Raw genomic sequence first — 144179 nt, 5'->3', positions numbered from 1 at the left:
TGAATGATTACCTATTAGCATAAGACGTAGTTCTTCGGTGTTGTAGGAGATATCTTTCGGACTAAGGAATTAGCATTTCCTACTCCACAAGGAATGTTACCATTGTGCTCAAATTTTCGACCGTTGGACTCGTGTCGTTCGACCATTGGTTGTCCTGCATGTCCATTTTGGTCATTTCTGCAGCTATAAATAGCCACCCCGCTCCAACATTGTTCGTTTGCTCGTCCACTTAAGATTTCTTAGAAGATTGATTAAGCATCCCCTCTCCGAGAGATTTGAGTTTAAAATCCACCAAGAGAAAACCAAGAGCCAAAACTTAGACAGTAGTTGAGCATCATAGTACTTCCAAGTTAGAGTTCTTGTGAAGGAAATATGCCCTAGAGGCAATAATAAAGTTGTTATTTATATTTCCTTATATCATGATAAATGATTATTATTCATGCTAGAATTGTATTAACTGGAAACTTGATACATGTGTGAATACATGGACAAAACAAAGTGTACCTTATATGCCTCTACTTGACTAGATCATTAATCAAAGATGGTTAAGTTTCCTGAGCATAGACATGTGTTGTCATTTGATGAACGGGATCACATCATTAGGAGAATGATGTGATGGGCAAGACCCATCCGTTAGCTTGGCATAATGATCATTAAGTTTTATTGCTATTGCTTTCTTCATGACTTATACATATTCCTTTGACTATGAGATTATGCAACTCCTGAATACCAGAGGAACACTTTGTGTGCTATCAAACGTCACAACGTAATTGCGTGATTATAAAGATGCTCTAGAGGTGTCTCCGAAGGTGTTTGTTGGGTTGTCGCTCCGAGTATCAGAGAGGTATCTCTGGGCCCTCTCGGTAATGCACATCACGATAAGCCTTGCGAGCAATGTGACTAATGAGTTAGTTGCGGGATGATGCATTACGAAACGAGTAAAGGGACTTGCCGATAATGGGATTGAACTAGGTACGAAGATACCGACGATCGAATCTCGGGCAAGTAACATACCGATGACAAAGGGAATAACATATAGTTGTCACTGCGGTTTGACCGATAAAGATCTTCATAGAATATATGGAACCAATATGAGCATCCAGGTTTCGTTCTTGGTTATTCACCGGAGATGTGTCTCGGTCATGTCTACATAGTTCTTGAACCCGTAGGGTCCGCACGCTTAACGTTCGATGACGATTTGTATTATGAGTTGTGTGTTTTGGTGACCGAAGATTGTTCGCAGTCCCGGATGAGATCGTGGACATGACGAGGAGTCTCGAAATGGTCGAGAGGTAAATATTTTTATATTGGACGATAGTATCCGGACACCGGAATGGTTCCGGAGTGTTTCATGTATTTTTCGAAGTACCAGGAGGTTACCGGAACCCCAGGAAAGTCATGGGCCAAGATGGGCCATAGGGGAGAGAGAGGGGAGCCCACAAGGGGTGCCCCCCCATGGGATGTCCAAATTGGAAAAGGGGAAGGGGGCGTGGCCCCCCTTTCCTTCTCCCTCTCCCTCTCCTTCCCCTTTCCCCCTTCGAAAGAAAGGAAAGAGGGGGCCGACTAGGACTAGGAGTACTAGTTGGTTTCCCCCCACTTGGGAGCGCCCCTAGGGCTGGCCTCCTCCCCTCCTCCTTTATATACGGGGGCAGGGGGCATCCCAAAGCGCATCAATTATTCTCTTAGCCATGTGCGGTGCCCCCCCCCTCCACAGTTTACTCCTCTGGTCATATTGTCGTAGTGCTTAGGCGAAGCCCTGCGCGGATCACATCACCATCACCATTGTGCTGAAGAAACTCTCCCTCGACACTTTGCCGGATCATGAGTTCGGGGGACGTCATTGAGCTGAACGTGTGCAGAACTCGGAGGTGTCGTATGCTCGGTGCTTGATCGGTTGGATCGCGAGAACGTTCGACTACATCAACCACATTAAGCTAATGTTTCCGCTTTCGGTCTATGAGGGTACATGGACACACTCTCCCCCTCTCGTTGTTATGCATCTCCTAGATAGATATTGCGTGATCGTAGGAAGTTTTTTTGAAATTACATGCTACGTTCCCCAACAGTGGCATCCGAGCCAGGTCTATGCATAGATGATATGCACGAGTAGAACACAAAGAGTAGTGGGCGATCATAGTCATACTGCTTACCACCAATGTCTTATTTTGATTCGGCGGTATTGTTGGATGTAGCGGTCCGGACCAACCTTACATGACCGTGTTCATGAGACCGGTTCCACCGACAGACATGCAACTTATTCTGCATAAAGGTGGCTGGCGGGTGTCTGTTTCTCTAATTTTAGTTGAATCGAATTTGACTACGACCGGTCCTTGTTGAAGGTTAAAATAGCACACTTGATGAAAAAATCATTGTGGTTTTGATGCGTTGGTAAGAACGGTTCTTACTAGAAGCCTGTAGCAGCCACATAAAACTTGCAACAATAAAGTAGAGAACGTCTAACTTGTTTTTGCTGGGCATATTGTGATGTGATATGGTCAAGACATGATGTGATATACGTTAGAAAGAATTCCTTATTTAACACTGTGTTAAATTTTGTTTCCTTATTTGACACTGAAAACTTTTTTCTTCCCTAAATAACATCGATTTTAAATTGTATGCCCTTTATAACATTTTCGTCCATTTTTCCGTCTAGCGCTGCTAACTTGCATGTAAAAAGACACTTTTACCCTCATGTATGTTGGCTAAGGTTCCAGTACGCCCATGCTATCTTACGAAGTACTTCGATGAGGTTCCTGGCTGGTGCTATTGGTGACAGCAACATGTGAAGAAAGACAAAAACTTGCTTGGTAACTTAGTACGCCGGGCTGGACGTAGAAACGATGCTCATGTAGGAAGCTTGATCGATTCTACTAGCCGAACTATATAACATGTGAAGCTCGCTTGGACTAGCCAGCCACACACACGTACACGTCACGATGCAGATCGATTGATGGCGATTGTGTTTGGCATGAGTTACAGTGGTTTTGTGATGGATGGTGGATGACGTGTACAGAGAAAGTGTCGCGTGTGCGTATGTGTTGCAGCTGCATGCTAGTCAGTTGTACATAGCCCCCGGCATGGCTGCATGGTCGGGCGAGATGTGGACTTGTCTTTTTTGTTTTTGAATATTAGCATCTATTAAATTTTGGTCACATGCCACACGAGAGGTAAAAAGGTCTTTTCAGGTGACATTTAACGTCGTTAAGGCCTAAAATAGATGGAAGTGTTATATAGGGCATAAAATTTAGATGAGGTGTTAAATAAAGAAGAAAAATATTTTCAGTGTCAAATAGGAAAAGAAAATTTAAGACAATGTTAAATAAGGAATTCTCTCTATACGTTATTGTATGAGATGATCATGTTTTGTAAAAGTTATCGGCAACTGGCAGGAGTCTTATAGTTGTCGCTTTATTGTATGAAATGCAAGCGCCATGTAATTGCTTTACTTTATCACTATGCGTTAGCGGTAGTCGTAGAAGCAATAGTTGGTGAGACGACAACGACGCTACGATGAAGATCAAGGTGTCAAGCCGGTGACGATGAAGATCATGACGGTGCTTTGGAGATGGAGATCAAAGGCACAGGATGATGATGGCCATATCATGTCACATATTTTGATTGCATGTGATGTTTATTTTTTATGCATCTTATTTTTCTTAGTACGACGGTAGCATTATAAGATGACCCCTCATTAAATTTCAAGGTATAAGTGTTCTCCCTGAGTATGCACCGTTGCGACAGTTCGTCGTGCCGAGACACCACGTGATGACCGGGTGTGATAAGTGTCGGCGTCAAAACCGGCAGATTTTGGGGTAGGGGGTCCCGAGCTGTGGATTCTCGGGTCAATGGTAACAGGAACGAAGGAGACGATGTTTTACCCAAGTTCAGGCCCTCTTGATGGAGGTAAAACCCTACATCCTGCTCTTGTTTATATTGATGGTGTATCAGGTACATAGTTGATCTATCTCGAGATCATATGTTGTGGTCTAAAACCTGAGGGTATGATGAATAATGTCATAATCTATCGACTAGGCTGGCCCTGGCTTCTATAATGTACCAGAGGCCTAGGATAACAAGAGTCCTATTCGAATACGTTGGTGGAGAGGAGTCCTTGTCTTAATCACCAAGCCTTGTGGAATTTTCCTCATGTGCGGCATGGGCTGCCCGAAGTGGCTCATGAGTGAACCGCCATGGGGGTCCTCGGCCCGATCCAGCTGGTCGGGAGCCGACGTGGTTAGTACCCCCTAGTCCAAGACACCGTCAGTAGCCCCTTGAACTGGTCTTCAAGTTGGGGATGCTCCTCGATTCTTCTGAACTGTTCTTCATCTTCAGTCGTCGGTCTTGAAAATTGGTTCAACAAATCTCCTTATCTTTGATCTTGAGGCTCGCCGAAGTAAATCCGAAGAGTTTACACGTCGGGTATCCGAGGAGCCCCTTTAAGTTATCGGCCTTTATCAATGCCTTGTTATTTTTACGCCCATCTCAGGTTTAAGTGTTGTCCTTGCGGTGGTATCCTCTCGCGTCCGAGCTCCAACGCCTGAAAATATCCGAGCTCCATCGCTGGACTATATCTGAGGTGTCTTTTTGTAGCCGAGCTCCAACGCCGGACTATATCCGAGCTTCAATGCGGAATGTATCTGAGCTCCAACGCCGGACGATATCCAAGGTGTCATAGATCACCTTGGTCGAAAAAATTCGAAGGAGTTTAACCGAGCTTTAATGTCGAAAATGCCCTTTATGGAGCCAACCATTTGTATCCGAGCTTTATGCCGGACTACATCCGAGGTGGTGCACTACCTCGGCCGTGGACTGATTGTTTGCGGATTTTATTCCAATTTGTGCAATGTATTCTCTACCGAGATATATAGTCAGTAGCCCTCAAGGTGCGCGTTGGCCTAATATCCGGTATGCACCTGAAGGATAAAATCAAACCGCTGACCCTAGTAGCCCCTGAGACTCAGGTCGATTCGTAAAATCATCCTGAGGATCAATTCCCAGCTCGGCAACATACTTAGGAATAGAAACGCGGTGTAATATATTAGAGGAAATAGTGATCAATGAACGGGCCCTTGAGAGAGGGTCTTGAGAAGTTTCCGTAATATATTAGCTTGATGCCGGATAGGTCCAGATGGTACCTATTGTTGTCCAAAGACACGTTTGCCCATAGTTCGGTCAAGCCGAACACTAAGCACTTTGAATTTTCTGCATTGAATAGGCAATGCAGTAGCCCCCGGGACACTGGTCGGGTGGCAACACCAGATTAGGGGATCGATGTGCCCCTTTAAAATTTGTAAATAATAAGCGCGAAGCCCAGTAGTCCTCGAGCCTTAATGTGGGCAGGGTAGCCGAATTAAGGATCGATATCCATTTGACAGGAAAAAAAATTTGTGTTTAACACAAACTTCTATGAAAGAGATTGAAGATCTCATAAAGGAGTTAGAGATAACGAAATCAATGCCAATAGGGAACTATGAGAGCGTTATGTCAGTTGTTCGGTTGTCTCAAAGAGACTGTGCCATTGACTCTTTAAAAGATTGGTTGCGGAAAAATTGATTTTTGCTCACAATTTATGTGTAATGATTCTATGTACCCAAGTACTTTACATCATTAATGCTCGGATCCGCATTCTACAAAACTTTGTTGACCGACCATCGGCTTCAACCTCCTCAGTCGGTAGCCAGGGAGTGTTTGTCCCACTTTGTAAAGCCTTTATGAGGGCAAAGATTTGTGGCAAACGAGGCAATCCGGCCATACGGTTTTATAAACAAAGGTATGCGGAGAGATATGCTATATGAAGAAATATCTTCCAAAGAAAATAGTTCCGCTATCGGTTTCTTTCTTTGGGTTCTCATGCTGACCATGATCATGAAACCTCATCTCCGATCAATGCGGGAGGAAAATACTAGGGATTTAGTTTGGGGAAAGTTCCCGAACTCTATGGTCCGAATGGACCAAAATTTTCACTTCCGTCATTGCCGACCAATTATATCCTTTAAGATTGCTAGCTTTCGGCTTCACCCAGTCTGAGGTACTAACTCGGATGACCCGGTAGTAACAATAACAGAGGTGCTCCCTTTACCGCCTAACTGAACAATCGGAAACGTAGGGGTAAGCACAGGAGCCAGGCAACCTAGCTTGGCCAAAATCTGAAGTCAAATTGATGCATATTTTTGGCATTATAACGATGATTACGGAAGGCGACCCTCGTATATTAAATTCAAATGCCGATGATATGTTTATTTTGACTCCGTTGCGACTGTTTATCAGTTGAAAGTGGCCCATTGTCGGCTTCCACCCCTTTGTAGATACTAAGCAGGGTGTTCCGCAGTAACAAGACAACCCTTAGCCGACGTCTCGGTGCCCGGAGGCGGTCGTGTTAGCGGAAACAAGGCAATCGGGTATGCGGGCTTTATAACTTTCACTTAGTCATAGGAGCTTTAAACTGGGGAAGCTATCTACGAGCCCACGGTTAGTGTTCAGCACCGACCGAAGTCTAGCCATTAACAGTTCGGACAATGTTATGAATGGCCCATAGTTTAACACAATCATCGGATCGCTGACCAGTTTACGCTTATTGTGACAGTTGATAACCCACAAGTATAGGGGATCACAACTGTTTTCGAGGGTGGAGTATTCAACCCAAATTTATTGATTCGACGCAAGGGGAGTCAAAGAATATTCTCAAGTATTAGCAGTTGAGTTGTCAATTCAACCGCACCTGAAAGACTTAATATCTGCAGCAAAGTATTTAGTAGCAAAGTAATATGGAAGTAACGGTAACGGTGGCAAAAGTAACAGTATTGGTTTTGTAGTGATTGTAACAGTGGCAACAGAAACATAACTAAGCAAAGAGCAATATGTGAAAAGCTCGTAGGCATTGGATCAGTGATGGATAATTACGTCGGATGCGATTCCTCATGCAACAGTTGTAACATAGGGTGACACAGAACTAGCTCCAGTTCATCAATGTAATGTAGGCATGTATTCCGAATATAGTCATACGTGCTTATGGAAAAGAACTTGCATGACATCTTTTATCCTATTGGAAACTAAGGGATATTAAGGCCTCCTTTTAATAGAGTACCGGAACAAAGCATTAACACTTAGTGAATACATGAACTCCTCAAACTATAGTCATCACCGTGAGTGGTCCCGATTATTGTCACTTCGGGGTTACCGGGTCATAACACATAGTAGGTGACTATTGATTTGCAAGATAGGATCAAGAACTCACATATATTCATGGAAACATAATAGGTTCAGATCTGAAATCATGGTACTTGGACCCTAGTGACAAGCATTAAGCATAGCAAAGTCATAGCAACATCAATCTGAGAACATAATGGATACTAGGGATCAAACCCTAACATAACTACCTCGATTACATGATAAATCTCATCCAACCCATCGCCTTCCAGCAAGCCTACGATGGAATTACTCACGCACGGCGGTGAGCATCATGGAATTGGTGATGGAGGAAGGTTGATGATGACGATGGCAATGGATTCCCCTCTCCGAAGCCCTGAACGGACTCCAGATCAGCCCTCCCGAGAGAGATTAGGGGTTGGCGGCGGCTCCGTATCATAAAACGTGATGAATCCTTCTCTCTAATTGTTTTCTCCCCGAACGTGAATATATAGAGTCGGAGTTGAGGTCGGTGGAGCCTCATGGGGGCCACGAGACAGGGGGGCACGCCCCCACCCTCGTGGACAGGGTGTGGCCCCCCTGGTGTTGATTCTTTTGCCAGTATTTTTTATAAATTCCAAAAATATTATCCGTGAAGTTTCAGGTCATTTCGAGCACTTTTATTTCTGCACAAAAATAACACCATGACAATTCTGCTAAAAACAACGTAATTTCGGGTTAGTTCCATTCAAATCATGCAAGTTAGAGTCCAAAACATGGTCAAAAATGTTTGGAAAAGTAGATACGATGGAGATGTATCAACTCCCCCAAGCTTAAACCTTTGCTTGTCCTCAAGCAATTCAGTTGACAAACTGAAAATGATAAAGAAAAACTGTTACAAACTCTGTTTGCTCTTCTCGTTGTAAATATGTAAAGCCATCATTCAAGTTTTCAACAAAGATTATGAACTAACCATATTCACAATAACATTTAGGTCTCATGTTTACTCATATCAATGGCATAATCAACTAGCAAGCAATTATAATAAATCTCAAATGATTACACTTTCTCAAAACAATCATAATATGATATAACAAGATGGTATCTCGCTAGCCCTTTCTGAGACCGCAAAACATAAATGCAGAGCACCTCTGAAGATCAAGGACTGACTAAACATTGTAATTCATGGTAAAAGAGATCCAGTCACAGTCATACTCAATGTAAACTAATAGTAATGCATGCAAATGACAACGGTGCTCTCCAAATGGTGCCTTTTAATAAGAGGATGATGACTCGACATAAAAGTAAATAGATAGGCCCTTCGCAGAAGGAAGCAGAGATTTGTAGAGGTGCTAGAGCTCGATTTTGAAATAGAGATAAATAATATTTCGAGTGGTATACTTTCATTGTCAACATAACAACCGAGAGATCTCGATATCTTCCATGCTACACACATTATAGGCGGTTCCCAAGCAGAATGATAAAGTTTATAATTCCCCTACCACCAACAAACATCTATCCATGCCTTGTCTGAAACAACGGGTGCCTCCAACTAACAACAATCCTGGGGGAGTTTTGTTTGCAATTATTTTAATTTAAGCATGGGACTAGGCATCCCGGTTACCAGCCATTTTCTCGTGAATGAGGAGCGGAGTCAACTCCTCGTGAGAATAACACACCTAGCATGGAAGATATAGACAACCCTTGTTGATACATGAGCTATTCGAGCATACAAAGTAGAATTTCATTTGAAGGTTTAGAGTTTGGCACATACAAATTTACTTGGAACGGCAAGTAGATACCGCATATAGGAAGGTATGGTGGAATCATATGGAATAACTTTTGGGGTTTATGGAAGTGGATGGACAAGCAGTATTCCCGCTTAGTACATGTGAAGGCTAGAAACAGACTAGGAAGCGACCAACTAGAGAGTGACAACAGTCATGAACATGCATTAAAATTAATCAACACTGGGTGCAAGCATGAGTAGGATATAATTCACCATGAACATAAATATCGTGGAGGCTATGTTGATTTTGTTTCAACTACATGTGTGAACATGTGCCATGTCAAGCCACTCGAATCATTCAAAGGAGGATACCACCCTATGATACCACATCACAACCATTTTAATAGCATGTTGGCACGCAAGGTAAACCATTATAAACTCCTAGCTAATTAAGCATGGCATGAGCAACTATAATCTCTAATTGTCATTGCAAACATGTTTAATTCATAATAGGCTGAATCAGGAACGATGAACTAATCATATTTACAAAAACAAGATAGGTCAAGTTCATACCAGCTTTTCTCATCTCTATCAGTTCATCATATATCGTCATTATTGCCTTTCACTTGCACAACTGAACGGTGTGGATAATAATAATAGTGCACGTGCATTGGACTAAGCTGGATAATAATAATAATAGTGCAAGCATTCAATACAAGGGAGAAAACAAGGTAATATGGGCTCTTGGTTAGATCAACAATAATGCATATGAGAGCCACTCAACATTTTCATCATGGTCTTCTCCTCTCGACCCCCAATGAAAAGAAAAGAAACAAAACTATTTACACGGGAAAGTTCCCAACAAGAAAAAGAAGAACGAGAAATCTTTTTGGGTTTCCTTTTAATTACTACTACTACAGGCATGGGAGGTAAACTAGCTAAAAGCTACAACTAATTATTACTTTTTGGTTTTTATTAAGGTTTTTCAAACACACAAGAAGAAGGCTTAAAAAGAAATTAAACTAGCATGGATAGTACAATGAAAAAGTATGAGCACCGATAGCTGGAATGAATGTGTGAACATGAATGTAATGTCGGTGAGAAATACGTACTCCCCCAAGCTTAGGCTTTTGGCCTAGGTTGGTCTATGGCCACGGCTGGTCTGGTGGATATTTGTAGGGTAACGCAGCAGAAAACAAAAAAAATCCGACCTACGCACCAGCCCAGGACCACTATGGAGACTGCATACATGGTTTGATCTTTTTCATTACCGACTCGTAGCGCAGCGGAAGTAGAGTCGATGACGAACGGCGGTGCAGATCCCCGCAGTTAGGATTTACAACCTCCCAACCGCGAGGATGTATACCCTCATCCGCCCCACGGACAGCCCTCCGGGAGGCGGTCGGACAGTCCCTCGGACGGTGTCGCGGACAGCCCTTCGGGAGGACCCTCAAAACTCGGATGGTCACTCAGACAGCCCTTCGGGAGGATTCATAGAACTCGGACCGTCACTTGGACAGCCCTTCGGGAGGCACTCTCAAAACATCCCCTCGGGCAAAAGGATCAAAACTACGACCTCTCTACGGGGTTGCACACATACGATGTCATCTATCCGGCAGGGCTTCGCCGTCCAGAACTAGTTCCCACCGGAACCCAGACAGCCTTTCGGCTCTACGAAACTATTTCGCTGGGAGGGAGAGAGAAGCCAGATCATGCATGGCACTTGTATGTGAGAAGGGATGATGGTTTGGGCAGCCCCTCACCTCCTATTTATAGGAAAACCAAGGGGTAGTGTGCCTCCACAAATACCCAAAGTGCCCATGCTTTACGTCATACATCAGGGCAAAATGGGGAGGCAAGTGGAGCACCAAATGGTGGAAGGAAGCCTCATGGGGGCCCCCCAATGGCACCAACGAAATTGGCAGCCCCCTTGGGGTGGCTCCACCACCTTCCTATCCATCCATGTCATCCCAAAAGATCTTGGGACAAAGCCCAAAATAATGGCTTTCCATAAAATATCCCAAAAAGCACTTTCACTATTCATGACGACATTTTTCGGCGTCCGTTCGAACTGAAAATATTCATGTGGGATTAGAAAATTTCCAGTACCCACCATAATGATTTTCAACGCGTTCTGGAACATTTCCAGTTTAGTGATTTTCATCTGCGAAAAGCATCTGAATCGGTTCTGGCAGCTCCGAAACATTTCCGGTTTTTATTTCTGAAAATTCCAAAAAAAGTTTCCAGAATGATTCTGGCACCCTCCAAGAATTATCAGGCATGTGCCGAAACCATTTTAACTTAATGGCATACCCCGAAAAAACTTTTTCGGTTTCTCCAGAACTCATCCAATGACCTCTCTTTTCAGAACTTTTCTGATGTCTCCGAAAAACTTTTTCCAAAAACTTTCTCTCAGACTCCCTGTCTAGTATTTAGCAGATAGATGAACCTTAAGCGTGTGACCCTATAGGTTCGTTGAAGTATAGACATGACCCGGAACCCCTTCCGATCAATGATGAACATCGGATCCGTGGACACCCATATTGACCCCTATACCCACACGAATGATTATTCGAGTGAACCTCCAGTTGTTGTGTGCTATTCCTGTTGCTTCGCGATATGTTACAAATACCCGAGGTGAGACATGGTGGCATCCCTGTGGATCAACTCCTTGTCCACTATGCCAGTTACCTCGTTATCGATATTGTTCTCTTTTCTCGTTCCGTGTTCCGGCATCCCCGTGATCAAATCACCCTGTGTATGGCCAGACGATGATGGATACCGTAACGCCGAGAGGGCCCAGAGATATCTCTCCATCGACGGAGGAGAAAATCCCAATCTTGATCTATCAAGTTACTTAACATACTTTTCCATGAATCCGGAAGCCGCCGTAATAGCCACCCATTTACGGATGACGTTTAACAAACCCCAAAGTTCATGAAGCAAGCATGAAGAAAATCGATACTCTCATGGTCTAAGGAATTATGCAAACATAAACTTCTTGTGTTATTAACCATTAACTTGTGACGAATGTATCTCATAGCACAACATCAATTCGGGTCGATTCAATGATACGTCTCCAGCGTATCTATAATTTTTGATTGCTCCATGCTATATTATCTACTGTTTTGGGCAATATTGGGCTTTATTTTCCACTTTTATATTATTTTTGGGACTAACCTATTAACCGGAGGCCCAGCCCAGATTTGCTGTTTTATGCCTATTTCAGTGTTTCGAGGAAAAGGAATATCAAACGGAGTCAAAACAGAACGAAATCAACTGGAGAAGTTATTTTTGGAAGAAAACCTACCGGATAGACTTGGACCCTACGTCAGAAGATGAAGGAGGTGCTCACGAGGGTAGGGGCGCGCCCACCCCCTGCCTCGTGGCCCCCCTTCGGTCCACCGACGTACCCCTTGTACCCATATATACCTACGTATCATAAAACTTTCAGAACGCACAATAGATCGGGAGTTCCGCCGCCAGAAGCCTCCGTAGCCACCGAAAGTCAATCGGGACCCTGTTCCGGCACCCCACCGGAGGGGGGAACCCTCACCGGTGGTCATCTTCATCATCCCGGTGCTCTCCATGACGAGGAGGGAGTAGTTCTCCCTCGGGGCTGAGGGTATGTACCAGTAGCTATGTGTTTGATCTCTCTCTCTCTTGTGTTCTTGATTTGCACGATCTTGATGCATCGCAAGCTTTGCTATTATAGTTGGATCCTATGTTTCTCCTCCCCCTCTACTCTCTTGTAATGAATTGAGTTTCCCCTTTGAAGTAATCTTATCGGATTGAGTCTTTAAAGATTTGAGAACACTTGATGTATGTCTTGCCGTGCGTATCTGTGGTGACAATGGGATACCACGTGATTCACTTGATGTATGTTTTGGTGATCAACTTGCGGGTTCCGCCCATGAACCTATGCATAGGGGTTGGCACACGTTTTCGTCGTGATTCTCCGGTAGAAACTTTGGGGCACTCTTTGAGGTCCTATGTGTTGGTTGAATAGATGAATCTGAGATTGTGTGACGCATATCGTATAATCATACCCACGGATACTTGAGGTGACATTAGGGTTTTGGTTGATTTGTGTCTTAAGGTGTTATTCTAGTACGAACTCTAGGGCTGTTTGTGACACTTATAGGAATAGCCCAACGGATTGATTGGAAAGAATAACTTTGAGGTGGTTTCGTACCCTACAATAATCTCTTCGTTCGTTCTCCGCTATTACTGACTTTGGAGTGACTCTTTGTTGCATGTTGAGGGATAGTTATGTGATCCAATTATGTTAGTATTGTTGAGAGGACTTGCACTAGTGAAAGTATGAACCCTAGGCCTTGTTTCCTATCATTGCAATACCGTTTACGCTCACTTTTACCATTAGTTGCCTTGCTGTTTTTATAATTTCAGATTACAAAAACCTTTATCTACCATCCATATTGCACTTGTATCACCATCTCTTCGCCGAACTAGTGCACCTATACAATTTACCATTGTATTGGGTGTGTTGGGGACACAAGAGACTCTTTGTTATTTGGTTGCAAGGTTGCTCGAGAAAGACCATCTTCATCCTACACCTCCTACGGATTGATAAACCTTCGGTCATCCACTTGACGGACATTTGCTACTGTCCTACAAACCTCTGCACTTGGAGGCCCAACAACATCTACAAGAAGAAGGTTGTGTAGTAGACATCAAGCTCTTTTCTGGCGCCGTTGCCGGGGAGGTGAGTGCTTGAAGGTATATCTTTAGATCTTGCAATTGAGTCTTTTAGTTTCTTGTTTTATCACTAGTTTAGTTTATAAAAGAAAACTATAAAAAACGGAATTGAGTTTGTCTCATATGCTTCACCTTTTTAATATCTTTCGTGAGTATGATGGAAAGGATAATTGTGCTCAAGTTCTAGAAGAAGAAATCTATAAAAAGTTTGGCACTAAATATTTGAATGATGAGCATGATTGAAATGTTGTTAGTATGAATTCCTTGAATATCTATGATGCTAATGATATGCAAATCCACAAGCTTGGGGAAGCTACATTTGATGAAGATGATAATTTTTGTCCCCCAAGTTTTGATGAGAAAATTTATTATGATGAAAGCATGCCTCCTATCTATGATGATTATTGTGATGGCATGTATGCTTTAAAGAATAATGATAACCATGAAACTTGTCATCTTGATCTTAATTTTCAATCACATGATAGTTATTTTGTTGAGTTTGCTCCCACTATTATTCATGAGAAGAATTTTGCTTGTGTGGAGAGTAGTAAATTTTCTATGCTTGTAGATCATGAAAAGAATGCTTTAGGTGCTGGTTATATTGTTGAATTAAGTCATGATGCTACTGAAAATTATTATGAGGGAGGAATATATGCTTGTAGGAATTGCAATAATATCAAGTTTCCTCTCTATGTGCTTAAAGTTTTGAAGTTATGCTTGTTTTACCTTCCTATGCAAGTTGATTCTTGTTCCCACAAGTTGTTTGCTCACAAAATCCCTATGCATAGGAAGTATGTTAGACTTAAATGTGCTAGTCATATTCTTCATGATGCTCTCTTTACGTTACAATTCTTATCCTTTATGTGAGCATCATTGAAATCATCATGCCTAGCTAGGGGCGTTAAACGATAGCGCTTGTTGGGAGGCAACCCAATTTTATTTTTGTTCCTTACTTTTTGTTCCTGTTTAGTAATAAATAATTCATCTAGCCTCTGTTTAGATGTGGTTTTATGTGTTTAATTAGTGTTTGTGCCAAGTAGAACCTTTGGGAAGACTTGGGGAAAGTCTTGTTGATCATGCTGTCAAAAACAGAAACTTTAGCGCTCATGAGAATTGCTGCCATTTTTATTTGGAGAGTGATATTTAGTTAATTATTTTTGAAGATGATTAATAGATAAATTCCTCAGTTCCAGCAATTTATTTTAGAATTTTCGGGGTTCCAGAAGTATACGTTTGATTCAGATTACTACAGACTGTTCTGTTTTTGACAGATTCTGTTTTTCATGTGTTGTTTACTTATTTTGATGAATCTATGGCTAGTATAGAGAAGTTGGAATACAGTAGGTTTAACACCAATATAAATAAATAATGAGTTCACTACAGTACCTCAAAGTGGTGATTTACTTTCTTATACTAACGGAGCTTACGAGTTTTCTGTTAAGTTTTGTGTTGTGAAGTTTTCAAGTTTTGGGTAAGGATTCGATGGACTATGGAATAAGGAGTGGCAAGAGCCTAAGCTTGGGGATGCCGAAGGCACCCCAAGGTAATATTCAAGGATAGCCAAGAACCTAAGCTTGGGGATGCCTTCTGGGCATCCCCTCTTTCGTCTTCGTTCATCGGTGACTTTACTTGAAGCTATATTTTTATTCGCCACATGATATGTGTTTTGCTTGGAGCGTCATTTTATTTTACTTAGTTTTGCTTGCTGTTTGAATAAACTACCAAGGTCTGAAATTCTTAAATGTTAGAGAGTCTTCACATAGTTGCATTATTATTCAACTACTCATTGATCTTCACTTAAATCTTTCGGAGTAGTTTGTCATTTGCTCTAGTGCTTCACTTATATATTTTAGAGCATGGTGGTAGTTTTATTTTGAAGAAATAGATGAACTCTCATGGTTCACTTATTTTGAGAGTCTTAATAGCATGGTAATTTGCTTAAAATCCTAATATGCTAGGTATTCAAGATTAGTAAAAACTTTCATATAGAGTATTAAATACTAAGAGAAGTTTGATGCTTGATGATTGTTTTGAGATATGGAGGTAATAATATCAAAGTCGTGCTAGTTGAGTAGTTGTGAATTTGAGAAATGCTTGTGTTGAAGTTTTCAAGTCCTGTAGCATGCACGTATGGTAAATGTTGTGTAACAAATTTGAAACATGAGGTGTTATTTGATTGTCCTCCTTATGAGTGGCGGTCGGGGACGAGCGATGGTCTTTTCCTACCAATCTATCCCCCTAGGAGCATGCGCGTAGTGCCGAGGTTTTTGATGACTTGTAGATTTTTGCAATAAGTATGTGAGTTCTTTATGACTAATGTTGAGTCCATGGATTATACGCACTCTCACCCTTCCATCCTTGCTAGCCTCTTCGGTACCGTGCATTGCCCTTTCTCACATTGAGAGTTGGCGCAAACTTCGCCGGTGCATCCAAACCCCGTGATATGATACGCTCTGTCACACATAAACCTCCTTATATCTTCCTCAAAACAGCCACCATACCTACCTATTATGGCATTTCCTTAGCCATTCCGAGATATATTGCCATGCAACTTTCCATCATTCCGTTCATCATGACACATGCATCATTGTCATATTGCTTAGCATGATCATGTAGTTGACATACTATTTGTGGCAAAGGCACCGTTCATAATTCCTTCATACATGTCACTCTTGGTTCATTGCATATCCCGGTACACCGCCGGAGGCATTCATATAGAGTCATACTTTGTTCTAGTATCGAGTTGTAATCATTGAGTTGTAAATAAATAGAAGTGTGATGATCATCATTCAATAGAGCATTGTCCAAAAAAAATGAGAAAGGTCAAAGAAAAAAAAGGCCCACAAAAAAAGAAAATAAATAAATAGGGGCGATGCTACTATCCGTTTTCCACACTTGTGCTTCAAAGTAGCACCATGTTCTTCATATAGAGAGTCTCTTGAGTTATCACTTTCATATACTAGTGGGATGTTTCATTATAGAACTTGGCTTGTATATTCCAACAATGGGCCTCCTCAAGTGACCTAGGTCTTCGTGAGCAAGCAAGTTGGATGCACACCCACTAGTTTCTTTTGTTGAGCTTTCATACATTTATAGCTCTAGTGCATCCGTTGCATGGCAATCCCTACTCCTTGCATTAACATCAATCGATGGGCATCCCCATAGCCCATTGATTAGCCTCGTTGATGTGAGACTTTCTCCTTTTTGTCTTCTCCACATAACCCCCATCATTATATTCTATTCCACCCATAGTGCTATGTCCATGGCTCGCACTCATATATTGTGTGAAAGTTTATAGGTTTGAGATTACTAAAGTATGAAACAATTGCTTGGCTTGTCATCGGGGTTGTGCATGATTAGAGCATTCTTGTGTGACGGAAATGAAACATGACTAAACCATATGATTTTGTAGGGATGAACTTTCTTTGGCCATGTTATTTTGAGAAAGACATAATTGCTTAGTTAGTATGCTTGAAGTATTTTTATTTTTATGTCAATATGAACTTTTATCTTGAATCTTTCAGATCTGAATATTCATATCACAAGTAAGAAGAATTACATTGAAATTATGCCAACTAGCATTCCACATCAAAAATTATCTTTTTATCATTTACCTACTCGAGGACGAGCAGGAATTAAGCTTGGGGATGCTTGATACGTCTCCAACGTATCTATAATTTTTGATTGCTCCATTCTATATTATCTACTGTTTGGGCAATATTGGTCTTTATTTTCCACTTTTATATTATTATTTGGACTAACCTATTAACCAGAGGCCCAGCCCAGATTTGCTGTTTTATGCCTATTTCAGTGTTTCGAGGAAAAGGAATATCAAAAGGAGTCAAAACGGAACGAAATCAACTGGAGAAGTTATTTTTGGAAGGAAACCTACCGGATAGACTTGGACCCTACGTCAGAAGACGAAGGAGGTGCTCACGAGGGTAGGGGGCGCGCCCACCCCCCTGGGGCGTGCCCCCCTGCCTCGTGGCCCCCCTTCGGTCCATCGACATACCCCTTGTACCCATATATACCTACGTATCGTAAAACTTCCAGAACGCACAATAGATCAGGAGTTCCGCCGCCAGAAGCCTCCGTAGCCACCGAAAGTCAATCGGGACCCTGTTCCGGCACCCCGTCGGAGGGGGGAACCCTCACCGGTGGCCATCTTCATCATCCTGGTGCTCTCCATGACGAGGAGGGAGTAGTTCTCCCTCGGGGCTGAGGGTATGTACTAGTAGCTATGTGTTTGATCTCTCTCTCTCTCTTGTGTTCTTGATTTGGCACGATCTTGATGTATCGCGAGCTTTGCTATTATAGTTGGATCCTATGTTTCTCCTCCCCCTCTACTCTCTTGTAATGAATTGAGTTTCCCCTTTGAAGTAATCTTATCGGATTGAGTCTTTAAAGATTTGAGAACACTTGATGTATGTCTTGCCGTGCGTATCTGTGGTGACAACGGGATACCACGTGATTCACTTGATGTATGTTTTGGTGATCAACTTGCAGGTTCCGCCCATGAACCTATGCATAGGGGTTGGCACACGTTTTCGTCGTGATTCTCTGGTAGAAACTTTGGGGCACTCTTTGAGGTCCTATGTGTTGGTTGAATAGATGAATCTGAGATTGTGTGACGCATATCGTATAATCATACCCACGGATACTTGAGGTGACATTAGGGTTTTGGTTGATTTGTGTCTTAAGGTGTTATTCTAGTACGAACTCTAGGGTTGTTTGTGACACTTATAGGAATAGCCCAACGGATTGATTGGAAAGAATAACTTTGAGGTGGTCTCGTACCCTACCATAATCTCTTCGTTCGTTCTCCGCTATCAGTGACTTTGGAGTGACTCTTTGTTGCATGTTGAGGGATAGTTATGTGATCCAATTATGTTAGTATTGTTGAGAGGACTTGCACTAGTGAAAGTATGAACCCTAGGCCTTGTTTCCTATCATTGCAATACCATTTACGCTCACTTTTACCATTAGTTACCTTGCTGTTTTTATAATTTCATATTACAAAAACCTTTATCTACCTTCCATATTGCACTTGTATCACCATCTCTTCGCCGAACTAGTGCACCTATACAATTTACCATTGTATTGGGTGTGTTGGGGACACAAGAGACTCTTTGTTATTTGGTTGCAGGGTTGCTCGAGAGAGACCATCTTCATCCTATGCCTCCTACGGATTGATAAACCTTAGGTCATCCACTTGAGGGAAATTTTCTACTGTCCTACAAACCTCTGCACTTGGAGGCCCAACAACGTCTACAAGAAGAAGGTTGTGTAGTAGACATCATTCAACACAAATGTTCTCTTAACATTGTGCCCTCAAAGTTGCTGGCATAGACATGCCCATGACCAGGAAAACAGAATCATTATGCAACACTTGAGCTAGTCTTAGAGGCCAGACTAGGAATACTTCTTACCGTTTATTATTCCACACGTGCATATGAGTCTTCCTCCGAGCCTCGTTTTATTGCGGACTCGAGAACCATAGCAGTTATAGCATGGAAAATAAACATAATTATGAACATGGAGATAAGTAATAGCATTTATTATTGCCTCTAGGGCATATCTGCTACAGACTCCCACTTGCACTAGAGTCAATAATCTAGTTAATGCTAATTCACTTTACACCTATGGCATACCGGTGTAAAAAATGCTTCGCATTTGGTATAGCCTGATGTCTATCGGATCTGACAACTTCAGCTCCGTGTCTATCTCTGCATATCCTCGCGTTTTCATGCTTTCACAAAATTCATATTTTGTGCGGACTTGGCTTTTATGTATGTGAATCGCATGTCGAACCTGGATTCCTCAGACTGAGTGATGGAGAAACTACCTGCAGTAGTGTCCCATTGACAAAAGCCATCTTGGAACCATACTAAGTTCATGAATGAACTATATGATTCAACATCTTGTTTGTCGCTTCTAAAGCGTCAACATACTTAGTCATTTGTTATAGAATTCGCCACAGCATCCTGTTGGGAGCAATTTCCAACTACCGTGCCACCATATTGTGTATTACACAAAACCCTTAACTTAAATCGAAAATCGCATGAAGAAAAGATGAAGACTGTATCGATGTAACATTTTACAACGAACTCTTCATGATCTCCGCTTGCGAGAAAACATATCATCAGTACTTACTCTAGTACTCAATGACATCTTTCACTGTTGTCCCACGATCAGTACTTTGATCACTTTAGTATCCATACTCGCAACACCTTGGGAGTATCGGACATATCTGGTTGTTTTACATACCATGGAATACATGATTAATCCAAACAAAAAAGTGTGTGGAATCTGCATCATGTATTTTGCTCATCAGTGTTTTGGGACACCGAGTCTTGCAAAAAACTCTTCCATGTGACTCCGGCAAGAATCACTCCTTGGCGGTTTTAAATGCTAAAAGGTTTTATCACCTTGTCAATATGTATTCATTGCTTAGCCCTATTAGGTAAATCTATCTCCATAGATCATTATGCCTAATATTGAGGCTATTTAGCCTAAGCACTTCATCGAAAAACTATTTTCAAATGAAATCCTGATTCGTGTCAAGAAATTTATTTCCAACTAACAATGTGTCAAGCACACAAGGTTTTTAGAAATATTATTACGCTCCCACTTACTTTCTTGAATTACAAGCATCTTCGTTACCATTGATGAAGTCAAACCCCTTTGACCATTTCATCAAAGCACAAAGATTCCAACTCCATTTTGCTCTCTTCTGTCCATCGCTGGAACTCTGAAGTTTGCACCCTTACTAGCATCCTCTGGATAGACAAAATGCCTTGGACTGTAACACATGCAAGTCCTTGGTTTCATTTCCATCATATGGAAATCCTATTGTCATCCATGTTTCATATCTCATGATTGAAATATGTATTAATTGCTAGTTCAACCTGAACCGACTTTAAGCATCGCTACGATGAAAATAACCTCATTGTAGTCAACTCTTGAACTTGTTATTTCAACAAGTCGAGCTTTATGGATAAAACATTTTTATCTGTATCAGTTTTAAGTTCCATAAATATTCGTTAGACTCTAAGTCTTCCGAAAGGTGTATCAAGGTTTTAATCTTGAATCACTTATATGGAAACTAACTCGGGTTGTATTGGCATTTAGCCAATTCCGGAGTCAGGACCCATCAACGCTTCCTTGTGCATCGTAGGTATAATGTTTTCTAACAACAATATCTCATTTGCGCACCTGAGAGGTTTGCACGAGACTTGCCTATGTGGTTCAGCTGCAAGTTCGACCGAAGTTCATACATTTTATTGTAGAGACTTCCATATCAGTCGCAGTATGAAACTCTGGAATTACTTCCAAGGTCTCTATCATTTGATCTAATGATGAAGATATTGTTTATCTCGTCGAGTTGCACTATTCTCCCAATCACCTTTTTGAAAGAACCATTCTCTTTAAAAGCACACCATTTCGTGGCAAAACTATTTGCCTTGGTAAAATGAATTGTGAAAGTAAACCCAGAGGTATTGTATTATTATCAATATTCATAACATACATCTCATTCATAATGAAAGTATGGCCCTTGTGTTATTCATAACATCGAACATAAAAATTTCTCTTATGAACAACCTTCTTGCAAGATACCTTATGCAATGGGCTAGAGTTTGTAAAACTCTAAATGAATTATGAAAATAGATACAAACAGCAATACACCGATGGAAGGTATAGTAACATTTACTATGTTCACTGTGTATACTTCAACCTCATTTCTGGCTAGTCTTTTTAGGCCATAGTAGCTCTTACATTGATTCGCAACAGAATGCAATCGAGCGGGTATCTTTGTGATTAAATCACAATACCCAAGAATTAGTGATTAACATGTTTAACCATAATTCCCAAGAACTATATCTTTGACCAGCCTACTATACATCAAAAACTTGTATGACATTCATACATGAGCTGGATATTCCAGTCATCTTTCTTTCTGCCTTTATACTTCTAACAGTTTAACTTTTAGTATTTCTCCTACTCACAAAAGAAGCACCCAACTTAAGAGTGGCGTTAGCCCCAGACTTCCTAGGCGTGTAAGTCATACTAACACCCTTTGGACACTTCCTTCCTCTTTAAGTTGTTGTTTTATTCACCTTTCATTATATGACAGGCGTTCTTCTGGATCCCTTTCCCAATAGTCAAATGCATAGTAAACACTTTTACTAATACTTGCAAACCAGCATTGCTTTGGTTGTATCTGAAAATAATTTTCAGTTCCATGAATATCATATAACTATCCCAACTTTCGAAGTTTGGGTTTCATGGAAGCAAACATATTCCACTTGACCGTAACAAAATCCTATCTTTTGGATCGAAGGACGAGAGTCACATGATCCATAGCATTAGCGGGAGGATACGGAAAGCATGCGATAGGAAAAAGTCCTTCTCGGTACTTTTGAGGACAATCCTCATATTATGTTACCAATCGTAAAGTTTTAACTAGATATTTAACAGCTATTAAATTTTAACAGGGAAGGTGGAAACGCGAGCCATTATTCTACAACTATTTTGCAAGAAACACTTAGACAGTGTTCATAATTAATTGCACTGAGAATTAAACATGTTAATTCAACAGTGCGCTCCCACTCAAATCAATATCTCTCATAATTAATTTTGAGTGATACAAGATCCAAACTTCAATTCATCACCATAGAATCATCATCTCACAACGGGAATTTTAATCGGTAGGCCAATTTGCCGATCACATCTCTATGTGACTCTTGCTCATCTTTCGATGCGTGTGTTCCGAGCTCAGGACAATCCTGCCATGAACGTCAAGACAACCAAGTGATCTTGTTGTGAGGTCTGACCTCACCCGCCTCACACTTCTCTAATCGTTCGTACCCATGCATCCATGGTGCACCCCGAAAAGATAGGTGTCGTGACGGTGCTACACTTGGGAGAACACTAACTACTTGATATTTTAGTGAGAGATCACCCTAATAAAAAGCGACTACCGCAAAATCAAGAAGGGTGCATCATAAGGGATAAACAACTTAGGCAATTCATAATAGCATGATATGGTATAGCCCTTTTTGACGGGGAAGTCTTTCATTTCTTCGTCTTCGGCATTCGCGTCGGTGTTCACCATCACGAAGATCGCCACCACCTTGTCGATGCACCAGATAATATTGCTATCTCTATAGCTAATAAAATAAGTGCATTACTTAAGGTTGACACGCAGGTCACTAAAGTGACAATCATATGGCTCCAGCCATCATGCCGAATCATGACACGCAGGTCATGTTAATCAATTTACATCATATAGTCATCTCATACATAATCAAATTATTATGAGCACTCCTATACCACATCACATGCACATGCAAATCCCTCCTGCAAAACCAAGTTATACGCCTCTAGTCGGTTCATGCAAAGACTTGTTTTTCGTGGCTTCTAAGGTTTCGAAACAAACCGAAGCTACCAACGTTCATCATCAAGTATGATAATTTAAGTCGCTAGATTAACTTTGCGGGGTGTATGAAACATGAGATAATAAAATCTCGAGCCCCATACTGAACTTTGTCATACGCATGATCCCCGTGCAGATCATATCTGCATTGCCCTTTTGTCTGCTAAATTTCATCTTTCTTTTTAACTACGGTGGAATTCAATGAACTATTAGCACTTCGTTGATCAATCAGGATGGCGGATTGCCAGAACATTGAAACTCCACCATATAGTTATCAAGATCAGAAATATGCAAATTTCAGGGAAGCAACAAGAACATCGGGTAACATGTTTCATCTGTCACCCGCATAAATAATTTTCAGCAATATATCTCATCTACTACCTAATTATATTATGCAATACCCATACATCTCTATGTATTCTAGATCGCAACCTGCATCTACGCATAGCACGGCTCATGATGCCACTGTAGGGTAACGCAGCAGAAAACAAAAAAATTCCGACCTACGCACCAGCCCAGGACCATTATGGCGACTGCATACATGGTTTGATCTTTTTTGTTACCGACTCGTAGCGCAGCGGAAGTAGAGTCGATGACGAATGGCGGTGCAGATCCCCGCAGCTAGGATTTACAACCTCCCAACCGCGAGGATGTATACCCTCATCCGCCCCACGGACAGCCCTCCGGGAGGCGGTCGGACAGTCCCTCGGACGGTGTCGCGGACAGCCCTTCGGGAGGACCCTCAAAACTCGGACGGTCACTCGGACAGCCCTTCGGGAGGATTCACAGAACTCGGACCGTCACTTGGACAGCCCTTCGGGAGGCACTCTCAAAACATCCCCTCGGGCAAAAGGATCAAAACTACGACCTCTCTACGGGGTTGCACACATACGATGTCATCTATCCGGCAAGGCTTCGCCGTCCAGAACTAGTTCCCACCGGAACCCAGACAGCCTTTCAGCTCTACGAAACTATTTCGCTGGGAGGGAGAGAGAAGCCAGATCATGCATGGCACTCGTATGTGAGAAGGGATGATGGTTTGGGCAACCCCTCACCTCCTATTTATAGGAAAAACAAGGGGTAGTGTGCCTCCACAAATACCCAAAGTGCCCATGCTTTATGTCATACATAAGGGCAAAATTGGGAGGCAAGTGGAGCACCAAATGGTGGAAGGAAGCCTCATGGGGGGGGGGGCAATGGCACCAACGAAATTGGCAGCCCTCTTGCGTGGCTCCACCACCTTCCTATCCATCCATGTCATCCCAAAAGATCTTGGGACAAAGCCAAAATAATGGCTTTCCATAAAATATCCCAAAAAGCACTTTCACTATTCACGGCGACATTTTTCGGCGTCCGTTCGAACTGAAAATATTCATGTGGGCTTAGAACATTTCTAGTACCCACCATAATGATTTTCAACGTGTTCTGGAACAATTCTAGTATAGTGATTTTCATCTGCGAAAAGCATCTGAACCGGTTCCGGCAGCTCAAAACATTTCTGGTTTTTATTTCTGAAAATTCCATAAAGTTTCCAGAATGATTCTGGCACCCTCCAAGAATTATCAGGCATGTGCCGAAACCATTTTGACTTAATGGCATACCCCAAAACAACATTTTCGGTTTCACCAGAACTCATCCAGTGACCTCTCTTTTCAGAACTTTTCTGATGTGTTCGGAAAACTTTTTCCGAAAAATTTCTCTCAGACTCCCTGTCTAGTATTCAGAAGATAGATGACCCTTAAGCGTGTGACCCTATAGGTTCGGTGAAGTATAGACATGACCCGAAACCCCTTCCGATCAATGATCAACATCGGAGCCGTGGACACCCATATTGACCCCTATACGCACACGAATGAATATTCAAGTGAACCTCCAGTTGTTCTGTGCTATTCCTGTTGCTTCGCAATATGTTACAAATACCCGAGGTGAGACATGTTGGCATCCATGTGGATCAACTCCTTGTCCACTATGCCAGTTACCTCATTACCGGTATTGTTCTCTTTTCTCGTTCCGTGTTCTGGCATCCCCGTGATCAAATCACCTGTGTCTGGCCAGACTGTCGTGGTTTTGTCACGGCAGATGTCCTAGAGAAAGGACTTAGTCGTGGAGCCACCGCGACGGGTTAGCTTGAAGGGGTTAAAGCGGACACAAGGACGCAAGAGAGTTTATACTAGTTCGGCCCCTTCGATGAAGGTAAAAGCCTACGTCTAGTTGTGATGGAATTGATGGGTGTTTCGATGACTAGGGAGCAAACAAGCTTCACCTATGTCTCGAGTTGTTGTCTGTCCTTGAACCGCCGCCGGGTCGTCCCCTTATATACATGGGTGACGCCCGTCGGTTTACAGAGTCCCAACACCGGCTCATAGATGTATCCGGTTTGGTCTCTACTTATTCCTAACTTACAATACAAGTTACATATTGACGCCGGTTTATGGCTACAGGCTCTCAACCGATTATGGGTCTTGAGCCCCCATCTACCTTCATGGGCTTTAACATGCTTAACTACTGATGAAGTTAATCCGGCCCAGATAGGCCGGTTTATGCCCAGTAGTAATATCCCCAACATTAGGCCCCAGATTGATTTGAACGGGTTCATGTCAATCCTTAGCAAAAACTTCATCTTCAACATCTTCTTGTAGTTTGGTGAACCGCCGTGACGTCCTCTATCATAAATCGGCGTGACGTCCTCTATCATAAAGAAACTATCCGTGATACCTTCTTGTTTAATAGATCCATGATAATCGAGGCGACAGCTCTGTTTCCAAACTTGCGGCTCCTTGATTTTCGTGCCTGACACATGTCCCTTGCTTTATAAATAGGGCTGAAGGGTCATTTCTTTTTCCCCTTCGTGCCCTTCTGCTTCATCTTCCTCGCGTCGCCCAGTCTTCGGAGCTCCGCCGCCACCGTCGACCTCTGCACCAACCTTGGCCGCTGCATCACCCTGAACGTACCAGAGCACCGCGGCGACCTTCCGCTTCTTCCTCAGCTCCGGTAAATCTTCTATCCTTTATATCATAGATCTGTTCTAGGGTTTCCATGTTCTCCGGTGTTCATCGCTTGCTTCTTGTTCATATGATAGATCCTTAGACGAGTCTGTGAATCTTCGCTCTTTGCTTATTGATTCGGTACTGCTCCTTTTGGGCCTTGAGTATTTATCTCCTTTATAAACATGTTCCAGATCCAAAGCTGTAGTATAATCTTGTGAAATATGTTTTTGCATACTTACTCATCTGCAGTCTTGACTGTTCAATGCTTAGATCAGGCGGTTTAACTTTGTAGAAAAATTTGACAAACCGGTATATACCATTAGTCCCCTTGTTGAACCGCCAGATGTTGGTTGCTTCATGAAACTCCGGTTCAGATAGTTCTGCCTCCGGTTTAACAGTGCCCATACCAACATACCTTGATCAAATGCATTTTTGAACCGGGATCTTCTATCTTGTAGATTCCATCATGGCCAAGCAAGTATATGAGTGCAATTGGGTCCCTTCTCACGTCACAGAGGATCAACTGGACGATTTAGTCCTGATTGGCGCCTTGGGCAGCAAAGACACCATCCATTGGAGGGCTCCTGGCAAAGAATGCCCCCCCCCCACACCTCGAGAAGGAGAGGTTGTTGTTTTCGTAGACCACTTAGCCCGGGGCTTTAAACCGCCCGGTTCTAAATTTTACCGGGATGTTTTAGCTTATTTCCAACTCCATCCGCAAGACACTGGCCCCAACTCTGTTACAAATATGTTCCACTTCCAAGTGCTCTGTGAGGTGTTCTTTCAAGAGGAGCCCACAGTGGAATTATTCAGAGATCTTTTCCATCTAAACCGCCGTACTGAGTTTACTGATGGCTCTAATACGGAGTTGGGTGGCATGGCGATTCAAAAAAGGAAAGAGGTCACATACCCTCACGCCAAGCTGCACAGTCACCCCAAGGAGTGGAATCAGACATGGTTCTACTGCAAAGACACCTCCCCTGCTGGTGAGAATCCCTTGCCTGGCTTTCGTCTAGAGCGGCTCAGCAATACACATCCTTTTCCTCAAAGATTGACTGCCCAGGAGAGAAGCAAATATGCTCCCCAGCTGTCAAAGCTCAGAGCCTTTATGGCCAACGGTTTAACAGGGGTTGACCTTGCTCGCTGTTGGATACCATGGAGCATACTGCCCCTTAGTCAGTGCTCCGATTTGATGTGCGAATATACTGATAGTGTGGATGACCCACTGCGACATTCAAGACTCCAGCTCTCCGGTGAAGAAATCACAGAGGCTGTGCGTAAGATACTGAATGAACCGGAACACGTCTGCGCTAGAACCAGCCTGCTTCCCTTCTGTGCCACCAACAAACTGCCAGCTGTAAGACTTTGATTTTTCTCTTTGCTGAATCTGTTATTGATATGTCTGGTCATTGTTTTTAATATCAGTGTCTGCATAATCAGGGCGATGATCCGTTTTGGAGCAAAAAGCTGCCGCAGGAGAAACCAGAGAAAATAGATAAACCGGAAAGAGCAACCCGGCAAAAGACTAAAGCTGTGAAGAAGACTGCCCACCGAAAAAGAACCACTGCATCTTCTAATCCGGCCCCTGATGACGAGGTGGATAATCCGGGCTTTGAGGTAGAGCTTGACTCACTTGGTTTATTTTTCATGCGTCTTATTGATGATGATATTTGTCAGGATGATGCCGAAGCCAGCCACGCGGATGTTGCAGAGGTAATTATTCTCTCTTCCGATTCAGAAACTTTGCCTTCACAAAAAATCCGTCAGGCAAACCGGAAAGTTAAATTTTCTCATCCTCTTGCTTATTTGGATCCTAAACTTCTTATGAAGACTCAACAACACGAAGCTCGCCGCACCACCCGGCACAGCAGCCAGGTAGTTACCTCCGCCGGTTTACCAAACAGTCCGGTTTGGAAACGTCATTCCGAGGTCTCTAATTCGCTTGTCAGTGCTTGTCCTAAAGCAGGCTGCTTTCGTCAACCTCTTAATCCGTCTGACTCCGATTACCAGGTTGTTTCCCACTCATCTTCTGGCGAGTCATCGGCTACTCAGCTCCCACCGCTCAAAACGGTGCTTGGGTAAGCTATATTTATTGTGATGTTTGCAGTACATTGCCTTAGAACATATGCTGTATTTAATTTTGTTATTCTTCTCAGGGCCAAACCTAGGCCAAGCAAGAAGGCCCGCCTGGACAAAGCGGCCGAAGAAGATGTCATTCTTGAACCAGGCAAAACATCCAATCTTGAAGCGGCTATTCCTGAGGATATTCCCAATGATCCACCGCAGCCAGATGATGATCTTATTGCTGAAGAGATACCTACTGATACCTCAGGTCCTATCCATCAGCCCACAGGTTCCATCCGGATTGAACGCTCCACCGGTCCAGCAAACCCTACTGACAAGCCAACAGCTCCAGTGCAAACCGGCGGTACCAAGGATGATGAGGTTGTCATTACTGGTACTGGCCATACTGAGCCAAGCAACCCTGTCGCTTTATCCAAACATTCTGCCAAGGAAGAGTTTGCTGCTTTTGGCAAAGGCAAGTGGAACGCCGATCTGACGACTTTCGCTGCTCTGAACGCCCAAGATATCCATTCCGGCTATCTGAACTGGCTGTATACCAGCCGTGACTATGAAGCCGGTCTGGTTAACATGATGAAAGATAAATATGAGGTAACTTCCATATGCTCCTTCCTGCTTGTATGCTTTCATTCTTGCTGACTCTCCTAGCCCCTAAGGGCCGGTTTGAAATATTCTTTCAAATCGGGACTTAATAATATAAACCTTGATGCTTTGAAAATTTGCTGATGTAGCCCCCAAGGGCCGGTTCAACTTAGTGTAGTTAAACCGGTACTTTAAGTAATTGAAACTGCCGCATCAGAACACATATGATCAAATAGCCATTAGCCCCCAAGTACCAAGTTGAATGCTTGTATTGATCTTGGGACTTTGTAAACAATTGAAAGATGAAGATCGAATATGCATTAGCCCCCAAGTGCCAAGCGCATAACTTGTTATGTGGTTGGTACTTGAATCCTTCTACCGATTTGTTGAAACATATATTTGTATGCCTGCAGGCGGAGCTGAAGGCGAAAGAAAACCAAGTCATCGATCTGCAAGAAAACCTGAAAACCCAACAGGCTGAAACCTCCAAAGCAAAAGAGGAATTAGCCAGTGCCTTAAGCGCCATGGAACAACTTAAGGAGAACTTCAAGAAGAAAGGGGCGGATTGGGCCACTGAAAAGTCCGCTTTGATCAAACGAGCAGAGGATGCCGCGGCTGCATTAAAACCAGTGATGGATGAACTGACCAGCATAAAGCGGCACGTTCATGCCATGACCACTGCTATCTTTGGTAAGCCAGCTTGCCTTCTGAATTGGTTTTGCCTTCTTACAGAGTTGCCGGTTTATTAAACCTTTATGGTATTTAAGGGACACGCATTGGTCACTTGGGGTCAGATGTGCGGAAGAAATTGAAAGCCGCCTATACCTTGGTTGAACAATTGTATACTGGTGCCCAGCGGATCATCTGTACCGTGTCTCATAACAAACCGGCGCCCACTTTGATTCAAGATACTCTGATGAAACTGTCAGTGCTTCCTGCCCGGGTTGAAGAGCTGAAGAAATCTGCTGCTCGAACCGGTGCAATCAATGCTTTAATCCGAGCAAAAGCCTGGGTGCCGGATTTTGATCCCATTGAAGCGGCTCAGGGCTATCCCAGCTTGAAGGAAGATGGGTCAGAATTTGGTGAAGCGGATTTGCGAGCAATAAACCGGGAGGTACGTCCGCTAGCTTGTCAACTGGCTGAGGAAGCAGACTTGTCTCATTATCAAGCCCAATATGACAGTCAGAACAAGCAAATAGCTGCACCAATCCATGAATCGGAAAATCTGATCCCTCCAATCCGTAAGCATACTTATGCTCCCGAATTGACCCGTCATTGCTAATCCATGATGAGGCTATTTTTCAAGCATTAATGGGAATAGACTGGACAACTATGGATTTCCAGCCACTGGGTAGAGAAACGGAAGCTGAAGCGACGCAAAATGACCCACAACCATCAGGCCAGGCTGGTTGCCAAGCTTAAACCAGAAGCCGGTTTAAAAACTGCCTCTCCTTTCTAAAAAACAATCATGTTATTATGGGCACCATGTTGCCTTGTAATAGGCTAGCTGATACCTTTGATGTTGATATGCCTTCGTGCATAACTTGTTCTTCCTGTGGTAATGAACTTTCCAAAACACTTTTCTGAAATAAGAAATTCGCCAAGTGCCACCGCGGTTGTACCGTCGGGCGGAGTATGATGTCTGTATATATAAAATCAAAACATCCAAAACAAAAAATTTAAGTATATGATCAAAAATTTTGAGATACATAATACCTGCCATTGTTGAGTGTGAAGTTGGCTTGGCCAACCTTGAAGCGGAGTTTTGCAAACCCACACTGTTGGAGGAAATAACAACTCCTGTAGATATATATGACGCTGTTTATCATGTAAACCGTGCTGGGTTATAGTAAACACCGTGTTACTCCATAAGAGGATGTTAACAGCAAGGATCAAACCGGACAAATAGTCTCCAGATTGACGTGAATTGTGTTCCGTCAATTGATTGATTAAAAAACTTTGTTGGTTTAAAAACACAATGAAAAGCAAAAACCCCCCTTCAAAGAAAAGTATGAAGCAAAAGCAACGACAAAAACGTTTGCCAAAAAAGATTTATTTAAGCTGATCAAATGGTGTTACCATGGCCAAACACGACCAAGCTCCCGTTAGGTGTAACTATGGTTCTAGTCAGCCAGGTCCCCAAGTGATTCTGTGGCATTTATGCCTACCAAATGGCGTGGTCATGGTTCGGGTTCGACCAAGCCCCCAAGTGATTCTGTGGCCTTAGGCCGATCAAGAGGCATGACTGGTTCAGACATGACCAAGTCCCCAAGTGATCTGGTGGCTCTCGCCTATCAAGAGGCATGGTATTGGTTCGGACACGACCAATCCTCCAAGTGATATAACACGATGCTTTTAGCAAAGCGAACTCAAGGGGTAAACCGGAGGCCGCTTTAGAGCAACTCCATGTAACCTCACATGATGTAAAAGAATAGATACCCCGCTTTAGCTGAGGTTCCGGTTTATTATACTTAATCATAATATATACATTGTCGTAATATGTACATAAGTATAGCCAATGGCTCAGGTGTAGTAAGGCCGAAGATGAGCTATATTCCACGGCCTGTTAGTCTCCTCCTCTGATGTACGTGAGTCCTTATGCTCTCGAATATCGATCAGATAGTACGACCCGTTGTGCAGATTCTTGCTGACCACGAAAGGCCCCTCCCAAGGTGGGGATAGCTTATGCATATCAGTCTGATCTTGGATGAGCCGAAGCACCAAATCTCCTTCCTGAAAGGCTCTGGTTCTGACTTGACGACTGTGATAACGACGAAGATCCTGCTGGTACATCGCCGATCGGGCGGCTGCGATGTCACGCTCTTCATCCAACCGGTCCAAAGCATCTTGATGTGCTGTCTCGTTGTCTGCTTCAATATAAGCCGTGACACGAGGTGAATCATGACGGATATCACTGGGGAGAACCGCCTCCGCTCCATAAACCATGAAGAACAGTGTGTATCCTGTTGATCTGTTGGGTGTTGTATTGATGCTCCATAACACAGATGGTAATTCTTCTACCCAACAACCCGGCGTTCTCTGCAAAGGAACCATGAGCCGAGGCTTGATGCCTCTCAAGATCTCTTGATTAGCTCTTTCTGCTTGACCATTGGACTGTGGATGTGCCACTGATGAAATGTCAAGCCGGATGTGCTCCCATTCTCAGAACTCCTTCATAGAACCTTTGGACAAATTGGTACCATTATCTGTGATAATACTGTGCGGAAAGACAAACCGGAAAATCACCTTTTTGATGAACTGAACCGTCGTGGCCGCATCACACTTGCTAATAGGTTCTGCCTCCACCCACTTTGTAAACTTGTCAACCGCCACCAGGAGGTGGGTCTTCTTATCTTTGGACCTTTTGAAAGGCCCAACCATATCCAGCCCCCAAGTCGCAAACGGCCAAGTAATTGGAATCATTCTCAATTCTTGAGCCGGTACATGAGCACGTCTTGAGAACCTTTGGCAACCATCACATCGTCTGACCAGATCCTCCGCATCAGCATGAGCAGTTAACCAATAGAAACCATGGCGAAACGCTTTAGCCACCAGAGACTTTGAACCGGCGTGGTGACCACAATCTCCTTCGTGGATCTCACGCAAAATTTCACGGCCTTCTTCAGGAGACACGCAACGTTGAAAAGCTCCTGATACACTGCAATGATGCAACTCACCGTTGATGACAGCCATGGACTTGGATCGCCGGATTATCTGCCGGGCCAGAATCTCATCTTCTGGCAACTCGCCCCGGTTCTTGTACGCCAGGTAAGGAAGCGTCCAATCCGGAATAACATGAAGAACTGCCACCAATTGAGCCTCCGGATCAGGAATAGCCAAATCCTCTTCACCGGGGATCTTCACCGACGGATTGTGCAGCACATCCAGAAAAACATTGGGCGGGACCGGTTTGCGCTGAGAGCCCAGCCGGCTTAAAGCGTCCGCCGCTTCATTTTTCCGCCGGTCCACGTGGTCCACCTGATAGCCTCTGAAATAACCTGCAACAATATCCACCTCACGACGATATGCTGCCATGAGTGGGTCCTTGGAGTCCCAAGTGCCAGACACTTGCTGAGCCACAAGGTCCGAGTCACCGAAGCACTTAACTCGACTTAGATTCATCTCCTTAGCCATCCGGAGACCATGGAGAAAGGCTTCATACTCAACTGCATTGTTAGTACAAGGAAACATTAAACGGAGAACATAACAAAATGTATCACCTCATGGGGAAGTTAATACGACTCCAGCCCCCGAGCCTTCCAACTACCTGGATCCGTCAAAATGGATGGTCCAATACGTATGATCCGGCTTTTCTTCAGGTGCTTGAATTTCCGTCCAATCATTGATGAAATCAACAAGTGCTTGAGACTTAACCGCTGTCCGAGGCACATACTTCAGACCGTACGGCCCCAGCTCTATGGCCCACTTTGCAATCCGGCCAGTTGCTTCCCGGTTCTGGATGATATCTCCCAAAGGGGCAGAACTGACTACCATAATTGAGTGCCCTTGGAAATATTGTTTAAGCTTTCGGCTCGCCATAAAAACTCCATACACCAGCTTCTGCCAATGCGGATACCTTTGTTTGGACTCAATGAGCACCTCACTGATATAATAGACCGGACGTTGAACCGGATGCTCCTTACCTGCTTCTTTTCGCTCCACCACAATAGCTACGCTGACCGCCTGAACATTAGCATCAACATATAGCAGTAACGGCTCCTTGTCAACGGGAGCGGCGAGCACAGGCGGATTGGCCAATTGCCGCTTTAAGTCCTCAAATGCTTCATCAGCAGCAGAACTCCAGATAAACTGATCCGTCCTTTTCATCATCTGATACAAAGGGATTGCCTTCTCACCCAGGCGACTGATAAACCGGTTTAGCGCAGCAATCCGGCCTGCCAGGCATTGAACATCGTTGATACACTTCGGTTTAGCCAAAGAGGTGATAGCCGTGATCTTCTCCGGATTAGCCTCAATTCCCCTGTTGGACACTAGAAAACCCAATAGCTTGCCCGCCGGTACACCAAAGACACACTTGTCCGGATTAAGCATCATCTTGTATGTTCTTAGGTTATCAAAGGTTTCTCTCAAATCATCAATCAGAGTCTCCTTCTCCCTGGATTTAACCATGATATCATCCACGTAAGCATGTACATTACGGCCAATCTGCTTGTGAAGACAATTTTGTACACACCGTTGGTAAGTTGCCTGGGCACTCTTGAGTCCGAAGGGCATAGACACATAGCAGAAGGCTCCAAAGGGAGTTATAAATGCTATCTTCTCCTGGTCCGTAACTGCCATTTTGATCTGATGGTAGCCAGAATATGCATCCAAAAAACTTAAATGCTCACAACCTGCCGTGGCATCAATAATTTGATCAATACGGGGGAGGGCAAAAGGATCTGTTGGACAAGCTTTATTAAGATCTGTGTAATCCACACACATGCGCCAGGTGCCATTTTTCTTGAGGATCAGCACCAGATTGGCAAGCCACTCGGGGTGAAAAACTTCAACAATAAAGCCAGCTGCTAAGAGCCTGGCTACCTCTTCTCCAATCGCCTTGTGTCTTTCTTCGTTAAACCGGCGGAGGAACTGTTTCACCGGTTTATATTTAGGATCCACATTAAGTGTGTGCTCAGCGAGTTGCCTCGGTACACCTGGCATGTCAGAAGGCTTCCATGCAAAAATGTCCCGATTCTCACGGATGAACTCGATGAGCGCGCTTTCCTATTTCAGATCCAAGTTGGCACTGATGCTGAACTGCTTGGACGAATCGCCAGGCACGAAGTCAACAAGCTTAGTTTCTGCTGCCGATTTGAACTTCAGGGCCGGATCATGCTCCGTAGTTGGCTTCTTCAACGGAGTCATGTCCACCGGATCAACATTGTCTTTATAGTATTTCAACTCCTCGGTGGCACAAACCGACTCTGCATAAGCCGCATCTCCTTCCTCGCATTCCAAAGCAATTTTGCGGCTTCCGTGAACCGTTATTTTCCCCTTGTGACCCGGCATCTTGAGCTGCAAATACACATAACAGGGTCGAGCCATAAACTTGGCGTATGCCGGTCGCCCAAACAGGGCATGATATGGACTTTGGATTTTCACCACCTCAAACGTCAATGTCTCCGACCTGGAATCATGATCATCCCCAAAGGCCACTTCAAGAGCTATCTTACCAACGGGATATGCTGATCTGCCAGGCACTACACCATGGAATACTGTATTGGAAGGTTTGAGATTCTTATCTGTTAGTCCCATACGACGGAAGGTTTCATAGTACAGGATGTTAATGCTGCTCCCTCCATCCATGAGCACCTTGGTGAACTTATAACCTCCCACCTGAGGCGCCACCACCAGAGCCAACTGACCCGGATTATCGACCTGGGATGGGTGATCCTCTCTGCTCCATATGATTGGCTGTTCAGACCAACGTAGATAACGGGGTGTGGCCGGTTCAACAGAGTTGACTGCCCGTCTCTGAACCTTCCGGTCTCGCTTGTCCAAGCTAGTGGTAAAGACATGGTACTGCCCACTACTCAACTACTTTGGGTTGCTCTGGTAACCTGACTGCTGCTGCTGTTGGTTGTAACCACCCTGGCTGTTCTGACTATTTTGACCATTATGTCCGCCCGGATTACCATTAAATCCTGAACCGGAACTTCCTCCACCGTAACCCGGCCCGGACCCTGAGCCACCGCCAGATCCGTGATCATACCGGAAATTATTAGAATTCTTGAACTCCTGCATAATAAAGCAATCCTTCCAAAGGTGGTTTGCTGGCTCCTCCTTTGTCCCATGTCTTGGACAGGGCTGGCTTAGCAGATAGTTCAGGCGGTTTGGGTTAGGGTTGGGTGCTCCACTATGATTTTTCGGCCTACCCTTGCGCCGATGGCCATTGTCCTGTGCGTTGGTATTAGCCACAAAATCTATGTTACCATCTGCTTTACGCTTGCCTCCTCCGCCATTGCCTACCCAGTGATGTTGCTGACCTTTGGAGCTGTTGTTCTTCTTCCCCTTCCCTGTCCTGTCATCATCAGATTCGGGATCCTTGGTACTATCAGAATCGGCATATTTTACCAAAGCGGCCATGAGGGTCCCCATGTCGGTGCAATGACGCTTCATCCGTCCCAATTTCAACTTCAGGGGCCCAAACCGGCAGTTGCCTTCTAGGGTTAATACTGTGGTGTCAGCGTTGATGCGGTCTGAGGAGTGCAACACTTGTGAAACCCGGCGCACCCAATGAGTCGTTGATTCTCCTTCCTCCTGGACGCATGCAGCTAAGTCCACTATCGACATAGGCTGTTTACAGGTATCCTTGAAATTGTTGATAAACCGGGCTCGTAATTGGGCCCATGAACTGATAGAATTAGCTGGCAAGCTTTTTAACCAAGTACGGGCCGTTCCTTCAAGCATCATGGTGAAGTATTTCGCACACGCCGTGTCATCCACATCAAGCATCTCCATGGCCATCTCATAGCTCTCTACCCATGTCTCTGGTGGTTGATCCGCCGTATAATTTGGTACCTTGCGCGGGCCTTTGAAATCCTTGGGCAGGCGCACGTTGCGTAAAGCGGGGATGAGGCAAGGCACCCCCAAAGAACTAGAAGTAACACCAGGTTCGATCGAAATGGTTGGACGAACCGGCGTGAGCTGCCGAGCCTGATGCTGTGCGGCTAACTCGGCCTCCCTGCGCGCTCGGGCCCGGTTCACCACTTCCTGAGCGTCATCAGCACCACCCGCCGGGTTGTTGCCACGGGTGCTCCACGTCGTTCATTACTCAACACTGTTGGTTCATCCATATGTCTGCTATAGCTCCGGCTTGGACGGGGGGTCGAGTGAATCTGGTCGCGGCTGTACGAGTACGCTTCCTATTGGGCCAAAGCTGTCCTCAGAAGTTCCTTGACCCGTCGCGTCTCTACTGCCTGCGGCGAGTCACCTTCAATTGGAATGGCCTCCAGTCGTGCAGCAGCGGCAACAAGATTGTCCATTGGGTTGGAGTAGTGACCTGGAGGTGTTAAAGCATCCTGGGGTATAACGGTGTTTTGACAAGGCGGGTCCATCTGACGGGGCCGAACCGGTGCACCGGTCCCAGGGGCTTCTGCCCGGTTCCCCTCCAGCGGATCGCTGGCTCTTGGTCCTGGAGTGTTGAAAAGGTCTCTGGCCTCGAAAACCGGAGGTAAGCAGGATCGGTGCTTCCTCCTCATGACTTCATGCGACGCACTCTGGTCCAACATAAGCCTGTAGGCCTGTGCATCTAAAGCGGCCCGCTCTGCGGCCATCCTGGTATCCTCAGCTGCCAGATCCGTCTTGGCCTGGGTGATTTGTTCCTTTACCTTTGCAATCTCCGTGTTGTGAACGTCCTGATCTGGCGGATTAACTTCCGCCATAAGCACAGCCAACGCATCAAACAGTTCTGATAGAACCTGAGCCGGCGGGCGTACAGGGCCTCCTGCCCCGGCAACCGTCGCCGCTGCTGAACCGGAGATCGTTGCCGCGGCTGTCGAAGAATGAAGCGCTGCTTGTGTTCCGGTCATGAATATTCCAACCCGGTTAGGCAGATCGGAGGGGTCCGGAATACTGTCGCCATCGGAACAGCTCTCAATCCGGCCATCTTGTAGTTGATAAAGAGATTCGGTTTCTCCAGTTGAAGATTCGTCACCGGAACAAACGACAGTCGCCCCGCGAAGCTCCGATCTGTCCTCATAACTTCCTCCATGGATCACTCCCACAAAGGTACGCTTCATGGCCGGTTTAACCCAGGTGGATTGCGCACACTGAGCCGTCTCGACGAGGTCGATGCAGATGTCCGGCTCAGGGCCCGGTTCTCCGATCTTGCCAATGAAAACGTGAATGCTACCAAAGGGGACCCAGTACCCATACACAATTGAACCGGCCTCGGGGCCCCAGCCTGCGTCGTCGATGTAGAGCTTGCCGCGACGACTCTTAGTCATCCGGCCTACAGCGTAGCCCTCGAGTCCTTCAAAGCGGCCCTCCAAGAACCGGAAACCATCGTGCGATAGCCCCACGGTGGGCGCCAACTGTCATGGTTTTGTCACGGCAGATGTCCTAGAGAAAGGACTTAGTCGTGGAGCCATCGCGACGGGTTAGCTTGAAGGGGTTAAAGCGGATACAAGGACGCAAGAGAGTTTATACTAGTTCGGCCCCTTCGATGAAGGTAAAAGCCTACGTCTAGTTGTGATGGAATTGATGGGTGTTTCGATGACTAGGGAGCAAACAAGCTTCGCCTCTGTCTCGAGTTGTTGTCTGTCCTTGAACCGCCGCCGGGTCGTCCCCTTATATACATGGGTGACGCCCGTCGATTTACAGAGTCCCAACACCGGCTCATAGATGTATCCGGTTTGGTCTCTACTTATTCCTAACTTACAATACAAGTTACATATTGACACCGGTTTACGGCTACAGGCTCTCAACCGATTATGGGTCTTGAGCCCCCATCTACCTTCATGGGCTTTAACATGCTTAACTACTGATGAAGTTAATCCGGCCCAGATAGGCCGGTTTACGCCCAGTAGTAATATCCCCAACACAGACGATGATGGATACCGTAACACCGAGAGGGCCCAAAGATATCTCTCCATCGACGGAGGAGAAAATCCCAATCTTGAGCTATCAAGTTACTTAACATACTTTTCCATGAACCCGTAAGCTGCCGTAATAGACACCCATTTACGGATGACGATTAACAAACCCCAAAGTTCATGAAGCAAGCATGAAGAAACTCGATACTCTCATAGTCTAAGGAATTATGCAAACATAAACTTCTTGTGTTATTAACCATTAACTTGTGACAAATGTATCTCATAGCATAACATCAATTCGGGTCGATTCAACACAAATGTTCTCTTAACACTGTGCCCTCAAAGTTGCTGGCATAGACATGCCCATGACCAGGAAAACAGAATCATCATGCAATACTTGAGCTAGTCTTAGAGGCCAGACTAGGAATACTTCTTACCGTTTATTATTCCACACGTGCATATGAGTCTTCCTTTGAGCCTCGTGTTATTGCAGGCTCGAGAAGCATAGCAGTTATAGCATGGAACATAAACATAATGATGAACATGGAGATAAGTAATAGCATTTATTATTGCCTCTAGGGCATATCTCCTACAATATCCAAAGTTGTAACTCGGGTCGTACTGAGATGCAGCAGCTACTGCCTGACGAGCTACAGCTTGGAGGCGAGCTGCCTCCGTCCTCCTCTCGTACTCGTTCGCCTCCTCCCTGGTTATAACATATCTCCTTTTTGCCTCAAAGTCAAAGAAAGTAGGAGCAGGGTGATACGTCTCCAACGTATCTATAATTTTTGATTGCTCCATGCTATATTATCTACTGTTTTGGACAATATTGGGCTTTATTATCCACTTTTATATTATTTTGGGACTAACCTATTAACCGGAGGCCCAGCCCAGAATTGCTGTTTTTTTGCCTATTTCAGTGTTTCGAAGAAAAGGAATATCAAACGGAGTCGAAACGGAATGAAACCAACTGGAGAGAAGTTATTTTTGGAAGGAAAGCTACCGGAAAAACTTGGAGTGCACGTCAGGAAAGGAACGAGGGAGCCATGAGGCAGGGGGCACGCCCACCCCCCTAGGGCGCGCCCTCCACCCTCGTGGGCCCCTCGTGCCTCCCCTGACGTATCTCTTTCACCCATATACACCCACGTACCCTAAAACTACCGCAGAGCACAATAGATCGGGAGTTCCGCCGCCAGAAGCTTCCGTAGCCACCGAAAGCCAATCTAGACCCGTTCCGGCACCCTGCCGGAGGGGGCAACCCCTCTCCGGTGGCCATCTTCATCATCCCGGTGCTCTCCATGATGAGGAGGGAGTAGTTCTCCCTTGGGGCTGAGGGTATGTATCAATAGCTATGTGTTTGATCTCTCTCTCTCTCTCGTGTTCTTGAGGTGATACAATCTTGATGTATCGCGAGCTTTGCTATTATAGTTGGATCTTATGATGTTTTCTCCCCCCTCTACTCTCTTGTAATGGATTGAGTTTCCCTTTTGAAGTTATCTTATCGGATTGAGTCTTTAAAGATTTGAGAACACTTGATGTATGTCTTGCCGTGCGTATCTATGGTGACAATGGGATATCACGTGATTCACTTGATGTATGTTTTGGTGACCAACTTGCGGGTTCCGCCCATGAACCTATGCATAGGGGTTGGCACACGTTTTCGTCGTGATTCTCCGGTAGGAACTTTGGGGCACTCTTTGAAGTTCTTTGTGTTGGTTTGAGTAGATGAATCTGAGATTGTGTGATGCATATCGTATGATCATACCCACGGATACTTGATGTGACATTGGAGTATCTAGGTGACATTAGGGTTTTGGTTGATTTGTGTCTTAAGGTGTTATTCTAGTACAAACTCTAGGGCTGTTTGTGACACTTATAGGAATAGCCCAACGGATTGATTGGAAAGAATAACTTTGAGGTGGTTTCGTACCCTACCATAATCTCTTCGTTTGTTCTCCGCTATTAGTGACTTTGGAGTGACTCTTTGTTGAATGTTGAGGGATAGTTATGTGATCCAATTATATTATTATTGTTGAGAGGACTTACAATAGCGAAAGTATGAACCCTGGGCCTTATTTCCTAGCATTGCAATACCGTTTACTCTCACTTTTATCATTATTTACCTTGCTGTTTTTATAAATTCAGATTACAAAAACCTTTATCTACTATCCATATACCACTTGTATCAGTATCTTTTCGCCAAACTAGTGCACATATACAATTTACCATTGTATTGGGTGTGTTGGGGACACAAGAGACTCTTTGTTATTTGGTTGCAGGGTTGCTTGAGAGAGACCATCTTCATCCTACGCCTCCTACGGATTGATAAACCTTAGATCATCCACTTGAGGGAAATTTACTACTGTCCTACAAACCTCTGCACTTGGAGGCCCAACAATGTCTATAAGAAGAAGGTTGTGTAGTAGACATCAAGCTCTTTTCTGGCGCCGCTACCGGGGAGGTTAGCTCTTGAAGGTATATCTTTAGATCTTGCAATCGAGTCTTTTAGTTTCTTGTTTTATCACTAGTTTAGTTTATAAAAGAAAACTATAAAAAATGGAATTGAGTTTGTCTCATATGCTTCACCTTTTTAATATCTTTCGTGAGTATGATGGAAAAGATAATTGTGCTCAAGTGCTAGAAGAAATCTATAAAATGTTTGGCACTAAATATTTGAATGATGAGCATGATTGCAATGTTTTTAGTACGAATTCTTTGAATATCCATGATACTAATGATGATTGCACTAGTTATGATGAAAATGTCTCCTATAAACATGTCAATTTTTGTGGAGTACATTGGGTTTGTAAGTACACACCAAATAGGGAAGGTAGATATTGCAAGAGGCATAAGTACTTAGAAACTAAATTATTGCAAGAAAGGCTAGATGAATGTGCTGAAAATTTAAATTATCTTGGCCATACTTGTGAGCTTTGCAATGAACATGATCATTACAGTACCCAATGCAAATTGTTTCATGATCGTATCATGTCCAAAAATTATGATGACTTGATTTCCCTTGCACATCATAATGAACCTAATTTGCTTATGGGTTACGAAGAAATGAAACGTATAACTAATTATCTTCCGGAATTTGCCCGTTATAAACTTCTTAGATTTGATCTAGAGAAAATTTATATGTATTGTGCGGTGAATTATATTGAAAATCCTTATATTACCAACTACATAAAGAAAAGAAAACAAATAGAGGATGAAAAGAATACTAATGAAAGGGAAGAGACTTCCCAATATCCTTCTATTATTTCTTATGATGAATCAGGTAACGAGGAGGAGCCTCCTATTCAACCAATCTCATTAACTAGATCGGTATCGCGCCTTGGCGCGAGGGTACCGGTAGCAACGCTTTGGTTGCTAAGTCAGTAGTAATTGGCACGAGGGTAGCGGTAGCAACGCTTTTGTTCCTAAGTCAGTAATAATCCTGGTTTAGCATATACGATAATAATACAATGAAGAAGAAACATTCAATTGTGATAGGAGCAGGACATAGTGATGTTCAATATCAGCATAAAACTATAACAATGCAGCCACTCGACAGGAAGTTCATAAGACCACTCAACAGGAAGTTCGAAAACAAAAGCGCAGCCACTCAACAGGAAGTGCGGCTTACCGCACCTAACCTGACCCGTCATATCCAGCCGCCCAAACGGTAATACATGACTATAACAACCACAATGAGTCTGCCATTGCATGTATATACATATACCACAATGAGCATTACATTGCAATATATACACTTGCACATTGGCTGATAACACGTTTTAGGGTGGAAGGTAAGGCAAAACTCAATACAACTTATCAACCACTATCATTATCACTTAATGTCTCAAAAGTGGTATGCTGGCCAATAAAAAATGGGTAACTCATGTTACAAAAAAGACAGCAATTCTTTAATAGGGTAGAGAGCAAGCTTTGCTAAAGTTACTTCATATGGGTCAATCGCGAGGATCTATATGCTCATTGCAAATAAAATAGCATGTGACAATGATATTGTGGAGTTGTTTCATGGGGAGCAAGTTCTTGATGTTTCTTCCTGTAGTTTGTCAAGTATTACAGGGTGTTGCAGTTCCAATTCCTTATTTCAAACTGCAAAACAGAACCACGATGAAAAAAAGATCAGCGAATTGGTGCAAGAATATCGAACAAAAATACGCACTTTCACTTTAACTTATCTTTGATATCTACTAAGGCTATTTTTTGGTTTACCTATTATTTCTTTTGCAAGTCGGTCATATAAGAACAAAGATAAATCACAGATGACATATACGACAAAATATTATAGAAATGTAGAAATAATAACTGACTGAAAGAGAAAGCTACTTAAAAACGCTTAATTAGACTGAGCACATACATAACTGGAAGGGAAATGATTTTTCCTTAGACAATGAAATTTCATTATAAGATGAAACAACAGAAGATAACTATCTGGCTAACGATGATTGGTTCGCTCATATATGTAGCTATTTCAATACCCCTTAAAAAGAAAAACAGGAATAGAAGGTTTCTGACAGGGATCTCCATAACCTGGAACATGCAAAATCGTCAGAAGTTAACTTTGCAAATAGTTTTCCGTGTAAAAGTTAATTTTGCAATGCAGTGAACATTATGGGCTAGTAAATTCAAATAACTCTAAAGTGAAACAAATAGATAGATCATCAAATTTGCATAATTTGTTACCAACTACAATCTAAATATCCTTGCACACGGATCATCTTAGTAGATTGCTGAACTAACAGAAGTTGTAGTACGCCAGTACACTTAAATATATTTTAGAGCAGATTAATCTTAGATAGGCAACCAGAGAACAGCCGCTAGACTCCACAGCCGTAGATAGGCACATAAGGAGCTACCTGCATAATGGTCTGGAACTTGTTGCGCACATCACAGAGCTCACTCGGTCACTCCTACCAAGAGCCAATGCCATGAGGCATCTAAAATAATGCGAACATACCAAACCATCAAATTCTGGAGAGATTAAGCGAACTGAACTGAAATGGTTCAGAGATTGTAAACCTTTGTTTGGGAAATAAAAAATCAAGCTATTTAAGAATTCAGTCGTGCTATAAGCAGAAGTCTAGAAACAACAAGTTACAGGAGGCGTATTCAGATAATGAACCAAGTTCTACCAATCACGTGATTGCAGATGAAGTGAACAGGCAGGTCCGTTCTTAATTATATTTATTGGCATGAGCTAATATAGTGCCATACAAGACAAAATAAGCTGGCAGGTTTACATAAAAAAATTGAACAACAGAGAGTGGAGAATAATTATTGTGCAGCATATATAATAAGGTATTGAGTACCGACCCTTCTTTGCTTTTTGCCTCATAGAACTGGCGGAAGCGCATGCAGGTGAGCCTCACTTTCTGAGCACTAACACTGAAATATGCAGAAAAAGCACCGACCAGGAAATTAGAAATTTCTAAAATTATTCAACTTTGTGCATGATGATACTTGATACACATAAGCAATGCCAAAAAATATGCTAAGAGCCTCGGAAGCAAGACAACAAATAAATTCACAAAATGATAAAGTTTTCCTTCCCAGGCCATAAACCATTGGCAGGAAAACTGATAATTTCATTACTAAACTTGACTCTCCTACATGGATACAGGGCAGGGCAAACGACCTGAACTGCGTGCCCATGGCGTAGACAACGACACATCCGAATAGAAACATCAATGCCATGGACAGAGCAGAAAAATAGGCATTAGGGTTTCATAGAATAGCAAATCATTAATAGCAGAAATTTTGCAAATCAACATTTTTTCCCTTGCCAAGCTACATTAATGCTATTGGCTGAATAGCAGATTCGATAGTACCAGAAATGTTTGCAAAACGACAGGAACGGCATGCCCACTGCACCAACACACCTGAATAGAAACAACCTCGATGCCATACAGACCAAAAAAACCACCATTGGTGTTACGTAGAATAGCAGATCACTAACACCTTGCCGTTGCCGGCCCATAAAGTTGCCATTGGCAGGAGTAGACAGCTCATTGCACGAAATACAGCTAAACTCAGCTCTCCTACTTATGACTATACAACAGCAGCAAACGACAGAAACCGCATGCCCATAACGTACACACACTGCACCAACATATCCGAATAGAACAACATAGATGTGTTAGGCTGCACAATGTTTAGAAAAATTATACCTCAAAGGGCAACTGCTTAAACTATTGAGTACAAAATTAAAGCATGGATGCGTTAGGCGGCACAATGTTCATATAAATCTCCTTATTAATGTACAATCTGGAATGATATTACAGGAAGAAAGGGGTAGTTGTAAGAAAATGACATTCATGCCAACCACAAAAAAGGAAATAATCCTCAATGCAAGGCTAATATCATTTATCTATTGCCAATCACCATGTCCAATAAAAATATTAAATTGCATATGATTTATAATCTGAACATATATACTTTCCAGTCACATGGCATGATCTTTTTAACAGAACTAAAACCTCCAAAGTTATGTCAATGATTAAATATGGCATTAGTGTAATATATGGTAATGGCGTGGTTTCTGAAGCACATTCCTCGCAGGCCTCACGGCAACTAACACAAAAAAAAAAAATATTGTACTACGTTTTCAAGATTGTTTAGGATATTTCACTGGTAGCAAAGAATTTTGTTAAATGAAATAAAAGGATATGACATACCAAAGGAGATAGATATCAACATGTCCAGGAAGAAAAGAACGACTCTCAGTTCATATGTTTCAGGTATTAGCCACAAACGTGTATCTCATATACATGTAAACAAAACAATATGTACAAAGAAATTTCTCTTTTGGGCTAGGTAAAATAATCGCTTTAGTTCTGAAGTAAAAAAGAAAATCTTCAGTTTACGTGCATCTCATATGAAAACAGCAGGCCCCTGATACTCCATCACACAAATAGAGTGAACAAATAAAGGAACAAGCATTCATGCGTAGTCAGAACAGTTTATCACAAAGTACAACCAAAGGGTGTGGCTTACCTTATGAATGAACCAAACGGCACCAACAGTACCCAACAGCCTCCAACAGCATAAATGGCCTCAACGTCTCACCTCCAAACTGAAACAAACAATCAAGCAGAAAGTAAGTTATGTTATACTGAAACAAACAGTATACAGCTGTAGCTTAACTCAGCAGCACATATTAGAAAATATCAAAATAGTAAGTTATGTTATGCTAAGCTCAAAAGCATGCATTGATGCTTACCTAATGTCTCGGACGGATCCACCGACAGACCGTTCTTTCCTTCAGGTACTCCCATTTTCTCAACCAAGACCCACAAGAAACCAACCAACAAATTAATCATCATGGAAGCCTAAGAATGGAATGTCTTCCAACATCAGTACTATCTGAATTTGGACTGACACAACCAAAACTCTAGTGATAACTGTATCCTAAATTGTTCAGTTGCGGACCAAGTAAGCACCACCATATTCTCAAATTAACACTGTGAAATTCAAGAAAACTGAGAATAGCATGAACTGTATCAATCCTCACCTTTAAAGCAGCCTCGGTCGGCATTCCGGTGGAAACATACTGGTTTGAATAATGTGAGACACTGGCATCATTGCACACAGCGGCAACCTTCGCAATCATCTCAAGATTTGCATCCATCCTCCCTACAGGCCAGTAGTAAATTTTGCCATCATGGGAATCATGCGACGTGCCGTCCACCTTGAAGCTCCTAACTTTCCCTGGGGCATCACCGATCGCAGCGAGCTTTGAGACTGACATCTGGTTGGTGGTCAGTGTCCCAGTCTTGTCAGAGCAGATCACGGTGGTGCAGCCCGGAGTCTCCGCACTGGGCAGCTTTCTCACGAGCGCATTCTTGGCGGCCATCTTCCTGGTTCCGAGGGCGAGGCAGGCGGTGATCACGGCAGGCAATCCCTCGGGTATGGCGGCGACGGCAAGCGCCACGGCGATCTCAAAGTAGTATGTGCACTTCTCAAACGAAAAGCGTATGTTCCTGGGCACCCATTCGTCGAGCTCGAAGGTCAAAAAGTACTTGGCATTGATGAGCCACACGAGGATGCATATGAGGCCGATGATCTTGGTGAGTGCCTCGCCGAACGTCCTCCTGCGACAGCCAATCGAACCACTATCTGCGGGAAGGCAAGGCCAAACCACACCAATATCTGTACCTGGAAAGCAAATTAGGCAGCACACAAACAAAATAGTGTCAATTGAGTGAAGAAAAAGGAAGAAAAAACAAAATATGGAAGAAGAAAAAGAAAAACATACTGGAAAGCTAAATCCCCTTCTTAATAAGGTAAACTGATCGGCCACTCTGTTCATGAGCCCACCCTGACAATTTATCAAACACCTATCATGCAATACATTCATGCTGAACCAGGAGGTGCCACATCAGTGGCAAGAACCAGGGTCCAGGGCTGCAAGCTATGTGGCGGGCTGCCCAGAGATCTCATCCAGCTCCGCAACGATGGCCACCTGCAAGGCAAGGTAATGAGAGAGAGAGAGAGAGACCACCTATTCTGCGGACGACACCAGAGTGGATCTTGCTGATCTCGGTGGCCATCCCGGTGCGCACGACGAGGCAGACGGCGCTGCCATTGACGACGGTGGTGCCCGCGAACACGATGCACTCCTTGGCCTGGATGTCAGCATCCTCGACCGGCACGGCATGCGCAGCCTTGTTGACAGAGTTTCTCACCCGTGAGCGACCCCTGCTCGACGCGGAGCATGGAGGAGATGAGCCTGAGGACGCGCATATCGTTGGGCACCTTGTCCCAGATGCGGAGCTGCACGACGTCCCCGGGGAAGAGCTCGCCGACGGGGAGGGCAGGCGCCCACTCGCCGTCGCGCCGCACGGCAGCGCGGTCGGACTGGATCTGGCGCAGCGCCTCGAGCGCCTTCTCAGCGTTGGTCTCCTGCCAGAAGCCGACGGCGGCGTTTACGATGAGGCTGAGGAAGATGACGAGCAGCTCGACGAAGGCCGGGGGCCGCGGCGATGGAGATGGCGCGCTCCGCCTGGATCTCCTCCTCCGCTCCGACCATGGACGCGCCCTCTGCGGGGTCGGAGCAGGAGGGCTCGGGAGCCGACGACGCGCCCTGAGATGCGAGCGGCAACGACGTCGGCGGCGCGATGGCAGGGGGTGTGCGGGCGGCTGGAGAGGAGATCGAGCGAGGGAGAGAGAGGGGCTGGGGGGAGGGGGCGAATGGGAGGACGAAGAGGTCGCTGTCCTCACCTCATCCACCGACGGGCCAACCAGCGACGGCCACGCACGAGGCCTGGACGCGAAAAGACCAAACTAACCTCGGCGGAGGCAAGATATTACGTGCGGTGGCGCGGGATATTTACCCGCCGGTGCGCGCGGCGGGACGAACAGGCCACACCCGCAGCCACGGTCACTGACAAACGCGGCCCACCCGCGAGCGGCCCCACAGGTCAGCGAGTCCAGGTCGAACAGGCGAAGTAAGCGGCAGCGCGTGGAGGCAGTAACTATTCATTGCTACAGCGCCGTTTTTTGATCCGGCGGCCCAGATCGTCCAGAGGCTTGATCCGACAGCTAGAATCGCATCAGGAAAACGAATCTGACGGCCAGAATCCACTGAGCTCTGAGGAGGCGTGGGAGTGACTCGATCCCTTATTTCTCAATAAAGAGCTCCAAAAAGAGGATTGAACCCACATATTATGTGGTGAAGAAGAAGAAAAGAAAAAGAAAGAGAGGTAAAAAGATATCTCCCCTAAATAGTGCTTCTCCTATCATTATTGTGCCTCATGAAAATATAATTGTGGAAGATAATGATACTTCTTGTGATCTTGAAAATCTTTTTGGCACTTGCTTGGACGAATATGATAATTGCTATACTATTGGCGCTATCCATACTATTAATGATGAGAGTGATTATGCTTATGATATGAAAAGGCCCAAGCTTGGGGATGCTATGTTTGATGAAGATGATGTTTTTGAGAATATATTTGCTGCAATTAACGTTTGTCCCAAGCTTGGGGATGCTACGCTTAATGAAGATGCTATTTTTAGTCTCCCAAGTTTTGATATGCAAATTTATAATGATGATAGCATGCCTCTTACTTATGATAATTATTGTGATGATACATATGCTATAAAAAGTAGTGATGATTATATTTATAAAACTTGTCATGATTATGATTATCCTTTTTCTAAACATTACTCTTTTAATGTGGAAACAATTTATAGTATTCGAGTTTCTTATGATACTCCCACTATTCTGAATGAGAAGAATTTTGCTTATGTGAAGAGTAATAAAATTTCTATGCTTGTAGATCATGAAAAGAATGCTTTAGGTGCTAGTTATATTGTTGAATTCATTCATGATGCTACTGAAAATTATTATGAGGGAGGAATATATGCTTGTAGGAATTGCAATAATATCAAGTTTCCTCTCTATGTGCTTAAAGTTTTGAAGTTATGCATGTTTTCCTTTCCTATGCAAGTTGATTCTTGTTCCCATAAATTGTTTTCTCACAAAATCCCTATGCATAGGAAGTGGGTTAGGCTTAAATGTGCTAATCATATTCTTTATGATGCTCTCTTTATGTTTCAATTCTTATCATTTATGTGAGCATCATTGAAATCGTCATGCCTAGCTAAGGGCGTTAAACGATAGCGCTTGTTGGGAGGCAACCCAATTTTATTTTTTTCCTTGCTTTTTGTTACTGTTTAGTAATAAATAATTCATCTAGCCTTTGTTTAGATGTGGTTTTATGCTTTTAATTAGTGTCTGTGCCAAGTAGAATCTTTGGGAAGACTTGGGTGAAGTCTTTATGATCATGCTGTAAAAAACAGAAACCTTAGCGCTCACGAGAATTGCTGCCAGTTTTTATTGGAGAGTGCTATTGAGTTAATTCTTTTTGAAGATGATAATAGACAAATTACTCACGTACAAAAATTTATTTGAGAATTTTATGAGTTCCAGAAGTGGTCGAAACCTACAGATTACTACAGATTGTTCTATTTTTGACAGATTCTGTTTTCTATGTGTTGTTTGCTTATTTTGATGAATCTATGAGTAGTATCGGAGGGTATGAACCATAGATAAGTTGGAATACAGTAGATATTACACCAATATGAATTTAGAATGAGTTCATTACAGTACCTTATGATGGTGATTTGCTTTCTTATACTAACGGAGCTTACGAGTTTTCTGTTAAGTTTTGTATTGTGAAGTTTTCAAATTTTGGGTAAAGATTCGATGGACTATGGAATAAGGAGTGGCAAGAGCCTAAACTTGGGGATGCCTAAGGCACCCCAAGGTAATATTTAAGGACAACCAAAATCCTAAGCTTGGGGATGCCCCGGAAGGCATCCCCTCTTTCGTCTTCGTTCATCGGTAACTTTACTTGAAGCTATATTTTTATTCACCACATGATATGTGTTTTGCTTGGAGCGTCAATTTATTTTGTTAGGATTTGCTTGCTGTTATTTATAACAATGTTTTCATCTTTTATTTCAATAAAAGTGGCATTGATAGCCTTTACTATGCCTATTTTAGAAGTCCACATGTTGCTTTTTGAAAACAGAAAGTTTACTGCTGTTGCAATAATTCCCTAGAAAAGTAAGAAAGTGATAAAATGTTGAAACCTTTTGCATATTAAGCTCTGATAAATTTACTACAGTGGGAATTTTTTTTCATAATTTTTGGAGCTAGGGAAGTATGGATGTTGCTGCATTCTTTACAGACTGTCCTGTTTAGGTAGATTGTTGTTATGTTTGCATTGTTTGCATATGTTTGCTTCTTTAATAATTCTATTTGAGGATATGACTATTAAATATACAGAGGCATTTAGTATGCATTGTTGAATAATAATTTTAGTTATTTGCTACAATAGAGTATGATAAGGTTTTTGCAATGGTTTATACTAACCTATCTCACGAGTCCTTATTGAGTTTTGTGTGGATGAAGCTTTTGATATTTAGCGAGACCGTGATATGAGAGGAATTAAGGAGACACAAAAGCTCAAGCTTGGGGATGCCCAAGGCACCCCAAGGTAATATTTCAAGAAGTCTCAAGCATCTAAGCTTGGGGATGCCCCGGTTTGCATCCCACCTTTCTTCTTCAACAACTATCGGTTAGTATCGGTTGATCCTAAGTTTTTGCTTCTTCACATAATGTTTGCTATTCTAAGAATGTCATTTTCTTTTGCTTTGCTTGCTGTTTGAATAAAATACCAAGATCTGAAATTATTAAATGTTAGAGAGTCTTCATATAGTTGCATAATTATTCAACTACTCATTGATCTTCACTTATATCTTTCGAAGTAGTTTGTTGTTTGCTCTAGTACTTCACTTATATCTTTTAGAGCATGGTGGTAGTTTTATTTTGAAGAAATAGATGAACTCTCATGGTGGTAGTTTTATTTTGAGAGTCTTAATAGCATGGTAATTTGCTTAAAATCTTAATATGCTAGGTATTCAAGATTAGTTAAACTTTCTTATGAGTGTGTTGAATACTAAGAGAAGTTTGATGCTTGATGATTGTTTTCAGATATGGAGGTAATAATATTAAAGTCGTGTACTACCTCTTTTAGCACTGCTTTGGTTTTCCCCGAAGAGGAAGGGATGATGCAGCAAAGTAGCTTAAGTATTTCCCTCAGTTTTTGAGAACCAAGGATCAATCCAGTAGGAGGCTACACGCGAGTCCCACGTACGGGCACAAAACAAATAAATCCCTCGCAACCAACACAAATAGGGGTTGTCAATCCCTATAGGGCCACTTACGAGAGTGAGATCTCATAGATATGATAAGATAATATTTTTGGTATTTTTATGATAAAGATGCAAAGTAAAATAAAGGCAAAGTAAATAACTAAGTAGTAGGAGATTAATATGATAAAGATAGACCCGGGGGCCATAGGTTTCACTAGTGGCTTCTCTCGAGAGCATAAGTATTCTACGGTGGGTGAACAAATTACTGTTGAGCAATTGACAAAATTGAGCATAGTTATGAGAAAATCTAGGTTTGATCATGTACATGGGCATCACGTCCGAGACAAGTAGACCGACTCCTGCCTTCATCTACTACTATTACTCCACTCATCGACCGCTATCCAGCATGCATCTAGAGTATTAAGTTAAAAACAGAGTAACGCCTTAAGCAAGATGACATGATGTAGAGGGATAGACTCATGCAATATGAAGAAAACCCCATCTTGTTATCCTTGATGGCAACAATACAATACGTGCCTTGCTGCCCTTACTGTCACCGGGAAAGGACACCGCAAGACTGAACCCAAAGCTAAGCACTTCTCCCATTGCAAGAAAGATCAATCTAGTAGGCCAAACCAAACTGATAATTCAAAGAGACTTGCAAAGATAACCAATCATACATAAAAGAATTCAGAGAAGATTCAAATATTATTCATAGATAGACTTGATCATAAACCCACAATTCATCGGTCTCAACAAACACACCGCAAAAAGAAGATTACATCGAATAGATATCCACAAGAGAGGGGGAAAACATTGTATTGAGATCCAAAAAGAGAGAAGAAGTCATCTAGCTACTAACTATGGACCCGTAGGTCTGAAGTAAACTACTCACACTTCCTCGGAGAGGCTATGGTGTTGATGTAGAAGCCCTCCGTGATCGATGCCCCCTCCGGCGGAGCTCCGGAATAGGCCCCAAGATGGGATCTCGTGGATACAGAAAGTTACGGCGGTGTAATTAGGGTTTTGGCTCCGTATCTGATCGTTTGGGGTTACGTGGGTATATATAGGAGGAAGAAGTATGTCGGTGGAGCAACAGGGGGTCCACGAGGGTGGAGGGCGTGCCTGGGGGGCAGGCGCGCCCCCCTACCTCGTGACCTCATGTTGATTGGCTTGACGTAGGGTCCAAGTCTCCTGAGTTGTATTCGGTGAGAAAATCATGTTTCCGAAGGTTTCATTCCGTTTGGACTCCGTTTGATATTCCTTTTCTTCGAAACCCTAAAATAGGCAAAAAACAGCAATTCTGGGCTGGGCCTCCGGTTAATAGGTTAGTCCCAAAAATAATATAAAAGTGGATAATAAAGCCCAATAATGTCCAACACAGTAGATAATATAGCATGGAGCAATCAAAAATTATAGATACGTTGGAGACGTATCATCGTGCTAGTTGAGTAGTTGTGAATTTGAGGAATACTTGTGTTGAAGTTTGCAAGTCCCGTAGCATGCACATATGGTAAACGTTGTGTAACAAATTTGAAACATGAGGTGTCATTTGATTGTCCTCCTTATGAGTGGCGGTCGGGGACGAGCGATGGTCTTTTCCTACAATTCTATCCCCCTAGGAGCATGCGCGTAGTGCCGAGGTTTTTGATGACTTGTAGATTTTTGCAATAAGTATGTGAGTTCTTTATGACTAATGTTGAGTCCATGGATTATACGCACTCTTACCCTTCCATCATTGCTAGCCTCTTCGGTACCGTGCATTGCCCTTTCTCACATTGAGAGTTGGTGCAAACTTCGCCGGTGCATCCAAACCGCGGGATATGATACACTCTATCACACATAAACCTCCTATATCTTCCTTAAAACATCCACCATACCTACCTATTATGGCATTTCCATAGCCATTCCGAGATATATTGCCATGCAACTTTCCACCATTCCGTTTATCATGACACATTCATCATTGTCATATTGCTTAGCATGATCATGTAGTTGACATAGTATTTGTGGCAAGGCCACCGTTCATAATTCTTTCATACATGTCACTCATGCATCATCGCAATCCCGGTACACCGCTGGAGGCATTCATATAGAGTCATATCTTGTTCTAGTATCGAGTTGTAATCATTGAGTTGTAAATAAATAGAAGTGTGATGATCATCATTTTCTAGAGCATTGTCCCAAGTGAGGAATAAAAAAAGAGAGAAGGCCCAAAAAAAGAGAAAGGCCATAAAAAAGAAGAAAGGCCAAATAAAAAATGAGAGAAAAAGATAGAAGGGACAATGCTACTATCCTTTGCCACACTTGTGCTTCAAAGTAGCACCATAATCTTCATGATAGAGAGTCTCTTGTTTAGTCACTTTCATATACTAGTGGGAATTTTTCATTATAGAAATTGGCTTGTATATTCCAACAATGGGCCTCCTCAAGTGCCCAAGGTCTTTGTGAGCAAGCAAGTTGGATGCACACCCACTAGTTTCTTTTGTTGAGCTTTCATACATTTATAGCTCTAGTGCATCCGTTGCATGGCAATCCCTACTCCTTGCATTAACATCAATCGATGGGCATCCCCATTGCTCATTGATTAGCCTCGTTGATGTGAGACTTTCTCCTTTTTGTCTTCTCCACATAACCCCCTCATCATATCCTATTCCACCCATAGTGCTATATCCATGGCTCGCGCTCATGTATTGTGTGAAGGTTAATGAGTTTGAGATTACTCAAGTATGAAACAATTGCTTGGCTTGTCATCGGGGTTGTGCATGATGAGAGCATTCTTGTGTGACAAAAATGGAGCATGACTAAACTATATGATTTTGTAGGGATGAACTTTCTTTGGCCATGTTATTTTGAGAAGACATAATTGCTTAGTTAGTATGCTTGAAGTATTATTATTTTTATGTCAATATGAAATTTTATCTTGAATCTTTCAGATCTGAATATTCATGCCACAATTAAGAAGAATTATATTGAAATTATGCCAAGTAGCACTCCACATCAAAAATTATGTTTTTATCATTTACCTACTCGAGGACGAGCAGGAATTAAGCTTGGGGATGCTTGATACGTCTCCAACGTATCTATAATTTTTGATTGCTCCATGCTATATTATCTTCTGTTTTGGACAATATTGGGCTTTATTATCCACTTTTATATTATTTTTGGGAATAACCTATTAACCGGAGGCCCAACCCAGAATTGCTGGTTTTTTGCCTATTAAGGTGTTTCGAAGAAAAAGAATATCAAACGGAGACGAAATAGAATGAAACCAACTGGAGAAGTTATTTTTGGAAGGAAAGCTACCGAAAAAACTTGGAGTGCACGTCAGGAAAGGAATGAGGGAGCCACGAGGCGGGGGAGGGGGGGCGCCCACCCCCCTAGGGCGCGCCCTCCACCCTCGTGGGCCCCTTGTCGCTCCCCTGACGTATCTCTTTCACCCATATATACCCACATACCCTAAAACTACCGAGAGCACAATAGATCGGGAGTTCTGCCGCCAGAAGCCTCCGTAGCCACCGAAAGCCAATCTAGACCCGTTCGCACCCTGCCGGAGGGGGCAACCCCTCTCCGGTGGCCATCTTCATCATCTCGGTGCTCTCCATGATGAGGAGGGAGTAGTTCTCCCTCGGGGCTGAGGGTATGTATCAGTAGTTATGTGTTTGATATCTCTCTCTCTCTCTCGTGTTCTTGAGGTGATACGATCTTGATGTATCGCGAGCTTTGCTATTATAGTTGGATCTTATGATGTTTTCTCCCCCCTCTACTCTCTTGTAATGGATTGAGTTTCCCCTTTGAAGTCATCTTATCGGATTGAGTCTTTAAAGATTTGAGAACACTTGATGTATGTCTTACCGTGCGTATCTGTGGTGACAATGGGATATCACGTGATTCACTTGATGTATGTTTTGGTGACCAACTTGCGGGTTCTGCCCATGAACATATGCATAGGGGTTGGCACACGTTTTCGTCGTGATTCTCTGGTAGGAACTTTGGGGCACTCTTTGAAGTTCTTTGTGTTGGTTTGAACAGATGAATCTGAGATTGTGTGATGCATATCGTATAATCATACCCACGAATACTTGAGGTGACATTGGAGTATCTAGGTGACATTAGGGTTTTGGTTGATTTGTGTCTTAAGGTGTTATTCTAGTACAAACTCTAGGGCTGTTTGTGACACTTATAGGAATAGCCCAACGGATTGATTGGAAAGAATAACTTTGAGGTGGTTTCGTACCCTACCATAATCTCTTCGTTTGTTCTCCGCTATTAGTGACTTTGGAGTGACTCTTTGTTGAATGTTGAGGGATAGTTATGTGATCCAATTATATTATTATTGTTGAGAGGACTTACAATAGCGAAAGTATGAACCCTGGGCCTTATTTCCTAGCATTGCAATACCGTTTACTCTCACTTTTATCATTATTTACCTTGCTGTTTTCATAAATTCAGATTACAAAAACCTTTATCTACTATCCATATACCACTTGTATCACCATCTCTTCGCCGAACTAGTGCACCTATACAATTTACCATTGTATTGGGTGTGTTGGGGACACAAGAGACTCTTTGTTATTTGGTTGCAGGGTTGCTTGAAAGAGACCATCTTCATCCTACGCCTCCTACGGAATTATAAACCTTAGGTCGTCCACTTGAGGGAAATTTGCTACTGTCCTACAAACCTCTGCACTTTGAGGCCCAACAACGTCTACAAGAAGAAGGTTGTGTAGTAGACATCACAGGGAGAGCAACATGGACGGTGCGCCGTCTGTCAAAAATTAGTTGGTACTGGAGGAACTGATCGTTCCTCTCAAGAAACTGGTGGCGAACCATAGCATTATAATCTAGATAAGCAGGAGGCAACTCAACATCATTTCCATGTATGGGTATATCAAGATAGTTAGCTACACGAGTTGCATAAATTCCACCAAACAAATCTCCACTTATACGGTTGTGATGCAACCTACGTGCAACAATAGCCCCCAAGTTATATTGTTTATCACCTAATACCGCACTCTTGAGGACACTAAGATCTAGAACACACATGTGACAAGCCTCATCTTTTCCGTTAATGCATCTACCAATGAAGAGAGCAAAATAATGTATGGAAGGGAAATGAATGCTCCCTATGGTGGCTTGTGTGATTTCCCTAGATTCCCCCACAGTAATACTAGCAAGAAAGTCTTTATATTCAGATTTGCGAGGTTCACTAACATTGCCCTAGTGCGGGAGTTTACAAGCAGTATTAATATCTTCTAGGTCGAATGGAATATGATTTATCATAAAGATCAAATAAAACAGTGTGAGAATTGCACGAGGATGTAAATTTAAACCTTCTCACAAATGAATCAGTTAGATAGAGGTATTGCCGGCACTTATCTGACACAAAGCTCTCAAGATCAGCGTTACGCACATATGCGTCAAATTCATCCTTGATGCTTGCCTGGACCATGTACTCCTCTGACGGCCATTCACAAGGCCACACTTGAGGTTCCCTTGGTAGTTCATTGTCCGGCTCACGTATCACGAGCCTTTGGCCTTGCTTCCTTGAGGAACCACCTTGGTACATTTTCCTAAACATATTTCTTCCTCTGAAAAATTTCTAAAAATTTTAGTGACTCAAAATAAAAGTGAATCAAACTCAACAAGATTGATAGCAACTTCTCCTACAAGTGCTTAGAGGCCATATTATGCATTAAAACTACTTTTGACCACATAAATTTGACATGCAAGCTCAAGAACAGGGTCACCTAAAGAGCAAAAATTTGCAATAAATAAAGCACTAGAACAAAAACTAATTGGACCATTGGAGGAGTCACATACCGAAGAACAATCCCCCAAAGCAGTTTTGTGAACGGAGCTTTGAGCAAGGAGATCGAAAATGGCAGCAAGATGAGCTAGAACTCGGGTTTTAGCTGGTGGATGATTTTTTTTCTGGAGGAAGACGAAGTGTGTGGCTGCAAGAATAAGTGGAGGGGGCCCATGTGGGGTCCATGAGGCAGGGGGGCGTGCCCCAGGGGGGTGGGCGCACCCTGGACCCTCGTGGCCAGGTGGAGTGGCCCCCAGGTGTGTTCTTAGTGCCAATAATTCTTAAATATTCTAGAAAAAATCAAATAAAATTTTCAGGGCATTTGGAGAACTTTTATTTCTGGGGTATTTTTATTGCAAGGATAATTCAGAGAACAGACAAAAAAAATACTATTTTTGCTTTATTTAATCTAAATAACAAAAAGTAAAAGGAGGGTACAAAGAGTTGTGCTTTCTAACTTCATCCATCTCATGCTCATCAAAAGGAATCCACTAACAAGGTTGACCAAAGTAGCGTAAGTATTTCCCTCAGTTTTTGAGAACCAAGGTATCAATCCAATAGGAGGCTATGCGCGAGTCCCTCGTACCTGCACAAAACAAATAAATCCTCGCAACCAACGCAAATAGGGGTTGTCAATCCCTATAGGGCCACTTACGAGAGTGAGATCTCATAGATATGATAAGATAATTTTTTTGGTATTTTTATGATAAAGATGCAAAGTAAAATAAAGGCAAAGTAAATAACTAAGTAGTAGGAGATTAATATGATAAAGATAGACCCGGGGGCCATAGGTTTCACTAGTGGCTTCTCTCGAGAGCACAAGTATTCTACGGTGGGTGAACAAATTATTGTTGAGCAATTGACAGAATTGAGCATAGTTATGAGAATATCTAGGTATGATCATGTATATAGGCATCACATCCGAGACAAGTAGACCGACTCCTGCCTTCATCTACTACTATTACTCCACTCATCGACCGCTATCCAGCATGCATCTAGAGTATTAAGTTAAAAACTCAGTAACGCCTTAAGCAAGATGACATGATGTAGAAGGATAGACTCATGCAATATGAAGAAAACCCCATCTTGTTATCCTCGAGGGCAACAATACAATACGTGCCTTGCTGCCCTTACTGTCACCGGGAAAGGACACCGCAAGATTGAACCCAATGCTAAGCACTTCTACCATTGCAAGAAAGATCAATCTAGTAGGCCAAACCAAACTGATAATTCGAAGAGACTTGCAAAGATAACCAATCATACATAAAAGAATTCAGAGAAGATTCAAATATTATTCATAGATAGACTTGATCATAAACCCATAATTCATCGGTCTCAACAAACACACCACAAAAAGAAGATTACATCGAATAGATCTCCACAAGAGAGGGGGAGAACATTGTATTGAGATCCAAAAAGAGAGAAGAAGCCATCTAGCTACTAACTATGGACCCGTAGGTCTGAAGTAAACTACTCACACTTCATCGGAGAGGCTATGGTGTTGATGTAGAAGCCCTCCGTGATCGATGCCCCCTCCAGCGGAGCTCCGGAACAGGCCCCAAGATGGGATCTCGTGGATACAGAAAGTTACGGCGGTGGAATTAGCGTTTTGGCTCCGTATCTGATCGTTTGGGGGTACGTGGGTATATATAGGAGGAAGAAGTACGTCGGTGGAGCAACAGGTGGCCCACGAGGGTGGAGGGCGTGCCTGGGGGGCAGGCGCGCCCCCTACCTCGTGGCCTCTTGTTGATTGGCTTGACATAGGTTCCAAGTCTCCTGAGTTGTATTCGGTGAGAAAATCATGTTCCCGATGGTTTCATTCCGTTTGGACTCCGTTTGATATTCCTTTTCCTCGAAACCCTAAAACAGGCAAAAAAAATAGCAATTCTGGGCTGGGCCTCCGGTTAATAGGTTAGTCCCAAAAATAATATAAAAGTGGATAATAAAGCCCAATAATGTCCAGAACAGTAGATAATATAGCATGGAGCAATCAAAAATTATAGATACGTTGGAGACGTATCAAACATCCCCAAGCTTAATTCCTACTCGTCCTCGAGTAGGTAAATGATGAAAACAGAATTTTTGATGCGGAGTGCTACTTGGCATAATTTTAATGTAATTCTTCTTAATTGTGGTATGAATATTCAGATCCGAAAGATTCAAGACAAAAGTTCATATTGACATAAAAATGATAATACTTCAAGCATACTAACTAAGCAATTATGTCTTCTCAAAATAACATGGCCAAAGAAAGTTCATCCCTACAAAATCATATGGTTTAGTCATGTTTATTTTCGTCACACAAGAATGCTATCATCATGCACAACCCCGATGACAAGCCAAGCAATTGTTTCATACTTTAGTAATCTCAAACCTATAAACTTTCACGCAATATATGAGCGCGAGCCATGCACATAGCACTAAAGGTGGAATATAATATAATGAGGGGGGTTGTGTGGAGAAGACAAAAAGGAGAAAGTCTCACATCAACGAGGTTAATCAATGGGCTATGGAGATGCCCACCGATTGATGTTAATGCAAGGAGTAGGGATTGCCATGCAACGGATGCACTAGAGCTATAAATGTATGAAAGCTTAACAAAAGAAACTAGTGGGTGTGCATCCAACTTGCTTGCTCACGAAGACCTAGGGCATTTGAGGAGGCCCATTGTTGGAATATACAAGCCAAGTTCTATAATGAAAAATTCCCACTAGTATATGAAAGTGATAACATGAGAGACTCTCTACTATGAAGATCATGGTGCTACTTTGAAGCACAAGTGTGGCAAAGGATAGTAACATTGTCCCTTCTCTCTTTTTCTCTCATTCTTTTTTTTTCTTTGGGCCTTTTCTTTTTTTATGGGCTTTCTCTTTTTTTGGGCCTTCTCTTTTTTATGGCCTTTCTCTTTTTCTATTCCTCACTTGGGACAATGCTCTAGAAAATGATGATCATCACACTTCTATTTATTTACAACTCAATGATTACAACTCGATACTAGAACAAAGATGACTCTATATAAATGCCTCCGGCGGTGTACCGGGATATGCAATGACTCATGAGTGACATGTATGCAAGAATTATGAATGGTGGCTTTGCCACAAATACTATGTCAACTACATGATCATGCTAAGCAATATGACAATGATGAATGTGTCATGATGAACGGAATGATGGAAAGTTGCATGGCAATATATCTCGGAATGGCTATGGAAATGCCATAATAGGTAGGTATGGTGGCTGTTTTGAGGAAGATATAAGGAGGTTTATGTGTGAAAGTGCGTATCATATCATGGGGTTTGGATGCACCGGCGAAGTTTGCACCAACTCTCATTGTGAGAAAGGGCAATGCACGGTACCGAAGAGGCTAGCAAAGATGGAAGGGTGAGAGTGCGTATAATCCATGGACTCAACATTAGTCATAAAGAACTCACATACTTATTGCAAAAATCTACAAGTCATCAAAAACCTCGGTACTACGCGCATGCTCCTAGGGGGATAGATTGGTAGGAAAAGACCATCGCTCATCCCCGACCGCCACTCATAAGGAAGACAATCAAATAACACCTCATGTTTCAAATTTGTTGCATAATTGAAAGTGCGTTATATCGACTAGAGGGGGGGTGAATAGGCGATTTTTATGAAAGTCTTCAAAATGTGGAAGTTTCGAAGACAAACGATAGAAATAAACCTATTACCATGCAGCGGAAGGTAGACTACACTAGGCAAACCATAGTCAAGTATTCAATGGAGTGAAAGCATAATGACTAATAGCAGCAATGTAGTAAGGATCAGGTAGGAAGATATTGTGAAGCCAAACAGAACACGCAGTCACTCAGTGAAGACAAAAGATAGTGCAATCATACAATGACTTCACAAGGACCAACAATAAGTAAAGGGAAGGGAAGGATGAAACCAATGACTCGTTGAAGACAATGATTTGTTGGACCAGTTCCAGTTGCTGTGACAACTGTACGTCTGGTTAGGGCGGCTAGGTATTTAAACCTGAGGACACACAGTCCCGGACACCCAGTCCTGAACACGCAGCTCAGGACACCTAGTCCTCACCGTATTCCCCTTGAGCTAAGGTCACACAGACCTCGCCCAATCACTCTGGTAAGTCTTCAAGGTAGACTCCCAAACCTTCATAGACTTCGTTCACCGGCGATCCACAATGTCTCTTGGATGCTCAGAACGCGACGCCTAACCGGCTGGAGGATCCACAGTCCTCAAGTGTAATAAGTCTTCAGATCACACAAACAAGAAGACTTAAGTGATGCCTAATACTCTTTGGCTCTGGGTGGTTAGGGCTTTATCATCGCAAGGAATTCTCTCTCAAAGGCTTCGAGGTGGGTTGCTCTCAAACGACAAAAGCCGTACTCTAACTCTGAGCAGCCAACCGTTTATGGTTGTAGGGGGGTGGGCTATTTATAGCCACTAGGCAACCCGGCCTGATTTGTCCAAATTGACCCTGGGTCACTAAGGAACTGACACGTGTTCCAACGGTCAGATTTCAAACTCACACGGCAACTTTACTTGGGCTACAAGCAAAGCTGACTTGTCCGACTCTGGACAAGATTCGCTCTCATAGTCTTCACTCGAAGACATAGGTTTTGGTTAAGCATCACTTCAGTCATTTTGACCGGTTCTCTTGGACCCCACTTAACAGTACGGTGGTTCCTATGACTCAACAAAGAAGAAAAAGAACTACGAAAGATCTAAGTCTTCGAGCTCCATAGGCTTCATGCGATGTCTTCTCTTGTCATAGTCTTCAATGTGAATATCTTCATATACCACCTTTGACATCAATGTCTTCATACATTTTTAGGGGTCATCTCTAGTTGAAAAACCGAATCAATGAGGGACTTCTACCTGTGTTATCCCGCAATTCTCACAAACACATTAGTCCCTCAACTAGGTTTGTCGTCAATACTCCAAAACCAATTAGGGGTGTCACTAGATGCACTTACAATCTCCCCCTTTTTGGTGATTGATGACAAACTAGTTGAAGTTTTCAACGGGAAATATAACATGTGAAATTGTAAAGGATAAGGAATTGTCTTCATAAGTTGCAAGGGCTCCCCCTGAAGATGTGCATATAAGTAATTTGCTTTTGGAATGCAAATGCACATGGCAGGTTGTGCTTGTGGAGATCCTCTTCAACTTATGATGACAATCCACTATGCATGTGAAGGTATGTGAAGATAATGACATGCATAATGAAAAATGGACGTCTGCAAAATGATCTAAGTGCGGAATTTATCGTCGCACATGCGGAATTTATCATCGCATCACAAAGTGGCAAATAAGTAGCAGACGACCATCGAGTTTAAGTGTTACAACTCAAAGAACCAAATGTATCAAAACGAGAGTTGTAAACACGACGCAAAATATAAAGCACCCGCCCATATGGACCCGCTTGAAGACTTGAAGACTATCAAACTCATATGCTTCTTCCCCTTTTGTCAGTAAGGACCAAAAAGGTTTGAAGACATTGAGCATCTACTCGTTCCCATGAAGAGTAGGTGAAGCAGCAGGGTCGTCGGTGATGTTCGGCGGTGCGGAAGAACTTGGGGCAGTGTCGAAGCGTGCTGAAGGAGGTGGCGGTGAAGTAGCATCGTCTTCATCCTCGATCACTCTGGCATTCACAGTTGTAGCAGAGGAAGAGAACTCAGAGTCTTCAAGAGATGGAGTTCGTCGCAGCACTGCCCTTCGAGGAGGTGTGGAGTCAAACTTGAAGCGTTCAGAGAAGCCATCCTCTTGAAGATCATCTTCAGAGCACATCAGCGTCAGCCCTTTCCATGTGCGTCGAGAGGTTTCATGGGCAACAAAGGCATTCTTAGTGGCAGGATTGCGAATGCGGTTGACGTCCACCAAGAGGCTTTGCATTTGGCGCTTCAGCCAGTCATGATGCCTATCATGTTTTTGATGAAGAGCCAGAAGCTCTCGGTCATTGAGAACACGAGTGCGCTTCTTGGGTCGCTGGGCAATTGTGCTATCGGTGGCTTCAGTAAGGGCAGGATGTGGTGCACGTGTAGTTCCAGCCAAAGGATACACATGAGTGACTGCTTCAACTCCTTCAATGTTCTGAGAAAAACTTTGATGCTCCGCATTCTGAAGACTTAGAGGTTCCTTGGCAGGCTCAGGATAAATGGCTTCAACAGACATATCCACATCAGGCAGAAAGATCCGATGATTGCGAGCAGATGGCTGATATGAGATAGCGGAGTGGAGTTTAATCAGCCGCATTATCCATGGAGCGTAGAACTTCAAGCCAAAAAGATCAGAGCCTGATGCAGCCAGAATGTCTTCAGCAGCTTTAGCTTCAAACTCAGAGACTGGAGGCCTTGGTCCTTTGCGAAGCCTGCGTAACGCTGGCGACGCCTGTGGAGTTGGAGTTGGCTGGGCCTCAAAGTATTCTTCCTCTTGTGCTTGTGGGCGATCAGCCCATGATGCATCCTGAGCAATTGGCGTCAGAGGACGACCAATGCTGATGAGTTTGCTGTGCGTTAGCACAGGCGATGATACCTGTTGGTGCTCGAGCTGAGGAAGAACTGCATCATCTTCAACATGGTCATGGTGACCAATGTCTTCAGCAGCGATGGGATCAGCTGCTGGAAAGTCTTCAGCTTCATGAGCCTCTGTGAAAGCAGGCTCATGGACAGTCAGTTGACGTTCTTGAGGTTCAGCGTTAGGGCGAACCATGGAGATGGGTTCAACAATCAAGGGCTCTATGGGAGCAGCCCATTCCTTCTTGGTCTTCCTTTTCTTCTTGGAGGGAGCAGTAGCAGAGGCTTCAGGATGTTTCCTCTTTCTGGCTTCAGCCTCAACAGTCCTCGTTTTCTTCAATTCTGAAGCGGTTGACCTGGCCTTTGGTTTCGAGCTAGTCATGCTAGTTGGGAAGACAATGGGATCTGCTTCCTGCCTTGGTGCATTGGGTTCGGCCACAGTGGGCTTCTTCTTCTGCTTAGCAGCCATCCTGGGATCAATGCCCGGACGCCCAAGGGCCTTGCGCTTCTCAGCCTCGTTGTAGCCTTGCGCACACTTGTCAGCCAGGCTCTTCATGCGCTCTCGAGAACCTTGAGCTTCTTCACGCTTTTTGAGAAAGGCTTCTTTAAGCTTGTGCAGCATGATCTTGAAGTTCTTGACCTCTTGCACACTGAGCTTGGCCATATGCTTCTTGAACTGAGCTTTTTCATAGTCAATCTTTTGCTTCAGTTCGACGATGCGCTGAGCTAGAGCTAGCTCTGAAGCAATGGCGCCATGGAAGGCGACACTGAGACCAATGGGAAGTTGCAGATCTTCGAAGCTGATGTTGGGCGTGTCAAACCACTCATCAATGAAGTTGTGTATGATTGTCACGTCAAGGAGAGGCAGATCATTGAAGATTTCTGCTTCTTCTTTGCTCTTGATGAGTTGCTCAAGAGCGTCATCTGCAAGATCTTCATCACTGGACAGATCGATGGCATCGTTTCGCAGAATGGCAACAACTGTCAGTTCTTGGCCGGTGTGTGGCAGAGGCATCTTGACCTTCTGGGGCTTGGATATGCGTGACAAATCTTCAGACTGCACACTGTCTTCAGGAGGTGCAGTGGCCAATGGCTTCGCCCGTGAGATTTTTGGTGTAGAGGCAGGCTTGGAAGCTTTTGGCTGCTTCATTTTCTTTGGCTTCGGCGCTGTAGGCGCTTCATCTGAGTCAGCGTCATCTGCAGGCTCATTCACGGCAGTCCCTTGAACCATGATATGGGTGATGAGACCTTCAAGGTTGTAGAAGGGCCCAAGAAGATTGGGTTCAGCTTCGCGAGTTCCATCGACACGGGGAGCAGAGGGACCAGGGTTGAAGTCTAATCCCAAAGACTTCTTGTTCTGCTTCGCTGAGTTCTTGGCAAACTGGAAGTTGCGCTTGAACAGATTGTCGTCACGGCACCATAGTAGTGACGATGGGTGTGCATCTGCAGGCTGTGGCCCACGGACCATGCAGGGATAGAAGCCTTGTTCAATGGCTTCTTCTCTGGACCTGGGTTGAAGATTCTTGTATAGGATGTCTCCCCACGGTCGCTTGATGGCATTTTTCTCAGCATATTCTTGGGTCACAAACCGGTATTTGAACCATTGTTCTGCCCAATATCTTCGAATCCACTGGATTCGGGTCTTGCGCTGATTATAATCCTCTTCAGGATCTGTCTTGTAAAGTTCTGAGAGGTCATCAGGCAGATCTCTTGATGTTCCGCCACGACGCTGTCTGCCTCCCTTCCTTGCATATTTCTCTGAAGCCATGAATTTTAAACTGAAAGGCTTCAATACGTTCAAAGGCTTCAAAGGTTTTCGCTTGCTGGACAAACAGGAACTGGCTTCGGGAGAATTTATATGATGCTGTAAGAATTCTGCAAATGAATGCAGACTATGAGAACCAAGGGATTCTCCCATGGACATGTACCTGTGATAGCATTAAGGTGCGAGGGAAGGGGAAGAGGTCATATGCATTCTCAGAAGATTTTGAAGATAAATCAGTTTAGAAGACATTGACCTTATCGTGCGAAGGCATTCACTCATAGATAAGGAGTTGGTTCCAGATTTGTACGAATCCAAAGATCAGTACAAGTGAGGAATCTAACTACTTTGTGAAGCATAAGTGAATATACTAGGCATGTTATGAGATGCAGTATGAAAGAGATCCAACATGTGTGAATAGAAACTGCTTGTGGTAGAAAGTGACAAAGTTATAGGATCAAAGGGGCCATACAAAGGAAGTTTTATTTACCACAAGAAGAACTGCTAGACGGAGTGGAAGAGGAGGCCGAGCAGTTCGATCGTCCGTGCCCTAACTTGGCGGCGGAGGACACCTACGGCGACGGCGGAGAAGACGATGTCCGCGGTCAGCGTGAAGACGGCGTCGGAGAGGTTGCGGCAGCGAAGCGCTTCGTCGCCGGCATCGTCGAGGGCTAGCGGTGGCGCTAGGGTTCGTGCGAGAGTGGAAGAAGAGATAATGACTGCCGTGAGGCGTGTATTTATAGGTACAGGGGCGGCACTGCGTTATTACACAGGTGCCCCTGGTGATTCACATCTAAGGAACACGTGGCCATCATGCAGCATATCGGGGGTTGTTCCACGTCCCACGCACGCCTGGATTGTCGGGTGGTCGTTCCCACTTCTCCGGGTTTCAGGTGAAGGAATGAGCATTGAAAACAGACTTAATGTTTGTCTCTGTATCTTCTGCTGACAAGGGCGCAGAGAAGACATTCGACAGTTTCAATAGAATGCATATGATTTGGAGAGATAGAGTTTGAGATAGAAAGCATAGAGAGGTTAGGGTCCGATCACATTCACTTAGTTCAAAAGATTCAACAAGAATACATAGCTATAAGTGAATGCTATAGAGGACAGAACACTAGTATATATATATATATTCAACATAGTGAAGATAATCATGAAGACATGTTGAGATTGAAGCCAAACCAAATGTGAAGACATAGAAAATGTAACGCCATGAGTGAAACACTTCGAACAGAACCTTTGGTGGTGGCGTTACCCACCATATAGGAAGTATTAGACCCAGACACAGCGCACAATTATCGTGGCACTCCGAAGTCAAATTCCACATTAATGTATTCACACTTAGAATGTATGTCTTCATTGATTGAAGATATACTTTACTTCGTGTGTTGCACATCTAAGTCATCAATATGCATAAGTGTTAGGATGTGTGCCTGATCACAGAACATTTGAGGATTCCAAGATATTTAGCTCACACTGTAACTTGCAAAATCTCTTCTCATCCAAGGGCTTGGTGAAGATATCTGCCAATTGCTCTTCAGTGTTGACGTGTATGATATCAATGTCTTCCTTCACAACATAATCTCTGAGAAAGTGATGACGAATTTCAATGTGCTTTGTCTTCGAGTGCTGAACTGGGTTGTTGGCAATCTTGATGGCGCTTTTGTTGTCGCAGTAGAGTGGCACTTGCTTTAGATGAATGCCATAGTCCTTGAGTGTTTGCTTCATCCACAGAAGCTGAGCGCAGCAAGATCCAGCAGCAATGTATTCAGATTCAGCAGTGGAGAGAGATACACAGTTCTGCTTCTTTGAAGACCAACATACAAGTGATCGTCCCAGAAAATGACATGTGCCTGATGTAGACTTGCGATCCACCTTGTCACCAGCATAATCAGCATCCGAGAATCCAACCAGATCAAACTCTGAGCCCTTTGGATACCATAATCCTAGAGTTGGGGTGTGAGCCAAATATCAAAGAATTCGCTTCACAGCTAAGTGATGCGACTCCTTTGGTGCCGCTTGAAATCGAGCTCACATGCAAACACTAAGCATAATATCTGGCCTAGATGCACATAGATAAAGTAAAGAACCAATCATGGAGCGGTATACCTTTTGATCGCACTCTTTACCATTGTCGTCGGGACCCAGATGATGTTTGGCTGGCATTGGCGTCGTGAAGCCTTTGCAGTCTTGCATACAGAACTTCTTCAGGCAATCTTTGAGATACTTCTCTTGAGATATGAAGATGCCATTGCATTGCTGTCGTATTTGAAGACCGAGGAAGAACTTCAGCTCTCCCATCATGGACATCTGATATTGCTCTTGCATCATATATCCAAACTCTTCACTGTACTTCTGATTGGTGCAGCCGAAGATAATGTCATCCACATATATTTGGCACACAAACAATTCACCATCATATGTCTTCGTGAAGAGAGTGGGGTCGAGGGAACCAGGTATGAAGCCTTTGCTCTTCAGGAAGTATTTGAGTGTGTCATACTAAGCTCGAGGGGCTTGTTTGAGGCCATACAGTGCCTTGTTGAGCTTGTATACCATGTCAGGATGTTTTGGATCTTCAAAGCCAGGCGGTTGTGCAACATACACTTCTTCTTCAATCTTGCCATTGATAAAAGCACTCTTCACATACATTTGATATAGAAGTATGTTATGATGATTTGCATAGGCCAGCAGTATGCGTATGGCTTCAAGTCGAGCCACAGGAGCAAATGTTTCATCGAAGTTAATGCCTTCCACTTGAGTATATCCTTGAGCAACGAGACGAGCTTTGTTTCTGACAACTTGACCATGCTCATCTTGCTTGTTGCGGTATATCCATTTGGTGCCAATTATGTTGTGCTTCCGAGGATCAGGACGCTTAACCAGTTCCCATACATTATTCAGCTCAAACTGTTGAAGCTCTTCTTGCATAGCTTGAATCCATTCAGGTTCCATGAAGGCTTCTTCAACTTTCTTGGGTTCTGTTATTGAGACGAATGCGAAGTGTCCACAGAAATTTGCTAGCTGAGTCGCCCTTGAACGAGTGAGCGGACCAGGTGCATTGATGCTATCAATTATTCTCTCAATCTGCACTTCATTGGCAACACGAGGATGTACAGGGCGAAGATTTTGCTCTTGCTGATCATTGTCATTGTTAGTGGGATTGTCTTCAGGCTGAGCATTGTCTTCAGGTTGATCAGGTGCGGAGATGATAAGTTCCTCTTCAGGTTGAGCTTCAGAGGGTATGATTTCTCCAGTTCCCATTAGCTTGATTGATTCGCTGGATGGAACTTCATCTAGCACATTTGGCAGGTGCTCTCTTTGTGAACCGTTAGTCTCATCAAATCACACATCCACTGTTTCAACCACTTTATAATGAAAGAGATTGACGACTCTGTAGGAGTGCAAATCCTTTCCATATCCAAGCATAAAACCCTCATGTGCTTTTGGTGCAAATTTTGAAGTGTGATGTGGATCCTTGATCCAGCACCTGGCGCCAAATACTCTGAAGTAACTGACATTGGGCTTCTTGCCAGTAAGGAGCTCATAAGATGTCTTGTTCAGAAGCTTGTGAAGATAAACACGATTAATTGTATGGCATGCAGTATCAATGGCTTCAGGCCAGAATTTTCTTGGAGTCTTGTATTCATCTAGCATCATTCGGGCCATCTCAATCAGTGTCCTGTTCTTGCATTCGACGACGCCATTCTGCTGTGGCGTGTACGGAGCTGAGAATTCATGTGTGATGCCCAAAGTATCAAGATATGTATCAAGGCCAGTGTTCTTGAATTCAGTGCCATTGTCACTTCTGATGTGCTTTATCTTGGCGCCATAGTTGTTCATTGCTCGATTGGCGAAGCGTCTGAAGACATCCTGCACTTTAGTCTTGTAGAGGATTATGTGCACCCAAGTATATCTAGAATAATTATCAACAATGACAAAGCCATAGAGACAAGCAGTAGTAGTAAGAGTTGAGTAATGAGTGGGACCGAAAAGATCCATGTGGAGTAGTTCGAAGGGTCGAGTAGTAGTCATGATTGTCTTCGAGGGATGTTTGGCCCTCGTCATCTTTCCTGCTTCACAGGCACCGCATAAGTGATCTTTCTTGAACTTGACGCCCTCGATGCCTATGACATGCTTCTTCTTTGCAAGGGTGTGGAGGTTCCTCATGCCAGCATACCCTAACCTCCGATGCCAGAGCCAGCATTCTGAAGCTTTTTCTAGAAGACATACGGCAAGTTGTGGTCCTGCTGAGAAATCTACCACGTACAAATCATCTTTCCGATACCCTTGAAACACTAGAGACTTGTCAGATTCCATTAGAACAAGGCAACGATATTTTCCAAATATTACGATCATGTTCAAATCGCAAAGCATTGAGACAGACATTAAGTTGAAGCCAAGGGATTCAACAAGCATGACTTTATCCATGTGTTGATCCTTTGAGATTGCAACTCTACCTAGACCCAATACCTTACTTTTACCAGTGTCAGCAAATGTGATGTGACTCTTATCGGATGTACGTAAGGTTGAGTCCATAAGAAGGCTTCTTTTGCCAGTCATGTGATTGGTACACCCACTATCAATAATCCATTCTGAAGACGCTGGTGTCGTACCCTACAGTGCAGTTAGGGGGATAGGCTTCACGAAGAGAATTGTGAAGCAAAAACATTTGACGAACCAGTGGGTTATGAAAGCTTAGATCCAGATTAGGACTAATACGGAGAGTAGCAAGCGATTCAGGAACGAAGTACATAGTAAGACCATTCGGGCATTTGATCTTGCGCCCTACAAGATGTTTAAGGTCCCCAGCAATAGCGTCAGACGATTTTGGTTTTCTGCTGGAGATCTTTCCCTGCAAAAGAGAGTTAAGCTTTCTTAGCCACCCACATCTTCAAGGGTGGCTTAGAAGCAATAAGTCTAAGTGCAGCATCTGAGAACTTTGGCTTTGGAGCCCTAGCAAACAGTCTTGCAGGTGGACAATAGTACTCATAAGAATAAGCAGAATAGTTCTTGGTCTTATGAACATGGCGGTTTGATGAACCGTGCTCATATTCATAGGCCTGAGTATGGTTTCCCTGCAAAACATTTGCGTTAGTGCGACTCAGGTGAGTCCTCTGTCTGTATGAAGCCTTCAGACCGTATGAAGCCTGTGATCTGGGGTTTGTCTTCTTCACCTGTGGTGTCATGATGACATTCACAGGAAGATTTTCCAAACACTTTTTCGGCACCCAGATCTTCTTCATAGGCGGCCCATTCCTGCAGTTAGTACCAATATACCTGGCAAACTCTTCACCATTCTGATTCTTAAACAGTTTATAGTTTGCATCAAAGGATTCATCAATGACAATGGGGTTAGCACAAGTGAAGCCAGATAGATTGGATGGTTTTGCTGAAGGTTCCTTTGCAGCAACCCATGTGGTTTTGGGGTACTGCTCAGGTTTCCAGTAAGAGCCATCAGCATTCATTTTCCTTACGAACCCAACACCCTCTTTCCTCGGGTTTCGGTTCAGGATCTACCTTTTGAGGACATCACATAGTGTCTGATGCCCTTTAAGACTTTTGTACATCCCTGTTTCAAGCAATGTCTTCAACCTAGCATTCTCATCAGCAATAGCAGTGGTATCCTCAGCAGAGGGGTTAGTTCCCACATCAACAGTTGAAGATATTGCAACAGTAGCAGCAGTAGAACATTCAGCAACAGAAGTAGCATTATCACGCTCAATGCATTTAAGACATGGTGGTTCAAATCCTTTCTGAGCGGAACTGATCTGTTCGGCGCTAAGTGACTTGTTTTCCTTTTGAAGATCTTCATGAGCCGCTCTCAATTTCTCAAGATCTTGCTTCCTTTGAAGATAATCATAGGAAAGCTTTTCATGAGTTGTTGAGAGCGTTTCATGACGACTTTCAAGTTCCTCATACTTAACGTGAAGATTTTTTATGTCTTCAATTAAGGACTCAGATCGAGTCATTTCAGCGCCTAACAGATCATCGCTTTTGTCTAACAGTTTTTGAATATGTTCCATAGCTTTCTGTTGTTCAGTTGCAATTTTAGCAAGTGTTTTGTAGCTGGGTCTTGAACCACAATCAGAGTCATCTTGACTAGATGTTTGATAGTGAGTAGTGCGTGTGTTTACCTTGGCACCGCGTGCCATGAAGCAGTAGGTAGGAGCGGAGTAGTCCTTGTCATTTGCATCGTGTCGGTGATGAAGTCATTGTCTTCAGTGTTGAAGATGGATTTGGCAACGTATGCTGTAGCCAGACTTGCAACGCCAGAATCAGACTCCTCCTCAGACTCCACCTCCGCCTCCTCAGAAGCGGACTCCTCCTCTGAATCCATTTCCTTGCCAACAAACGCACGTGCCTTGCCAGATGAGCTCTTCTTGTGTGATGAAGACTTTGAGGAAGACTTGGAAGAAGACTTTGAGTATTTCTTCTTCTTCTTGTCGTCAGAGTCATATTCCTTGCTCTTCTTCTTCTTTTTGTTCTCATTGTCCCACTGCGGACACTCAGAGATGAAGTGGCCAGTTTTCTTGCACTTGTGGCATGTTTTCTTCTTGTAGTCATGAGCAGAAGCTTCATCATTCCTTGAGCTTGATCATGAAGACTTTCTGAAGCCTTTCTTCTTGGTGAATTTTTGGAACTTCTTCACAAGCATAGCAAGTTCCTTTCCAATGTCTTCAGGGTCATCAGAACTGCTGTCAGATTCTTCTTCAGATGAGGAGACAACTTTTGCCTTCAAGGCACGAGTTCGCCCATAGTTGGGACCGTAAATATCTCTTTTCTCAGAAAGCTGAAACTCATGTGTGTTGAGCCTCTCAAGTATGTCAGATGGATCGAGTGTCTTGAAATCAGGACGTTCTTGAATCATCAGGGCTAGGGTGTCAAACGAACTGTCAAGTGATCTCAGGAGTGTCTTGACGACTTCATGCTTGGTGATCTCAGTACCGCCGAGGGCTTGAAGCTCATTTGTGATGTCAGTGAGTCGATCAAACATGAGCTGGACATTCTCATTGTCATTTCTCTTGAAGCGGTTGAAGAGGTTGCGAAGGACACTGATTCTCTGATCTCTCTGGGTTGAGACGCCTTCGTTGACCTTGGAGAGCCAGTCCCAGACTAGCTTAGATGTTTCCAAAGCACTCACGCGGCCATACTGTCCTTTGGTCAGATGACCACAGATGATATTCTTGGCAGTAGAGTCCAGTTGAATGAACTTCTTGATGTCAGCGGCAGTGACACCTTCTCCAGCCTTGGGAACGCCGTTCTTGACGACATACCATAGGTCGACGTCAATGGCTTCAAGATGCATGCGCATCTTATTCTTCCAGTAGGGATATTCAGTTCCATCGAAGACGAGGCACGCAGTGGAGACTTTAATTATCCCTGCAGTCGACATAGCTAAAACTCCACGTGGTTAAACCGAATCACACAGAATAAGGGAGTACCTTGCTCTGATACCAATTGAAAGTGCGTTATATCGACTAGAGGGGGGGGGGTGAATAGGTGATTTTTATGAAAGTCTTCAAAACGTGGAAGTTTCGAAGACAAACGATAGAAATAAACCTATTACCATGCAGCGGAAGGTAGACTACACTAGGCAAACCATAGTCAAGTATTCAATGGAGTGAAAGCACAATGACTAATAGCAGCAATGTAGTAAGGATCAGGTAGGAAGATATTGTGAAGCCAAACAGAACACACAGTCACTCAGTGAAGACAAAAGATAGTGCAATCATACAATGACTTCACAAGGACCAACAGTAAGTAAAGGGAAGGGAAGGATGAAACCAGTGACTCGTTGAAGACAATGATTTGTTGGACCAGTTCCAGTTGCTGTGACAACTGTACGTCTGGTTAGGGCGGCTAGGTATTTAAACCTGAGGACACACAGTCCCGGACACCCAGTCCTGAACACGCAGCTCAGGACACCTAGTCCTCACCGTATTCCCCTTGAGCTAAGGTCACACAGACCTCGCCCAATCACTCTGGTAAGTCTTCAAGGTAGACTCTCAAACCTTCACAGACTTCGTTCACCAGCGATCCACAATGTCTCTTGGATGCTCAGAACGCGACGCCTAACCGGCTGGAGGATTCACGGTCCTCAAGTGTAATAAGTCTTCAGATCACACAGACAAGAAGACTTAAGTGATGCCTAATACTCTTTGGCTCTGGGTGGTTAGGGCTTTATCATCGCAAGGAATTCTCTCTCAAAGGCTTCGAGGTGGGTTGCTCTCAAACGACAAAAGCCGTACTCTAACTCTGAGCAGCCAACCGTTTATGGTTGTAGGGGGTGGGCTATTTATAGCCACTAGGAAACCCGACCTGATTTGTCCAAAATGACCCTGGGTCACTAAGGAACTGACATGTGTTCCAACGGTCAGATTTCAAACTCACACGGCAACTTTACTTGGGCTACAAGCAAAGCTGACTTATCCGACTCTGGACAAGATTCGCTCTCATAGTCTTCACTCGAAGACATAGGTTTTGGTTAAGCATCACTTCAGTCATTCTGACCGGTTCTCTTGGACCCCACTTAACAGTACGGTGGTTCCTATGACTCAACAAAGAAGAAAAAGAACTACGAAAGATCTAAGTCTTCGAGCTCCATAGGCTTCATGCGATGTCTTCTCTTGTCATAGTCTTCAATGTGAATATCTTCATATACCACCTTTGACATTTTTAGGGGTCATCTCTGGTAGAAAAACCGAATCAATGAGGGACTTCTACCTGTGTTATCCTGCAATTCTCACAAACACATTAGTCCCTCAACTAGGTTTGTCGTCAATACTCCAAAACCAACTAGGGGTGGCACTAGATGCACTTACAATAATGTTTACCATACGTGCATGCTACGGACTTGCAAACCTCAACACAAGTATTTCTCAATTTCACAACTACTCAACTAGCACGACTTTGATATTATTACCTCCATATCTCAAATCAATCATCAAGCATCAAACTTCTCTTAGTATTCAACACACTCATAAGAAAGTTTTATTATTAATCTTGCATACCAAGCATATTAGCATTTTAAGAAAATTACCATGCTATTTAAGACTCTCAAAATAATCTAAGTGAAGCATGAGATATCAATAGTTTCTATAAAACAAATCCACCACCGTGCTCTAAAGGATATAAGTGAAGCACTAGAGCAAAATTATATAACTCAAAAGAGATAAGCGAAGCACATAGAGTATTCTAACAAATTCCAATTCATGTATGGCTCTCTAAAAGGTGTCTACAGCAAGGATGATTGTGGTAAACTAACAAGCAAAGACTCAAATCATACAAGACGCTCCAATTAAAACACATATCATGTGGTAAACAAAAATATAGCTCCAAGTAAAGTTACCGATAGAAGTAGACGAAAGAGGGGATGCCTTCCGGGGCATCCCAAAGCTTTGGCTTTTAGGTGTACTTAGATTATATTAGGGTGCCATGGGCATCCCCAAGCTTAGGCTCTTGCCACTCCTTGTTCTATAATCCATCAAATCTTTACCCAAAACTTGAAAACTTCACAACACAAAACTTAAAGTAGAAAACTCGTGAGCTCCGTTAGCGAAAGAAAACAAAAGGCCACTTCAAGATACTGTAATGAACTCATTATTTATTTATATGGGTGTTATACCTACTGTATTCCAACTTCTCTATGGTTTATAAACTATTTTACTAGCCATAGATTCATCAAAATAAGCAAACAACACACGCAAAACAGAATCTGTCAAAAACAGAATAGTCTGTAGTAATCTGTAGCTAGCGCAAGATCTGGAATCCCCAAAATTTTAAAATAAATTTCTGGGCGTGAGGAATTTATGTATTAATCATCTGCAAAAAGAATTAACTAAATAGCACTCTCCAAATAAAAATGGCAGCAGTTCTCGTGAGTGCTAAAGTTTCTGTTTTTTACAGCAAGTTCAACAAGACTTTCCCCAAGTCTTCCCAACAGTTCTACTTGGCAAAAACACTAATTAAACACAAAAAGACACAACCAAAACAGAGGCTAAATAATTTATTTATTACTAAGCAGGAGCAAAAAGCAAGGAATAAAAATACAATTGGGTTGCCTCCCAACAAGCGCTATCGTTTAACGCCCCTAGCTAGGCATAACAAGCACGAATAGATCTAGGTCTTGCCATAATAATAAGATAGATTGTTAAAACTCATTTCATATTCTCTACGTTCAGCAGCAAGTTTTCTTTGAGGCAAGCAAAAGTAATCAAAAGGGCTAAATTTGTTGGGACAAAAGTCTCCAAGATCAACCTTGGGAGGTATAGGTTCCTCCTTTGGTCCTTCATATTGCACAACCAATTCATCATTATAAGCATTCTTTTGACAGAACTTGGTGAGCCTATATTCAAGAGAATATCCCAATTCATTATCTCGAATAGCCAAATCATCATTAAGTTCAGAAATTCTATCAACTAAAACATTGGTAGGAACCCTTTTTCTAAGATTTTCATTGAAAGCAACATAGTCTAGAGATTGAAAACACATTATTTCTTCTTGATCAAAGAGGATAGTCTCTATGGGAGGACGGCAAGCATCCACCCTATAATGTGCAAAGATTTCTTTGGCCTCTCTTATTATGAATCGAAACTCATGAGCCAAAAAGATAGTAACAGCACGCTTAACAGAAGAATGCTCAATATTAGAAAATTCTAGGAAAATCCTTTGTATAGAAGGATGCAAGTGCATGAATTGTCTCTCAAGTTCAACTACAAGCATGGCAATAGCGTCCACAAGACTACTAGTTCTATGAAGAATAGAACTACCCATAGAAGGTAAAGCACCGGCACAAGTAAAGAAATCTTGAATAACTCCTTTTCCAATAATATTACCGCTACCAACACGGAATCTTTTTATATGTGAGATAGTGGGTTCTTTAGTAGGAGCATCAAAATTATTATCGACAATAGTATCCCCAATTTCAGACATAGAAGCAGAAGGTAAAGAACTAGCCATAACGACAAGCAAGCAAACTAACACACAAGCAAACAAAAAGCAAGCGGACAAAAAGAGGCAAATAGAGAGGGAGGATAGAGAGAGAGAGAGGGCGAATAAAACGACAAGGGTGAATTGGGGGAGAGGAAAACGATAGGCAAATGGCAAATAATGTAATGCGGGAGATAAGGGTATGTGATGGGTACTTGGTATGTTGAATTTTGCGTAGACCTCCCCGGCAACGGCGCCAGAAATCCTTCTTGCTACCTCTTTTAGCACTGCGTTGGTTTTCCCCGAAGAGGAAGGGATGATGCAGCAAAGTAGCGTAAGTATTTCCCTCAGTTTTTGAGAACCAAGGTATCAATCCAGTAGGAGGCTATGTGCGAGTCCCTCGTACCTGCACAAAACAAATAAATCCTCGCAACCAACGCAAATAGGGGTTGTCAATCCCTATAGGGCCACTTACGAGAGTGAGATCTCATAGATATGATAAGATAATATTTTTGGTATTTTTATGATAAAGATGCAAAGTAAAATAAAGGCAAAGTAAATAACTAAGTAGTAGGAGATTAATATGATAAAGATAGACCCGGGGGCCATAGGTTTCACTAGTGGCTTCTCTCGAGAGCATAAGTATTCTACGGTGGGTGAACAAATTATTGTTGAGCAATTGACAAAATTGAGCATAGTTAAGAGAAAATCTAGGTTTGATCATGTATATGGGCATCACGTCCGAGACAAGTAGACCGACTCCTGTCTGCATCTACTACTATTACTCCACTCATCGACCGCTATCCAGCATGCATCTAGAGTATTAAGTTAAAAACAGAGTAACGCCTTAAGCAAGATGACATGATGTAGAGGGATAGACTCATGCAATATGAAGAAAACCCCATCTTGTTATCCTCGATGGCAACAATACAATACGTGCCTTGCTGCCCTTACTGTCACCGGGAAAGGACACCGCAAGACTGAACCCAAAGCTAAGCACTTCTCCCATTGCAAGAAAGATCAATCTAGTAGGCCAAACCAAACTGATAATTCAAAGAGACTTGCAAAGATAACCAATCATACATAAAAGAATTCAGAGAAGATTCAAATATTATTCATAGATAGACTTGATCATAAACCCACAATTCATCGGTCTCAACAAACACACCGCAAAAAGAAGATTACATCGAATAGATCTCCACAAGAGAGGGGGAGAACATTGTATTGAGATCCGAAAAGAGAGAAGAAGTCATCTAGCTACTAACTATGGACCCGTAGGTCTGAAGTAAACTACTCACACTTCCTTGGAGAGGCTATGGTGTTGATGTAGAAGCCCTCCGTGATCGATGCCCCCTCCGGCGGAGCTCCGGAATAGGCCCCAAGATGGGATCTCGTGGATACAGAAAGTTACGGCGGTGTAATTAGGGTTTTGGCTCCGTATCTGATCGTTTGGGGGTACGTGGGTATATATAGGAGGAAGAAGTATGTCAGTGGAGCAACAGGGGGTCCACGAGGGTGGAGGGCGCGCCTGGGGGGCAGGCGCGCCCCCCTACCTCGTGACCTCATGTTGATTGGCTTGACGTAGGGTCCAAGTCTCCTGAGTTGTATTCGGTGAGAAAATCATGTTCCCGAAGGTTTCATTCCGTTTGGACTCCGTTTGATATTCCTTTTCTTCGAAACCCTAAAATAGGCAAAAAACAACAATTCTGGGCTGGGCCTCCGGTTAATAGGTTAGTCCCAAAAATAATATAAAAGTGGATAATAAAGCCCAATAATGTCCAACACAGTAGATAATATAGCATGGAGCAATCAAAAATTATAGATACGTTGGAGACGTATCATCGTGCTAGTTGAGTAGTTGTGAATTTGAGGAATACTTGTGTTGAAGTTTGCAAGTCCCGTAGCATGCACATATGGTAAACGTTGTGTAACAAATTTGAAACATGAGGTGTCATTTGATTGTCCTCCTTATGAGTGGCGGTCGGGGACGAGCGATGGTCTTTTCCTACAATTCTATCCCCCTAGGAGCATGCGCGTAGTGCCGAGGTTTTTGATGACTTGTAGATTTTTGCAATAAGTATGTGAGTTCTTTATGACTAATGTTGAGTCCATGGATTATACGCACTCTTACCCTTCCATCATTGCTAGCCTCTTCGGTACCGTGCATTGCCCTTTCTCACATTGAGAGTGGGTGCAAACTTCGCCGGTGCATCCGAACCCCGGGATATGATACACTCTATCACACATAAACCTCCTATATCTTCCTCAAAACATCCACCATACCTACCTATTATGGCATTTCCATAGCCATTCCGAGATATATTGCCATGCAACTTTCCACCATTCCGTTTATCATGACACATTCATCATTGTCATACTGCTTAGCATGATCATGTAGTTGACATAGTATTTGTGGCAAGGCCACCGTTCATAATTCTTTCATACATGTCACTCATGCATCATCGCAATCCCGGTACACCGCTGGAGGCATTCATATAGAGTCATATCTTGTTCTAGTATCGAGTTGTAATCATTGAGTTGTAAATAAATAGAAGTGTGATGATCATCATTTTCTAGAGCATTGTCCCAAGTGAGGAATAAAAAAAAGAGAGAAGGCCCCCAAAAAAGAGAAAGGCCATAAAAAAAGAAGAAAGGCCAAATAAAAAAATGAGAGAAAAAGAGAGAAGGGACAATGCTACTATCCTTTGCCACACTTGTGCTTCAAAGTAGCACCATAATCTTCATGATAGAGAGTCTCTTGTTTAGTCACTTCCATATACTAGTGGGAATTTTTCATTATAGAAATTGGCTTGTATATTCCAACAATGGGCCTCCTCAAGTGCCCAAGGTCTTCATGAGCAAGCAAGTTGGATGCACACCCACTAGTTTCTTTTGTTGAGCTTTCATACATTTATAGCTCTAGTGCATCCGTTGCATGGCAATCCCTACTCCTTGCATTAACATCAATCGATGGGCATCCCCATTGCTCATTGATTAGCCTCGTTGATGTGAGACTTTCTCCTTTTTGTCTTCTCCACATAACCCCCTCATCATATCCTATTCCACCCATAGTGCTATATCCATGGCTCGCGCTCATGTATTGTGTGAAGGTTAATGAGTTTGAGATTACTCAAGTATGAAACAATTGCTTGGCTTGTCATCGGGGTTGTGCATGATGAGAGCATTCTTGTGTGACAAAAATGGAGCATGACTAAACTATATGATTTTGTAGGGATGAACTTTCTTTGGCCATGTTATTTTGAGAAGACATAATTTCTTAGTTAGTATGCTTGAAGTATTATTATTTTTATGTCAATATGAACTTTTATCTTGAATCTTTCAGATCTGAATATTCATGCCACAATTAAGAAGAATTACATTGAAATTATGCCAAGTAGCACTCCACATCAAAAATTATGTTTTTATCATTTACCTACTCGAGGACGAGCAGGAATTAAGCTTGGGGATGCTTGATACGTCTCCAACGTATCTATAATTTTTGATTGCTCCATGCTATATTATCTTCTGTTTTGGACAATATTGGGCTTTATTATCCACTTTTATATTATTTTTGGGAATAACCTATTAACCGGAGGCCCAGCCCAGAATTGCTGGTTTTTTGCCTATTAAGGTGTTTCGAAGAAAAGGAATATCAAACGGAGACGAAATAGAATGAAACCAACTGGAGAAGTTATTTTTGGAAGGAAAGCTACCGAAAAAACTTGGAGTGCACGTCAGGAAAGGAACGAGGGAGCCACGAGGTAGGGGGACGTGCCCACCCCCCTAGGGCGCGCCCTCCACCCTCGTGGGCCCCTTGTCGCTCCCCTGACGTATCTCTTTCACCCATATATACCCACATACCCTAAAACTACCGGAGAGCACAATAGATCGGGAGTTCTGCTGCCAGAAGCCTCCGTAGCCACCGAAAGCCAATCTAGACCCGTTCCGGCACCCTGCCGGAGTGGGCAACCCCTCTCCGATGGCCATCTTCATCATCTCGGTGCTCTCCATGATGAGGAGGGAGTAGTTCTCCCTCAGGGGTGAGGGTATGTATCAGTAGCTATGTGTTTGATATCTCTCTCTCTCTCGTGTTCTTGAGGTGATACGATCTTGATGTATCGCGAGCTTTGCTATTATAGTTGGATCTTATGATGTTTTCTCCCCCCTCTACTCTCTTGTAATGGATTGAGTTTCCCCTTTGAAGCTATCTTATCGGATTGAGTCTTTAAAGATTTGAGAACACTTGATGTATGTCTTACCGTGCGTATCTGTGGTGACAATGGGATATCACGTGATTCACTTGATGTATGTTTTGGTGACCAACTTGCGGGTTCTGCCCATGAACATATGCATAGGGGTTGGCACACGTTTTCGTCGTGATTCTCCAGTAGGAACTTTGGGGCACTCTTTGAAGTTCTTTGTGTTGGTTTGAACAGATGAATCTGAGATTGTGTGATGCATATCGTATAATCATACCCACGGATACTTGAGGTGACATTGGAGTATCTAGGTGACATTAGGGTTTTGGTTGATTTGTGTCTTAAGGTGTTATTCTAGTACGAACTCTAGGGCTGTTTGTGACACTTATAGGAATAGCCCAACGGATTGATTGGAAAGAATAACTTTGAGGTGGTTTCGTACCCTACCATAATCTCTTCGTTTGTTCTCCGCTATTAGTGACTTTGGAGTGACTCTTTGTTGAATGTTGAGGGATAGTTATGTGATCCAATTATATTATTATTGTTGAGAGGACTTACACTAGCGAAAGTATGAACCCTAGGCCTTATTTCCTAGCATTGCAATACCGTTTACTCTCACTTTTATCATTATTTACCTTGCTGTTTTTATAAATTCAGATTACAAAAACCTTTATCTACTATCCATATACCACTTGTATCACCATCTCTTCGCCGAACTAGTGCACCTATACAATTTACCATTATATTGGGTGTGTTGGGGACACAAGAGACTCTTTGTTATTTGGTTGCAGGGTTGCTTGAAAGAGACCATCTTCATCCTACGCCTCCTACGGAATTATAAACCTTAGGTCGTCCACTTGAGGGAAATTTGCTACTGTCCTACAAACCTCTGCACTTTGAGGCCCAACAACGTCTACAAGAAGAAGGTTGTGTAGTAGACATCACAGGGAGAGCAACATGGACGGTGCGCCGTCTGTCAAAAATTAGTTGGTACTGGAGGAACTGATCGTTCCTCTCAAGAAACTGGTGGCGAACCATAGCATCATAATCTAGATAAGCAGGAGGCAACTCAATATCATTTCCATGTATGGGTATATCAAGATAGTTAGCTACACGAGTTGCATAAATTCCACCAAACAAATCTCCACTTATACGGTTGTGATGCAACCTACGTGCAACAATAGCCCCCAAGTTATATTGTTTATCACCTAATACCGCACTCTTGAGGACACTAAGATCTAGAACGCACATGTGACAAGCCTCATTTTTTCCGTTAATGCATCTACCAATGAAGAGAGCAAAATAATGTATGGAAGGGAAATGAATGCTCCCTATGGTGGCTTGTGTGATTTCCCTAGATTCCCCCACAGTAATACTAGCAAGAAAGTCTTTATATTCAGATTTGCGAGGTTCACTAACATTGCCCTAGTGCGGGAGTTTACAAGCAGTATTAATATCTTCTAGGTCGAATGGAATATGATTTATCATAAAGATCAAATAAAACAGTGTGAGAATTGCACGAGGATGTAAATTTAAACCTTCTCACAAATGAATCAGTTAGATAGAGGTATTGCCGGCACTTATCTGACACGAAGCTCTCAAGATCAGCGTTACGCACATATGCGTCAAATTCATCCTTGATGCTTGCCTGGACTATGAACTCCTCTGACGGCCATTCACAAGGCCACACTTGAGGTTCCCTTGGTAGTTCATTGTCCGGCTCACGTATCACGAGCCTTTGGCCTTGCTTCCTTGAGGAACCACCTTGGTACATTTTCCTAAACATATTTCTTCCTCTGAAAAATTTCTAAAAATTTTAGTGACTCAAAATAAAAGTGAATCAAACTCAACAAGATTGATAGAAACTTCTCCTACAAGTGCTTAGAGGCCATATTATGCATTAAAACTACTTTTGACCACATAAATTTGACATGCAAGCTCAAGAACAGGGTCACCTAAAGAGCAAAAATTTGCAATAAATAAAGCACTAGAACAAAAACTAATTGGACCATTGGAGGAGTCACATACCGAAGAACAATCCCCCAAAGCAGTTTTGTGAATGGAGCTTTGAGCAAGGAGATCGAAAATGGCAGCAAGATGAGCTAGAACTCGGGTTTCAGCTGGTGGATGATTTTTTCTGGAGGAAGACGAAGTGTGTGGCTGCAAGAATAAGTGGAGGGGGCCCATGTGGGGTCCATGAGGCAGGGGGGCGTGCCCCAGGGGGGTGGGCGCACCCTGGACCCTCGTGGCCAGGTGGAGTGGCCCCCAGGTGTGTTCTTAGTGCCAATAATTCTTAAATATTCTAGAAAAAATCAAATAAAATTTTCAGGGCATTTGGAGAACTTTTATTTTTGGGGTATTTTTATTGCAAGGATAATTCAGAGAACAGACAAAAAAAAATACTATTTTTGCTTTATTTAATCTAAATAACAAAAAGTAAAAGGAGGGTACAAAGAGTTGTGCTTTCTAACTTCATCCATCTCATGCTCATCAAAAGGAATCCACTAACAAGGTTGACCAAATCTTGTTAACAAACTCTTTCCGAATAACATGAAACCGGAGAATTTTCGAATAACACTAAGTTACCTCAACAGGGATATGCACATCCCCAACAATAAGAATATCATATTTATTCTTGACAGTAGGAAGAGGAAATTCAAAACCTCCAATAGTAATGGTTGGAATTTTTCCAATAGAATTGATACTATGGACTTGAGGTTGTTTACTCGGAAAGTGTACCGTATGCTCATTACCATTAACATGAAAAGTGACATTGCCTTTGTTGCAATCAATAACAGCCACTACAGTATTTAAAAAGGGTCTACCAAGAATAATAGACATAATATCGTCCTCGGGAATATCAAGAATAACAAAGTCCATTAAAATAGCAACGTTTGCAACCACAACAGGCACATCCTCACAAATACCAACAGGTATAGCAGTTGATTTATCATCCATTTGCAAAGATATTTCAGTAGTTGTCAACTTATTAAAATCAAGTCTACGATATAAAGAGAGAGGCATAACACTAACACTGGCTCCAAGATCACATAAAGCAGTTTTAACATAGTTTCTTTCAATGGAGCATAGTATAGTTGGTACTCCGGGATCTCCTAGTTTCTTTGGTATTCCGCCTATAAAAGTATAATTAGCAAGCATGGTGGAAATTTCATCTTCCTGTATCTTTCTTTTATTTGTAACAATATATTTCATGTACTTAGCATAAGGATTCATTTTAAGCATACCAGTCAAACGCATACGCAAAAAAGACAGGTCTAATCATTTCAGCAAAGCGCTCAAAATCCTCATCATCCTTTTTCTTGGATGGTTTAGGAGGAAAAGGCATGGGTTTCTGAACCCATGGTTCTCTTTCTTTACCGTGCTTCCTAGCAACAAAGTCTCTCTTATCATAATGTTGATTCTTTGAATGTAGGTTATCAAGATCAATAGCAGGTTCAATTTCTACATCATTGTTATTGCTAGGTTGAGCATCAACATGAAAATCATCATTAACATTATCACTTGGTTCATGTTCATTACCAGATTGTGTTTTGGCATCAGAAATAGAAATATCATTGGGATTCTCAGGTGTGTCAACAATAGGTTCACTAGAAGCATGCAAAGTCCTATCATTTTTCTTTTTCTTCTTCTTAGAAGAACTAGCTGCATCAACATTAGTTCTTTGAGAATCTTGCTCAATTCTCTTAGGATGGCCCTCAGGATATAAAGGTTCCCGAGTCATTTTACCCCCTCTAGTCACAACTCTAACAACATTTTCATTTTTCTTATTATCCAATTCATTGAGCAAATCATTCTGAGCTTTAAGTACTTGTTCTACTTGAGTGGTAACCATAGAAGCATGTTTACTAATAAGTTTAAGTTCACCTTTAACTCTAGACATATAATCACTTAAGTGTTCAATCATATAAGCATTACGTTTCAATTGTGTAGTAACCTAAGCATTGAAGTTTTCTTCCTTAACAATAAAATTATCAAACTCATCCAAGCATTGGCTAGCAAACTTAGTAGATGGGGTTTCACCCTTATCAAATCTATAGAAAGAATTTACCTTTACTACCTGTGTAGGTTATCAAGACCATGTATTTCTTCAATAGGTGGTAAATTCTTAACATCTTCAGCTTCAATACCCTTTTCTTTCATAGATTTCTTTGCCTCTTGCATATCTTCAGGACTGAGAAATAGAATACCCCTTTTCTTCGGAGTTGGCTTATGAATTGGTTCAGGAAGTGTCCAATCATTTTCATCACTCAACATATTATTCAATAGAAATTCAGCTTGATCAACAGTTCTTTCCCTGAAAACACAACCAACACAATTATCCAGGTGGTCTCTGGAAGCATCAGTTAGTCCATTATAAAAGATATCAAGTATTTCATTTTTCTTGAGAGGATGATCAGGAAAAGCATTAAGTAATCAGAGAGGCCTCCCCCAAGCTTGTGGGAGACTCTCATCTTCAATTTGCACGAAATTATATATTTCCCTTAAGGCAGCTTGTTTCTTATGAGCGGGGAAATATTTAGCAGAGAAATAATAAATCAAATCCCGGGGACTATGCACACAGCCAGGATCAAGAGAATTAAACCATATTTTAGCATCACCCTTTAATGAGAACGGAAATAACTTAAGGATATAGTAGTAACGAATTTTTTCCTCATTAGTGAATAGGGTGGCTATATCATTTAATTTAGTAAGATGTGCCACAACAGTTTCAAATTCATAGCATGAAAAGGATCAAATTCAACCAAAGTAATTAACTGAGGATCGACACAGAAATCATAATCCTTATCAAAATACAGATAGGTGAAGTAGCAAAAGCAGGGTCATGTTTCATTCTAGCATTCAAGGATTTTTCTTTCAGCTTAGCTAACAATTTCTTAAGATCATATCTATCATTGCAAGCTAAAAAATCCCTAGCAGTTTCTTCATCCACAACATAACCCTCAGGCACAACGGGCAATTCATATCTAGGGGGAGAATCTTCATCATCACTTTCATCAATATTATCAGTTTCAATAATTTCATTCTCTCTAACCCTAGCAAGTTCTTCATCAAGAAATTCACCTAGTGGCACAGTATTATCAAGCATAGAAGTAGTTTCATCATAAGCATCATGCATAGCAGAAGTGGCATCATCAATAACATGCGACATATCAGAATAAATAGCAGGAGTAGGTGTCGCAAGTTTACTCAAAACAGAAGGTGAATCAAGTGCAGAGCTAGATGGCAGTTCCTTACCTCCCCTCGTAGTTGAGGGAAAATCGTGGTTCTTTCATCTTTCAAGTTCTTCATAGTGATCAGCATACATATATATATATATATATCCCAAGTGACTCAAAGAATAGAGCTATGCTCCCCGACAACTGTTGGGGAACATAGTAATTTCAAAATTTTCCTACGCGCACGCAAGATCATGGTGATGCATAGCAATGAGAGGGGAGAGTGTTGTCTACGTACCCTCGTAGACTGTAAGTGGAAGCGTTATGAAAACGCAGTTGATGTAGTCGCACGTTTTCATGATCGACCGATCCTAGTACCGAAAGTACAACACCTCCGCGGTCTGCACACGTTCGGCTCAGTGACGTCCCACGAACTCACGATCCAGCAGAGTGTCGAGGGAGAGCTTCGTCAACACGATGGTGTGATGACGGTGATGATGAAGCTACCAACGCAGGGCTTCACCTAAGCACTGCAACAATATGACCGAGGTGGATTATGGTGGAGGGGGGCACCGCACACGGCTAAGAGATCAATGATCAACTTGTGTGTCTATGGGGTGCCCCCTCCCCTGTATATAAAGGATTGGAGGAGGGGGAGAGGGCCGGCTGTTGGAAATATGCCCTAGAGGCAATAATAAAATGATTATTATATTTCCTTGTTCATGATAATTGTCTATTATTCATGCTATAATTGTATTATCCGGAAATCGTAATACATGTGTGAATACATAGACCACAATGTGTCCCTAGTGAGCCTCTAGTTGACTAGCTCGTTGATCAACAGATAGTCATGGTTTCCTGGCTATGGACATGGGGATGTCATTGACAACGGGATCACATCATTAGGAGAATGATGTGATGGACAAGACCCAATCCTAAGCTTAGCTCAAAGATCGTGTAGTTCGTTTGCTGTAGCTTTTCTGAATGTCAAGTATCATTTCCTTAGACCATGAGATTGTGCAACTCCCGGATACCGTATTAGTGCTTTGGGTGTACCAAACGTCACAACGTAACTGGGTGACTATAAAGGTACATTACAGGTGTTTCCGAAAGTGTCTATTGGGTTGGCACGAATCGAGACTGGGATTTGTCACTCCGTATGACGGAGAGGTATCTCTGGGCCCACTCGGTAATGCATCATCATAATGAGCTCGATGTGATCAAGTGGTTGATCACGGGATCATGCATTACGGTACGAGTAAAGTGACTTGCTGGTAACGAGACTGAACAAGGTATTGGGATACCGACGATCGAGTCTCGGGCAAGTAACGTACCGATTGACAAAGGGAATTGTATACGGGGTTGCTTGAATCCTCGACATCGTGGTTCATCCGATGAGATCATCGAGGAGCATGTGGGAGCCAACATGGGTATCCAGATCCCGCTGTTGGTTATTGGCCGGAGAGCCGTCTCGGTCATGTCTACGTGTCTCCCGAACCCGTAGGGTCTACACACTTAAGGTTCGGTGACGCTAGGGTTGTAGAGATATGAGTATGCAGTAATCCGAAAGTTGTTCGGAGTCCCGGATGAGATCCTGGACGTCACGAGGAGTTCCGGAATGGTCCGGAGGTGAAGAATTATATATAGGAAGTGTAGTTTCAGCCATCGGGAAGGATTCGGGGTCACCAGTATTGTACCGGGACCACCGGATGGGTCCCGGGGGTCCACCGGGTGGGGCCACCCATCCCGGAGGGCCCCATGGGCTGAAGTGGGGAGGGGAACCAGCCCATAGTGGGCTGGTGCGCCCCCCTTGGGCCCCCTGCGCCTAGGGTTGGAAACCCTAGGGTGGGGGGCGCCTCCACTTGCCTTGGGGGGCACTCTACCCCCCTTGGCCGCCCCCCCTTGGGAGATCCCATCTCCAGGGCCGGCGCCCCCCCAGGGGTCCTATATAAAGGGGGGGGGAGGGAGGGCAGCCGCACCTCAAGTCTTGGCGCCTCCCTCTCCCCTGCTACACCTCTCCCTCTCGCGGAAGCTCGGCGAAGCCCTGCTGCGATCATTGCTGCATCCACCACCACGCCGTCGTGCTGCTGGATCTTCATCAACCTCTCCTCCCCCCTTGCTGGATCAAGAAGGAGGAGATGTCATCCGCTCCGTACGTGTGTTGAACGCGGAGGTGCCGTCCGTTCGGCACTTGGTCATCGGTGATTTGGATCACGGCGAGTACGACTCCATCATCCCCGTTCTCTTGAACGCTTCCGCTCGCGATCTACAAGGTTATGTAGATGCACTCTCCTCTCGTTGCTAGTTGACTCCATAGATTGATCTTGGTGAAACGTAAGAAATTTTTTTGTTTTCTGCGACGTTCCCCAACAGTGGCATCATGAGCTAGGTCTATGCGTCGATATTGTCAATTTGCTTGCCGTTAATAGTCTTATCTCGATTCGGCGGCATCGTGGGATGAAGCGGCCCGAACCAACCTTACACGTACGCTTACGTGAGACCAGTTCCACCGACTGACATGCACTAGTTGCATAAGGTGGCTGGCGGGTGTCTGTCTCTCCCACTTTAGTCGGATCGGATTCGATGAATAGGGTCCTTATGAAGGGTAAATAGAAATTGGCAATTCACGTTGTGGTTTTGGCATAGGTAAGAAACGTTCTTGCTAGAAACCTATAGCAGCCACGTAAAAACTTGCAACAACAATTAGAGGACGTCTAACTTGTTTTTGCAGCAAGTGTCATGTGATGTGATATGGCCAAAGTTGTGATGAATGATGAATGATATATATGTGATGTATGAGATCATGTTCTTGTAATAGGAATCACGACTTGCATGTCGATGAGTATGACAACCGGCAGGAGCCATAGGAGTTGTCTTTATTTTTGTATGACATGCGTGTCATTGAGAAACGCCATGTAAATTACTTTACTTTATTGCTAAACGTGTTAGCCATAGTAGTAGAAGTAATAGTTGGCGAGCAACTTCATGGAGACACGATGATGGAGATCATGATGATGGAGATCATGGTGTCATGCTGGTGACAAGATGATCATGGAGCCCCAAGATGGAGATCAAAGGAGCTATATGATATTGGCCATATCATGTCACTATTATTTGATTGCATGTGATGTTTATCATGTTTTTGCATCTTGTTTACTTAGAACGACGGTAGTAAATAAGATGATCCCTCATAATAATTTCAAGAAAGTGTTCCCCCTAACTGTGCGCCGTTGCGACAGTTCGTTGTTTCGAAGCACCACGTGATGATCGGGTGTGATAGATTCCAACGTTCACATACAACGGGTGTAAGACAGATTTACACATGCAAACACTTAGGTTGACTTGACGAGCCTAGCATGTACAGGCATGGCCTCGGAACACAGAAGACCGAAAGGTTGAACATGAGTCGTATAGAAGATACGATCAACATGAAGATGTTCACCGATGTTGACTAGTCCGTCTCACGTGATGATCGGACACGGCCTAGTTAACTCGGATCATGTTATACTTAGATGACTGGAGGGATGTCTATCTGAGTGGGAGTTCATTTAATAATTTGATTAGATGAACTTAATTATCATGAACTTAGTCTAAAATCTTTACAATGTGTCTTGTAGATCAAATGGCCCACGTTGTCCTCAACTTCAACGCGTTCCTAGAGAAAACCAAGCTGAAAGACGATGGCAGCAACTATACGGACTGGGTCCAGAACCTGAGGATCATCCTCATAGCTGCCAAGAAAGATTATGTCCTAGAAGCACCGCTAGGTGATGCACCCGTCCCACAGAACCAAGACGTTATGAACGCTTGGCAGACACGTGCTGATGATTACTCCCTCGTTCAGTGCGGCATGCTTTACAGCTTAGAACCGGGGCTCCAAAAGTGTTTTGAGAGACACGGAGCATATGAGATGTTCGAAGAGCTGAAAATGGTTTTTCAAGCTCATGCCCGGGTCGAGAGATATGAAGTCTCCGACAAGTTCTTCAGCTGTAAGATGGAGGAAAATAGTTCTGTCAGCGAGCACATACTCAAAATGTCTGGGTTGCATAACCGCTTGACTCAGCTGGGAGTTAATCTCCCGGATGACGTGGTCATTGACAGAATCCTTCAGTCGCTTCCACCAAGCTACAAGAGCTTTGTGATGAACTTCAATATGCAGGGGATGGAAAAGACCATTCCTGAAGTATTTGCAATGTTGAAATCAGCAGAGGTAGAAGTCAAAAAGGAACATCAAGTGTTGATGGTGAATAAAACCACTAAGTTCAAGAAAGGCAAGGGTAAGAAGAACTTCAAGAAGGACGGCAAGGGAGTTGCCACGCCCGGTAAGCAAGCTGCCGGGAATAAGCCAAAGAATGGACCCAAGCCCGAGACTGAGTGTTTTTATTGCAAGGGAAGTGGTCACTGGAAGCGGAACTGCCCCAAATACTTAGCGGACAAGAAGGCCGGCATCACGAAAGGTATATGTGATATACATGTAATTGATGTGTACCTTACCAGTACTCGTAGTAGCTCCTGGGTATTTGATACCTGTGCGGTTGCTCACATTTGTAACTCAAAGCAGGAGCTGCGGAATAAGCGGAGACTGGCGAAAGACGAGGTGACGATGCGCATCGGGAATGGTTCCAAGGTCGATGTGATCGCCGTCGGCACGCTGCCTCTACATTTACCTACGGGATTAGTTTTAAACCTCAATAATTGTTATTTAGTGCCAGCTTTGAGCATGAACATTGTATCAGGATCTCGTTTAATTCGAGATGGCTACTCATTTAAATCCGAGAATAATGGTTGTTCTATTTATATGAGAGATATGTTTTATGGTCATGCTCCGATGGTGAATGGTTTATTCTTAATGAATCTCGAGCGTAATGCTACACATATTCATAGTGTGAATACCAAAAGATGTAAGGTTGATAATGATAGTCCCACATACTTGTGGCACTGCCGCCTTGGTCACATAGGTGTCAAACGCATGAAGAAGCTCCATGCAGATGGACTTTTAGAGTCTCTTGATTACGAATCATTTGACACGTGCGAACCATGCCTCATGGGTAAAATGACCAAGACTCCGTTCTCAGGAACAATGGAGCGAGCAACCAACTTATTGGAAATCATACATACTGATGTGTGCGGTCCAATGAGTGTTGAGGCTCGCGGTGGCTATCGTTATGTTCTCACCCTCACTGATGACTTGAGTAGATATGGGTATGTCTACTTAATGAAACACAAGTCTGAGACCTTTGAAAAGTTCAAGGAATTTCAGAGTGAGGTTGAGAATCAACGTGACAGGAAAATCAAGTTCTTGCGATCAGATCGTGGGGGAGAATACTTGAGTCATGAATTTGGCACACACTTAAGAAAATGTGGAATAGTTTCACAACTAACGCCGCCTGGAACACCTCAGCGTAATGGTGTGTCCGAACGTCGTAATCGCACTCTATTAGATATGGTGCGATCTATGATGTCTCTTACCGATATACCGCTATCATTTTGGGGCTATGCTTTAGAGACTGCCGCATTCACTTTAAATAGGGCTCCGTCGAAATCCGTTGAGACGACACCGTATTAATTATGGTTTGGGAAGAAACCTAAGCTATCGTTTCTAAAAGTTTGGTGATGCGATGCTTATGTCAAGAAACTTCAACCTGAAAAGCTCGAACCCAAGTCGGAAAAATGCGTCTTCCACTACAGGAATCAGCTACTTTGCCATCAGCCATGGCGGACGGCAAAGGCATGGATGGCTGACGGCAAAGGTCTTTGCCGTCCACCGCGGACGGCAAAAGGTGATGGCAAAGTAAGGTTCGGCAAAGAGGTACTTTGCCGTCTGCTTCGGGCGGCTGACGGCAAAGGAGCCTTTGCCATCAGCAGCGGACATCAAAGAGTGCAGACGGCAATAAGTGCGCTGTTACTCCGTTAGGTGGCTAACGGCAGGCCTTTGCCGTCCGCCGCTGACGGCAAACTTCGGAAGGCCTTTGCCATCTGCCATGTGATATACTATTGGAAATATGCCCTAAAGGCAATAATAAAATGATTATTATATTTCATTGTTCATGATAATTGTCTATTATTCATGCTATAATTGTATTATCCGGAAATCGTAATACATGTGTGAATACATAGACCACAATGTGTCCCTAGTGAGCCTCTAGTTGACTAGCTCGTTGATCAACAGATAGTCATGGTTTCCTGGCTATGGACATGGGGATTTCATTGATAACGGGATCACATCATTAGGAGAATGATGTGATGGACAAGACCCAATCCTAAGCTTAGCTCAAAGATCGTGTAGTTCGTTTGCTGTAGCTTTTCTGAATGTCAAGTATCATTTCCTTAGACCATGAGATTGTGCAACTCCCGGATACCGTAGGAGTGCTTTGGGTGTACCAAACGTCACAACGTAACTGGGTGACTATAAAGGTACATTACAGGTGTTTCCGAAAGTGTCTATTGGGTTGGCACGAATCGAGACTGGGATTTGTCACTCCGTATGACGGAGAGGTATCTCTGGGCCCACTCGGTAATGCATCATCATAATGAGCTCAATGTGATCAAGTGGTTGATCACGGGATCATGCATTACGGTACGAGTAAAGTGACTTGCTGGTAACGAGACTGAACAAGGTATTGGGATACCGACGATCGAGTCTCGGGCAAGTAACGTACCGATTGACAAAGGGAATTGTATACGGGGTTGCTTGAATCCTCGACATCGTGGTTCATCCGATGAGATCATCGAGGAGCATGTGGGAGCCAACATGGGTATCCAGATCCCGCTGTTGGTTATTGGCCGGAGAGCCGTCTCGGTCATGTCTACGTGTCTCCCGAACCCGTAGGGTCTACACACTTAAGGTTCGGTGACGCTAGGGTTGTAGAGATATGAGTATGCAGTAATCCGAAAGTTGTTCGGAGTCCCGGATGAGATCCTGGACGTCACGAGGAGTTCCGGAATGGTCCGGAGGTGAAGAATTATATATAGGAAGTGTAGTTTCGGCCATCGGGAAGGATTCAGGGTCACCGGTATTGTACCGGGACCACCGGATGGGTCCCGAGGGTCCACTGGGTGGGGCCACCCATCCCGGAGGGCCCCATGGGCCGAAGTGGGGAGGGGAACCAGCCCATAGTGGGCTGGTGCGCCCCCCCCTTGGCCCCCCCTGCGCCTAGGGTTGGAAACCCTAGGGTGGGGGGCGCCTCCACTTGCCTTGGGGGGCACTCTACCCCCCTTGGCCGCCGCCCCCCTTGGGAGATCCCATCTCCAGGGCCGGCGCCCCCCAGGGGGCCTATATAAAGGGGGGGAGGGAGGGCAACCGCACCTCAAGTCTTGGCGCCTCCCTCTCCCCTGCTACACCTCTCCCTCTCGCAGAAGCTCGGCGAAGCCCTGCTGCGATCATTGCTGCATCCACCACCACGCTGTCGTGCTGCTGGATCTTCATCAACCTCTCCTTCCCCCTTGCTGGATCAAGAAGGGGGAGACGTCATCCGCTCCATACGTGTTTTGAACGCGGAGGTGCCGTCCGTTCGGCACTTGGTCATCGATGATTTGGATCACGGCGAGTACGACTCCATCATCCCCGTTCTCTTGAACGCTTCCGCTCGTGATCTACAAGGGTATGTAGATGCACTCTCCTCTCGTTGCTAGTTGACTCCATAGATTGATCTTGGTGAAACATAAGAAAAAAATTTGTTTTCTGCAATGTTCCCCAACACCGGCCTCCTAGGCGCGCCCATGGGGGGAGTCCTACTCCCGGTGAGAGTAGGATTCCCCCTTCCCTAGTTGGAGTTGGAGAGGGAAGGAAGGGGGAGAGGGAGAGAAGGAAAGGGGGCCAGCCCCCCTCCCAATTCGGATTGGGCTTGGGGGGAGCGCCCCCACCTTGCCCACCTCCTCCTCCTTTCCACTATGGCCCATTAAGGCCCATTGACTCCCCGGGGGGTTCCGGTAAGCCCCCGGTACTCCGGTATATGCCCGAACTCTCTCAAAACCTTTCCGATGTCCAAACATACTCATCTAATATATCAATCTTTATGTCTCAACCATTTCGAGACTCCTCGTCATGTCCATGATCACATCCAGGACTCCGAACTACCTTCGGTACATCAAAACACATAAACTCATAATACCGATCATCATCGAACGTTAAGCGTGTGGACCCTACGGGTTCGAGAACTATGCAGACATGACCGAGACACGTCTCCTGCCAATAACAAATAGCGGAACCTAGATGTTCATATTGGCTCCCACATATTCTACGAAGATCTTTATTGGTCAAACTGCATAAGAACATACGTTGTTCCCTTTGTCATCGGTATGTTACTTGCCCGAGATTCGATCGTCGGTATCTCAATACCTAGTTCAATCTCGTTACTGGCAAGTCTCTTTACTCGTTCCTTAATGCATCATCCCACAACTAACTCATTAGTCACATTGCTTGCAAGGCTTATATTGATGTGCATTACCGAGAGGGCCTAGAGATACCTCTCCGACAATCGGAGTGACAAATCCTAATCTCGATCTATGCCAACTCAACAAACACCATCAGAGACACCTGTAGAGCACCTTAATAATCACCCAGTTATGTTGTGACGTTTGGTAGCACACAAAGTGTTCCTCCGGTATTTGGGAGTTGCATAATCCCATAGTCATAGGAACATGTATAAGTCATGAAGAAAGCAATAGCAATATACTAAACGATCAAATGCTAAGCTAACGGAATGGGTCAAGTCAATCACATCATTCTCTAATGATGTGATCCCATTAATCAAATGACAACTCATGTCCATGGCTAGGAAACTTAACCATCTTTGGTTCAAAGAGCTAGTCAAGTAGAGGCATACTAGTGACACTCTATTTTGTCTATGTATTCACACATGTACTAAGTTTCCGGTTAATACAATTCTAGCATGAATAATAAACATTGATCATGATATAAGGAAATATAAATAACAACTTTATTATTGCTTCTAGGGCATATTTCCTTTAGTCTCCCACTTGCACTAAAGTCAATAATCTAGATTACACAATAATGATTCTAACACCCATGGAGTCTTGGTGCTGATCATGTTTTGCTCGTGAGAGAGGCTTAGTCAACGGGTCTGCAACATTCAGATCCGTATGTATCTTGTAAATCTCTATGTCTCCCTCCTTGACTTGATCGTGGATGGAATTGAAGCATCTCTTGATGTGCTTGGTTCTCTTGTGAAATCTGGATTCCTTTGCCAAGGCAATTGCACCAGTATTGTCACAAAAGATTTTCATTGGACCCAATGCACTAGGTATGACACCTAGATCGAATATGAACTCCTTCATCTGATGCTTCCAAAGTAGCTATGTACTCCGCTTCACACGTAGATCCCGCCACGACGATTTGTTTAGAACTGCACCAACTGACAGCTCCACCGTTCAATATAAATATGTATCCAGTTTGTGACTTAGAGTCATTCGGATCAGTGTCAAAGCTTGCATCGACGTAACCATTTACGACGAGCTCTTTGTCACCTCCATGAATGAGAAACATATCCTTAGTACTTTTCAGGTATTTCAGGATGTTCTTGACCGCTGTCCAGTGATCCACTCCTGGATTACTTTGGTACCTCCCCGCTAAATTGATAGCAAGGCACACATCAGGTCTGGTACACAGCATTGCATACATGATAGAGCCTATGGCTGAAGCATAGGGAACACCTTTCATTTTCTCTCTGTCTTCTGCAGTGGTCGGGCATTGAGTCTGACTCAACTTCACACCTTGTAACACAGGCAAGAACCCTTTATTTGGTTGATATATTTTGAACTTCTTCAATGTTTTATCAAGGTATTTGCTTTATGAAAGTCCAATTAAGCGTCTTGATCTATCTCTATAGATCTTGATGCCTAATATATAAGCAGCTTCACCGAGGTCTTTCATTGAAAAACTCTTGTTCAAGTATCCTTTTATGCTATCCAGAAATTCTATATCATTTCCAATCAACAATATGTCATCCACATATAATATTAGAAATGCTACAGAGCTCCCACTCACTTTCTTGTAAATACAGGCTTATCCAAAAGTCTGTATAAAACCATATGCTTTGATCACACTATCAAAGCGTATATTCCAACTCTGAGAGGCTTGCACCAGTCCATAAATGGATCGCTGAAGCTTGCACACTTTGTTAGCTCCTTTTGGATCGACAAAACCTTCTGGTTGCATCATATACAACTCTTCTTTAAGATAACCATTAAGGAATGCAGTTTTGACATCCATTTGCCAAATTTCATAATCATAAAATGCGGCAATTGCTAACATGATTTGGACGGACTTAAGCATCGCTACGGGTGAGAAGGTCTCATCGCAGTCAACTCCTTGAACTTGTTGAAAACCTTTTGCAACAAGTCGAGCTTTGTAGACAGTAACATTACCGTCAGCGTCAGTATTCTTCTTGAAGATCCATTTATTCTCTATGGCCTGTCGATCATCGGGCAATTCAACCAAAGTCCACACTTTGTTCTCATACATGGATCCCATTTTAGATTTCATGGCCTCAAGCCATTTTGCGGAATCTGGGCTCATCATCTCTTCCTCATAGTTCGTAGGTTCGTCATGTTCAAGTAACATGACCTCCAGAACAGGATTACCGTACCACTCTGGTGCGGAACTCTGGTTGACCTACGAGGTTTGGTAGTAACTTGACCAGAAGTTTCATGATCATCATCATTAGTTTCCTCACTTACTGGTGTAGGGATCACTGGAACTGATTTCAGTGATGAACTACTTTCTAATAAGGGAGCAGGTACAGTTACCTCATCAAGTTCTACTTTCCTCCCACTCACTTCTTTCGAGAGAAACTCCTTCTCTAGAAAGGATCCATTCTTAGCAACGAATGTCTTGCCTTCGGATCTGTGATAGAAGGTGTACCCAACAGTCTCCTTTGGGTATCCCATGAAGACACATTTCTCCGATCTGGGTTCGAGCTTATTAGGTTGAAGCTTTTTCACATAAGCATCGCAGCCCGAAACTATAAGAAACGACAACTTGGGTTTCTTGCTAAACCACAGTTCATAAGGTGTCGTCTCAATGGATTTAGATGGTGACCTATTTAGAGCATCTCCAGCCGCGCCCCCAACAACCCCCAAGCCACTTTTTCGGCACCGGCGCCAAACAAACGCCCCAGTCGCGCCCCCAGGACACCGAAAAACGCCGGTTCGGCCCTTTTTTCCGCCCGGCGGTCACAGACCGAACCCGGTGCACTGGGGGGCAATTGGGGGCTCCGGTGCAAGGGAAAAGCGCGGCTGGCCCATGCCGTCAGGGGAAAAGTCAAGGTTTTCTTCCCCGACTCGCCTCCCAACCCCCCCCCCCCCCGCACCCTCGGCCGCTAGTAGCTATATCCCGGCGCCGCCCGCCGCCTTTCACCACTAGATAGCCATTCCACGTCAGAAAATAGTAGAGCTTCTCCGCGGCAGCCCCTCCAGGCAGCAGCTGGGCGTTTCCGGCCGCCGTTTCCGGCCGCGGAGGGGCAGTTTAGCGGCGGGTACATGCCCACCGGGCACAAGGTGTTCGGCGATTTGCCTGCCTCAGCGATGGAATCGGATGACGAGGAAGCGCTCGCCGTGCTGCTGGAGGAGGAAGCCGAGGCCGACGTCTGATGAAGCTATGTACCTAGGGTAGGGTCACGGACCTGTCCTAACTGCCCAACCCAAGGACACCTCTAGAATAAATCACCTTTCAATCGACTTGGAGGTGTTCCACTCGACAGACTCGAAGACACTCGACCAAGAAGCAATTACTCGACCAAGATCCAACCACTCGATGGCCAGGAGACCTAAAGTCACTCCGCACGCTAATGGTCGGTCATTAAGTAGCTTTTATGGTCATCATAGCACTTTATTACTAGCATTATCAGTAACGCCCTGCCTTAATGTACATTGAACCCTTCGTAACGTGGGCTGGCCGGGGTCCTGGCGCACTCTATATTAGCCACCCCCTCCTCCGAGACAAGGGTTCGCACCTCTGTAACTCATACACACATAATCTAGTCGACCGCCTCCGGGCTCCAAGACGTAGGGCTTTTACTTCCTCCGAGAAGGGCCCGAACTCGTAAACCTTGCGTCCTTACAACCTCTCCATAGCTAAGACATCGCCTCTCTATACTTACCCCCCTACATTACTGTCAGACTTAGAACGACGATAGTTGGCGCCCACCTTGGGGCAGGTGTTTTAGCGTTTTGTTGGAGGAGTTGCGATCTTTTCCGACCCGAATCATCATGGTTTTCGACGGAGTTTTGGTGGAGGGCCGCGAGATCCGTCTCAGCGCGCTCACGTTCATCGCCGACGACTCCGCCTGGCTTCAGGAGGCTCCGCTCGACGTGGAAGCACTCCCTGTCCGCGGGGCAACGCACTTTAGCACGTGCGTCCGCAGCATTCTCCTGCAGCAACCGTCGACCGCCTACCGGTCGGCTCCTGTGTTGTCCTCCCTCCCCGTTTCCCGCCGGCGCAAGCGCTCCGGTCGGTCGAGACTTCAGCGATGGGTGAGACACGCGGTGGCCCGTCAGTCGGCCACCCCTCAAGTCGCGGCGATCGAGCCCGACGAATCCCTCTACGGCCTGTTCGACTGGCTCCGAAGAGACTGCATCCGAGTGCGACAGCAACGATCCGGCGGCGGAGGTTCTGATGGTCGACGGACCGCCCAGTCCTCCCGGTTTTACCCGCACCGACGGAGGCGCGGGAGGAGGCGACCCGTCGCGTCCCCATGAGGAGTATCTTCCCGAGCCTCTCACGTCGCTGCAGAGAAGAACTTCGCCGCCGGAACATGGATGCGCTGCACACTCCTATCATTGGAGAAACCCCCGAGGCTCGCGCCTTGGAGGACGCGCGCCTGGCAAACTTGGCCGAGCGCACTCGACTGGAGAACCTCCAGCGAGCACTCGAAGAGCGTGCGCGACAACGGGTTCCCGAATCCAGTCGACGTCAGCTCTTCCCGCCCCTGCAGGTATATCAGACTCCGATTCAGAATTTAGCAGCTGCGGCCCATATAGCGGAGTCAATTCAGCCTTCCCAGTCGGAGGCTGGCAGAGGCTTGTTGCAGATCAGAGCGTTACTCCGGGCAGCAGGAGATCAGAATTCCGCTGTTTCTCAGTCGCGGAACAGAATTCACAGCAGATCCGTTGCCGCAGACACAGTCCAGTCGGCTCACAGCCCGAGATCGCCCCCGAGGCGTGAGGGACGTGGAGACCGGCGTGACCAGTATGGGAACCATGAGCAGTATGATCACCGAGTCGATCGTGACGGTCGACGTTGAGTGCCCACGCCTCCCCCGAGGAGCGGGTCGTATGTGCCTCGCCAGCAGGATGACAGGCGCCCTCATAGTGGTGGGCGAAGGATTCCAGTCGACCCCAGAGGGCCAGGCTTTGACGCGAGATCCATCCTCGTCCAAGGTTTGGTCGACAGGAACAGGGCTCACCGAGAAGGCCACGATAGAGATGCGCCTGCCAGCAACAAAGTACATGTTTCGGGGCCAGAGTGCTTTAGTAGAGCCATCAGGGCTGCTGTGATTCCTCCCAATTTCAGGTTGGCGACTGGAGTCAGTAAGTTCACTGGCAAGTCCAAGCCCGATACTTGGCTTGAGGACTACCGAGTGGCCGTCCAGATTGGCGGCGGCAATGATGAAGTGGCCATGAAGCACCTGCCTCTCATGTTGGAGGGCTCGGCCAGAGCGTGGCTAAACTAGTTAGCACCTAGCAGCATTTACACTTGGGAAGATCTCTCCTGAGTGTTCGTCACCATATTTGAAGGCACATGCAAGCGACCGGCAGGACTGACGGAACTGCGGTCTTGTGTGCAAAAGCCGAATGAAACTTTGAGGGATTACATCCAGAGATGGATCACGTTACATCACTCGGTGGAGAATGTGCCTGACCACCAAGCAGTTTGTGCCTTCAAGGAAGGCGTCAAGTACAGAGAACTGAATTTGAAATTCGGTCGAATCGGAGATATGTCCCTGAATCGGATGATGGAGATTGCCACCAAGTACGCTAATGACGAAGATGAGGATCGACTCAGGAGTGGCAAGCTCAAGTCAGTCGCCCAAGAAACCGGAGGCAATTCCAATCGGAAACAGAAGCGGAAAGCCGAGCCAGCGGCTCCCGGGGAAGCCTTAGCTTTGGCCCAAGGAAAGTCTAAAGGGAACCTAAAGGGCCTTGGAACCCCAAAAAGGTTAAAGACCAGGGGGGAAATAATGTGTTGGACTTACCGTGTCTCGTCCACATGAAGAAAGATGAAGAGGGTAATTTTATTTACCCGAAACATACCACTCGGCAGTGTCGACTCTTGATCCAGCAGTTCCAGGGCAAGCAACCCAAGGGTAAGGAAAAGGAGTCAGACAAGGTCGAGGACAAAAAGGACAGTGATGACGGATACCCTCAAGTCAATTCCACCCTGATGATTTTTGCTGATGTTGAGAGCAAAAGTCGACTGAAAGTTATTAACCGAGAGGTGAATATGGTCGCTCCGACGACACCTAGTTACCTGAAATGGTCTCAGACTGCCATAACATTCGACCAATCCGACCACCCAACGCACATCGCCACCCCTAGGAGGCAAGCTTTGGTGGTCGACCCAGTTGTTGAAGGCACTCGACTGACCAAAGTCCTGATGGATGATGGCAGTGGTTTGAACATATTATACGCTGAGACGTTGAAGGGGATGGGCATTCCGATGTCCAGACTCAGTGCCAGCAACATGAGTTTCCATGGAGTCATTCCTAGGAAGAAGGCTGAATCACTCGGCCAGATTGCTCTTGATGTGGTTTTCAGTGATTCCAAGAATTACCGCAAAGAAAAGTTGACATTTGAAGTTGTAGACTTCCAGAGTGCCTATCACGCTATTTTGGGCAGGCCGACTTATGCACGCTTCATGGCCCGACCATGTTACGTGTATCTCAAATTGAAGATGCCTGGCCCCAAAGGTGTGATCACCATTACGGGTAATCGGAAGAAAGTGGAAGAATGTTTTCAGAAGGGTTCGAAGATCGCCGACGCACAGATGGCAGTGGTGGAGTTGTAGGAATACCAGAAGACTGCAGACCCGAGTGATCTGTTGCGAGCCAAGAAGCCCGCTACAGAGTCAGCTTTCCAGTCGACTGGCGACACAAAGACAGCTCACATCCACCCGATCGACCCCAGCGCCGCCCCGACTCATATCTCGACAACACTCGACTCCAAATAGAAAGAAGCGCTCGTCCAGTTCCTCTGTGAGAACTGGGACATCTTTGCATGGAAGCCTTCTGACATGCCTGGTGTTCCGAGGGAGCTGGCTGAGCATCGCCTGAGAGTCAACTCAAAAGTAAAACCTGTTAAGGAACATCTTCGATGGTCCTCCGTCCAAAAGAGAAAAGCTATTGGCGAAGAGGTTTCTCGGCTCTTAGCAGCGGAGTTCATCCGAGAAATCTACCACTCCGAGTGGCTCGCCAACGTTGTCATGGTCCCCAAGAAGGACAAGTCACTTCGCATGTGCATTGACTTTAAACATATCAATCGGGCCTGCCCGAAAGATCATTTTCCTCTCCCCCACATCGACCAGATAGTCGACTCGACTGCGGGATGTGAGCGACTATCTTTATTAGACGCCTATTCCGGGTACCATCAGATCCGTCTGTATGGACCCGACGAGATCAAGACAGCTTTCATCACTCCATTCGGGTGCTTCTGTTATGTTACCACGCCGTTCGGCCTCAAGAATGCCGGAGCCACATTCATGAGGATGATTCAAAAGTGTTTACTCACTCAAATCAGTCGGAACGTGGAAGCATACATGGATGATATTGTGGTCAAGTCACGGAAGGGTTCCGACCTGCTGACTGACCTTGCTGAAACCTTTGCCAACCTTAGGAGGTATGATATCAAGCTTAATCCATCAAAGTTTACATTCAGAGTCACTGGCGGAAAGTTACTCGGCTTTCTCGTTTCTGAACGGGGAATCGACGCCAACCCAGAAAAAGTTGGCACTATACTCCGAATGAAAAGCCCTGTGCGAGTGCACGACGTCTAGAAGCTTACTGGTTGTTTGGCCGCCCTAAGTCAATTCATATCTCGTCTCGGTGAAAAGGCATTACCTCTTTACCGATTGATGAAGAAGTCCGACAAGTTCGAGTGGACTCCTGAAGCTGATGCAGCGTTTGCAGAGCTCAAAGCTCTGCTCTCCACCCAGCTGGTGCTTGCTGCCCCAATCAGCAAAGAGCCTTTGCTGCTTTACATTGCAGCCACAGGACAAGTCGTCAGTACGGTACTTACGGTCGAGCGGGAAGAAGAAGGGAAAACCTTCAAAGTTCAGCGCCCAGTATATTATATTTCTGAAGTCTTGACCCCATCGAAGCAAAGATATCCTCACTATCAGAAGCTTGTGTATGGGATTTATATGACCACCAAGAAAGTTGCTCACTACTTCTCTGATCATTCCATTACAGTCGTCAGCGATGCTCCATTATCAGAGATCCTGCATAACAGGGATGCAACTGGTCGAGTGGCAAAATGGGCGATTGAACTCCTTCCCCTTGATATCAAGTTTGAGGCAAAGAAAGCTATCAAGTCCCAAGCAATCGCAGACTTCGTCGCCGAGTGGATTGAACAGCAGCTGCCGACTCAGATTCACTCGGAGCATTGGACTATGTTTTTCGACGGCTCCAAGATGCTGAGTGGTTCCGGTGCCGGAGTGGTGTTGGTCTCCCCCAGAGGAGATAAACTCAGATATGTTCTTCAAATCCATTTTGATTCCTCCAATAACGAGGCAGAATATGAAGCACTTTTATATGGGTTGCGCATGGCCATCTCACTCGGCGTCCGTCGCCTCATGGTCTATGGCGACTCAGATTTGGTGGTTAATCAGGTGATGAAGGAATGGGATGTCAGAAGTCCATCCATGACTGGTTATTGCAATGCAGTGAGAAAGCTGGAGAAGAAATTCGAGGGGTTAGAGCTTCATCACATACCCCGACTGAAAAATCAAGCAGCTGATGATTTGGCAAAAATAGGTTCCAAAAGAGAAGCCATTCCCAGCAATGTGTTTTTGGAACACATCCACACACCATCAGTCCAGGAGGATCCCTTCACGGAAGAGGCCCCGCAGCCAAAAAGCGCCACGGATCCGACTGGAGTTCAAGTTCCAGCCGTAGTCGATCTAATAATGGAAGTGCTGGTTATCACTCCCGTCTGGACAGAACCGTACATCGTGTACATCCTAAGGAAAGAACTCCCAGAAGACGAGGAAGAGGCTCGACAGATCGTCCGTCGATCCAAGGCCTTTATAGTCATAAAAGGACAGTTATATAGGGAAAGCGCGACTGGGGTCGGCCAGAAGTGTATCACACCAGAAGAAGGTCAGATGATCCTTAACGATATCCACTCGAGGACCTGTGGTCATCATGCGTCCTCTCGGACCATTGTGGCTAAAGCATACCGAGCGGGGTTCTACTGGCCAAGGGCCAATGAGATGGCTAAAGAGATAGTCGACAAATGCGAAGGGTGTCAGTATTACTCCAATATGCCGCACAAGCCCGCGTCAGCCCTGAAAACCATTCCACTCGTCTGGCCCTTCGCTGTTTGGGGGCTGGACATGGTTGGGCCACTGAGAACAGACAGGAGCGGCTTCACTCATGTGCTGGTAGCAGTCGACAAGTTCACCAAATGGATTGAAGCCAAGCCTATCAAGAATCTTGATGCTTGCACCGCTATCAGTTCCATCAGAGAGTTGATATTCAGATATGGAGTCCCACACAACATCATCATCGACAACGGGTCAAACTTCGATTCCGACAAATTCAGGGCCTTCTGCGCCTCTCAGGGCACTCGGGTCGACTATGCTTCAGTCGCTCACCCCCAGTCGAATGGACAAGCAGAAAGGGCAAACGGCCTAATTCTGAAAGGACTGAAACCCCGATTGATGCGCGATCTCAAGCACGCAGCAGGCACATGGGTCGACGAGCTTCCATCAGTCCTTTGGGGATTGAGGACAACCCCGAATCGATCGACCGGCAGAACCCCATTCTTTCTGGTCTACGGAGCCGAGGCAGTCTTACCGAGTGACCTGCTTCACAATGCTCCCAGAGTCGAGCTCTACTTAGAAGATGAAGCAGAACAAGCCCGGCAGGACGCAGTCGACCTCTTAGAAGAAGAAAGAGAAATGGCCCTGATCCGATCGACCATCTATCAGCAAGACTTGCGTCGATTCCATGCCAGAAACGTGAAGAGCCGAGCCTTCCAAGAAGGAGACTTAGTCCTTCGAGTGGATCAGCAGAAACCACACAAGCTTGCTCCTACTTGGGAAGGCCCCTTCATAGTCACCAGAGTCCTCCACAATGGAGCATACCACCTCTACAATGTCGATCGCCAGATTGATGAGCCACGAGCCTGGAATGCGAAGCTACTCCGCCCCTTTTATACTTGAATTCTCACTCGGATGAGATGTAATAAGAAAAACTCCTATAGTTTATTTATCAAAGACAAGAGCGTTATAATTTTCCCAGTGATTATTATTGTTTTGTTTGCGTAAGAAATCCCCCAGTGGGTGGCTTAGCTGCGAATCCGCTTCGCCTAAGTTTGAAAAAATCCTACCGAGTGGCGAGCCAGCCTCCCACTCGGGGGGCTTAGCTGCGAATCCGTTTCGTCTAAGTTTGAAAAAACCCTACCGAGTGGCGAGCCAGCCTCCCACTCGGGGGGCTTAGCTGCGAATCCGTTTCGCCTAAGTTTGAAAAAATCCTACCGAGTGGCGAGCCAGCCTCCCACTCGGGGGCTTAGCTGTGAATCCGTTTCGCCTAAGTTTGAAAAAATCCTACCGAGTGGAGAGCAATCCTCCCACTCGGGGGCTTAGCTGCGAATCCATTTCGCCTAAGTTTGAAAGAATCCTACCGAGTGGAGAGCAATCCTCCCACTCGGGGGCTTAGCTGCAGTCCAGTACTCGCCTAAGTTCTCCCACTTAGAGACTTAGCTGCAGTCAGGCACTCGCCTAAGTTTGAAAAATCCTACCGAGTGGAGAGCAATCCTCCCACTCGGGGACTTAGCTGCAGTCCAGTACTCGCCTAAGTTCTCCCACTTAGAGACTTAGCTGCAGTCAGGCACTCGCCTAAGTTTGAAAAATCCTACCGAGTGGAGAGCAATCCTCCCACTCGGGGGCTTAGCTGCAGTCCAGCACTCACCTAAGTTCTCTCGCTTGGAGACTTAGCTGCAGTCAGGCACTCGCCTAAGTTTGAAAAAATCCTACCGAGTGGAGAGCAATCCTCCCACTCGCGGGCTTAGCTGCAGTCCAGTACTCGCCTAAGTTCTCCCACTTAGAGACTTAACCGCAGTCAGGCACTCGCCTAAGTTTGAAAAATCCTACCGAGTGGAGAGAAATCCTCCCACTCGGGGGCTTAGCTGCAGTCCAGTACTCGCCTAAGTTCTCCCACTTAGAGACTTAGCTGCAGTCAGGCACTCGCCTAAGTTTGAAAAATCCTACCGAGTGGAGAGCAATCCTCCCACTCGGGGCTTAGCTGTAGTCCAGCACTCGCCTAAGTTCTCTCGCTTGGAGACTTAGCTGCAGTCAGGCACTCGCCTAAGTTTGAAAAAATCCTACCGAGTGGAGAGCAATCCTCCCACTCGGGGGCTTAGCTGCAGTCCAGTACTCGCCTAAGTTCTCTCGCTTGGAGACTTAGCTGCAGTCAGGCACTCGCCTAAAGTTTGAAAAAATCCTACCGAGTGGAGAGCAATCCTCCCACTCGGGGGCTTAGCTGCAGTCCAGTACTCGCCTAAGTTCTCTCGCTTAGAGACTTAGCTGCAGTCAGGCACTCGCCTAAGTTTGAAAAAATCCTACCGAGTGGAGAGCAATCCTCCCACTCGGGGGCTTAGCTACAGTCCAGTACTCGCCTAAGTTCTCCCACTTAGAGATTTAGCTGCAGTCAGGCACTCGCCTAAGTTTGAAAAAATCCTACCGAGTGGAGAGCAATCCTCCCACTCGGGGGCTTAGCTATAGTCCAGTACTCGCCTAAGTTCTCTCGCTTGGAGACTTAGCTGCAGTCAGGCACTCGCCTAAGTTTGAAAAAATCCTACCAAGTGGAGAGCAATCCTCCCACTCGGGGGCTTAGCTGCAGTCCAGTACTCGCCTAAGTTCTCCCACTTAGAGACTTAGCTGCAGTCAGGCACTCGCCTAAGTTTGAAAAAATCCTACCGAGTGGAGAGCGATCCTCCCACTCAGGGGCTTAGCTGCAGTCCAGTACTCGCCTAAGTACGAAACGCATCTCAATCCTCAAGGACGACGAGGGGCGGGTCGACTGCCACCTTCTCCTGGAGAGCTTCGCCACAAATACAATGTGCGCTACATCCCGCTCCACAGTAACAGGGTGTGGGTCGACCGCCACCTTCTCCTGGAGAGCTTCGCCACAAATACAATGTGCGCTACGTCCCCCTCTGCAGTAACAGGGTGTGGGTCGACCGCCGCCTTCCCTTGGGGAGCTTATACACAAATATAAGACATGGGTCGACTGCTTCCCTCTCCTTCGGAACTGCGCTGTGAGTGCAAAAGTTGTCTCGAATGAAGAATGGGTTCACTCAGCAGGAGATTCATAAAGATATTCAACGGTAAATCAAGTTCAGATAAATCCTAAAGGTTCTAGACCACCGAAGTACTCGGGCATGCAGCCCGAAAAAGTTTAATGGTTACAAAAACCACTCGGCATTCCGAGGCAAATTTAAGGTGGGACATAAGAGTTTGTTCACTCCGCGGGAGGAGGGCTGGCAGGCTCGACGAACTCATCCAGGTCGACACCGTCGGCTATCCTAGTGGCTGCAGCGATGAAAGTCTCCATAAAGGTTCGAAAGTCATGCTTCCGGGTGTTGGCGACCTTGATTGCTGCCAGCTTGTCTTGTCGCACCTCCTTGCAGTGGACATGAACCAAGGACAGAGCCACATCAGCGCCACACCGAGAAGAAGACTTCTTCCACTCCTGCACTCGGTCAGGGATTCCGTTAAGTCGAGTCATCAGAGACTCGAGATCGTTTTGGAGTGTAGCCTCTGGCCAAAGTGCCGGGTCGATCCATGACATGGCGACCTTCAGTCGAGCCAAGTAGTCCACGGCACCGTCAATGCGAGATTCTAGTCGGAGCAAATTCATGGCAGTTTCGTCTTTCACGGGAGAGTTGATTGGATCCAAACCTGGTTCGATCCGCCCAGTCTCCTCTTCAAAGTTCTGGCAAAACTCTGCATTCACAATCCAAGGATAAGTCAATTTTCATACACTGAGTCGACACAAAAAAAAACACCAGTCGGAACTAAATGTGTACCTTCAAGCTTGATGTACAGCTTCTTGGCAAGGCTCCTCAAGTAGCTCTCCAGATCGTCCCTCCTGCGAGCGATGCCTTCCATCTTTTCGTTCAGGTTGAGGTTATCCTTCTTCCAGCGTGAACACTCCCTGTTGGCTTCATTCAGAGCAGTCTTCAGCCTGGTATTCTCTTCTTCTAACTAGTCGACCGAAGCCAGCTTCTGTTCGGCCAGAGCGGTCTTGTCGTCAGCCTCCTTACGGGCAGCAGCCAAGTCCCGATCCTTCTTTGCTAGAGCTTCTCTCAGTTTTTCTGCAAAGAAATGATGATTGATCCGGAAATAGCAGAAGGGTACTCAAGCCTAAAACTAACCAATCGACAAAATCATCTTACCTGCGGCGCCGTCCCTGATCTTTTGCAGCTCTGTCCTGGCCAGCTCCAAATCTAGGTTCAGTTGAATCTGCTGCTTCTCCAAGTCAGCAAAGCGAGCTCCAAGATCACAAGATTTCTGAAATCAAAGGGGAGAATTTATCGTTACAAAAGAGAGAGAGAGAGAAAGTAGAACTCAGACTACAGTCGACTGCTAGCAGTCCACCGTAGTCTCGGGGACTACACCCAGTGGGTGCACTTAGCGTGCCCCCACCAGTTTTGATCCCACTCGACCGGCCCGCCGAAGTCGAATGGAAGAGACAAACTACCAGTTTGGTTTATACATTCGGCAAAATACAAAGACTACAGTCGACTGCCAGCAGTCCACTGTAGTCTCGGGGACTACACCCAGTGGGTGCACTCAGCGTGCCCCCACTAGTCCAAAACTTCAATCGACGCACCCAGTGGGTGTACAGACGCAAATATTTTCGGAAAGAATCTTCAGATAGCCGACTAACCTGAACGTTGCTCTGGAGAGCCGAGCTGGCATCATAGGCGGATTGGCTGGCGTCCCGCACCATCTTCATCTTCTCCATCATAATGCCCGCCTGGCGTATGGCTTCCCTAGCAGCATTCACCTCGTCCTCTGGGACATGATGGGTCGCAAAAACTAAAGGCGGGTCGACAGGGGCCTGAGCAGTCGAAGAAGAAGGCAAGGCACTCGACAGGGGCTCCGCGAAGGTAACAGAACCCCGATTGACGTCACCAGTGTCCTGAACGACTGGTTCCGCCCTCGGCGTCGACTGTAGCGCCTCGCTTACAGGAGCTCGCCTACTCTTCCTCGTCAAAGACCTCTCGGGCTCTTCATCATCATCAGGGAGGTCAATAATGTTGGGAGCTGTGCAAAGTTCAAATTGCCAAAATCACGTCACCCAATGATGCACGATGCAGTTGAATCGACCGAAGAAAGATAGTATAGCAGAAATCATACCCGGATTAGAAGTGACCGCATCCTCCATCACCTCATCATCATCCCTGTAAGCTGAGGTCGCGGAAGTGGCAGCGCTAAAAATTCCAAAGTTCGTCCAGTTAAAACAAGGAAAACAAACAGCACGGAGCGTCGAGTGAATACAAGGAGAGACACTCACGCGGAGGCGACAGGGATATCGATCTTGATCTTTGGCAGCGCCTTCCGAGTCTTCGGCTCCGCAACTTTGGGGTGCTTTGGCGCCTTCTCAGTCGGGGTTGGTGAAGAGACCCGAGGACGCTTCGAACACTGACCAGCCTGAGCAGTTGCCTTGTCGCGGGCACTCGGCCGTTCTTGGTCAAGCTTGGATCGTCTCTCTATGCGAGGAGGCGACTCGACTTCTTCCCCATCACTTGAGTCGTCACTTCCTCAATCCCCTTCACCATCGGAAGTCCACTCGCCACTTTCGCCACCACTCGCCTCGCCTTCCAGAGCTTGCTCTTGTTCCCCGTTGGGCATCGAATACATTTCAATAATGGCCTGAAAGAAAGCAGGGAGAACAAAGTCAGTCGACGCAATACAGACAGCTGCGCGAGTGAATTCAGATTACAAGCAAAAACTCAGAATCAGACCTGCTCTGGTGCACGCGACTGGTCGAATGGGGGAACTCTCCTGGCTCCTCTGGGATTGTCCTTGTTCCCGGTAATGCTCGACAGCCACTTCTCCAGCGTGTCGTCATCGACCTCCTCCGGGTGGATCCGAGTGGAGTCTTCTAGACCCGAATACATCCACATCGGGTGGTCTCGGGCTTGGAGAGGCTGGATGCGCCGCTGAAGGAAGACCTCCAAGAGATCCATACCAGTGACCCCGTCACGAATGAGCTGGACCACTCGGTTGACCAACACCTTCACGTGCGCCTTCTCCTTCGGGAGCACCTTCAAAGGGGAGGGTTTTTCCACTCGGTCCATGGTAAAGGGAGGGAGGCTAGTCGATTGCCCTGGCGTCGACTGGTCTTTGCAGTAGAACCAGGTCGACTGCCATCCGCGAACTGAATCGGGAAGAATCATGGCTGGAAAGGAGCCTTTTCCCCTCGTCTGGATGCCAAGACCCCCACACATCTGGATCACTTGGGTCCTCTCGTCACTCGGATTAGCCTTTTTCACTGTCTGGGAGCGACAAGTGAAAATATGCTTGAAAAGACCCCAGTGAGGGCGACAACCCAAGAAGTTCTCACACAAGGAAATGAACGCGGCAAGATAAACGATTGAGTTGGGGGTAAAATGGTGGAGTTGAGCCCCAAAGAAGTTCAGAAACCCTCGGAAGAAAGGATGAGGAGGCAAGGAAAACCCACGGTCGACGTGGGTAGCAAGAAGAACGCGCTCACCCTCCCGGGGTTGTGGCTCGGATTCCTTCCCCGGAAGTCGCGCTGAATCGTAGGGGATCAGCCCTCCCTCGGCCAGGTCATCGAGGTCTTCTTGGGAGATCCTCGAGTGGATCCAGTCGCCCTGGATCCAACCATTCGGCAGGCCAGTCCGCGAGGAAGATCCGCCCCGGCTCGTCGCCTTCCCCTTCGATTTCGCCGTCGCCTTCTTCGCCCGCTCCAGAGCCGCAGTCTTCTCCTTCACCATTGTCGCTGACGAGACGCGAGTGGTGCGGTGGCGCTGGGGCGAGAGCGAACGCAACAGAGAGGCGTGAGGAGGAGAAGAAGTAATGGGGCGCACTGTTTGGGGGACTCCGGTCCAACGCCTTATATGAGGCCGCTTCCGAGTGGCTGACAGGTAGGCCCAGATGGCTCTGTCAAATCCCGTAACGACCGCGCGAGCGATACATGGCGAAAAAGGTGGCGCGGGGATCGAGGCGGCTCCGCGCTATCCCATCCGATTACTGCGGCCTCCCCCGTCCCGCGCGCTTCCCAAAATTCGGATCCCACTAAATCCGCGGGCAGCAAATGACTTGTCAGACCAAAGATCTCCTCCGCACCATCACTCGGAGCCTTACAAGTAAAGAAACTCATTCGACGAAGAATTAAGAATGGATCAAGGCGACTGAAAAGGAAGTTGCTGTCATTACTCATGTCCGTTGATCCGAAACAAGATATGCTCACGGCATGGAAAACGAGTCGGAGAAGTCTTCAACTCCTTCCCCACTCAAACCTCGATCCATTCGGGGGCTAATGATGAAGCTATGCACCTAGGGTAAGGTCATGGACCTGTCCTAACTGCCCAACCCAAGGACACCTCTAGAATAAATCACCTTTCAATCGACTTGGAGGTGTTCCACTCGACAGACTCGAAGACACTCGACCAAGAAGCAATTACTCGACCAAGATCCAACCACTCGACGGCCAGGAGACCTAAAGTCACTCCGCACGCTAACGGTCGGTAATTAAGTAGCTTTTATGGTCATCATAGCACTTTATTACTAGTGTTATCAGTAATGCCTTGCCTTAATGTACATTGAGCCCTTCGTAACGTGGGCTGGCCGGGGTCCTGGCGCACTCTATATAAGCCACCCCCCTCCTCCGAGACAAGGGTTCACACCTCTGTAACTCATACACACATAATCCAGTCGACCGCCTCCGGGCTCCGAGACGTAGGGCTTTTACTTCCTTCGAGAAGGGCCCGAACTCGTAAACCTTGCGTCCTTACAACCTCTTCATAGCTAAGACCTCGCCTCTCTATACTTACCCCCCTACATTACTGTCATACTTAGAACCACGACAACGTCCAGGAAGAAGAGCATCTCATGATGCTCGCCGCCCTCGCCCAGCTGCTGGCGAGCAATGAAAAGCCGCGGCGAGGTGGCTTGGCGCCGGGGCGGGTGAAAGCAAAGAACCGGCATCGTCTCGAAGGCTACTGCATGCTCTACTCCGACTACTTAGCCGATGCTCCACTTCACAGCGAGAAAACATTTTGGCGCCGTTATTGGATGAGCCGAAAGCTCTTCCTCAGGATTGTGAATTCCATCCGGGAGTTCGACAACTACCTCAAGTGCAAGATGGATTGCACCGGCGCCCTTGGATTCACCTCCATCCAGAAGTGCACGACAGCGATGAGGATGTCTGCATAAGGAGCTCCCGGTGATTCACTCGACGACTATGGGCGCATGGCCGAGTCCACCAGCATAGATTGTTTCTACAAGTTCTGTCGGGCAGTGGTGGCAGTGTTTGGACCGCAATACTTGAGAACACCCAATGCGGAAGACACTGCTCGGATCCTAGCACAGAATGCGGCAAGAGGATTTCCTGGGATGCTTGGAAGCATCGACTGCATGCATTGGAAATGGAAGAATTGCCCATTTGCTTGGCAGGGGATGTACAAAGGCGCCAAAGGCGGTTGCAGTGTGGTACTTGAGGCGGTGGCCACACAGGACCTCTGGATTTGGCACTCCTTCTTTGGTATGCCAGGAACTCACAATGACATCAACGTGCTGCAGTGCTCTCCTGTCTTTGCCAAGCTTGTTGAAGGTCATTCTCCTCCGGTGAACTTCGAGATCAATGGGCGGCACTACAACAAGGGGTACTATCTAGCTGATGGCATCTATCCGAGATGGTCGACATTTGTGAAGACGATCTCAAACCCTGTGCCAGGAGGCAAGAACACCTGGTTTGTGAAGGTTCAGGAGGCTTGCAGGAAGGATGTCGAGCGGGCATTTGGTGTGCTCCAATCTCGATTTGCTGTTGTCTGGTACCCCGCTCAGACCTGGTTAAAAGATCAAATGTGGGAGATTATGACTTGCTATGTCATCTTGCACAACATGATCATCGAGAGCGAGCAAGAAGACCCAATGTTTGACACTCAACCATACTACAGGCAGGGTCCTCTAGCCGAAGTTGATCACCAGCTACCAGCAACCTGCACTGCCTATCTCAGTATGCGTCAGGAGATCCGAGACCCACAGGTGCATCATCAACTGCAGCAAGATCTGATAGAGCATCCATGGAGGCTCAAGGGCGACGTCGGGCGCGACGTGTGATGAAATATGAGATTTTATTTGTTGAACTATATAATTTGTATTGAACTATTTGTTGTTGTACTATTTTGTTGAAGTATTTGATATTTCTGTGATGAAATATGTGATAAAAAATTTATGTGAATAATTGAACGCCGAACAACGGCGAACCACGCCGAATATGGGCCTATTGTCACCCATATGGGCCCTTTATTCGCCGAAATGGGGCTGAAAAGTGGGCCAATATCGGCGCCTGGGGGCGAGCTGGGGGGGGGGGGGCGACGACTGGACGCGAAACCGCCCCCAGCGCCGATTGTATCGCCGGCTCGCCCCCAGGGGGCGATTTTTATGCGTCCTGGGGGGCGAACGGCTGGAGATGCTCTTAATGTGAATGTAGCCGTCTCTAAAGCATAACCCCCAAATGATAGCGGTAAATCAGTAAGAGACATCATAGATCGCACCATATCCAATAAAGTATGATTACGATGTTTGGACACACCATTACGTTGTGGTGTTCCAGGTGGCGTGAGTTGCGAAACTATTCCGCATTGTTTCAAATGAAGACCAAACTCATAACTCAAATATTCTCCTCCACAATCAGATCGTAGAAACTTTATTTTCTTATTACGATGATTTTCCACTTCACTCTGAAATTCTTTGAACTTTTCAAATATTTCAGACTTATGTTTCATCTAGATATACCCATATCTGCTCAAATCATCTGTGAAGGTGAGAAAATAACGATACCCGCCGCGAGCCTCAACATTCATCGGACCACATACATCAGTATGTATGATTTCCAATGAATCTGTTGCTCGCTCCATTGTTTCGGAGAATGGCGTTTTAGTCATCTTGCCCATGAGGCATGGTTCGCAAGTACCAAGTGATTCATAATCAAGTGATTCCGAAAGTCCATCAGAATGGAGTTTCTTCATGCGCTTTACACCAATATGAGCCAAACGGCAGTGCCACAAATAAGTTGCACTATCATTATCAACTCTGCATCTTTTGGCTTCAATATTATGAATATGTGTATCACTACTATCGAGAGTGAACAAAAATAGACCACTCTTCAAGGGTGCATGACCATAAAAGATATTACTCATATAAATAGAACAACCATTATTCTATGATTTAAATGAATAACCGTCTTGCATCAAACAAGATCCAGATATAATGTTCATGCTTAACGCTGGCACCAAATAACAATTATTCAGGTCTAAAACTAATCCCGAATGTAGATGTAGAGGTAGCGTGCCGACGGCGATCACATCGACTTTGGAACCATTTCCCACGCGCATCGTCACCTCGTCCTTAGCCAATCTTTGCTTAATTCGTAGCCCCTATTTTGAGTTGCAAATGTTTGAACCAGTATCAAATACCGAGGCACTACTGCGAGCATTAGTAAGGTACACATCAATAACATGTATATCAAATATACCTTTCACTTTGCCGTCCTTCTTTTCCGCCAAATACTTGGGGCAGTTCCACTTCCAGTGACCAGTCCCTTTGCAGTAGAAGCACTCAGTCTCAAGATTAGGTCCAGACTTGGGTTTCTTACTTGAGCAGCAACTGGCTTGCTGTTCTTCTTGAAGTTCCCTTTCTTCACTTTACCCTTTTTCTTGAAACTGGTGGTCTTGTTGACCATCAACACTTGATGCTCCTTCTTGATTTCTACCTCCGCAGCCATTAGCATTGCGAAGAGCATAGGAATCGTCTTATCCATCCCTTGCATATTATAGTTCATCACGAAGCACTTGTAGCTTGGTGGCAGTGATTGAAGAACTCTGTCAATGACACTATCATCAGGAAGATTAACTCCTAGCTGAGTCAAGTGGTTGTGGTACCAAGACATTCTGAGTATATGTTCACTAACAGAACTATTCTCCTCCATCTTATAGCTGTAGAACTTATTGGAGACTTCATATCTCTCAATCCGGACATTTGCTTGAAATATGAACTTCAACTCCTGGAACATCTCATATGCTCCATGACGTACAAAACGTTGTTGAAGTCTCGGTTCTAAGCCATAAAGCATGGCACACTGAACTATCGAGTAGTCATCAGCTTTGCTCTGCCAGGTGTTCATAACTTCTGGCGTTGGTCCTGCAGCGGGTTTGTCACCTAGTGGTGCTTCCAGGATGTAATTCTTCTGTGCAGCAATGAGGATAATCCTCAAGTTACGGACCCAGTCCGTGTAGTTGCTACCATCATCTTTCAACTTAGCTTTCTCTAGGAACGCATTAAAATTCAATGGAACAACAGCACGTGCCATCTATCTACAACAACATAGACATGCAAAATACTATCAGGTACTAAGTTCATGATAAATTAAAGTTCAATTAATCAAATTATTACTTAAGAACTCCTACTTAAATAGACATCTCTCTAATCATCTAAGTGATCACGTGATCCATATCAACTAAACCATGTCCGATCATCACGTGAGATGGAGTAGTTTTCAATGGTGAACATCACTATGTTGATCATATCTACTATATGATTCATGCTCGACCTTTCGTTCTCAGTGTTCCGAGGACATATCTGCATATTCTAGGCTCGTCAAGTTTAACCCGAGTATTCTGCGTGTGCAAAAAATGACTTGCACCCGTTGTATGTGAACGTAGAGCTTATCACACCCGATCATCACGTGGTGTCACGACGAACTGTAGCAATGGTGCATACTTAGGGAGAACACTTATATCTTGAAATTTAGTGAGAGATCATCTTATAATGCTACCACCGAACTAAGCAAAATAAGATGCATAAAGGATAAACATCACATGCAATCATTATAAGTGATATGATATGGCCATCATCATCTTGTGCCTTTGATCTCCATCTCCAAAGCACCGTCATGATCACCATCATCACCGGCTTGACACCTTGATCTCCATCGAAGCATCGTTGTCGTCTCGCCAACTATTGCTTCTACGAGTATCATTACCGCTTAGGGATAAAGTAAAGCAATTACATGGCGATTGCATTTCATACAATAAAACGACAACCATATGGCTCCTGCCAGATGCCGATAACTGTGTTACAAAACATGATCATCTCATACAATAAAATTTAGCATCATGTCTTGACCATATCACATCACAACATGCCCTGCAAAAACAAGTTAGACATCCTCTACTTTGTTGTTGCGAGTTTTACGTGGCTGCTACGGGCTGAGCAAGAACCGTTCTTACCTATGCATCAAAAACCACAACACGGTATAGTGATTGCTTTTTGATCTTCATAAAGAACCATGTTCATTGAATCCGATTCAACTAAAGTTGGAGAAACTGACACCCACCAGCCACCTGTGTGCGAAGCACGTCGGTAGAACCAGTCTCGCATAAGTGTACGCGTAATGTCGGTCTGGGCCGCTTCATCCAACAATACCGCTGAATCAAGAATCAACTAGTGACGGCAAGAAATATGTATATACCCACGCCCACAACTCCTTTGTGTTCTACTCGTGCATATAACATCTACTATTGGGGAACGTAGTAATTTCAAAATTTTCCTATGCACACGCAAGATCATGTTGATGCATAGCAACGAGAGGGGAGAGTGTTTTCTACGTACCCTCGTAGACTGTAAGCGGAAGTGTTATGACAACGCGGTTGATGTAGTCGTATGTTTTCACGATAGACCGATCCTAGTAGCGAAAGTACGACACCTCCGCGATTTGCACACGTTCGGCTCGGTGATGTCCCATGAACTCACGGTGCAACAGAGTGTCGAGGGAGAGCTTCGTCAGCACGACAGCATGATGACGGTGATGATGAAGCTACCGGCGCAGGGCTTTGCCTAAGCACTGCAACGATATGACCGAGGTGGATTATGGTGGAGGGGGGCACCGCACACGGCTAAGAGATCAATGATCAACTTGTGAGTCTATGGGGTGCCCCCTCCCCCGTATATAAAGGAGTGGAGGAGGGGGAGAGGGCTGGCCTCCTAGGCATGCCCAAGGGGGAGTCCTACTCCCGGCGGGAGTAGGATTCCCCTTTCCCTAGTTGGAGTAGGAGATGGAAGAAAGGGGGAGAGGGAGAGAAGGAAAGGGGGGCCGGCCCCCCTCCCAATTCAGATTGGGCTTGGGGGGAGCCCCCACCTTTGCCGCCTCCTCCTTCTTTCCACTATGGCCCATTAATGCCCATTGACTCCCCGGGGGGTTCCGGTAACCCCCCGGTACTCCGGTATATGCCTAAACTCTCTCAAAACCTTTCCGATGTCCAAACATAGTCATCCAATATGTCAATATTTATGTCTCGGCCATTTCGAGACTCCTCGTCATGTACATGATCCCATCCGGGACTCCGAACTACCTTCGGTACATCAAAACACATAAACTCATAATACCGATCGTCAACGAACGTTAAGCGTGTGGACCCTACGGGTTCGAGAACTATGTAGACATGACCGAGACACGTCTCCGGTCAATAACAAATAGCGGAACCTGGATGTTCATATTAGCTCCCATGTATTCTATGAAGATCTTTATCGGTCAAACTGCATAACAACATACGTTGTTCCCTTTGTCATCGGTATGTTACTTGCCCGAGATTCAATCGTCGGTATCTCAATACCTAGTTCAATCTCGTTACTGGCAAGTCTCTTTACTCGTTCTGTAATGCATCATCCCATAACTAACTCATTAGTCACATTGCTTGCATGGCTTATATTGATGTGCATTACGAAGAGGGCCCGGAGATATCTCTCCGACAGTCGGAGTGACAAATCCTAATCTCGATCTATGCCAACTCAACAAACACCATCGAAGACACCTGTAGAACACCTTTATAATCACCAGTTACGTTGTGATGTTTGGTAGCACACAAAGTGTTCCTCCGGTATTCGGGAGTTGCATAATCTCATAGTCATAGGAACATGTATAAGTCATGAAGAAAGCAATAGCAATATACTAAACGATCAAATGCTAAGCTAACGGAATGGGTCAAGTCAATCACATAATTCTCTAATGATGTGATCCCATTAATCAAATGACAACTCATGTCCATGGCTAGGAAACTTAACCATCTTTGATTCAATGAGCTAGTCAAGTAGAGGCATACTAGTGACACTCTGTTTTGTCTATGTATTCACACATGTACTAAGTTTCCGATTAATACAATTGTAGCATGAATAATAAAAATTAATCATGATATAAGGAAAAATAAATAACAACTTTATTATTGCCTCTAGGGCATATTTCCTTCAGCAGCGGCGCCATAAAATAGTCTTGATAACCCACAAGTATAGGGGATCGCAACAGTTTTCGAGGGTAGAGTATTCAACCCAAATTTATTGATTCGACACAAGGGGAGCCAAAGAATATTCTCAAGTATTAACAGTTGAGTTGTCAATTCAACCGCACTTGAAAGACTTAATATTGCAGCAAAGTATTTAGTAGCAAAGCAATATGGAAGTAACAGTAACGGTGGCAAAAGTAATAGTATTGGTTTTGTAGTGATTGTAACAGTTGCAACAGAAAAGTAACTAAGCAAAGATCAATATGTGAAAAGCTCATAGGCATTGGATCAGTGATGGATAGTTACGTCGGATGCGATTCCTCATGCAACAGTTGTAACATAGGGTGACACGGAACTAGCTCCAGATCATCAATGTAATGTAGGCATGTGTTCCGAATATAGTCATACGTGCTTATGGAAAAGAACTTGCATGACATCTTTTGTCCTACCCTCCCGTGGCAGCGGGGTCCTATTGGAAACTAAGGAATATTAAGGCCTCCTTTTAATAGAGTACCGGAACAAAGCATTAACACTTAGTGAATACATGAACTCCTCAAACTATAGTCATCACCAGGAGTGGTCCCGATTATTGTCACTTCGGGGTTACCGTATCATAACACATAGTAGGTGACTATTGACTTGCAAGATAGGATCAAGATCTCACATATATTCATGGAAACATAATAGGTTCAGATATGAAATCATGGCACTCGGGCCCTAGTGACAAGCATTAAGCATAGCAAAGTCATAGCAATATCAATCTCAGAACATAATGGATACTAGGGATCAAACCCTAACAAAACTAACTCGATTACATGATAAATCTCATCCAACCCATCACCGTCCAGCAAGCTTACGATGGAATTACTCACGCACGGCAGTAAGCATCATGAAATTGGTGATGGAGGAAGGGTGATGATGACGATGGCGACGGATTCCCCTCTCCGAAGCCTCGAATAGACTCCAGATCAGCCCTCCCGAGAGGGATTAGGGCTTGGCGGCGGCTTCGTATCGTAAAACGTGATGAATCCTTCTCTCCGATTTTTTTCTCCCCGAACGTGAATATATAGAGTCAGAGTTGAGGTCGGTGGAGCCTCAGGGGGCTCACGAGACAAGCGGCGTGCCCCAGGGGGGTGGGCGCGCCCCCCACCCTCATGGACAGGGTGTGGCCCCCCTGGTGTTGATTCTTTTGCCAGTATTTTTTATAAATTCCAAAATTATTCTCCATGAAGTTTCAGGTCATTCCGAGAACTTTTATTTCTGCACAAAAATAACACCATAGCAATTCTGCTGAAAACAACGTCAGTTCAGGTTAGTTCCATTCAAATCATGCAAGTTAGTGTCCAAAACAAGGTCAAAAGTGTTTGGGAAAGTAGATACGATGGAGACATATCAACAGTCAGTTTTCAGCTTTCTCCACTAAGGCGCTTAACCATGCGAGCTGGAAGCACAATCGCAGTGGTTCTCCCTTTGCACACCTAGCCAAACAAAGCGGAACGTAGGAGGCTAGCATAGGAGTTAGGAAACCCAACTACTGACCGAAGACACAATTCGAAACTGATGCATATAAAGCAATACCCCAGAATGTTTTGCCGAATCTCTAAAGGTGTCCGGCGTTGTACTGCGAGACTTATGTTGGAAACACACAAATAGTTTAAAAGTGCCACGGGCTTAAAAACCAAAAAACCTCAGTAAAAATTGTACACCCAAACTAAATCAAGTTTTTGGTGCCAATCTGAAAATTGGTCTTAAAAAATTATGCTACTGTCGTGCTTTATCATGACACACCCGATCTCAAGACTTCAAGTGGCTCAGCCTACGGCTTCAACTTCCTATCCCGAAGGCAGACTACTTCTCATTATGCCAGTTTAGCGAACTAAACTCGAGCGGCTTTAAGAGAGAAACTATGCTCCCCGGCTTTTGACCACACACTCGCGTCGAAAAAGGTGTGGTAGAAAAAGACTTTGCGACGACCAAGAAGAAAACACACTTGTTATAAAATGACTCATATAAATTTAAGAGCCCCCAGTTAACATGGGTAAAGGGAGTTTCTTTTAACAAACAACTCACATGAGCATGGTCGAACCGAACATAAATTAAAAATTTAAAAACTTCGAGCATGAAAGTAACTTAGCTGATTAATGTGTTCGGCGTTGATGACGCGGGTCGAGCTTGCAGCAGGTCGAGGTCCCAGCCCCTAAGCCGGTCCCGAGGTGGCGGAGCGAAGAGCTCGACACTCCGAAGTGGCAACATAGCGCAGCCAATGTGGCAGGGTTGAACCCTCAGTCCGGCCGTGGCGACGGAGTAGGTCGGCAGTATGGTGCCGAGGTCCCCGGCGTGGGTTAATAAAGTTATGACGAAGCCCCCGGTCTAGCCGAGGTGACATGATACATCGGTATGCCAAGGTGACAGCACTGCCCAATCCGAATCATTTACCTGTGCACGGAAAATAGTGCAAGCCGGAGATAATAGTAATAATAATAAATTAAAAATTCATTGCATAATTAATAGTTTATGCAAAGTGAGTAATAAAGAAGTATGGCCCGTGTGCCGAACACTCGGTGAGATAGAGCTCTCTCAGCGATGCCGAAGTCTCTGAGGCAACCGAATGTGTCGGTATGGCAATTTGACCAACAAGGTGATCACGCGAGCCGATTTATGCCTATTGGGACGATGACTTCGGCTTGCCGTAGTGACCGCGTGATGCAGTCGAAGTCGATTACCTACACATGTAAAATAATGCAGTCCAAATAATATACATATATTTAAAAAACTCACATAATTAATTTATGCAAAAAAATAAAGAGATGTAGCCTGGCATCGAAGCCAATGTCGGTGCGGGGCGCCAGCGTGATAAAGCTTGTATTCACAGGGCGGTCCGAGTCCCCGATGAGGGTTCGCCGAACTGCGGACGGGAAACTGACCGAACCATCACACAACCATCGTTAATGCGACCATCATTTGACAGACCCGTGTACAGATGATGTAACAAACTAGAGTAATAATTCCTCAGGAAAAATAAACCCAAGTGCTAGGATAAATAGCACCTGGTTTATCTGTTGTAGAAATCTGAAGAAAGGTTACTCCCAAAATTGGGACTCGATCCGCACACCCATTGCCTAATGGGCGATGAAGCGACGGCATGGCGATGCTGGCAAAGGTTGGCTTGCCAAGGCAAGCCCTCGGTCCAGCTAACGTGACGAAATTGGTCGGCTGGTAATGTTGAAGTCTCCGGAGTAGGTTGATGAAGAGATGGCGAAGCCCCTGGTCCAGACGAGGTGACGGAGTGGGTCGGTAAGGTGACGTTGTAGCCACCATGCCAGCCGAGGTGCTGGAGTGGTTCGGCATGGCAAACATCGGTTTGAAGAAGCTACGGCTCGGCCATGCCTGCGCTGGTCATAACTTGTGACGTGGTCAATGCCAGATTGATGAAGTGACCGAGCGGCGATGGTGTTGGTGATAATTTAGCCTTCGAGACGTCGAACTCTTGTTCGGCCTGCCGAGCTGATGATCCGATAAGGTTGGGCTCGACTTGATGAAGCGACGATCTGTCTAGCGCAGGTCGACAGGCGTGAAGAAAGGGCTGGTTTGACACCGGCGCGATGGTGAAGATTACCTCCGAAAAGGAGCAAATTTTGTGAGCATGTGTTCGGAAACAAAACACAATACCCTAGAAAGAGAATCTTCCAAAGAAGGTTGTCCAATATCCCATTCATGAAGAAAAATGAACTCAGGTCGGATTCTTATTCGCGCAAAAAACAGATCCAAAAAGTGATGCACTAATCGGAAGGTTCCCGGAGTTTGAACGGTCGGATAGAGCTGAAATTTTGAGGGGTGGTAGATATGGAAATTCCGCAGAAGGTGAACGGTTGGATCTTCTAAATAACCTTCGACCTAGGCTCTGGAGACCACGCCCAAAACTTGTCCAGATTCCCATCTAGACTCGACAGACCTCCAGTATATCAAAGATCGCCGAAGATTCTTCCATCGAAACGTGACGAAATTTTATAGGGTTGTTGTACACTCAATTCTGTAGAATTCCACTGAATCAATCATCAAAATGACGCTCGAGGAGGTGGTGGCAGCGGATACAGGTTTGCTGTCCAGAAAAACAGCACGGTCGGACGAGGGCAATGTTGACGTTGAGCCCCTGAGCTCAATCGACCATTCCTCCATGATCTTGATATAGGTCGGAGTTGATGATGATGAGGACATATGTCTGATCTTGACGATTTGAAGAGGAGCCTGGTCCTCAGACAAGCCGAGGTGAGCAGTCGAGCAGGCGATGAAGACGCCGACGTTGCAGTTTGATGTGTAGACCAGCCATTGATCCATTGCCAATCACACAACGGAACTCTCAATGAAACCACCATTGTCGGCGTCAAAACCGGCATATCTCAGGGTAAGGGGTCCCAAGCTGTGGATTCTTGGATCAATGGTAACAGGAAGGAAGGAGATGATGTTTTACCCAGGTTTAGGCGCTCTTGATGGAGGTAAAACCCTACGTCCTGCTCTTGTTTATATTGATGGTGTATCAAGTACAGAGTTGATCTACCTCGAGATCATATGTTGTGGTCTAAAACCTGAGGGTATGATGAATAATGTCATAATCTATCGACTAGCCTGACCTGGCTTATGTAATGTACGAGAGGCCTAGGTTAACAAGAGTCATAGTCGAATACATTGGTGGAGAGGAGTCCTTACCTTAATCACCAAGCCTTGTGGAATCTTCCTCCTGTGCGGCATGGGCTGCCCGAAGTGGCCCATGAGTGAACCACCATGGGGGTCCTCTGCCCGATCCAGCTGGTCGGGAGCCGACGTGGTTAGTACCCCCTAGTCCAGGACACCGTCAATAAGCTCTATGTTCGCATACAACGGGTGCAAGACAGTTTTGCACGTGCAGAATACTCGGGTTAAACTTGACGAACCTAGCATGTACAGACATGACCTCGGAACACTGAGACCGAAAGGTCGAACGTGAATCATATAGTAGATATGATCAACATAGAGATGTTCACCATTGAAAACTACTCCATCTCACATGATGATCGGACATGATTTAGTTGATATGGATCATGTAATCATTTAGATGGATCGAGGGATGTCTATCTGAGTGGGAGTTCTTAAGTAATATGATTAATTGAACTTTAATTTATCATGAACTTAGTCCCTATTGTTTTTGCATATCTATGTTGTAGATCAATGGCCCGTGCTACCGTTCCCTTGAATTTTAATGCATTCCTAGAGAAAACTAAGTTGAAAGATGATGTTAGCAACTACACAGACTGGGTCCGTAACTTGAGGATCATCTTCATTGCTTCCTAGAAGAATTACGTCCTTGATGCACCGCTAGGTGTAAGGCCTGCTACATGAGCAACTCCGGACGTTATGAACGTCTGGCAAGCTAAATCTGATGACTACTCGATAGTTCAGTGTGCCATGCTATACAGCTTAGAATCGAGACTTCAAAGACGTTTTGAGCATCATGGACCATATGATATGTTCCAGGAGTTGAAGTTAATATTTCAAGCAAATGCCGGAGATAAGAGATATGAAGTCTCCAACAAGTTCTATAACTGCAAGATGGAGGAGAACAATTCTGTCAGTGAACACATACTCAGAATGTTTGGGTACCATAACCACTTGACTCAGCTGGGAGTTAATCTTCCGGATGATAGTGTCATTGACAGAGTTCTTCAATCACTGCCACCAAGCTATAAAGGCTTCGTGATGAACTATAATATGCAAGGGATGAACAAGATAATTCCCGAGCTCTTCGCAATGCTCAAGGCTGCGGAGGTAGAAATCAAGAAGGAGCATGAAGTGTTGATGGTTAACAAGACCACTATTTTCAAGAAAAAGGGCAAAGGGAAGAAGGGGAACTTCAAGAAGAATAGCAAGCAAGTTGCTGCTCCTGGGAAGAAGCCCAAGTCTGGACCTAAGCCTGAAACTGAGTGCTTCTACTGCAAAGGGACGGGTCATTGGAAGCGGAACTGCCCCAAGTATTTGGCAGATAAGAAGGATGGCAAATGGAAAGGTATATTTGATATACATGTTATTGATGTGTACCTTACTAATGCTTGTAGTAGCGCTTGGGTATTTGATACTAGTTCTTTTGCTCATATTTACAACTCAAAACAGGGGCTACAGATTAAACGAAGATTGGCTAAGGACGAGGTGACGATGCGCGTTGGAAATGGTTCCAAGGTCGATGTGATCGTTGTTGGCACGCTACCTCTACATTTACCTTGGGGATTAGTTTTAGAACTAAATAATTGTTACTTGGTGCCAGCGTTGAGCATGAACATTATATATGGATCTTGTTTGATGTGAGACGGTTATTCATTTAAATCAGAGAATAATGGTTGTTCTATTTATATGAGTAATATCTTTTATGGTCATGCACCCTTGATGAGTGGTCTATTTTTGTTGAATCTCGATCGTGGTGATACACATATTCATAATATTTATTCCAAAAGATGAAGAGTTAATAATGATAGTGCAACTTATTTGTGGCACTGTCGTTTAGGTCATATTGGTGTAAAGCGCATGAGGAAACTCCATGTAGATGGGCTTTTGGAATCACTTGATTATGAATCACTGGATGCTTGCGAACCATGCCTCATGGGCAAGATGACTAAGACTCCGTTCTCCGGTACAACGGAGCGAGCCACTGATTTATTGGAAATAACACATAATGATGTATGCGGTCCGATGAGTGTTGAAGCTCGCGGCGGGTATCATTATTTTCTAACCTTCACAGATGATTTGAGCAGATATGGGTATATCTATTAATGGAACACAAGTTTGAAACATTTGAAAAGTTCAAAGAATTTCAGAGTGAAGTGGAAAATCATCGTAACAATAAAATAAAATTTCTATGATCTGATCGCGGAGGCGAATAGTTGAGTTGCGAGTTTCGTCTTCATTTAAAACAATGTGGAATAGTTTCTCAATTCACGCCACCTGGAACACCACAACGTAATGGTGCGTCCGAGTCGTAAGCGTACTTTATTAGATATAGTGCGATCTATGATGTCTGTTACCAGTTTACCACTATTGTTTTGGGCTTATGCATTAGAGACAGCTGCATTCATGTTAAATAGGGCACCGTCTAAATCCGTTGAGACGACACCGTATGAATTGTGGTTTGGCAAGAAACCTAAGTTGTCGTTTCTTAAAGTTTGGGGTTGTGATGCTTCTATGAAAAAACTTCAGCCCGATAAGCTCGAACCCAAATCGGAGAAGTGCGTCTTCATAGGATACCCAAAAGAAATTGTTGGGTACACCTTCTATCACAGATCCGTAGGCAAGATATTTGTTGCTAAGAAGGGATCCTTTCTAGAGAAGGATTTTCTCTTGAAAGAAGTGAGTGGGAGGAAAGCAGAACTTGATGAGGTAGTTGTACCTTCTCTTGAATTGGAAAGTAGTTCATCACAGATATCAGTTCCAGTGATGCCTACACCAATTAGTGAGGAAGCTAATGATGATGATCATGAAACTTCAGGTCAAGTTACTACCGAACCACGTAGATCAACTAGAGTATGTTCCACACCAAAGTGGTACGGTAATCCTATTTTGCAAGTCATGTTACAAGACCATGACGAACCTATGAACTATGAGGAAGCGATGATGAGCCCAGATTCCGCGAAATGGCTTGAGGCCATGAAATATGAGATGGGATCCATGTCTGAGAACAAAGTATGGACTTTGGTTGACTTGCCCGTTGATCGGCAAGCCATAGAAAATAAATGGATCTTCAAGAAGAAGACTGACGCTGATTGTAATGTTATTGTGTACAAAGCTTGACTTGTTGCGAAAGATTTTCGACAAGTTCAAGGAGTTGACTACGATGAGACCTTCTCACTGGTAGCGATGCTTAAGTTTGTCCGAATCATGTTAGCAATTGCCGCATTTTATGATTATGAAATTCGGCAAATGGATGTCAAAACTGCATTCCTTAATGGATTTCTTGAAGAAGAGTTGTACATAATGCAACCAGAAGGTTTTGTCGATCCTAAAGGTGCTAACAAAGTGTGCAAGCTCCAGCGATCCATTTATGGACTGGTGCAATCCTCACGGAGTTGGAATATACGCTTTGATAGTGTGATCAAAGCATATGGTTTTATACAGACTTTTGGAGAATCCTGTATTTACAAGAAAGTGGGTGGGAGCTCTGTAGCATTTCTAATATTATATGTAGATGACATATTGTTGATTGGAAATGATATAGAATTTCTGGATAGCATAAAAGGATATTTGAATAAGAATTTTTCAATGAAAGACCTCGGTGAAGCTGCTTATATATTGGGCATCAAGATCTATAGAGATAGATCAAGACGCTTAATTGGACTTTCACAAAGCACATACCTTGATAAAGTTTTGAAGAAGTTCAAAATGGACCAGTCAAAGAAAGGGTTCTTGCCTGTGTTACAAGGTGTGAAGTTGAGTCAGACTCAATGCCCGACCACTTCAGAAGATAGAGAGAAAATGAAAGCCATTACCTATGCCTTAGCCATATGTTCTATCATGTATGCAATGTTGTGTACCAGACCTGATGTGTGCCTTGCTATAAGTTTAGCAGGGAGGTACCAAAGTAATTCAGGAGTGGATCACTGGACAGCGGTCAAGAACATCCTGAAATACCTGGAAATGACTAAGGATATTTTTTTCGTTTATGGAGGTGACAAAGAGCTTGTCGTAATTGGTTACACTGATGCTAGCTTTGACACTGATCCAGATGACTCTAAGTCACAAATCGGATACATATTTATATTGAATGGTGGAGTTGTCAGTTGGTGCAGTTCTAAGCAGAGCATCATGGCGGGATCTACGTGTGAAGCGGAGTACATGGCTGCTTCGAAAGCAGCAAATGACGGAGTCTGGATGAAGGAGTTCATATCCGATCTAGGTGTAATACCTAGTGCATCGGGTTCAATGAAAATCTTTTGTGACAAAACTTGAGCAATTTCCTTAGAGAAGGAATCCAGATTTCATAAGAGAACCAAACACATCAAGAGACGCTTCAACTCCATCCGCGATCAAGTCAAGGAGGGAGACATAGAGATTTGCAAAATACATACGGATCTGAGTGTTGCAGACCCGTTGACTAAGCCTCTTCCACGAGCAAATCATGATCAACACCAAGACTCCATGGGTGTTAGAATCATTACAATATAATCTAGATTATTAACTCTAGTGCAAGTGGGAGACTAGAGGAAATATGCCCTAGAGGCAATAATAAAGTTGTTATTTATATTTTCTTGTATCATGGTAAATGTTTATAATTCATGCGAGAATTGTATTAACTGGAAACTTGATACATGTGTGAATACATAGATAAAACAAAGTGCATCTACTTGATTAGCTCGTTAATCAAAGATGGTTAAGTTTCCTGACCATAGACATGTGTTGTCATTTGATGAACGAGATCACATCGTTAGGAGAATGTTGTGATGGAAAAGGCCCATCCGTTAGCTTAGTATAATAATCGTTAAGTTTTATTGCTATTGCTTTCTTCATGACTTATACATATTCCTTTGACTATGAGATTATGCAACTTCCGAATACCAAAGGAACACCTTGTGTGCTATCAAACGTCACAATGAAACTGGGTGATTATAAAGATGCTCTACAGGTGTCTCCGAAGGTGTTTGTTGGGTTGGCACAGATCGAGATTAGGATTTGTCACTCCGAGTACCGGAGAGGCATCTCTGGGCCCTCTCGGTAATGCACATCATGATAAGCCTTGCAAGCAATGTTACTAATGAGTTAGTTACGGTATGATGCATTACGGAACGAGTAAAGAGACTTGCCAGTAACGAGATTGAACTAGGTATGAAGATACCGACGATCGAACCTCGGGCAAGTAACATACCGATGACAAAGGGAATAATGTACGTTGTCATTGCGGTTTGACCGATAAAGATCTTCGTAGAATATGTAGGAACCAATATGAGCATCTAGGTTCCACTGTGGGTTATTGACCGGAGATGTGTCTCAGTCATGTCTACATAGTTCTCGAACCCGTAGGGTCCGCACGCTTAACGTTCGATGGCGATTTGTATTATGAGTTATGTGTTTTGGTGACCGAAGATTGTTCGGAATCCCAAATGAGATCATGGACATGACAAGGAGTCTCGAAATGGTCGAGAGGTAAATATTGATATATTGGACAATAGTATTCGGACACCTGAATGGTTCTGGAGTGTTGTGGGTATTTTCGGAGTACCGGGAGGTTACTGGAACCCCCCAGGAAAGTAATGGGCCAACATGGGCCATAGGGGAGAGAGAGGGGAGCCCACAAGGGGTGGCGCCCCCCCATGGGCTGTCTGAATTGGACAAGGGGAAGGGGGCCCGGCCCCCCTTTCCTTCTCCCTTTCCCTCTCCTTCCCCTTTCCCCCACCGAAAGAAAGGAAGGGGCGACTAGGACTAGGAGTCCTAGTCGGTTTCCCCCCACTTGGGCGCGCCCCTAGGGCCGGCTGTCGGTGTCAAAACCGGAGATCTTAGCTCGGGGGTCCCGAACTGTGCGTCTAAGGTGGATGGTAACAGGAGGCAGAGGACACGATGTTTCCCCAGGTTCAGGCCCTCTTGATGGAGGTAATACCCTACGTCCTGCTTGATTGATATTGATGATATGAGTATTACAAGAGTTGATCTACCACGAGATCGTAGAGGCTAAACCCTAGAAGCTAGCCTATGGTATGAATGTATGTTGTCCTACGGACTAAACCCTCCGGTTTATATAGACACCGGAGGGGGCTAGGGTTACACAAAGTCAGTTACAAGGGAGGAGATCTACATATCCGTATTTCCAAGCTTGCCTTCCACGCCAAGGAGAGTCTCATCTGGACATGGGACGAAGTCTTCAATCTTGTATCTTCATAGTCCAACAGTCCGGCCAAAGGATATAGTACGGCTGTCCGGAGACCCCCTAATCCAGGACTCCCTCACCGGCCTCCTCCCCTCCTCCTTTATATACGGGGGAAGGGGGCACCCCAAAGCACATCAATTGTTCTCTTAGCCGTGTGCGGTGCCCCCCTCCACAGTTTACTCCTCCGGTCATATTGTCGTAGTGCTTAGGCAAAGCCCTGCGCGGGTCACATCACCATCACCGTCACCAGGCCCTCGTGCTGACAAAACTCTCCCTTGACACTTTGCTGGATCAAGAGTTCGAGGGACGTCATCGAGTTGAACGTGTGTAGAACTCGGAGGTGCCGTACGTTCGGTGCTTGATCGGTTGGATCGCGAAGACGTTCGACTACATCAACCGCATTAAGCTAACGCTTCCACTTTCGGTCTACAAGGGTACATGGACACACTCTCCCCCACTCGTTGTGATGCATCTCCTAGATAGATCTTGCGTGATCGTAGGAATTTTTTTGAAATAGCATGCTACGTTCCGCAACATCTTGTACCTATTACTCTTTAGAGTTGCGCACTCTCTAGACGGATAGGTGTCAGCTCGAGTGTTGAAGAATTGTTGTCTTCACCAAGCAAGATCTTCAGCAACCAAGAGTAATTGTGGTTTCCGAAGGAAGTCTGTCAAAGGTTTGGAGATCGCCGATAATTATCTACCCCTAGTGAAATCAACTGGAGTCTGGTCTGCTCCTAGTTGAAGGAGAATAGGACGGAGAGAGGTTTGCTCCTGCGTTCAATCACAAGTCCCTTCAACCAGATGTAGTCCTTTGGCAGAAGGGCGAACTCGTCTACCAAATTCACTTGTAGCAATCGAGCACCACTCGTTCATTATATTACTCTCACTACTAGGAAAAGGGCTACTAATGGCGCACCAGTTTTTCCTACTAATGGCGCATCACTGGTGCGCCATTAGTATCACGCCACTAGAATTTTTACTAATGGCGCACCACTGGTGCGCCATTAGTATCTGGTATACTAATGGCGCACCTGGAAGTGCGCCATTAGTTTTGCCCACAGTGCGCCACTAGTGTCTGCTATACTAATGGCGCACCACACGGTAGTGCGCCATTAGTAACAATTTTTTTAATTTTTTTTCTTAATCTCAGGTCACTTTTTCACCTATGAGATATCCAACATATATATATACAACAAGCATCCATATAACAATCATAGCCAACACACAAGTTCCATCATATATACATACATAGCCAACACACAAGTTCCATCATATATACATACATAGCCAACACACAAGTTCCATCATATATACATACATAGCCAACACATAGTTCCATCGTTACATATTACAAAAGTTTCACATTGTTCATCCAACACTGTTATCCATCAATTCACAAAAGTTTCACATTGATACAAAATAAAAACACAAATGGAAAAGAAGCACTCCATCCATGCAAGCTTCCGTGAATTAAATCAAATCTGCAAAATGATAAACAAGAAGCTAGAAGAAGAAAAAGAAGAAGACTAGAAGAATACTAGAAGAAGAAGAACACTAGAAGAAGAATAAGAAGAATTTTGGAAAAGAAGAAGAATAAGAAGAAGACTATAAGCTTATTATGTAAACTTGATCATTTTGTGCTAACATAAGTTATTTTGGAGCTAACCTATAGGAAACTAAGCATATAAGCTCTAAGTTAGTATATTAGAGCCAACTTAGGTAAAATGAAGCTAACCTATGTCATTTTGGAAAAGAAGAAGAATAAGAAAAAGACTATAAGCTTATTATGTAAACTTGATCATTTTGTGCTAACATAAGTTATTTTGGAGCTAACCTATAGGAAACTAAGCATATAAGCTCTAAGTTAGTATATTAGAGCCAACTTAGGTAAAATGAAGCTAACCTATGTCATTTTGGAAAAGAAGAAGAATAAGAAAAATACTATAAGCTTATTATGTAAACTTGATCATTTTGTGCTAACATAAGTTATTTTGGAGCTAACCTATAGGAAACTAAGCATATAAGCTCTAAGTTAGCATATTAGAGCCAACTTAGGTAAAATGAAGCTAACCTATAGGAAACTAAGCATATTAGAGATAACATAGGTAACTAAGTATATATATATATATATATCATTTTGGAGATCTGACATACCTGACAAAGTTCAGTTCTCATGCATTGTTCTTCTCCTTCTCCTTCCTCAGCCTGATGCGCCAAGAGTGGCGAGGCGGTGGAGGCGGTGGAGGCAGTGGGATGTCGTCTTCTACCTCAATTGGCGTGGTCATGTCGCCCAGCTGTGGGATCGCCGGCGCCACCACCGGTGCGTGGTCATTGTCAGGCACCACCACCATCGCGAGGCCACCTTCAGGCACGACCATCGCTAGGTCATCCTCAGCCACCTCCATCTCTTGCCCATGGTCAGCCACCACCATCTCTTGCCCTTGGTCAGCCACCACCAGCGCTAGGTCATCCTCAGCCTGATGCCCATCGTCATCCTGCAGCTCCTCATCCCCACTCTGCTCCTCTTCTCCCGCACTCCAGTCCGGATCATCCTTCTTGTTGTCTATGCTGCTGCCAGAATCGCTGCTGCTTTCGCTACAGCCAGAATCGCTGCTGCTTTCGCTACAGCCATGGTCGCTGCTGCTTTGGCTATAGCCATTGTCGCTGCTGCTGCTCCCATTACCTGTCCAAATGCAACAATGACCGTTAACAATCGATGTGAGACAAAGCCAAATGTAGAGGAATAAGAAGAGGCAGAACGTATCGGCATCATAATCTTCAGCGTAGCGCATGCGACACATAGTCGTGTTGAACACCTTCACGATGAGCATGGTGGCGTCGTTGTCGTACATGAAGAGAAGGAAGTACCCCAGCCGCAGGTCGTAGGCACGGTAGAACTTCTCCCACCCACGAGACAAGTACATGTGGCCCTCCTTGATCACCAACTCCACATCCCACAGCCTGCGAAACCCACTGCCGGCCTGTCGCAGCTTCACATTATTTGGCGGATCTTCACCCATCAGCATGTTCATAAAACTGTCAGGCAGCCTCTGCAGTTTGGGACAATGAGTGATGTAGGAAAACAACAGATATCATAATGAGATGGGTGAAGGGGAGATCTCTCGTTTTATATACATGCTTCATGGATGATACTGAAGTCCCAAGTATGATAGTGAAGAACTCGGAAGCATCCAACTCGTACTGCGGTGTCGCAGAGCGGCGGTGGCTGCTTCCCGCCATCTCTGATAAGCAGCAGAAGAGACCAATTAGTACCCTTACAACAGATCATAAAATATATGGAGTACCCGAATTTGCCGGAATGGAAGTTAATCGACATTCCGGCAAACTCAAGGGCTTCTCGGGGTACCTGCAAAATCATTATCCCCGCGTAATGAAGTCGCCAATGGGTCATTTCAGAAGATTACAAGTAGCATCATCACAAGTACAACATCATCACAAATACAGCAGTAGCAGCTGTGAATACAGGCATAACAGTAGCAGCAGCAAGAAGAAACCAGCAGCAGCAGATAACAACACAACAGCAGCAGAATAACAACAGCAATAGTAGCAAGAATAAGAAGCAGGACTACAACCAGAATGTTAACCAAGGAAGCTTTAACAGAATTTGCTTGCAGCAGCACTAGCTTGCAATTTTGCTTGCTTGCACTGCTTGAGTAGTCCCAGGCTGTTCTACTGTAGGTAGTGACAAGGCTATTATTACTGCCAAAAAATCAGAGATATTGTCTTTTAACCTGGGCATATTGATGTTGTCTTTTAACCTGGGCATGATTAATGATAATGATAGCACACTGAACTTGTCTCGTGGCTACAAGTGGCAGCAGCTAGCAAGCACATTTTTATTACTATTTATCTCAGGAAAGAATAATAAGCATAGTGGCACAGCTCATCCCAGGCTATGTCGTGCCCCCTTGATGGCCTGCACATCCCATCTCTGGCCATTCAAATATTTATATTTGTTTAAACATTTGCCCCTTGCAAGCATTATCACAAACACCTACCAAGCAAAAGGCAAATATGTATATGGCACCTTAGCATTTTTATTACTCCTACTATCTATGGCGCTGTCAAAATGCAGTTTATACTCCTGAGTAGAAAAATGCAGGAGTAGGTTTGATGTTATATGGCACTGTGACAAAAATACTCTTGAGTACAAGAGGATGGCACTGACCTAGAGTAATTCACAGCAAGTTATAGAATGGCAAGTTATACTCCATTTCAAGTTACTCCTAAAATTACTCTACGATGGGCCAGGATGCAATGAAGAATTTAGCCAACACCCCAGCTGGGTAATAGCCAATGCCTGCTACAACTTTCTACAATTTACCGCTAGTTCACTATGACACTAGAAGCAGAGTACAGAAACATGAGCTTTTTATCAGTTACTCCCTTTGTAAATATTAGTACTCCAGTTGCAATATAACTACAGAACTGAGACCTTGCTTATAGATATAAAATGCAGTGAAATGCACTACCAATAAAATGCACTAGAGCAGCAATGTATTGACCCAAAAGCCAAGAACTTGTGAAGACTATCTATAAGAACAGGATCCAAGAACTTGTGCAGAGTGTCTATAGGAACAAGATGGCCTGAAACTTGATCGCTGACCGCACACGAGTTTGCTCCGTTAATTTGCTTGTTTGGACGAGAAGCAAGATGCGACTGCTAACTGCTGGGTGAACAGATATACAGGAAGCAGAGCACACTTACATAGACGAATGGCTTCTTTCAGGCTTACACGGGTGAAATCCCGGCGTTGCTCGCGAGTAGTTGCGGAACTAGATGAGCACAAGCAAGCACAAGTTTGTGTGCCTAATTACGCTGGTCGATTCGGCAGTAAGCTATTCCTACTCCTATCTACCAGCATGCGGAAGGGGGAGAGGGAGGGGATGGGCATACTACCTGGCCTCCTGCTCGACGACGTGGATGGTGGCGAGGGTGTGGATGAGACGCGGGTTGGGGTTGGCCTCCTGCTCGACGACGTGGGAGATGAGGGCCTGCGCGCGGTCCAGCAGCGCGTCCTCCGCGGCCTCCTGCTCCGCGTCGGCCGCCTCCGTCTCCTCCTCCTACTCGTCCCCCTCCTCTGGCTCGGGGCGCGGGGGCGGCGGCGTGGGGGAGCTGCAGTAGTGAGGGCGCGGGGGCGCGGGGGCGGCGGGGGTCGGGGCGGCGGGGTGGAGAAGAAGGCAGGGAAGGAGAGCGGCGGCAGGGGACGGAGGGGACGGAGGGGGCGGAGGGGGCGTGCAGGCGCGGCGGCGGCGTACGGTTGGGGCGGAGGGGCGTACGGTTAGGTCGAGTGGGGAGGAAGGAAGGGAGGGGAATAGGTGGAGTGGGGGGAAGCTTACTAATGGCGCACCCAGCAGCGGTGCGCCATTAGAATGTTTTTTTGCCAAAAAGTAAAAAAAAAATTACTGGCGCACTCTGTCCCCGGTGCGCCATTAGTAGTTCTAACTACTAATGGCGCACTTTGCCAGGATGCGCCATTAGTATGTTTGAAAAAATGAAAAAAATTGTTTTACTAGTGGCGCACCGTTTGCCTGGTGCGCCATTAGTGTCTTCCACACTAATGGCGTATCTCCACCAGGTGCGCCATTAGTATATAGTAGTGGCGCACCACTACTGTGGTGCACCATTAATGTCAATCCTATCTTTAGCCCTTTTCTTAGTAGTGTCTGCATTTCTTTCAGTAATTATCTTTCATGCTCTGTGATGACAGTGTATCTGTTCACTTATTGATCATTTATCTTTCGCTCCTAATCTGTTTATCTTTCCGAACCTCATTTAACTATCATTCAGTGTTACTGTGTATTCCTTTTAGGGAGCATTTACTTCGTTGTTCGTCTCTAGTTTTCCCTCATGCTGTTGTAACTAGTAGTGTTTTCTTTCACCATCGTGATAGTTAAGTATGCTCAAATTATCATCTTTTCGTATCTCGAACGATTTTTTCATCGGTAAAATGCTTTCTTAAGTTACTTATCTATCAAATCTTTTCCGCTACTATGTTTGTGCTGAATTCAAAATACTCGCCAGAATTTTTGAATCTCCCATTCATCCCCTCCTCTGGTTGCTATACTCTCGGTCCTAACATAACTAAAAACAATTTTGGATCATAGCATGGAGAATTTTTTTTTGTTTATTTGAGCTTGGGCTTTTTATTCCTATGAGAAGATGATTAGTAAGCCCTTGTACAATGCAAGATGTTGAGGATGAGGGGCTTACAGATATACCCGTTTTCTTTAAGCAGCGGTGCTTATTTTCAGAGGGTACACACATAATTAGGGACCCCTTCTGTAGAAATAAGCACTAGTGCATAAGAAAAACTAGTTTTATTTTACTAAGTATATTCCTTATCACATTGCATTGTACAAGCCCTAAGTTTGCTGCTATGTAGCGCCTAAAGTGAATTTACTACCAGATCGCTCACTAAAGGGGTAACTGGCCCGATCCAACAAAACCTCTGCAACAAGGGGGGCGTGTACGTGAACACCAAGTGCGGCTGCTTCAGTGAACATTTTCGTTGTACTAGCGTATGATATAAATAAAAGATCACCACGAACTTTTTCTAAACATTATGGTTAGAAAGAGTATAATGTGGATGTTTCGTGGTGATTTTTTATTTTAAATTTTTGTGTCATGACATTTTTCAAAGGGTATAATGTGGAAGTTTCGTGGTAATTATGGTTAGAAAGTGTAATTTATGAAATCATGATTAAAAATAACAGATTTACTAAAAATATCCAAAATCTAAAAATTATAAATATGTGTGAATTTTAGAAATGTCATGACACAAAAATGATATTCAGAAATTCTAAAATTGTGCACGAGAAAATATATTTGATGTGTATTTTTAAGAGTAGAACTTGTATTTCAAAAATATTTACATGTATTTAAAAAATGGTCAATGGTTATTTAAAAAGCAATTGAACGTTTATTTCTTATAATATTCATGCACAAAAAATATTTATATAAATAACAGTTATTTATAGAACACTCTTTCATTCATTAAGAAATAAACTTAAAATGGTAAAATAATAAATTAAGAACAGGGAAAAAATAAAAAAATAAAAATACAAAAACCGGAAACATATAAGAAGATGAAAAATAGATGTAAGAACAAAAGGGGAAAATAAAACAGAAAAAACAAAAATGGAAAACCCCACAACACAAAAGGAATCTGAAGAATCACGCTTCCAAGAAAAACCGGGAGAGGGAACACTAATGCACCAGGTTTTTTTTCTTTATATTGGTTTCATTCGGTTTTTGAAATAAACTTGGACAAACATATTTAAGATGGTGTAAATATTTTCTGAGATTTTTGTGAACATTTTATCAAAACATGAAAACCTTTGAAAAATGTGCATATATAAAGAATAAATGGATATTGTTTTATTTTCATATTAAAACACACACACAAAATAAAATGTGCGGCTATTTTCTGAAAAAAAACGAAAATTGTTTTAAAATTTGAACCTATTATGAAAACACAAACCTTTTGAAAATTTGTAAACATTTTGAGTGAAAAGGAGCATTTTTTTCAAACTACGTATAAAATGGTAAGTTTAAATCATTTTTATTTTTCAGTTTTGTGAAAAGATAAAAGAAATTGATATCTTAACATATTTTTTAAAGGATGGACATTTTTTGAAATCCCCAAACTTGTTCTATTTAACAATCATTTTAAATGTGAAAAATGAAAAATATGATTTCTGCAAAAGATTTGGTGAACTTTTTAGTTCTATATTATTTTATAAGAGGGGACAATATTTGAAATTCCAGAATTTTTATTTTGTGCATTTTTTAAATTATTAAACTATGAAAATATAAAATAAAAGGAAACATAAAATAAAAAACTAGTACAAGAAACCAAGATAAAAATATCAGTTTACGAACCTTCTCGAAGGTTTCCCAAACCGGTAGAAAACCAAACAGAGAAACCTAGGTTGTGATAGCTAAATCGGCCGGCCTAGTCTGTCCCACGTTTGCTTGTCCCTGTACGAAAGCGCGTCTATTTGATACAACGCGCGTCAAGTAGGAAATCCGCCTATGGCAATTTATTCGTGCCGCTAGCTATGGACAATGTATACCATTGCATTCCTCTAATAATGAAATATTAATTCCATGTACTAATTTTGCGATGAGTGTGAGCCATCAGCATTTCGATTTAGGCCAACCTAATTTGGTGTTTAATTACCCACCAATAATATAGAATTAAACTATATATTTGGAAGAATTTTTGTAGCGAAGCTGTACTTTCTTAAACAGAGAGAGTTTTTTCTAGGGAAATTAAGCAGGGAGGTAGTCAATAGTTCCCGACATTATCTTCCAACAAAGTGAAATGTTAACATTTTGTATATATAATGAATTTTTTTCTTTGGACCATGTCAAAAGCAAGTGTGCGGGTTACCCCACACAATGAATAAAGTATAGCCACACAAATGTGTGGGTTACACCACTAGTTACTCTTTGAGAAGAAAGAAAATTTAAAAATATATATAAACCAATCTGAAAGAAAAATTGCACACAATATACACAGAAACTACGCTTTTTTAAAAATATGTAAGAACACATATTTAATAATGTAATTTTTGCAAAAGTAAGCTCTCTAAGAAGGAATGAATTAGTGACATCGGTATTACCCTCAATATAAGAAAGAAATGGGAAATAAAACTAAAGAAATAAAAATGATAAATTGTTATAAGGTAGAATGAATTAGTGTCATTTGTATTACCCTTTTAAAAGAAAGATAATGAAAAACTAAAACAAAATTAAAATAATAAAGTTTTCTAAGGAAGTATAAATTAGTGGCATTGGTATTACCCTCTAAGAAGAAAGGAAATAAAAAACTGTAGAACAAACAATGAAAAAAGTTGCACACAATATACCAAAAATTGCACTTTTATAAATATGCAAGAATAAGCTTATAATAGTGATATTTTCACAAAAAATAATGTTTTTAAGAAGGAATGAATTTGTGGCATTGATATTAAGAACAGTATAACCGCACCTAATCCCGGCCATCACAACGATTTGCATTTTCGACCGTCCGTTTTCATGACCTAAGCGTTCCTGGCCGTCAGATCTGATGTGGAAAGCGTTCACTATGTCTAATCTTGAAAATCCTACTGTCGAGTGATCGCACAGGGGCAGCACAGCGAGGGACAGAAATGGGCGAGGCCACACATAATGCGTCCAAACCAACCGTGTTTTTTCCTATATCGTTTTTTTTGGTTAATTTCGGTTTTCTATTGCTTTTTATTTCTCTTTTTTTTCGTTTCTGTTTCTTTTTCATTTTTTCACTTTTTTGCTTCACTTTCTTTTTCAAGTTTACTTTTTCAGAATATGTTTGCAGTTTTACAAAATGTTTATGATTTCCTTTTTATTTATTTTTCTTTTCTTCTCTTCCTTAAAAAATAAAAAAATGTACTAAAAATTTAAAAATTGTTCTAGTTACACAAAAAAGTACAAAACTTCTGAAATTCAGAAAATGTACTGGATTTCAATTTTTTGTTCACATATTAAAAAAATGTTCGGGCTTCCAAATTTGTTTGGGATTTTTTCAAAATTTCTCTCCGTTTCAAAATATCTTCTCAAGATTCAAAAAATGTTTGGGCTTTAAAAAATTGTTCGCACTTCCAAATTTGTTTGGATTTTTTCAAAATTTCTCTCCATTTAAAAATATATTCTCAAGATTCAAAAAATGTTTGTGCTTTAAAAAATTGTTCGTGCTTCCAAATTTGTTCAGGATTTTTTATAATTGTTAACCATTTCAAAAAAAATTCTCAAGGTTCAAAAAATGTTTGGGAATTGAAAAAAAAATCTTCCAGCTTTCCAAATTTGTTCACAAATTGAATAATAGTTCATGTTTTTCAATTTTGTTCACAAATTTAAAAAATGTTCTGGAAGTTTTAAAAATGTAAACGTTTTTTACTTTTTGTTCAAAAATTCAAGAAATGTTCCTCTTTTTCAAGTTTGTTCGCATCATCAAAATGTTCATGTTTTACAAAATTTGTACGAAATTTTGGAAAATGTTTTTATTTTGAAGAAAATATTGGTAATTTTGAAAAATTCAGTTGTAGGATTTAATATACCAAAAATTGCACTTTTATAAATATGCAAGAATAAGCTTATAATAGTGATATTTTCACAAAAATAATGTTTTTAAGAAGGAATGAATTAGTGGCATTGGTATTACTCTTAATACAAGAAAGAAAAAATTAAGTCAAACTAAACCAAAATCAAAATAATGAAGTTTTATATGGAAAAATGAATTAATGGCATTGGTGTTACCCTTTGAGGAGAAAGAAAATAAGAGAAAATCAAAATAATGAAGTTTTTGAAGGAACAATGAATTAGTGGCGTAAATATTGCACTGTAAGAAGAAAGATAATTAAAAAAAATCCAAAACGAAGATGGAAAATTCTGCGCACATTGTACACAAAAAATGTGTTTAAAAAATATATGCAACAATAATCATATAATAGTGAAATGTAAAAAAATAAGTTCTCTAAAAATGCATTAATTAGTAGCATTGGTACTGTCCTTAAAAGAAGAAAGAAAATAAAATGAATAAAAAATGAAGTTTTATAAGGAAGAATGTATTACTAGCATTGGTCTTACCCTTTGAGAAGAAAAAAAACTTGCACACAACTTTCAACTGAAATGACCCTAAAAAAAACTTTCAACTGAAATTGCCCTTTTGTAGTTTGCAAACAGTAATCATGTAACAGTAATTTCCATATATATCGTGTAGAATTGTATGTATATATTTACACTCATCCAACATCCCAAAAATACCCACATAGGAAATAATGAGAACCAATTAATATAGAAACAGGAAAAACATAAAGCAAAAATGTGTATAAGAACAAAAAAAAAACTAAGAGAGAGAGAGAGAGAGAGAGAGAGAGAGATGGGTTGTCGGACGGGTTAGATAGAGCTCGCTCGGTTGCACAGAGGTAACAAGCTTCATTTCATTAAGGAATTGACTGTCCCAAAACATAGGCCAGCTGATAATTCTCAACCCAAAACAAGGCACACCACACAACAAGAAAAAAATGGAGCATCAATCTTGGAGCAGCAATCATCGGTAAGAAAAATTGACTGACCCAAAATCAATTTTCAGGCCACATACATATAGCTAAAATAATTTTCCTTTTGTTCTGTTCATCGCCCCACAATAAATTTCTGATCATTTATGGTAGATGGTCACATAGTCCTGCACAAAGCTTAGGGGGTGTTTGTTTCAGGGACTTTTTTGTGTAGGGACTAGAAAAAGTCCTTCTTAGAGACTTTTTTACCAAATGGGAGGGACCTTTTAGGGACTAAACTAGGCATTTGGAACTAAATGAAGAAGACTCTCAAGGAGAGTCTTTTGGGGACTTTTGGGGACTTTTCCAACAATGCCCTTCATGCACCCATTGGCCCGCCACCCCATGGTGTTGTTTGATTGTTATTTTTCTATATACTAGGGGCAACATGATCATTTAATAATCTCTAGGGAGGGACTATGAACTTTTTAGTCTTTGGAAACAAACAATGAGGAACTTTTTAGGGACTAGGGACTTTTTAGTTGAAACTAGAAAAAAGTCCTAGGACTAGAGAACCAAACACCACCTTAAAACAATTAATCGCATGGCATAGTTAGGGAATAGAGATAGTCTGCAGCATAGTCTTGACTAGGACTTCTTCTCCCCCATAAGATAATTACTTTTCTCCCCATAAAAGAAAGTGAATAATTTTCCCTCCAGCGGGTGAGATGCTCCTTGAATTTCGCGTGAATAGGCTCATCCCTCATATGTCCTCCGGGTTCTGACAGGAGAGACGACACAACCACTTGTCTCGAAACTAACCTTGTCAATAATCAGAATTCGCGTTAAACAAACTGCTGATCTTACAGACACGGACAAATGCCAAATGACAGACGGTAGGAGTACTACATTCTTGGTGATAACGTGAAATGAAGAGACTTCCTAAGAGGCTCAATCAAACACTACGTACATGTTGTTTTAAAATCAAGTGGATCTTTCCGTGCTGACCTGCACGACGATGTCATGACGAACAAACCCACGCATGCAAATGCAATTCGCTGCGCAGGCCAGAAGACACTCACTGGATTTGTCTCTTTCACGCGAGCTGGACGGCGCAGGGACCGATGCTCCCTCGGCGCCTTATATCAATCAAATTGAATGGTGGACAACTCATTAGTTTATGTAGCTACGCAGCCCATGAGACGATCAAAGAGCCACATTATACATGCGCGTCGCCTTCCCCGCCCGCCAACGCCAGGCGTTCACCGTCCACTTCGAGCTAAGTGTAAACGGCTGCAGGTCGCCCCGTCTCAAGCTGCGCAACTGCTTTATAAACCCGATGTTGTTCGACCCAATGCTAAGCTCACGTATCCAGTTGTCCCTACCTAGCCAAAGTGCCACGCAAATTCTGTACCGCGCGCGCTTCACGGCCACGGCCGCCATCGCCATGCATGCCAACCTTAACATTTTCCAAGCTAGGTTCACTTCAAACACATGCCGGGCGGCATGTAAAACCAAACCTAGCTTCCGCGGCGATCGATCGATATGTGTGTACAGTCGGCCGACTAGCAGGTGCAAGTGCCACTTGTACGTGCTCTCATCAGTATCAGTCAGAAGGCGGTGATGCATGCATGCATGCATCATCGATCACCTCTACGTACTCGTCCATGCTCATCAATATCAATCAGTAAGAGTGTGTGCTGTTCATCATCGGTTGATGGGTGCCTGGAGTCCGTGAAATGTGATGTTGGAATATATTGTCTACCTTAGCTTTACAAACAGTTTTAGGTAGACACACTGACCAGGGGCATGCAGATCACAGAGACCGATAGGTAGACTTCGTGAGGTTCTCCTAGCCTCTCGAAACAAGCTTTCGCTCCGCATTATAGGTTTATCTGGGACGGAGGTGGTAGGTTTGGTTTTGCTCAGAGTCTATGGAACGAAGAAGACGAGTGAATGCCGCTTCATGCATGCATGCACGGCGACCCTTCCATGGTTAGCTTACGATCCACACAACTGTAATTCTTTGTTTAGCTCAAAAAATAAAACTGTAATTCTTTGTCTCAAAAAGAAACCACAACTGTAATTTTGATCTTCCTTTTCATGGTAAAAAATGAGTAGCACTGTATTACTTTGTCAAAAAACCGTTGGTGCAACCAGTCCCATTCTTTGATGTCACAGGGACATTAGGTTTGATCACGTCATTGTATTCATCACTGGAACTTCCTCTTTGGGAGAACATCCTTGGAACTTCCTCCAGCTTGTAAAGGCATTATGACTGGTGCCAAATCAGATTGTTGTTACATAGTACATAGGTACCTCAGAAGAGGTCTATACTATCTGACAGAGGACAAGCAGCGATACGGAGGGAAAGAGGCCGAGGGAATTTCTTGGGCCAATCAACAAGAAGCAAGACACCTCACCGAGGAGCTAGTATCGTGATATTGTTCCCTAAACAAAAAAATATTGCTATATCAATGTACGCGTACGATCGAGGGGGAAACCGCCAGCTTGGAACGTCCATGTTCGGGTTTCTCTATGCTACACGGAAAGGGGCGCCAGATTTTGTATAGCTGGTAACCCCGGCTGATTTTCTATTTTCCTATAAAGCTGGGCTGGTAAGTGAGGAGTCTCTCTTTTCTTAAAGAAAAATGGTCCCCAGATAAATCAGACGCAAGTCCTATCATAGGAACATGCATCCACACCATTAACTTTGCCAGGTAAGAAGAATACAATTTCAACCTTTTCAAGAGCAACCACTTTTTAGAATCAGATATAGTTCAAGATAAACAAACTACCCCCGACCCCCAACACACACAAAAAGAACACTAACTAACTATAAGCATACGTTTCCGACCCAAAAAGGAAATGAGGATACAAGGATAGTAGTACAACTTTTTAGAAACGCATTTTACAATGTAGACGCACCATGTGCGCACACACTCACAATGCGACTACCGAAGACCATAGTCACACATCTTCAAGGTTGAATTGTCTGATGTCTCACATGCCTTGTTATCGATGGGATCCTCGCCTCTCACTCAAAAAAATGCCACCTGAGCAAGACATAGGGCATCAAACATGAGGTTTGATCCTTGGTGAGCTAGGGGCAAGGTCTAAACTCATCGCCATTGGCATATGGTATGGACGCCGCACCACCATCACCAAACATCACACCCCGGCCGCCACGCTGCCCACATGGCCATGGCCATCGGGCAGCACCTGAGCCACGGGCTTCGCCCAAGAGCACCGCGCTGTCACCATCGAAGCCACTGCCTCTTTATACAAGCCCGCCCGGCCACCCTCACCATGGTCCATCGTCGCTGCTACCAGTAAAGTAGGACCTTTGGGCACAGTGCCCAACCAACCGAAGCAATGCAAGGTAAGGCCACCGATGGCTACCGGCCTAGCTGCAGCCACCTCCCCATTTTTCAAACCAGGACCCGGGACGCCATCACCACCAATGGCTACAGCAAATCCCAGAGGCACCCATGCCATATCACTGGAGTGCCCTGGCCACCATGGACATCCGAAGACAAGAGGCGTCGAGCCGCCGTGCACCACCCACCAGGTGCGCCGCCAACCGTAGATCCGAGCACCCCATAAATCAAGAGGAGGGGGTCGAACCACCACCACTACACCTCCACTACACCGCCACCCCAACTAGCCGAGATGGCCCAGTCGAGGCAGCCGCCCGCAACCCTAGCCTTCGGCAGCCCGCATCGTCGCGAGGTTAGATCTGGCTGAGCCGCCGCAGCCATCATCACCGACCCCCCGACCTGCACCACCACCTATCACCAACCACGACCATGGCAGAGGCGGACCCGCGCCGCCTGGCCCCACATTTGGTCGTGCTACCTGGCCCCAGCTGGCCATGCTACGACAGTCTCTTGTAACCCAGGCGCACCCAACCACCTGGCCAACCGCCGCGGTGTGACAGAGGTGCGCAGGCACCGCATCTGCCCGCTGCGCAGCCGTGGTGCCTTGCTGCAGCGCCGCGCTCTAGGTTGAGACGCCGGCCCGTGCCAGCACCGCATGGGCGGGAGGACCCAGAGGCCCCGCCCCTACCGGCGATTGCTGGGCTTCACCCAGTCGCGCCCTCTGGCGCCGGTGAGGGAGGAGGAAGATGTGGGGAGACCGGGCGTATTAGGGTGGGGCCCCTGGTTGCCTCGCGGGGGCGACACGGAGGGAGGGAGGGAGACCGTCCTTTTCAAAATTACATGTAACTTTCCGAAAACCGCCTTTTAAGACAAATAAATATGTTTAATAATATAAAACTTGAGCATAACAAGTGTATAATTTAATGTTTTTAGTCTTCTGACATAGAGAAACATAAATAGACATGTACTAAAATGTTAATGGAACCTAAGGAAGTACATTATGCATGTCTAGTAACCACAATGTGCATTACTTTAATATATTTGTAAACATTTAAATGTATACTTTCATATAAACCAATATATGTTATCAAGAGGTTGGTCCATTCTCAGTAAAGCAAAATTGGCAATACCATCCTAAGTTTCAATTTCTTTTGGAAAGCAAGTGCGGCTCAGTCATAAGTGTTAGTAATAGCATGAAGTAAGTTGTCGGTAGCCGGCATTAGGTAAAAGGAAAAGCTTCTCAAAGCATCCAGAAATATCATAGAATGGTGATCGAGATCACCTTCACGGGAATCATCCTTTGCAAATTGGGGGAAGGGAACCAATCAAGTCACCAAGAAGTTCCCGAAACTTGGTTTAGTATTAAGGTTCTTCTCTTCCAGCGTTTAGTATTCAAGCTCTTCTCTTCCAGCCTGTATCCGCCTATATCAGTCGATGTGTGTGAAAATGATATTGATGCTATGATATATTAAATCGGTATCAGCAGGCTGCCAAAACATCCGACATCAGGTTGGTTCTTAAAGTGAGTAGCTATGATACTAATTAAAGTTATATTAGTTTAATATCCTTATTTTTTTCTAAATACTAGGGGAAAATATTACACTACTCTTCCACTTCACATTAAAAATGGATTAAATCAAGTTTGGTTAAATGTAATGTTAATTAGTTCTTAGTATTTGATTCATAATCTAAAATTTGTATTATAACCCATACATTTCATTACATAAGTGCTTTGAGCATAGAATACAAATTATTAAAAATATATCATAGAATTAGTATACTACACGATCTGGTCCCATGGATAATATATTCTAAAAATGATGCATCAAACTTAATATATACTTCAGTATA

At 44.2% G+C, this 144179-nt stretch overlaps 1 protein-coding gene across 1 annotated transcript; it reads right to left on the bottom strand.

The window, feature by feature from the left end:
- Window positions 1-41998: 41998 nt before the first annotated feature.
- LOC125532754 (calcium-transporting ATPase 1, endoplasmic reticulum-type-like) lies at window positions 41999-131145 on the bottom strand. Its single transcript, XM_087524425.1, has 9 exons — window positions 131041-131145; window positions 130666-130955; window positions 46712-47112; window positions 45722-46365; window positions 45431-45539; window positions 45205-45283; window positions 43525-43596; window positions 43068-43148; window positions 41999-42303 (listed from the first exon to the last, which is right to left on the bottom strand). The coding sequence occupies exons 1-6, from the start codon at window positions 131143-131145 to the stop codon at window positions 45273-45275; spliced, it is 1560 nt and encodes a 519-aa protein (XP_087380551.1). The 3' UTR covers window positions 41999-42303; window positions 43068-43148; window positions 43525-43596; window positions 45205-45272.
- Window positions 131146-144179: the final 13034 nt, after the last annotated feature.

The sequence above is a fragment of the Triticum urartu genome, chromosome 5A (assembly GCF_056163025.1).
Source record: "Triticum urartu cultivar PI428250 chromosome 5A, HENAU_Tu73, whole genome shotgun sequence".
Lineage (NCBI taxonomy): Eukaryota > Viridiplantae > Streptophyta > Magnoliopsida > Poales > Poaceae > Triticum > Triticum urartu.
Note: the sequence above shows the minus strand (reverse complement) of the source record. Positions and strands in the feature narration are given on the sequence as shown.

Excerpts from the sequence above, each read along its gene's own strand:
- LOC125532754 (XM_087524425.1), bottom strand. The coding sequence starts at position 131,145 with ATGGCGGGAAGCAGCCACCGCCGCTCTGCGACACCGCAGTACGAGTTG. Across the intron at positions 130,956-131,040 it reads CAGTATCATCCATGAAGCAT|AGGCTGCCTGACAGTTTTAT; the intron begins GTATATAAAACG and ends CCCAAACTGCAG. Across the intron at positions 45,540-45,721 it reads CGACCGAGGCTGCTTTAAAG|GCTTCCATGATGATTAATTT; the intron begins GTGAGGATTGAT and ends TTCCATTCTTAG.